This window comes from Bufo gargarizans, chromosome 4 (genome assembly GCF_014858855.1).
Source record: "Bufo gargarizans isolate SCDJY-AF-19 chromosome 4, ASM1485885v1, whole genome shotgun sequence".
NCBI classification, from domain to species: Eukaryota; Metazoa; Chordata; class Amphibia; order Anura; family Bufonidae; genus Bufo; species Bufo gargarizans.
In genome coordinates, this window is record NC_058083.1 from 284,250,123 (window position 1) to 284,394,301 (window position 144,179).

Below are 144,179 nucleotides of genomic sequence, written 5' to 3' on the forward strand. Positions count from 1 at the left end.
ACTTGGTACAGGTTGCCATGTACAACTCTTTTGTACTATCCCGAAGCGCTGGCAGCACAGGGACATTCTTCCAGTTCTATGAGGCAGTCCTCAAGGCCCTGATCTTTTCGGACCGGGAAAGAGCAGGCCGGAGTACCTCGGGAACTGTAGGCGCCCGGATCGTCCCTGGCCAACACTTTCCAGGTGTGGTCCCCCATACTGGAAAGAAGGGACGAACCCGAAAAAAGTGCAGAGTGTGTCGCAGGAGGGGGATACGGAAGGACACAACTACTCAGTGCGACACATGCCCCGATCATCCGGGCCTCTGCATTGACGGTTGCTTCAGGGAGTATCACACTTCCATGGAGTACTAAATTTATATCCCAATTTAGCACTGACATCGGATTAAAAAAAACTGGTTCTCAGACTTGAGACACCCAAAAAAACTAAAATAATTTATTAAAAGTAGACATATTAGGTATTGCCGCGTCGGTAATAATCTCCTATATAAAAATGCCCCATGACCTAACCCCCCAGATTAACACGGTCCAGAAAAAAAAAGGTGCAAAAAAAGTTTTTTTTTGTCACCTTACATAATAAAAAGTTTAATAGCAAGCGATCAAAAACTCTTATAGCCCCCAAAATAGTGCCAATAAAACCGTCCACTCATCCTGCAAAAAATTAGCCCCCACATAAGATAATTGGATAAAAGAAAATAAAAAAAATGACACTTAGACTTTAAAGATACCCCAAAAAAAATTTGTATCAAAAAAGATAATATAGTCAAAAACCTAAATAATTGTAAAAAAAAGTAGACTTATTAGATATTGCCGCGTCCGTAAGAATCTCCTCTATAACAATATCCCATGACCTAACTACCCAGATTAACACGGTTAAAAAAAAAAAAAAACGGTGCCAAAACCGCTATTTTTGGCACTTTTCCATTTCAGTCCGTTTTTCCGGTAACAAAACAAGGGTTAACAACCAAACAAAAGTTTAAATTTATTACCCTGATACTGCAGTTTACAGAAACGACACATTTGTGGTCGTAAACTGCTGTATCAGTAAAAGGGAGGCCGCAAAAGGAAAGGACCGACATGGTTTCTGGAAGGCCGATTTTGATGGCCTTTTTTATTGACACCATATCCCTTTTGAAGCCCCCCTGATGCCCCCCTAGAGTAAAAACTCCCTAAAAGTGACCCCATCTAAGAAACTACACCCCTCAAGGTATTCAAAACTGATTATACAAACTTTATTAACCCTTTAGGTGTTCCTCAACAGTTAGTGGCAAATGGAGATGAAATATCAGAATTTCAATTTTTGGTAACCTTGCCTCACAAAAATGTAATATAGAGCAACCAAAAATTATATTTACCCTAAAAATACTCCCCAAAAAAATGCCACCTTATCCCGTAGTTTCCAAAATGGGGTCACTTTTAGGGAGTTTCGACTCCAGGGGTGCATCAGGGGGGTTGAAACAGGACACGGTGTAAATAAACCGGTCCATAAAAATCAGCCCTCCAAAAACCAAACGGCACACCTTTCACTGTGTGGCCGTACAGTAGTATACGGCCACATATTGGGTGTTTCTGTAAACGGCAGAGTCAGGGTAATAAAGATACAGTCTTGTTTGGTTGTTAACCCTTGCTTTGTTAGTGGAAAACATGGGTTAAAATGGAAAATAAGAGAAAAAAAAGAAATTTTCAAATTTCATCCCCATTTGCCAAAAACTCTTGTGCAACACCTAAAGGGTTAACAACGTATGTAAAACCAGTTTTGAATACCTTGAGGGGTGTAGTTTCTTAGATGGGGTCACTTTTAGGGAGTTTCTACTCCAGGGGTGCATCAGGGGGCTTCAAACGGGACATGGTGTAAATAAACCAGTCCATAAAAATCAGCCTTCCAAAAACCAAACGGCGCACCTTTCACTCTACGCCCGGCTGTGTGGCCGTACAGTAGTTTACGGCCACATATTGGGTGTTTCTGTAAACGGCAGAGTCAGGGCAATAAAGATACAGTCTTGTTTGGCTGTTAACCCTTGATGATTTGTTAGTGGAAAACATGGGTTAAAATGGAAAATAAGGCAAAAAAAGAAATTTTCAAATTTCATCCCCATTTGCCAATAACTCTTGTGCAACACCAAAAGGGTTAACGACGTATGTAAAACCAGTTTTGAATACCTTGAGGGGTGTAGTTTCTTAGATGGGGTCACTTTTAGGGAGTTTCTACTCCAGGGGCGCATCAGGGGGGTTGAAACAGGACGCCGTGTAAATAAACCGGTCCATAAAAATCAGCCCTCCAAAAACCAAACGGCACACCTTTCACTCTACGCCCCGCTGTGTGGCCGTACAGTAGTTTACGGCCACATATTGGGTGTTTCTGTAAACGGCAGAGTCAGGGCAATAAAGATACAGTCTTGTTTGGCTGTTAACCCTTGATTTGTTAGTGGAAAACATGGGTTAAAATGGAAAATAAGGGAAAAAAAAGAAATTTTCAAATTTCATCCCCATTTGCCAATAACTCTTGTGCAACACCTAAAGGGTTAACGACATATGTAAAACTAGTTTTGAATACCTTGAGGGGTGTAGTTTCTTAGATGGGGTCACTTTTAGGGAGTTTCTACTCCAGGGGTGCATCAGGGGGCTTCAAATGGGACATGGTGTAAATAAACCAGTCCATAAAAATCAGCCTTCCAAAAACCATACAGCACACCTTTCACTCTACGCCCCGCTGTGTGGCCGTACAGTAGTTTACGGCCACATATTGGGTGTTTCTGTAAACGGCAGAGTCAGGGCAATAAAGATACAGTCTTGTTTGGCTGTTAACCCTTGCTTTGTTAGTGGAAAAAATGGGTAAAAATGAAATATTAGACAGAAAAATTAAATTCTCAAATTTCATCCCCATTTGCCAATAACTCTTGTGCAACACCTAAAGGGTTAACAACGTATGTAAAATCAGTTTTGAATACCTTGAGGGGTGTAGTTTCTTAGATGGGGGTCATTTTTGGGTGGTTTCTATTATGTAAGCCTTGCAAAGCGACTTCAGACCTGAACTGGTCCCTACAAATTGAGTTTTTGTAAATTTCTGAAAAATTTCAAGATTTGCTTCTAAACTTCTAAGCCTTATAACATCCCCAAAAAATAAAATATCATTCCCAAAATAATTCAAACATGAAGTAGACATATGGGGAATGTAAAGTCATCACAATTTTTGGGGGTATTACTATGTATTACAGAAGTAGAGAAACTGAAACTTTGAAATTTGCTAATTTTTCAAAATTTTTGTTAAATTAGGTATTTTTTGGTGCAAAAAAATTATTTTCTTGACTTAATTTTACTAGTGTCATGAAGTACAATATGTGATGAAAAAACAATGTCAGAACAGCCTGGATAAGTCAAAGCGTTTTAAAGTTATCAGCACTTAAAGTGACACTGGTCAGATTTGCAAAAAATGGCCTGGTCCTAAGGTGTAAAAAGGCTGTGTCCTTAAGGGGTTAAAGTGGCCCTGGAAAAAAAACTAAAAGTGGCCTTTGTTGCAGGTGAGTCCAAATTGACAAAGGCGGGACAACAGAAGCAATACCATAGTGCAGGACAAAATACCACCCCAGCAGAACCAAATACCACAGTACAACACAAAATACTGCCTCTGGGAAACCAAATATCACAGTGCAGCACAAAATACTACCTCCCACCCCACAGTACGAAGCTGTGTCATTGTCCTGAGGATGGCAATATAACTGAATTTAGGAGGGCACCTGCGGCCACTGGTCAGGGGTCAGTGCTAATGGCCAAGAGGAGGGATTAAGTGGCCCACCAGGAAATTTTCCTGTAAGGTCTATGGCCAATCCGCCCATGGGTACCAGTGATCAGGGTAGTCAGAGGTCCCTCTATTATTTCTGTTGCGTAAAGCTAAATGTGAAGTTCACCATACTTAACCCCTTTGCTACCGCAATCCGTACATATACGTGATAGCTGCACATACCCGAGCAGCTACCACGTGTATAGATGTCATGGCAGCTCTTTAAAGCTTCTGCCCAAGCTCTGTGCAGACTAACCAAACAGATCGCGTCAGTGTTAAAATGCCGGTTTCAGGCTCTGATCTGCGCTCTGCAGATCAGAGCCTGAAATCAGGTAGTGTCCTCGTGCCCCCGATCTGTGCCCCCCCCCCCCCCGATCATGGCTTCTCTGATTGAGTGGGTTATCTTCTTTTTGAACAACTCCATCTTTTCTCTTAAATTGATTTGTTTCCTCTCCGGTAGAAAGGAGTGTTGTATCCTCGTATCCAGGAGAGTGCCCAGTAATTCTTTCCTCCTGTCTGGTACCAGGTCCGATTTTGGATAGTTCACGATCCACCCCAAATCTTTGAATAGGGCTAAAGTCTGATGGATGTCCCCCTCCAGCTTTTGTACTGAATCTGCTATCAGTAAAAAATCGTCCAGGTAGGGCACGATTGTAATCGAACTCTGGTAGGTAGGCCATCATTTCTGATACTATCTTTGTGAAGAGACGGGGGGCAGGTGAAATCCCGAACGGCAGGCATTGAAATTGGTAGTGAAGGATCTCCTCCTTGTACTTGACCGCAAACCTTAGATACTGTTGATGTTGGGGGATGTAGTAGTACGCGTCCTTGAGGTCCAGTGTGCAAAGGTGAGCACCTGGTGGGATCAAAGGAGTAGAGGATCTTATTGATTCCATCTTGAACCTGTAGTAGGTCACCCACCTGTTTAGGAATTTTAAATTGATTATCGTCCTCACCGACCCGTCTGGCTTCTTCACAAAGAATAGTCTTGAATAGTGACCTGTGAACTGCTGGGGAGGAGGGACCTGGGTGATAGCTCCCAGAACCAGAAGCTTTTGTATATGTGACAGCAGTTGTTGCTGAAGGAGAGGATATTCAAAGTAATTCACCTGGAAGGTTTGTGGAGGAGGAGTTCTGAAATCTATCCTGAAGCGGTCCCTGATGGAGTCCAGGATCCATTGATTGTGAGTAACTCTATTCCATCTTTCCCAAAAGTGACGAAGTCTCCCTCCTACCGGTCTGGCGTCATGGTTTCCCTGTGTTGGTATTGGGTTTGAATAGGAAACCCCTTCCCCTACCCCCTTTGGGGTAGCTCCAACGGCCCGATTTACCTTTCCCTCTATAGGCCTTGGCCTGACTTTGGCCTGAGGGTCTACGAAAGGGCTGGGGATTTTTAGGTTTCTCCTCAGGGAACCCTTTCTTGTTATCCGCCGCATTCTGGAGGATAGAGTCCAAGATTGGGCCGAACATGAAAGAGCCAGAGAATGGAATGGAGCAGAGTCTGTTCTTAGACGCTACATCCCCTGACCAGGACTTGAGCCAGAGGGCACGTCTAGCAGCGTTAGTCTGAGACTGGGACTTGGCTGCGAATCTAATAGTTTCCGCTGAGGCGTCCACCAGGAAACTTGAGGCCATTTTTAGCAGAGGGAGAGACGCTAGGATTTCTTCCCTGGATGTCTTAGCCCTGAGGTGACTCTCCAGTTGATTAATCCACAAGACTAAGGCTCTGGAAACTGAAGTGGCTGCAATGTTAGTATTAATTGTAGCCGCCCCGGACTCCCAGGATTTTTTCAACAGACCACCCAACTTCCTATCCATGGGGTCCCTCAGCTGCGATGAATCCTCAAATGGTATTGAGGTCTTTTTCACGACCTTGGTCACCTGGACATCTACTTTAGGGACTTCGTCCCAGAGATTAGTGTCCTTCGGATCAAATCGCAGTCGATTTTTAAAATCCCTGGGAATGAAGAGCTTCTTTTCTCCATCAGCCCATTCTTCTGTGATGAGATCTTTTAGATTTTTATTTACTGGGAAGACCTTCCTTTTCCTGACTTTAAGACCGCCGAACATCTCGTCTTCGACTGAACGAGTTTGTTCCTCCTCCTCAATAGCCATGGTCTGCCTAATGGCGGTGAGTAGGGGATCTAAATCCTCGGATGAAAATAAATATCTATTTTGTTCATCTTGAGAAAAGGACACCGAGTCATCGTTGTCTGAAGCACATAACCCCTCCTCCTCTGAATCAGAGCCTGACTGGATCCTGGCTCTTTTGGAGGGGGGGATGGTACTGGGTCTGGGTTCTGGCTTGAGGTTGCCGCCTGCACCTCCTGTCTTACGATATCCCTCAAATCTGACAGTAGGGATGACCGTTCATCTTTCGGAATTTTGGAAATGCGTTCTGGGCATAATTGTTTTTTATACGACTCCAGAGGTTTTGTTTGTCAGGTCGCACATTTCTTTCCCTTCTTTTTAGGGTCTCCATGAGGTCTGTGCCCTGATTCCTTAGTAGTCTAAGGGAAAAGGGAATAAGACTAATTAGGGGACTGCTAAAGAATGCCCCTGTTAAAGCACAAAACGCAGCTACTTACAGGGGCCTGGACGGGGGAGTCTGAACAAGTTTCTTGCTTGTTGGACGCCTGGACCTCCATGATGCAACCTCACCAGGCTGCCATCAGACATTTAAATAGGTTTCATTTGCTTACCAGTCCGCCCGTCGCCGCCTGGCTCCGCCTCCTCCTGCTCTTCCCGGAGGGACTCATTCCAGGGAAGAGTCAACCCCCTAGACATGCGAGACCTCCCGATTCGGAATGTCTCCAGCATGCCGATGCGCGCCGCCATGACATTTCCAGCGATGCGTGTTGGCTTCCGGTCACGTGGGCGCACTCGTGATCCTAGACTTAGCGTGCGCAGGGGAGCGCAGGAGCCGCAGCCAAGCCCAGAGCTCCGGAAGGGAGAAGCGACTACGGCGTCCCCGATTCCTGCGGCCAGCCAGAAAAGGGAATCGGGGACCTAACCAGGGGACCACTTCCCAGAGGGGTGCTGGTTCATGGGCTGCAGTAGTCTGAAGAGGAGAGGTAAGCACCCCCCGACCAGACTCGCCCCATTCCCTACCTAACCTGCTAGGAGGGAGCTGTCTCACTCCTCCTTTCCCAGTAGAACACTGGAGAAAGGGGGTGGGGAGGGGCCTTTTAAACTGTCTCTCTTCCTGTCCCTTCAGAAGCCAATAAGGACATCCTCCATTGGTGCTGTCATGGAGGACATCCTGGAAAAATAAAATGACATTTCCCAAATTATGCCAACATAAAGTAGACATATGGGAAATGTTGAGTAATACATATTTTATTAGGTATGACTTTTTGTTTTAGAAGCAGAGAAATGGAAATTTTTAAAATTGTGAATTTTTCTATTTTTTTTATAAATTTGGGATTTTTTCATAAATAAAGGTGAAATATATTGACTAAAATTTATGACTATCATGAAGTACAATATGTCACGAGAAAACAATCTCAGAACGGCTTGGATAAATTAAAGTGTTCTAAAGCTATTACCACATAAAGTGACGCATGTCCGATTTGTACATTTTGACCTGGACAATGGGGCATCAATGACCCGTGGTCGTGAAAGGGTTAAAAACAAAAAATAAACCTTGCAGATTGTCTTGGTTAACTCTACGACCCATGTGTGCTGCTTTTTCATAAATTTCTTTAGACGTCTTTGATCCAAGCAGCGTGCACCGGGGACCACACAAAATCCTAAGATGGAGGTACCCCTGGGTCCGGGTAAGACAAAAGAGACTGTGAATATGAATGTGTATATGAATAGTGAAGAAGACATTCACAGATTGATTAATGAGGATAAGAGTGATATCTCTTTCCTCAGTACACCATCGATCGATCTGTTCAAACGCAAGTTTGAACAGGAGTCTAAAAGACTTACCACCATTGAGTTACACCTCAGTACATTGAGAGAATACTATAAAATGCTGAGAATTCCAAGAGGATTGAGATCTCATTTAAAGCGTTTCTATCATCATAATTTCTACGTCACAGTGAGGAAGCCGGCACGCAGGCACAGGATTTCCTCAACGATGCATGGAACTTGGACATCAATTAAGATGAGCGGGCGGGCAGAACGGAGGACCTGGGCGGGATACATGGTTAGTTTTTCGAGCCTCTAGGTGCTGAATCTATGCCCACATAGCACCTAGAGGCTCATTAGCATATTATTAAGTGTGTATTTTAGCAGAACGGCTGCAGGGACAAATGTTAGAAACACACTTATGTAGTGCTGACATTAGCACATCGCTAATGTCAGTCAGCTACATAACACAAATTCTGATGGTAGAAACCCTTTAAGTCACAATCTCTTTCCTAATAATGAGGAGTTCTGTAAGAAGTTTGAGTTGGTGAATAACAAATACTCATTTGAATTGATGTTATTAAATATCGAGTATCTACATAAAGAGGTGGACTTGATTAAAAAAATAATAATAATAACTTTGGATACTCAGATACAAAGACTTATAAGTACTGATGAGTTTGCCTCACATAAAGAAAAGATGACACAACATATACAACGCCACAGAGTGGAGGTGGAAAGAACAAAACGTGATAAATGGCATAGAGATTTGGAGAATTACCAATTGGGACGTGAATACAATTGGCAGAACCAACAAATGCAGAATAGACCCAGGAGAAGAAAAGGGAGGAGATTTGAACAGGGACAATTTGGATTCACCACCTGCGATTCTGAGGCCACAAATGAATCATGGAAGTCTGTTTTTTTAGGACTATCAAAGCACACAAAAGAAGGAAATGTCGACGTGGAAGCACCACAGGTCCCAGAAGGAACCTGCCTCCGCCTATGTATCCAGGACACAGCAAGGAGACCAAAAAGGAGCAATCAGAAGAAATAAATCAACTAGTGGTGAATATTTCCTCCAAGGAACTAAACTCTGATCAGGTTAGGGTATTGGGTCATGGACTGACCTTTTGCCCTTCAGCTGGGAAAAATTGGTTTGGTTTAGAACTTGATTTGCAACTTTTTTTTGAAGGTTGAGATTGAAAGTTTTTTTTCCCACAGATGGTGACAGGAGTATTATATCTAATAAAAATATGGTTGAATTAGCAATGCATTGAGGGCTTTAGAACAAAACAAATATATCACAATAAAGCCCGCTGATAAGGGGTGGAGCAATTGTCGTTATGGACACTATCAAATACATTCGTGAAATACAGAGACAACTAAATGATGTGGAAGTATATGAAGCACTGGGAGGGGATCCTAAATGGAACATAATGAGGGATTTGAATGAGATTATCAATGACGCCCTTGATAAGGGACTCATCGATGATGATCTAAGGGAGTACCTTAAGGTACAGTGCCCCATTATCCCATTGCTATATATACTTCCGAAAATACACAAGAGTTTGGAGGACCTGCCTGGCAGACCGATTGTGTCTGGCAGGGGGTCTATATTCAGTATTATTGCAGTGTTGGGCAAATTGCTCCGGGTCCATGCAGCTCCCTCCTATAGCAGAGATACTGGTCATTTCCTTTTTAAATTACGTGAGGTTAATCTACCTACCCACTTTTTCCTTGTTAGTTTCGATGTAGTGTCGCTGTATACATCTATTGAACATAAATATGGCACTCACCGACACAGGACTCTCTCCTGATGCTCACCAATTTGTTCTCCAACTGCTGGGGGTGGTCCTGAGGAGGAATTATTTTCTCTTTGGGGGACACCTTTTACCAGCAGAAGCGGGGTGTAGCAATGGGGTATAATGTGGCCCCTACTTATGCTAACATCTTCATGGCTGAGGTGGAGGACAGGTTGCTATACCATTCAGCATTCATGGGGGGTTCCTGTGCTGGTGGTGCTACATCAATGACATTTTCATGATTTGGGTTGGAACTGCAGAGGAACTGAATACATTCCATCAGCATTTGAATATGGGGGTTCCAGGGTTTCAATTCACCATAACTGTTTCTGAACGTGAATTACAATTCCTTGATGTAAGGGTGCATATTGAAGATGGGATTGTTAAGTCATATTTATATAAAAAACCCACAGACAGAAACATTGTTACGAGAGACCAGTAAAAGAATCATGGCGGTTGATAGGGAGACCACACTGCACAATTCTCCAGTGGATAAAGGGATTAAGAGAATCCCTTTTGTGTCTACGTTTGACAGTCACAGCGGTGACATTGCCGACATTTTGAGAAAATAATGGCACATTCTACATAAGGGTTTACCAACTGGTGTGACAGTACCCTCCCTTCTACGGGGGACCTCCGGGCACCCAGGACCGACCTTATCAGGATGAGCTTTGTGGAATGCTCTCACCAGACAGCTAGCATTAACATCAGTCACTGGAACCCACATCCTCTCCTCTGGTCCGTACCCTCTCCAATTAACGAGATACTGGAGGGATCTCCGGAGAACTCGGGAGTCCACAATCCTGCTTATCTCTAATTCTAAATTGCCGTCCACCATGACAGGAGCGGGAGGCAAGAAGGATGGTTCAACAGGTTCAACACATTTCTTTAACAACGATTTATGAAATACGCTATGGATTTTCAATGCCTGAGGAAGTTCAAGACGGAAGGCTACAGGGTTAACAATGGCAGTGATCTTAATGGACCGATAAATCTTGGGCCCAACTTCCAAGAAGGTACCCTAAGTTTAATGTTTCTTGTAGACAGCCACACAGAATCACCCACTCTCAGGTCCGGACCACTCATACGTCTACTGTCAGCCGCACGCTTATACCTGTTGCCCATCTTTTCCAGGTTATTTTGGATTTTCCGCCAAATAGAAGACAAAGAAGAGGAAAATCGTTCCTCCTCAGGAATGCCGGAATTATGAGCACCAGAAAATGTACCAAACTGTGGATGGAACCCATATGCCCCAAAAAACTGTGACTTATCAGTGGATTCCTGTCTACGGTTATTTATAGCAAACTCAGCTAACAACAAAAATGAAGACCATTGTTCCTGATTCTCTTAAACAAAAAATCACAAGTAAGTCACCAGATTCTGATTAGTGCGCTCCGTCTGTCCATTCGACTGAGGATGAAAAGCCGAAGAGAAGGACAATTGTACACCCAGACGAGTACAAAACGCTCTCCAGAATCTGGAAACAAACTGAGTCCCTCTATTGGACACCACAGGGAATGCCGTGTAGTTTCACAATGTTGTCGACAAACACCTGCGCAAGAGTTTTAGCATTGGGTAGACTAGGTAATGCAATAAAGTGTGCCATTTTACTAAAACGATCGACAACCACCAAAATCACAGTCTTTCCCGAAGAATTCGGTAAATCCGTGGTAAAATCCATGGAATGGGTCCACGGTCTGGACGGGATGGGCAATGGAAGCAGAGATCCGGAAGGCCAAGTATGTGTCACCTTAGCATGTGCACAGGTACCACAGTCTGACACATAGTCCTCAATACACTTACGCAACCCCGGCCACCAGAACCTGCGAGAGATGAGATCGACAGTCGATCTGCTCCCAGGGTGCCCAGCAAGCACCATACAGTGATGTTCCTTGAACACTTTGTGACGTAATTCGAAGGGAACAAACAATTTCCCCTGAGGACAAGAGTCCGGAGCATCCTCCTGTGCCTCCAACACCCTGGCCTCGAGATCAGGATAAATAGCGGATATAACCACCCCTTCAGATAAAATGGGACTAGGGTCATTAGACTCATGCCCCCCCAGGAAAGCTACATGACAAAGCATCCGCCTCGACGTTCTTAACCCCAGGGCGATAAGTGACGATGAAGTTAAATCTGGTGAAAAACAATGACCATCTGGGCTGCCTTGGGTTCAGTCGCTTAGCTGACTCCAAGTAGGCCAGATTCTTGTGATCCGTAATTACCGTAATAGGATGAATTGCTCCTTCAACCAATGCTGACACTCCTCGAACGCCAACTTAATGGCCAGCAATTCCCTATTCCCCACATCATAATTCCTTTCAGCAGTCGAGAGTTTTTTAGAAAAAAAAAATGCACATGGGAGCCATTTACTGGGTGAAGGACCCTGCGCCAATATTGCTCCTACCCCAACCTCAGACGCGTCAACCTCAACAATAAATGGCTGAGATACGTCTGGTTGCACCAGAATAGGGGCCGAAGCAAAACATTCTTTCACAGCAGAAAAGGCCTGTAATGCCGCATCAGACCAGAGAGAAATATCAGCACCCTTCCTAGTCATGTCTGTTAAAGGTTTAACCACCGATGAATAGTTCAAGATAAATTTACGGTAGTAGTTGGTAAACCCCAAAAAACGCATAAGCGCTTTCAGATTTTCGGGTCAATCCCAGTCCAACACGGCACGGACCTTCTCGGGATCCATACGAAAATGATGAGAGCAGATAACCCAGAAATTGCACTTCCTGTACAGCAAATACACACTTTTCCATCTTAGCATACAGCTTATTCTCTCTTAGGATCTGTAACACCTGTCTCACATGATCCCGATGAGTCTCCATATTAGGTGAATAAATTAGTATGTCACTGTATATTAGTCGATCAGTGCATAGCAATTTTACTGCAGGCCAGTGGATTACAGGCCCCAAACATTAGGCATTATCCAGACAGAAAAGAACAAGTGATTATGTGGCTGGAGGTATATTAGACGGTCAGTGCAAAACAATTTTACTGTAGGCCAGTGGAGTACAGGCCCTAAAAATTATGCATTCACCTGACAGAAAGGAACAAGTGATTATGTGGCTGGAGGTATAATAGGCGGTCAGTGGATAACAATTTTACTGTAGGCCAGTGGAGTGCAGGCCCCAAAAATTATGCATTCACCTGACAGAAAAGAACAAGTGATTATGTGGCTGGAGGTATATTAGATGTTCAGTGGATAACAATTTTACTGCAGGCCAGTGGAATACAGGCCCCAATACATCTCGCAGCAAGGCCTGTAAATCCTGCATTCTGACAGCCCTCTTTGATGCTGGTAACAGTCTGCCATTTTGTGTTTGTACCGCGGGCGAGTTTTCTGTGCGGATGCGATGCGTGAGGTGACCGTATTGCACCTGCACTGAATCCTGACCCATTCATTTCTATGGGGCTGTGCACATGAGCTGTGATTTTCACGCATCACTTGTGCGTTGAGTGAAAATCGCAGTGTGCTCTATATTGTGCGATTTTCACGCGACGCAGGCCCCATAGAAGTGAATGGGGTGCGTGAAAATCGCATAGCATCCGCAAGCAAGTGCGGATGCTGTGCGATTTTCACGCATGGTTTCTAGGTGACAGTCTATTCACTGTATTATTTTCCCTTATAACATGGTTATAAGGGAAAATAATAGCATTCTGAATACAGAATGCATAGTATAATAGTGCTGGAGGGGTTAATAAAAAAAAAAAAAAGTTAACTCACCTTCTCCTCTTGATCGCGTAGTTCCCGGTCTCTTTACTTCTTGAATGATGAGCTGTGGGCTAAAGGACCTGTGGTGACATCAGATCACATGCTCCATCACCACGGTGATGGACCATGTGATTGGAGCATGTGATCTGACGTCACCACAGGTCATTTAGCCCACAGCTCATCATTCAAGAAGTAAAGAGACCGGGAACTACGCGATCAAGAGGAGAAGGTGAGTTAACTTTTTTTTATTTATTTTTTAACCCCTCCAGCGTATTATACTATGCATTCTGTATTCAGAATGCTATTATTTTCCCTTATAACCATGTTATAAGGCAGGCATCCTCAAACTGCGGCCCTCCAGCTGTTGCAAAACTACAACTCCCAGCATGCCTGAACAGCCTACAGGTATCAGCCTACAGCAGGGCATTGTGGGAGTTGTAGTTTTACAACAGCTGAAGGGACGCAGTTTGAGGATGCCTGTTATAAGGGAAAATAATGCAATCTTCAGAACATCAATCCCAAGCCCGAACTTCTGTGAAGAAGTTCAGGTTTGGGTACCAAACATGTGGGATTTTTCTCACGCGAGTGCAAAACGCATTACAATGTTTTGCACTCGCGCAGAAAAATTGTGCATTTTCCCGCAACGCACCCGCCTCTTATCCGGGCCAAAAATATGACGCCCGTGTGAAAGAGGCCTAAGTACGTTGCCACCCCATACTGGTCCTTGCCCTTTATGCTTTTTATATGGGGGTCCCTCTTCAAACACTGGATCATGAAGGCCCCCATTTGCACTATATTGGAAGCGGTGGAGCACCCTGGCTCCTGCTCATCACCCAAGAGAAGGTCATCCTCGGTCTCCTTTCCTGAGCCACTGACACCAGAGATCCCCAAAAAGTTTAAAGTGTCCCTCAAAGCCTGCTCTTCTTGCTGCTCCTCCTCCTCCCCCAGCCACTATCCTCCTCTGACTCCTCTTCAAACTTCTGCTGACTTGTCTCAGATGGAGTAGCCCCCCTGGGAATTCACTCAGCATTGCGACTTCGTCTCCAGCTCCTGCTCCTCAACGGCTTGATTAATGACAAGACGCAATGCACGCTCCAGAAAGAATGCGTAAGGTATGATTTCACTGATGACGCCCTGCCTGAAACGGACTAGTTTGGTGATCTTATTAAATGGCCGCAGAAGTCTGCATGCATCGCGCATGAGCAGCCACTGGCGCGGTAAAAAGAAACCAAGCTCCCCAGAACCTGTCCTGCTGCAGAGTTCATACAGGTAGTCGTTAACGGCACATTGCTGCTGGAGCAGCCTATCAAGCATATACAAGGTAGAGTTCCAGCGCGTAAGGGCTGTCACAAATCAGACGTCTGACGGGCAGGTGGTGTTGCCACTGAACATCAGCAAGGTGAGCCATGGCCTTCTAAAATGGCTAGAGATTTTCCTGGCCTGCCGCAAGACGTCCTGGACCCTAGGGTATTTGGGTATTTGCACTGCGAGTTCTGCCTGCTTCTCCTCCTTCTCCTTTCTATCTGCTGGTCCGTCTCTCCCTCTGAAGTCCCCTCCTCTTCCTCTCTTGTGGGCACCCACTTGATGTCCATCAACACGTCATCATCATCACCTTCACCACCACTGACATTAGAAATTTCGGAGTAGGCAGCAACAGCGGGGACCACCCTCCTTGGGCTGATCTGGGTACTGTCGTCAGACCACTGGATGGCAGCCGTTTCCACCTCCCTTTCCTCATCCGATGCCAAGAATGGCTGCGCATCAGTAAGGTCTGGGAATGGGTGGGAAAATAATTCCTTTGACTCAAGTGGAAGGGCTATGGTGGTGGTGGTGGTGTCTTTGGGGGTCCACACAGAAGAGAGTGAAGAGGGTGCAGATACAGAGGATGAGGAGGGTGCAGAAGCGGAAGGCTGAGTGAGCCACTCAACCAACTCTGGTGTGTCCTTTGATGTAATCGCACGCACCTTCTTCAATTCCTACTTAGGCTCCGGCCTGGTGCACCTGCCCGACCCCTACCCCGACCCCTACCCCTGCGGAACGGCCTGCCTCTTCCTCTGCCTGTCATTTTCAAAATGACCCGGTGCCAACGTCCCTAAAGAAGAGCAGTATTTGTGTAAGCAGGTATATCGCAGGCCTCAATCAGTATTTGGTGGAAGACTGTATATTGCACCGCTCAATCAGTATTTTGTGAAAGCAGGTATATCAAACCCCTTATTCAGGATTTTGTGGAAGCAGGTATATCGAACCGCTCAATCTGTATTTTGTGGAAGCAGGTTTATCAAACCCCTTAATCAGTATTTTGTGGAAGCAGGTATATAGAAGCATCTCTAATTTATAAGCAGAGCATTAGCATTACAATACGTTTTTGTACTTTATTTGGTTTTGCAGAGTGCTGTTGCATTGCATGTTTTTTTTTGTGTTTTCAGCCATAACAACATGCACCTGCACATTGGGATGTGCTGACTAACCCCTTTTTCTTTGCAGTTTGTTCTGGAGGTGTGGCTGACTATATTTGGTCGTGCACTCCTGACCAGCCTGTTTGCCTCATAGGCTGATTTTAATTAGCATGAGTATAAAGCTTAGCCTACTCTCCCCCAGCATGCATGTGGAACCTACACCCCTGAACTTCATATTCGCTGTCATGGCACATAACAGGTTGAACTTAGTGTTAGGTTCCCATCTTACAGAGATCACCTTGACGTGTGGCAGACGGGCTAAAATAATTTTGGACAAAATGTATTTGCCAAGCATGTCTAATTTATAAGCATACTGTACTTGTACTTTATTTGGTTTGCAGAGTGCTGTTGCATTGTATGTTTTGTTTTGTGTTTTCAGCCATAGCAACGTGCACCTGCGCATTGGGATGTGCTGACTAACCCCTTTTTTTTTCCAATAAATATTTGGTGGAAGCAGGTATATCGCACCCCTCAATCATTATTTTGTGGAAGCAGGTATATAAAACCCCTTTATCAATATTTTGTAGAAGCAGGTATATCGCTACCCTCAATCAGTATTTAGTGGTGTAACGGACCGTTTCAGCAGACAAGGGGTTAAAATCAGTTTAGGCGATATGCCCCTTTGCGAGATGCAGGCACAGCTACTGCAGAACACCAACCTCCCGAACTGGATACAAAATAGCACTCTAAACTGGAACCTCGCAAATAGCTGTCAGCAGACGAACAGGAAAAGCATCCAATCGGCTTACACTCCTGGCAATCAGTCTCTAACAGCATACAGGGAATCCCCCCAATAACGAGACAAGGCTCCGTGTTGAGGGTCAAGCAGTGCTCTGACTGTACTTTAAGTACAGCCTCTTTTATTGATAAAAAAACAAACATAGTACTGCCCACAGGGTTTTGAAATCCAACCAATCAGTAATTCACAACACACACAATGTAAATACAGCAACCAATCGTTCCCGCCCCCTAGAGGACCAGAAGGGAGACTGCGACACAGGACAGATACAGCATATCCCCACAATGCATCATGGTTTCCTCCTCTCTGCCTGGGAGACAACCGGGGGCAATCCAATTATCTCTCAGGACAAAGGGGAGATCACCAATACACATGTGGAGACAACAGGACAGACATCACCATTTAAACACACAATGGGACAATAGAACCACACCCAGCATATTCCTCCCAAGCTGACAAGTTACACTTATTATAAGTTGTTACAACTTTGTGAGGTTACATTGTCCATACATATAACTTACATCAATTTAAACAGTATAACTTGGGGGACAAACCTATCCAAAATTCACTGGAATAGGTTCAGGGGTTCAAAAGTTAGCATGGGCCATAATCCTGAGGCAAGAGGCCTTCAAACAGCCCCCTCCAAAACCCAGTGGCGAGGTTGGTTTCGCCACAAGTGGAAACAGGTATATAGAACCCCTCAATCAATACTTGGTGGAAGCAGGTATATCACACCTCTCAATCAGTATTTTGTGGAAGCCGGTGTATCGCAGGCCTCAATTAATATTTGGTGGAAGCTGGTATATTGCACCCCTCAATCAGTATTTTGTGGAAGCAAGTATATAGAACCCCGTAATCAGTATTTTGTAGAAGTAGGCCTATCGCCCCCTCAATCAGTATTTTGTGGAAATAGGTATATAGAACACCTGAATCAATATTTGGTGGAATCAAGTATATCGCACCCCTCACTATTTTGTGGAAGCGGGTATATCGCACTCCTCAATCAGTATTTTGTAGAAGCCGGTGTATCACAATCAATATTTGGTGAAAGCAGGTATATCGCACCCCTCAATCAATATTTGGTGGAAGCAGGTATATCACACCCCTTAATCAGTATTTTGTGGAATCAGGTATGTTGAACCCCTGAATCAATATTTGGTGGAAGCAGGTATATTGTACCCCTCAATCAGTATTTTGTGGAAGCTGGTGTATCGCAGACCTCAATCAATATTTGGTGGAAGCAGGTATATCGCACCCCTCAATCAGTATTTTTTGGAATCAGGTATATAGAACCCCATAATCAATATTTGGTGGAAGCAGGTATATTGCACCCCTCAATCAGTATTTTGTGGAAGCTGGTGTATCGCAGGCCTCAATCAATATTTGGTGAAAGCAGGTATATCGCACCCCTCAATCAGTATTTTTTGAAAGCAGGTATATAGTACCCCTTAATCAGTAATTTGTAGAAGCAGGTATATCGCACCCTTCAATCAGTATTTAGTGGCAACAGGTATATAGAACCCCTGAATCAATATTTGGTGGAAGCAGGTATATCACACCCTTCAATCAGTATTTTGTGGAAGCAGGTATATAGAACCCATAATCAGTATTTTGTAGAAGCAGGTATATCGCACCCCTCAATCAGTATTTTGTGGAAGCAGGTATATAAAACCCCTTTATCAATATTTTGTAGAAGCAGGTATATCGCTACCCTCAATCAGTATTTAGTGGTGTAACGGACCGTTTCAGCAGACAAGGGGTTAAAATCAGTTTAGGCGATATGCCCCTTTGCGAGATGCAGGCACAGCTACTGCAGAACACCAACCTCCCGAACTGGATACAAAATAGCACTCTAAACTGGAACCTCGCAAATAGCTGTCAGCAGACGAACAGGAAAAGCATCCAATCGGCTTACACTCCTGGCAATCAGTCTCTAACAGCATACAGGGAATCCCCCCAATAACGAGACAAGGCTCCGTGTTGAGGGTCAAGCAGTGCTCTGACTGTACTTTAAGTACAGCCTCTTTTATTGATAAAAAAACAAACATAGTACTGCCCACAGGGTTTTGAAATCCAACCAATCAGTAATTCACAACACACACAATGTAAATACAGCAACCAATCGTTCCCGCCCCCTAGAGGACCAGAAGGGAGACTGCGACACAGGACAGATACAGCATATCCCCACAATGCATCATGGTTTCCTCCTCTCTGCCTGGGAGACAACCGGGGGCAATCCAATTATCTCTCAGGACAAAGGGGAGATCACCAATACACATGTGGAGACAACAGGACAGACATCACCATTTAAACACACAATAGGACAATAGAACCACACCCAGCATATTCCTCCCAAGCTGACAAGTTACACTTATTATAAGTTGTTACAACTTTGTGAGGTTACATTGTCCATACATATAACTTACATCAATTTAAACAGTATAACTTGGGGGACAAACCTATCCAAAATTCACTGGAATAGGTTCAGGGGTTCAAAAGTTAGCATGGGCCATAATCCTGAGGCAAGAGGCCTTCAAACAGCCCCCTCCAAAACCCAGTGGCGAGGTTGGTTTCGCCACAAGTGGAAACAGGTATATAGAACCCCTCAATCAATACTTGGTGGAAGCAGGTATATCACACCTCTCAATCAGTATTTTGTGGAAGCCGGTGTATCGCAGGCCTCAATTAATATTTGGTGGAAGCTGGTATATTGCACCCCTCAATCAGTATTTTGTGGAAGCAAGTATATAGAACCCCGTAATCAGTATTTTGTAGAAGTAGGCCTATCGCCCCCTCAATCAGTATTTTGTGGAAATAGGTATATAGAACACCTGAATCAATATTTGGTGGAATCAAGTATATCGCACCCCTCACTATTTTGTGGAAGCGGGTATATCGCACTCCTCAATCAGTATTTTGTAGAAGCCGGTGTATCACAATCAATATTTGGTGAAAGCAGGTATATCGCACCCCTCAATCAATATTTGGTGGAAGCAGGTATATCACACCCCTTAATCAGTATTTTGTGGAATCAGGTATGTTGAACCCCTGAATCAATATTTGGTGGAAGCAGGTATATTGTACCCCTCAATCAGTATTTTGTGGAAGCTGGTGTATCGCAGACCTCAATCAATATTTGGTGGAAGCAGGTATATCGCACCCCTCAATCAGTATTTTTTGGAATCAGGTATATAGAACCCCATAATCAATATTTGGTGGAAGCAGGTATATTGCACCCCTCAATCAGTATTTTGTGGAAGCTGGTGTATCGCAGGCCTCAATCAATATTTGGTGAAAGCAGGTATATCGCACCCCTCAATCAGTATTTTTTGAAAGCAGGTATATAGTACCCCTTAATCAGTAATTTGTAGAAGCAGGTATATCGCACCCTTCAATCAGTATTTAGTGGCAACAGGTATATAGAACCCCTGAATCAATATTTGGTGGAAGCAGGTATATCACACCCTTCAATCAGTATTTTGTGGAAGCAGGTATATAGAACCCATAATCAGTATTTTGTAGAAGCAGGTATATCGCACCCCTCAATCAGTATTTTGTGGAGGCTGGTGTATCGCAGGCCTCAATTAATACTTGGTGGAAGCAGGTATATCACACCCCTCAATCAGTATTTTGTGGAAGCAGAAGCAGGTATATAGAACCCCTTAATCAGTATTTTGTAGAAGCAGATATTATGCACCCCTCAGTCAGTATTTTGTGGTAACAGGTATATCAAACCCCTTAATCAGTATTTTGTGGAAGCAGGTATATCGCACCTCTCAATCAGTATTTTGTGGAAGCAGAAGCAGGTATATAGAACCCCTTAATCAGTATTTTGTAGAAGAAGGTATATCGCACCCCTCAATCAGTATTTTGTGGAAGCTGGTGTATCGCAGGTCTCAATCAATATTTGGTGGAAGCAGGTATATCGCACCCCTCAATCTGTATTTTGTGGAAGCAGAAGCAAATATATAGAACCCCTTAATCAATCAGTATTTTGTGGAAGCTGGTATATCGCACCCCTCAATCAGTTTTTTGAGGGGCAACAGGTATATCACACCAGTTGCAATTAGTTATTCCAATAGCGTTTGTCCCTCTATATACCTTCGGTATCGCAGCAGAACCTCACACAACTGCTGCACAATACAAATACACTATAATATACCTCTCAGTATAGGACAGCTATCGATAGCACACCTTTACCAGTACTTAAAAGGACTTTCCCTAACAGTCTGTCCCTGCTCAACTAAGCAACCTCTCACTACACTGGCAAAACACAGAATGTAAAATGGCTGCCAGATCGCGTTCTGTGATAGAGTGGGGGTGTGTCCATGTGCTGAAACCTCTCAATTGGCTGTCCTTTCCCACCTGATAGATTTGTCATGGGTCAAAGTTCGGCGCAATGCAAAAGAATATGGCGCCAGCGGACATCGCCATATGTTCGCATGTTTTGCGAATCGCGAACAAGCAAAGCCATCTCTAATGATCGTTATACATGGACTTCCCTGATACATCAGGGTTGCCAGACATACGAATCCAGAAGGACAATCCTAGCACAGGAGAAGCGTACACTTCAAAAACACAGAGCTGCAAATTCAAATAAATGCTGAAACAAAAACACCTATATTTGTCTGTTCAGTATGTATTTAATGCTAACATAGGCCTTATTAGCCACCTAAGGAAACATTGTTAATGGCTGAAGATCTATCTATCAGATGTCATGGTCCTCATCGAAAACTATGGACGAACAACAACAACCATTCAAGTAATAGGGGATGGAGCATCGGCAATTACACCTGAGCAAGTAAACAATGAAAACAAGGCAAAGCTCATATGAGTACAAAACACTGAGTATAGATAGTCATAAAGATATTTCCAGTGTCCTTCTGAAGAAAGTACAAAAACATCAAACAAAATTATTTTTGGACCCTTATGACTTAACTTTTAATAGAGATAAGATAAAAAACACCCTATATACCAAGGCGGATGAAATTAAATAAACAAAGGCAAACATTTGGCCTAACTACCACTGAGCATGTGACATCCACTGGATAGTTCCAGTAATGGAATGTGTGAGTAGCTTAGATAAGGGCAATACCTAGGGCGATACCAGTGACAGAAATGAGAAGCCTGGGGCAATAATATTAGTACAGGGGAGAAAAAGAGGAAAAACTCTCAAGGCCTATGCCTCTGCCCAGGGACAATCCCTGATGGTGGGATTTTCCTTGTCCTCGTACCTGCCCTAACAGACCCTAAGAGGCCCTAAACAAAGAGAGTTTCCCTCAAAACAGGGTAGATAGAAAAGATAGTGACAAAATATCCCTTGATAATAATTAGTTGATAATCTCACCCCGATGCATTTGCCCCTTAGTCGGTTCCTCAGAAGGGTTGATCGTAGCTTAGTACATATAAAGATAGTAGCTAAGTACACATAAATCATATCGATAACATACTTCATCCAGGGATAATGGCTGATTACATTCCATAAAAGATAATACAAAAAAGACAGACCTTATGATAGAGGCTGAGTACACCAAACGGAGCCGATTACATCACAGATTCCCCACCATTATAGGAAAGAAATGCCACAAGTGATGTGCCCCCTTCAAGTGCCGACTGCCTCCTGCCAAGTCACTCTCCTTGTTTATGGCCTCCTAGGGTCAGTTAGGGCAGGTACGAGGACAGGGAAATCCCACCATCAGGGATTGTCCCTGGGCAGAGGCATAGTTAGGGATTGTACAGGGAAAGTTTTTCCTCTTTTTCTCCTCTGCACTAATATTATTGCCCCAGGCCTCTTATTTCTGTCACTGGTATCGCTCTAGGTATTGCCCTTATCTAAGCTACATATTGTCTTTAAACAGCTGATCGTCGGGGGGGCTGTTAGTCACACTCTTGCCAATCTGATATTGATGCCTTATTATTGAGCCAAGCAGAAAATCCCTTATATCACACCCATATTCAAATGTGCAGAGATATGGGGCCAGATTTATCAATGACTCTGAAAGCTGACTCCACTTTAACATATGGCTAAAGTCAGTTTTAGCCAAGTCAGATTTATGATCAGCCCTTTAAGACTGTAATAAATGTGGTTTGACGGTAGCAGTTTATCCGTCAGTAAGAAGCTTTACAAAAGTCGCAAGTTTTTATGAAAAAGTCGCACGTTTTTATGAAAAAGTCATATGTTCTATCAAAAAGTCTCATAAGATAAGCATGGTCCTCACTGGAGTGAAATTGCGACTTTTTTGCGACTTTTTTGCGACTTTTTAAATAGTCCCAATAGTAAATCTGTCTAGAGATTCATTTACATAAGAAAACACGCCCACTTTCAGAAAACTGGCGAGCATAGTGCAGAGCAGAAAAAAGTCGCAAATTTGTGCGCCGTTTTAGCGTTTGGGACTTTTTTGGGACTTTTTCACTCCATTATTCTGACCTGACCTAATGATAAATCTGGCCCTTGGTCTTTGCAAGGCTTCATACACACTGCAAGGGATGTTCATGAAATCTGTACAGTGCCACACAAGGTATTTACAGTTCTGTAGGCAATCCATGTGCTATGCCTATGATATGGTGCCTATCACACCATCATATTCTACCTAGAAACATTGCTTAATGGGGTTATTTATATTCGGGGGACCTTTCTGCCAGAACCCTCCATGTGACCAGACCTATAGAAGGTAGCTTTCAGGTGCTGGGTTCAGGTTCCTTTGGTCCTTTGCCACAGCTGGAAAGCACTGGTCCCCTCTTGTCAACATCTACATTATTTAAAGTGGGTCACATGGCCGTAGTCACGATTAACTAGTTGCAACAGTGACATCTCTCCCATGTGTCACGTCACTGGATCACATGATGTATGGGGTCACCCCTGAGGCCAGCCAGGATGTTGACAGGCATGGACCAGAGCAAGGAAGCTACAACAGGAGACTGAAGGAGTCGGAACCCAGTGGCAGTGAACAAATAAGTATGCTTCCCTCAGAAGATCCGGCTACATGGGGAAGTCTGGCAGAAAGGCCCCTTGAAGATGAACAACTACTTTAAAGGACAGAATGGCTCTGTAATACAATATGCTTCTTATGCACTTGGCATTATTATGCGGCAAAAATGCCTGGGTTTGAAATCAAAGGCATAAAATGGTACAGTAGGGGGCCATTCTAGGGTTTTAGAGTTCTAGGGCTAATATATTCATTATCCCAATATAGCCCTTGTAAGACCTATATTTATTTTACTTGGAACATTGTGGGGAAAAAAGGAAAATAAGATACTTATAAAAAAAAAACAAGCAAATATATGTCTTCAGGTTGATTCTGTCAAGGTCAAAATTCTACTTTCTACAGTCCTGGACAACAAACCTACTCAAATACACAATACAGCAAAACTAAAAAAAATGACAGAATACAACAGCTTCGCAGACATCTCAAGAACATCTACAGTTTTTTTTTTTTTTTTGTGCTCTTTGAGACTGGTTCAGGTTCTTATTTGAGGTCATCTCAGCTCCAGGTGTGAAGATCATTGCTGACCATGAAGGTAACAATGCAAAAGTGCGTATTTATGTGTAAAAAGGCATATGGGCTAATTAAAAGTTCCTTTTTATTTTGACACTTAAATTCAGCTTCAGTTTATTTCTATGATGAAACAAGTTAATTTGTTCTGTTGTGACAATGGGAACTGTTTTAAATCTTTTTTTTTGTCAGCTTTGATGTTTTAAAGAAAAAAGTTCTAAGAAACAGTCAAGACGATTGCATTTGTAAGAAGGTAAACAACAGGTGTGTTTCAGTGTGTACTGCTATCAGAGGTAGCATGAAACTTTATGTTGCTTTAATAGATGAAAGAAGATATTACAGCAGATTTCAATCACCTAAGTTCTTAGATGATAGACATAACAAAATTCATTGAAAGGGCTTTCAGAATATGCAAATCAGTCTAACTATGGGCACTTGATCTGATCTGGATATTGCTTATCATTATAGTGTGTACAATTGCTTGTTGTGGGGAAGGACGAGAATAAGGCTTAAATTGGAATATTTGTATAAACCATTAGAGCAGAGGGGACTGAATCTCCCCTACTTCAAGAGTTATTTTATTGCTGTCCAGTTATGGTTGTATCGTGAATGGCAGAAAAGTGCATTGTTTACGACTTTGGTGAGCAGATCCTTGTATAATAATATATTTACTCTATTAGAATCTGGCCAATTGATTAATCGGGAGCAGGACTATAGAGAGGCCACAAGATTATTATCTAAGTCTTGGGGCACTATTAGATCATGGTTGGGGGTAAAATGATCACTTAAATGCACTCTTCTTTGGTATAATTCTTATTTACATGTTTTAGGTGGAATAGCTGGGGATCAGTTTTGCCAAAAGAATGGTGTTTTATATGTTACACAGGTAGTGAAGAATAGAGAGGTATTGTCGTTCTTGGATCTTGCACAAAGGGTGGATCAGTTTTTGTGGTTTAGATATTTCCAGTTGCGATCAGCACTTCTAGTTTAAAGGATAAATCACTGTTAGAGATAGATACTTCTACCTCTTTAAATTATTTACTAAAATACAATCACCAGGACAAAGGTCCTGGGGGGTTAATTGTCCAAGTGTTCAACTAGAGGGGTGGGGAAATATATTTTGATTTTAAGTCTATTATCTAATAATTTTAATCACATTTTGGTACAATTTAATATTTTGCATTTATATGTCATGCCAAGTTAAGTAGTCATAAGTATAAAAAGATTTTTCTAGCTAGAATATTATTTTTGGCCAGACTCTTGGCTATCTGGGTCTGGTTTTTACGACATATTCCAGACATGAATACATGGATGAACTTGGTCAATAAGGTTAAAAACTATGAGAATATTGAAATGTTCAAGAGAAGTGGATCAAGATATGGGAGCCTTGGAGGTTTTAAACCTCGATGGTATATTTGTCCCAACGTTCTTTTGCTCTACCTTCCTTTTTTGCTTCTTCCTCTTTTCTGTTCTCCTTTGAGTGATAGTGAGATTTGAGAGATCATAGAGGTGGGGGTTGTAAATTGGTGGTTTATGGAGAAAGAAAAGTATAATAACACTAAAATTTGATTTTGTACTAAAAACTGAACTGTATTTGGTATATTCTAATAAAGATAACAAAAAAAATTGTACAAAACGTATTAATAATGTACATTTTTTTCCATTTGGAAAACCAAAGATAAAAAATAGTCCAAAGCAAAAGTTGTGGTGAGGTAGTTAACACTCTGGTCGTTCATCACCCCCTGCCTGACAACAAAATCAGAAGAATCACTTACCACTATAAATATTCAACTGTTGAGCATCCAAATGCTGAGTAGTATAGTCCTTAAAGTGTATGGGGTCTATTTACTTTGATGTTACTTCTTCAGTCATTAATGTCCATGAGGTAAATATGAGGTCCTGCACTATGTCCATGAGGTAAATATGAGGTCCTGCACTCCTGTCCGAGATCTATAAAAAATATTTATTGAGATGTTCCTGGTAAACCTTACATAGTAGTTGAGATTATTCGCTCAGCTCTAATCATAAGGCATGAGTTGCAATGCAACATTGATATAACACCTGAATGGAATTGAACACATGATGCAGGAATTTTTGGGATTGTGCGTAGTGGATATTGCTGTATAGCTCCCACCATTTTTTTTTTTCAAAACACAATGTGACAAAGCAAGAAAATGAAGGGTATATACTAAAGACCTACCTGTCACAGTGTTAGTAAAAAACCTGCAGGAGGACACTCCGAACAATTTATTAAGATGTGCACAACTCTTCCTAAGCTTGTCACCTTCTCAGCTGTCTGTGCTCCAGAAGTGAAATCTACACCAGCCTGGAGCTTTCTGGTGTTAAGTGCACCAGTTTTCTGATGCATATGATGTTAAAGGGGTTGTCTAACATCAGTAAGTGACATTTATCATGTAGAGATAGTTAATACAAGGCACTTACTAATATATTGTTATTATCAATATCGCTTTCCTTGCTGGCTGGATTCATTTTTCCATCACATTATACACTGCTCGTTTCCATGGTTACAGACCACCCTGCAATCCATCAGTGGTGGTCGTGTTTGCACACAGTAGGAAAAAACACTAACCTATGTGTGCTCCCATGGTCCCGGCCACCAGAGAGGCTGACGCTTTTTCCTATAGTGTACAAGCACGACTACCACTGATGGATTGCAGGGTGGTCTGTAACCATGGAAACGAGCAGTGTATAATGTGATGGAAAAATGAGTTCAGCCAGCAAAGGAAGCAATATGGACAATCACAATACATTAGTAAGTGCCTTGTATTAACTTTTTCTACATGATAAATGCCACTTATTGAAGTGAGACAACCCCTTTAAATGATTTGGGCAGTGGAAAACCATATGACTTATCTATGCCAGAAAGCTGACGTAGAGCTATAATAAATGACCCTCATTGTGTGGCTGCACAGATCTACCAAAACCTCTGATTTCTGCCATATAACTATTTGAATCTAGTAATATACACTTATCACAACAAACAAAGGAAAAGTTAACAGATGATTGGCTCCACTTTGTTCATATTACAGGAAATCACTGTGATACTGTGAGGGATCATACCATGTATTTGTAGACAGCCCAGGGTCCATATTCCCTGTTATTAGGGCACACATAGATGTTCCCTAACAAATGCATGCATAATATTGCTACATGAGCTATTGTACTGGCCACGCCATGATAAGTGAAGTAAAGAATAAAAATCAACAAAAAATATCATTAAAACACAGCACACATATATTTTACAATGACTAAAGACAAGTTTAATAGAGATGTCTCTAGAGATAAAATAATATATACCTACAATAAATTTATAACATTGTTTATAATGATTGGCGGAATTGTCTTTTTTAATTTTTGCAAAAAGACTTGCAAAAACATGGCATCTTCAAAAAGTATAAATCGTCCTGCAACCCCCTCCCCCCCCCCCCCTTCCTCCAAAGATTTATGCAATGTGACTGGTTAAATGGCAAAATAAAAAATTCTTCATGTCCACTCTTGAAGGTCAAAATTGTCCTGGTCTTCAAGAAACACAACAGTTAATATACTGCAGCTTCTGAAGAGCGTAGGGGTTATAACTACACTAGCAACACAAGACTTGGAAATTTCAAGAAAACAAAACTAGAAATATTTATGAAAATTAGATTAATTTAGAATTCTGTTCTCTCTCAGAATAAATGTGTCTTTTATTTTTCTGCTGTTATGTATTGTTTACCGTCTAGAAAATAAAGAGCAGAATGCCAGCACTTGTCCAGCAAGAAACTTTTTTTATTTTCTTTCCCTACCACATACACTACTGACACTATCCCTCACACCTTCTTCAGTCTCTCTCCCAAGCTGTCACTATTCACCTAACTAAAATGTTCAACTTATCTCTATTACCACTCTCCTTGATTCATTACAATCTGGTTTCCACACTCTACAGAAACTGCCCTCACCCAAGTGACAAATGACCTCCTGACAGCCAAATGCAATGGTGACTAATCTCTGTCCAGTCTTCTGGATCTCTCTACAGCATTTGACACTGTAGACCACCATCTCCTACTCAGCATGCTGCAATATATTGGTCCTAAGGACACTGCTCTCTTTTGTTTTTCTTCCTATCTCTCTGCCGACTCCTTCAGTGTATCATTCGCTGGTTCTTCTTCCTCTCCCGTCTATCTTGGTGTTGGGATTGCTCAGGGTTCAGTTCCAGGTCGTCTCCTCTTTTCTCTTTACACAGCCCTGTCATGGTCTTACCTTCGTTTGACATGTGCTGGCGGCCATCTTGGTTTCTGGGTTTCTTGTAGCCTCCCACCCTGCGGCTTCTCCTTCCCACTGGGAGGAGCTGGATGCCTAGCTCATATATATAGAAGGTCTGTGGCTTCAGTTCCTTGCTTGGTCCTCCTGTGTTCACATGCTTCTAAGACTGCTGCTGCTTCTGGTTCCTGGTCCTGGCCTCGTCTGACTACCCCGTTGGTTCCTGATCCTGGCTTCGTCTGACTACCCCGTTGGTTCCTGATCCTGGCTTCGTCTGACTACCCCGTTGGTTCCTGATCCTGGCTTTGTCTGACCACCCTCCTGGTTCCTGACCTCTGTCTACGCAAGACCCTGCTTCGGTTTAGCTATCCGTTTGGACTTTTGCTACGGCTTGATTTCCAATAAAGCCTTCTTATTTCCACTCATCTCTGTTGTACGTCTGGTTCATGGTTCCATGACAAGCCCCTAATGTACAGGCCATCAGTAGATTTTTTACCCAGTACAATCTCTATGCTGATGATACCCGACTATATATCTCATCCTGTGACATCACCCCTGATGTATAACAGAAAAACACTGACTGTCTGTTTGCTGTCTCCCACATCATGTCTTCTGCACCTGAAACAAAATCTTTAAAAAATAGAATTACTTGTGTGTTCTCCATCTACTAGCCTACCTAATCCTGATATGTTCATCTAAGTGTGTGGAGCTACCATAACACCTAGTCAGCCCCCCTACATTTGACTCTGATTTATCCTTCACCCGCTATATTTAATCTCTTGCCCGCTCATGCCACCTACACCTCAAAAACATCTCTAGAATTCACCCTTTTCTTTCTCTGGAAACAACAAAAACTCTCATTGTTGTCCTGATCCATTCTCTTCTTGATTACTGTAATGCATTTATTAATTGGTCTACCCCTCACTAAACTCTCCCCTCTCCAATCGATCCTGAATGCAGCAGCAGGCTAATTTATCTGTTTAACCACTACTCTGATGCTTCCTTCCTATGCCAGTCATTGCACTGCTTGCCCATACAGTATAGGATTCAATCTAAAGTGGTAATTCACACCCACAAAGCTCTCCACAGTGCTGAACCTCTCCCAAATCTCCTCCCTTATTTCTGTCCGCCACCCTACCCAGGGCCAGTGCAAGGATTTTTGTCAACACAAGCAAATCTACATTTTGCCCCCCCCCCCCTCATCATTTCACATTTCTGCCCCTCATGATTCATGTCCATTTCTTGCCCCCCCATCATTTCACATTTCTGCCCCTCATGATTCATATCCATTTCTTGCCCCCCCATTATTTCACATTTCTGCCCCTCATGATTCATGTCCATTTCTTGCCCCCCCATCATTTCACATTTCTGCCCCTCATGATTCATGTCCAATTCTTGCCCCTCTCCACCATCATTTCACATTTCTGCCCCTCATGATTCATGTCCATTTCTTGCCCCCCATGTGCCAATATCATAGTGCCATCCTCTCCCCCTGCCCCCTAATGTGCCAGTATCAAGTGCCTCTCTCCTCCCCCCACCATGTGCCAGTATCATGGTGCCAATACCCCCCCCCCCCCCGTGGCAGTAAAGTAACAGTCCGGTATTAAAAAAAAATTATACTTAGCTCCATGTCAGCGATGCAGGCCTCTTCCTCTTCCTGTGTTCCCATCACCCTCTAGTGTTGAAGATTTGGTGCTCGTGTTCTTATTTAGCCTGTCTTTCAGAAAAGTTTATGATGAGATTCAAACCCATGACCTTCTGTATCAAAGGCAAGTCACTTACCCACACAGCTATGAGAGCTATATAGCCAGTTACTTAAAAATATGTATATAAGACTTCTAATCTAGATAACTTTGATACCTAGTGTACAACCATACACATGACAGTTACCCCAACACACCCAGCTCTGCTACATCTTTACACAGTGTGCTGGGGCAGCTGTCATGTGTATGTACACTAGGTATCAAAGTTATCTGGCTATATAGCTCTCATAGCTGTGTGAGTAAATGCATTGCCTCTGATGTGAAAGGTCGCAAGTTCGAATCACAGGAGAAACTTTTCTGAAAGACATGCTAAATGAGATTTAAATACACCAGGGTCTTGTAGCTCAGAGTGTGTGTTGCTGCAGCTGCTGCCTCAGCCTGTCAGCTGCATGCCGCTCTGTGAGTGAGGGCGGGGGTGGCTGGGCTTATCGGCACACAGGCTCAGCGGGGTAAATGTAAGTTAGCAAGTTAATTTGTGCCGCCCCCTCTTCTCTGCGCCATCAAGCAGCCGCTTGGGCTGCCTTATGATAGAGCTGACCCTACCCACACATAATTTGCGACTAACATCTACCATAATCTGAACCTCTCACTCCTGGCTCCAAGACTTTTCCTAAGCTACAACGGTTCTCTGAAACACACCAACTCGAACAATTAGGTTAGATGCCTTCTAAAAACACACATCCCCTAACCTAACTTCTCCATTCACCCTCTATCCCCCTTCAACATCATTCTTCTGAACAGGATGTGGCAGTGGGGCGGCCAAAATGGACTACTGGGGTCACTAAAATAGTGTATCTCACCCAGAATGAGCAATAGTCTTGGAAATTAGGGTTTTCTGTCTCTGTGCGTCAGCTAGGCTGTTAATGAAGGGCAATAAGCAGCCAACTGAGCTCTGTCAATGGTGCTGCTGGCTATGCCAAGGCCTGTGGGAACCACAACTCTAAGATCACATGAGTGGTATGATTATAATTAGTGTTTTGGCGAACTCAATGACATACCCAGGTGCTGCTAGTGAGGGAAACTACTGCACAGTTAGTGGCCAAATGGCCGAGGACTTTGTTTGTTAGGCCAGGTTCACATCTGTGTTGTGACCTCCGGCTCTTAAATCCAATCACTGCTTAGGGAATACATGTTGGTTTTCAGCCAGACAAAAAATGCTACACGCAACATTTTTTGTACAGCTGAAAGTCAGCATATATGCCAGAAAGCGGATGGATTACCGCTGGATCCCATTACACTGAATGGGGATCCGGCAGTGCACGGTGGTATCCAGCTACGCCAGATACAGTGAACCCTGGCAGTCTGTTCCCCCACCGGAACAGACTGCTGGAGTTCACAGCGCATGTACTGTATGAACCCAGTTTTATCCTGTGTTTGAAAGTACACTGACTGCTGTGGAAGAAACAATAAAGCTGCTTGCGGCACCAAAATCTGTGGTGTTGGAGTGGCTTCTTGAGGTGTACAAACCATCTTAAGTGAGAAGACGGCGATCCCAGAGAGCTAAGTGACCCTGAGTTATTACACTGATACATCATCAAACATTATCCACCACACTCCTACACACAGAAGCACTATAGATATTTGCTGGTGACTGGCTCATACAGGTTTATATCTACTACCCTATTGTGTTCAGATGGCTGGACCATTGTACAAAACAAGTCCTTGTTACCTTTTGTGTCACCCCTATCTCCTCATAGATTGTAAGCTCTTATAAGCAGGGCCCTCATTCCTCTTGTTTCAATTGTTAACTTGTCTGTTGCTATGTAAGGCCTCTTTCACACTTGCGTTGTCCGAATTACACGCCGGATCCGGAAAAACGCAAGTGTACTGAAAGCATTTGAAGACGGATCCGTCTTCAAAATGCATTCAGTGTTATTATGGCACCCAGGACGCTATTAAAGTCCTGGTTGCCATAGAAGTAGTGGGGAGCGAGGGAGCGGTATACTTACAGTCCGTGCGGCTCCCGGGGCGCTCCAGAGTGACGTCAGAGTGCCCCATGCGCATGGATGACGTGCCATGCGATCACGGACGGTAAGTATGCTGCTCCCCCGCTCCCCACTACACTTTACCATGGCTGACAGGACTTAAGCATCCCGGCAGCCATGGTAACCATTCAGAAAAAGCTAAACGTCGGATCTGGTAATGCGCCGAAACGACGTTTAGCTTAAGGCCGGATCCGGATCAATGCCTTTCAATGGGCATTAATTCCGGATCCAGCCTTGCGGCAAGTCTTCAAGATTTTTGGCCGGAGAAAAAAGCGCAGCATGCTGCGGTATTTTCTCCGGCCAAAAAACGTTCCGGTCCGGAACTGAAGACATCCTGATGCATCCTGAACGGATTTCACTCAATTCAGAATGCATTAGGATAAAACTGATCAGGATTCTTCCGGCATAGAGCCCCGACGACGGAACTCTATGCCGGAAGAAAAGAACGCAGGTGTGAAAGAGCCCTAATGTATGATTTTTTTGTATACGACTTCTGTGATTTTAAAGAGCTGCAGAATATGTTATATAAATAAAGATTATTATTATAAAGTATCAATACAAAATGTGTAATTTCCATAGCAGTCATGAAGTATACTTAGCTGTCTCCACCATAACGCTCAGTCTGGAAGAACCAGTTTGTTAATTGTTTGGCAGTGACTCTGCTCTCTCTCACCTATTTCTGAATGTACAGGATCCAGAGAGGAGATGAGGAAGATGAGAAGCGTGTCATGCAGCTGGACTAGATTGGGCACATTATAATACTCTGAATTGGTATGTCACTAAATGAACTTCCCACTCACATTATGAAAACTGGACAGTCAACCTTGCCAATCTTAGTACAGTATGTTCCTGAGATATGTCAGTCACTAGGTACTGTTGCCACCGGCTTACAAAATTAGTTTAACATTCTCCTTAAACCCGCCCCCCCTTTGACACATACACACACCAGCCCAACAGTCCTGAAATTAGTTGAACTAGTTTGGATAATCAGCACATTTCTGCTTTGTTTTCACCAGTAATCAGAACATACTAATCTGATCCAGTCAAGTTTTTACTTTCCCATTTCCTATCCTTTGTATTAACTTACATTATGACTCATTGTTAACATCTGCTCCTGATCTAAACATTTAAACTGCTATTAAAATTGCAACTGGTACCACTTTCCAGAAAAACTTTGAGATTTTTGACAGCCAATCACATAGATTAATGTCAGCCAATCCTATCAGCTTCGGTAGGATAAGTCCATACTGCAACATGAATGGCAGCAGCCTAGCTATCTCCCATCAGCAGACATGATAAAAACAGGTTATGTTAGATTTAAACATGCTGTTTGCTCTTCCACCAGCATATGGATGATAATAATATTCACTATTTCTATAGTGCCAACATATAATGCAGCTCTTTACAATCAGGGGGTTCATGTACATGGTGTCATAAGCCCCAAAGTAGGATTGAATCACCCTGACATATACCATTCTATACGTAAATATAAAGAAAATTAATAAATACCAAGACCAATTTAATTTAACAGATATAAATAGATAAAATATCCCAGGGCGCAAGAATCCAGTCCAGATAGTAATAGTAAATAGAAATGTATTTATTGCAGAAGTACAACGCGTTTCGGGGAGTAGTTCCCCTTCATCAGGTACATAACACTGCAGTGTTATGTACCTGATGAAGGGGAACTACTCCCCGAAATATATTTTAGATTCATTACACACAACTGAAGTAGTTCAAGCCTTTTATTGTTTTAATATTGATGATTTTGGCATACAGCTCATGAAAACCCAAAATTCCTATCTAAAAAAATTAGCATATCATAAAAAGGTTCTCTAAACGAGCTATTAACCTAATCATCTGAATCAACTAATTAACTCTAAACACCTCCAAAAACTCTTTTAAAAACTCCCAGCCTGGTTCATTACTCAAAACCGCAATCATGGGTAAGACTGCCGACCTGACTGCTGTCCAGAAGGCCATCATTGACACCCTCAAGCAAGAGGGTAAGACACAGAAAGAAATTTCTGAACGAATAGGCTGTTCCCAGAGTGCTGTATCAAGGCACCTCAGTGGGAAGTCTGTGGGAAGGAAAAAGTGTGGCAGAAAACGCTGCACAACGAGAAGAGTTCACCGGACCCTGAGGAAGATTGTGGAGAAGGACCGATTCCAGACCTTGGGGGACCTGCGGAAGCAGTGGACTGAGTCTGGAGTAGAAACACCCAGAGCCACCGTGTACAGGCGTGTGCAGGAAATGGGCTACAGGTGCCGCATTCCCCAGGTCAAGCCACTTTTGAACCAGAAACAGCGGCAGAAGCGCCTGACCTGGGCTACAGAGAAGCAGCACTGGACTGTTGCTCCGTGGTCCAAAGTACTTTTTTCGGATGAAAGCAAATTTTGCATGTCATTCGGAAATCAAGGTGCCAGAGTCTGGAGGAAGACTGGGGAGAGGGAAATGCCAAAATGTCTGAAGTCCAGTGTCAAGTACCCACAGTCAGTGATGGTCTGGGGTGCCATGTCAGCTGCTGGTGTTGGTCCACTGTGCTTTATCAAGGGCAGGGTCAATGCAGCTAGCTATCAGGAGATTTTGGAGCACTTCATGCTTCCATCTGCTGAAAAGCTTTATGGAGATGAAGATTTCATTTTTCAGCACGACCTGGCACCTGCTCACAGTGCCAAAACCACTGGTAAATGGTTTACTGACCATGGTATTACTGTGCTCAATTGGCCTGCCAACTCTCCTGACCTGAACCCCATAGAGAATCTGTGGGATATTGGGAAGAGAAAGTTGAGAGACGCAAGACCCAACACTCTGGATGAGCTTAAGGCCGCTATCGAAGCATCCTGGGCCTCCATAACACCTCAGCAGTGCCACAGGCTGATTGCCTCCATGCCACGCCGCATTGAAGCAGTCATTTCTGCAAAAGGATTCCCGACCAAGTATTGAGTGCATAACTGAACATAATTATTTGAAGGTTGACTTTTTTTGTATTAAAAACACTTTTCTTTTATTGGTCGGATGAAATATGCTAATTTTTTTACATAGGAATTTTGGGTTTTCATGAGCTGTATGCCAAAATCATCAATATTAAAACAATAAAAGGCTTGAACTACTTCAGTTGGTGTGTAATGAATCTAAAATATATGAAAGTCTAATGTTTATCAGTACATTACAGAAAATAATGAACTTTATCACAATATGCAATTTTTTTTAGAAGGACCTGTATACATATATATATATATATATTTGTATATTGGCACACAGGTACATCAGGTGTCCCGTGTAGCCGGGTCTCAGCTCTCTAGCACGTACCTTCCTGATATATTCCCATAAAATGAAAATATGGCACATCACATAACCTACATTAGCCAATAGAGGCCTGCAGGTCTTTCTCTTCATATCCCAACTGCCATACACATGGTCACATGTCTCTTATCAGCCAATAGAAGCCCGCAGGTCCTTAGTCTCCACATACACACAGTTTTACACCAGGTTTCCATAACAACCCAGCCATTTTCTACACTGCTGCAGGTCAGCTTTAAAGGGGCAGGGTGCTGTGGATGACACTGTTAAGGGAGCGGAGTGCTGTGGAAGTCACAGTTCAGGGGACAGGCAGGGTGGCCATTCAGGCCACACTCAAAAGACAGACCTTAAAACCTGCCCCCTGGTCCCACCAAGCCACGCCTCAATCTGATTATGCCACGCCCCTTACACTCCGCAGCCGACAGGGTTTGAAAAAATGAAGGTAAAAATCAACTTCTGTCAACTGCAGAGGTGGGAGGGAGGGTGACTTTCTCCCTGCAGCTCACGCTCAGACAGCACTGTGCTGCTGTCTGAGAGTGAGCTGTTCAAAAGGACATCCCTGCATGAGATAGTCCCCAAAAAAGCATTAGCCAATAGAAGCCTGGTCACATGACCCTTATCAGCTAATAGAAGCTCTCAGGCCCTTAGTATCCACATACACACAGTTTTACACCAGGTTTCCATAACAACCAATCAGGGGCGGATTAAGTGCATGATAGACCCGGGCTGTCTAACCAACTTAGACCCCTCCCTCCATTTTAGTTTTTTTTTTTATATACAGTATATGAAGAGGCTGTGGTGCTTTGTGAGCGCCACAGTCTCTTCCTAGGCCATTTGACATCTCCAGACTAAAAAAAATACCCCAAATTACCCCAAATTGGCTCCTAAATTGAAAAATGTGGTAGCCAAATTTAAAATACATATAATTATAATAAAAAAGACTTGGAGGAGAATACAGCACCACATAACTCTTACATCCAGGGACGTCTCCCGCCATGCATACCTTTTCTTTCCTCTTCTCCTCCGTTAGATCGTCGTGACTAATTCTTTCAGCCGCATCTCGTCTCTATAGAGTTTGTAACACAGACAATTCTTCCATCAACCTCCCCATCCTAGTGTCCCAACAATGTCATCCTGCTGCCACTCCCAATACTGTGCCCCTGGTGCTCCCCAATGTCCCAGGTACTATACTGTTGAAAAAATAGTGACCCCAGTAGCCATAATTGGGGTCATTTATTAAACTGGTGTATAGAATAACTGGATTTCCAAAAGAGTTGTCAAAAATGAAAGGTGGAATCTGATTGGTTGTTATGGGTAACTAAGCCAGTTCTACTTTATACCAGTTTGATAAATTACCCCAAATGTCCCTATAGTCTCTACAGCAGCTATAATATCCCCTAGAGTGCCCCCAGTAATAATAACACCCTATATTGGGCTCCAGGTAATAATCCATTTATAGTGTCCCCAGAAATAATAGAATTGCCCCTACAGTGCCTCCCCAATAGCAAGGCCCCCCACGCTGCCCCCATATAATAATTTCCCCCACACTGCCCCCATAGTAATTTGCCCCCACACACAGTCATTTCCCCCCACACTCCCCCCATATAGTAGTTTGCCCCCACACAGTAATTTCACCAACATAGTAATTTGCCCCACTCAGTAATTTCCACCACACTGCCCCATATAGTAGTTTGCCCCATACAGTAATTTCTTCCACACTGCCCCCACACAGTATTTTCCCCCATACAGTAATTTTCCCCACACTGCCCCGCACAGTAGTTTCCCCCACACTGCCCTATACAGTGGTTTCCCACACACTGCCCCATACAGTAATTTCCCCCACACTGTCCTCACACAGTAGTTTGCCCCCATACAGTAATTTCCCCCACACCGCCCCCCACACAGTAGTTTTCCCCACACTACCCAACACAATAGTTTTCCTCAAACTGCCCCCATATAGTAATCTCCCCCACACAGTAGTTTCCCCCATACTGCCCCCACACAGTAGTTTACCCCACACTCCCCCCACACAGTAGTTTCCCTCACACTGCTCCACCACAGTAGTTTCACCCACACTGCCCCACACAATAGTTTTCCCCACACTGCCCCCATACAGTAATTTCCTACACACAGTAGTTTCCCCCACACAGTAAATTCCCCCACACTGACCCCACACAGTAGTTTTCCCCACACTGCCCCACACAATAGTTTCCCCCACACTGCCCACACTGCCCCCATACAGTAATTTCCCACACACAGTAGTTTCCGCCACACTGCCCCCACACAGTAGTTTCCCTCACACTGCTCCACACAATAGTTTTCCCCACACTGCCCCCATACAGTAATTTCCTACACACAGTAGTTTCCGCCACACTGCCCCCACACAGTAGTTTCCCCCACACTGCCCCACACAATAGTTTTCCCCACACTGCCCCCATACAGTAATTTCCTACACACAGTAGTTTCCCCCACACAGTAAATTCCCCCACACTGACCCCACACAATAGTTTCCCCCACACTGCCCACACTGCCCCATACAGTAATTTCCCACACACAGTAGTTTCCGCCACACTGCCCCCACACAGTAGTTTCCCCCACACTGCCCCCACACAGTAGTTTCCCCCACACTGCCCCCACACAGTAGTTTTGCCCACACTGCCCCACACAGTAGTTGCCCCCACACAGTAGTTTACCCCACATTGCCCCACATAGTAATTCCTCCCGTAATCATTTTCCCCCACACAGTAATCCCACCATATTTTTCCTCCACATAGTAATTTGCCCCCATACTGCAATTTCCCCCGATGTACTGTCTATTCACATGTACTCCTATGTGTCCCCCAAAGTTGGTACTTAAAGGAAACCTGTCACCGGGATTTTGTGTATAGAGCTGAGGACATGGGTTGCTAGATGGCCGCTAGCACATCCGCAATACCCAGTCCCCATAGCTCTGTGTGCTTTTATTGTGTAAAAAAAAACGATTTTATACATATGCAAATTAACCTGAGATGAGTCCTGTCCCTGACTTATCTCAGGGACAGGACTCATCTAAGGTTAATTTGGATATGTATCAAATTGTTGTTGTTTTTTAAACAATAAAAGCACACAGAGCTATAGGGACTGGGTATTGCAGATGTGCTAGCGTCTGTGCTGCATCCCAGCACAGGTGCACGCGATAATATCATCACGCATGCCTGCGCCGGGATTTCACTACCGCATAGGCCTCAGGCCTACTAGGCCTGAAATCTATGGTGGTGATCGGCAGCATAGCAGGGAACTATGCGCTCCCGTATGTGGGCGTTCGGGTCGGCGTTGGGCCCCCCAGCGGTGCAGGGCTCGGGGCTGCCGACCCGAACATTCCTATTGTAATCCGCCACTGCAACCCAGCCATTTTTCTTTACTGCAGTAGGTTAGCTTTAAAGGGGCAGGGCACTGTGGGTGACACTGTTAAGGGAGCAGAGTGCTGTGGGGGACGGAGTGTTGTGGAAATCACTGTTAAGGAGATAGGGTACTGTGGAGGTCACTAATAAAGGGGCAGCCGCTGTGGAGATCACTGTTAAAGGGGCGGGCAATGTGGAGGTCACTGTTAAAGAAAAGGGCACTGTGGGTGTTACTGTTAAGGGAGCAATAAAGGTTTATATGGTCGGCACTCCTAGTTGTCGTGGGTGGTGCTCAGTGGTAAGTATAATGTAGAATCAAGACCAGGAAACCACAGCACTCAAATGTAGTAGTGAATATTACTTATTACCGTATATTTCCGGCGTATAAGACGACCCCCAACTTTTTCCAGTTGAAATATAGGGTTTGGGCTATACTCGCCGTATAAGACTACCCCTCCAACAACATTTACTTTGGCATCAAGATCTGCAGGTAATTGTTGTGCAATTTTCGTCTTTTGCCTCAGTACCATACTATGCCTTTCCAAGAATCTAGTACAACAGGATGCAGTGGCCTTAAATCTGTTGCTGTGATCTGGGTTAGATTTGGCTCACTGAAGTGCAAACAAACGTATTTTATTTTGTGTCACTACATAACCGTTTTGGTGATGCTCATTCACCATGTCTGCTACATGTTTTTCGAGTTCTGGCCAATGTGGGGTGCCTCTCCTTAATGCACACTTACCCCTTGGCATACTCTTTAATGCTTTTAATTTGCTTTCCAGTCGCAAACCATCTTTTCTGTTACTCCATATTGTCTTGCAGCAGCGCAGTTATTATGTTCCATGGCAAAGTTTACAACTTTAAATTTGAAACTGGCTTCATATTTCTTTCTTCTTGCTGGTAGAGCCATGATGGGGTCTTGACTGTTAGCCATTTGTATACTGTACTGTATGTACTGGTGCTATACTGTATGAACCGATGCAGATACTGGTGCTGTACTGTATGTACAGGTACAGATACTGGTGTTGTACTGTATTCACCACCACATGTATCTGCTCCCCAGATAGACTCTGTTTTTTCACCACAGATAAGATGCACACCAAACTTCATTAGAGATCTGCCAACATTAGAATTGGCTGAAGTGCAGATGCTCCTGCCCCCCCCCCCCCCTGCCTTCCCTCAGAATCGCCAATCCAACCCAGTATGCAACAACCAGCCAATCACAGCAAGCGATGTACCGGTATTTTCTGTGCACACTGCATACAAAGCCTGCTTGGATTGGGTGGGTCAGCTCTCACTGCCTGCCCAGCCCTCCCTGTCTTCAAGACGATCTGAGCGGTAGTACGCAATGTGATACTGCCGGCATGAGAAAACCACTGAGAGCAGGAAGAGGGGGCTGCTTCAGGAGCGGCTGGCCGGGAGCTGGAGAAGGACAGCTTCTCCAGTCTTGCTAGGAAGTAAGTTTCAGCACGCTGTATACCGGCATATGAGACGACACCCGGCGTATAAGACGACCCCTGACTTTTGAGAAGATTTTCATGTGTTAAAAAGTAGTCTTATACGCAGGAATATACACTACATGCAAAATGTATTAACAAAGAGGCATTGGCCGTTATTATAAGGTAATTACAGATCTTTTGACAATCATTGACAGACTAACTCAAGTATATAAGCCTAGCTGTAATAAACTGGCAAATGAAAAAAAATATGACAGTTACACTTTAAGGGAGTGATTAAACTAGAGAATTATGGCAAAATATACTATAAGCCATTTTTATAAATTTCTGACGTCATAAAATATTAATCAGCTCTATTGCTACACTATACCTGCTACCTGATTGAAATCTTGTCTAACATGGTAGGCAACCACTGCAGCCAGCTAGGCCTCCACCTAGACAGTAGAGAGTGCCACAGAGCCATCTTCCATGACTGCCTAAAGTAGACTAATGTGAACTTACTGTACTGGCTGATATTCCACCAAAGACGGGTATCCCTGCTGTACCAGTCTATGATCTACTAGGTAAAGTCCATATTGTAAAGTGTCCTGTTTCAAGACTAGTGTTGAGCGAATCAAAGCATCTGAAGAGGAATTCGAACAAAAGTTTAAGAAAAATTTGATCCGCAAAAAATCAGAATTTCGAATTTCCCTCTTCTGTCATGATTAAGCATCAATATTATAGGATCCGAAACGCGTAGACATGGATTGTCTTTGGTTTTTACTGCACTGAATTATTAAAGTTACCACGTTATTTGGAACCTGGACTCTCTCTCTTTTTAATTTGGATAAGCACCTTCACACCCAGGTTCCCGGCGTTGTCCGTGCCTCCTTCTATTGGCTTCAGAGGAGCGCACCACCCTCGCTTTCTTTGCTAAGAAGGAGGGGTGGTGGCATGAACAGGCCAGAGCTGCCACTGTCATCCAGCGGTCGTGTTTTGACGACCAATCCCACTTTCCTGGAATGGTTAACTCGGTCTTCAACATCATCTCAACTGACATCCCCCCACAGCCAGGAGTCGGTGTGTTTCTCTGACACCAAACTTAGTTGTCATGGCTCAGGTACAAGCTCTGTGCCCCTACGTTCCCTGAAACTGCCTCTTTCCTTTGCTGCTCCTTCATTCAGGCAAGTGATGTATGCCCTAGCGCTGCTCTGCTTTACAACAAGGAAGCTATTATTGAGGACCAAGGCCGACATCAGCACCCAGCATACCTAGGCAAGTGCTGGGGCCCGCAGCTCCTGCGGGGGCCCACAGCACAGCTGCCAGAGGCCAGCAGCAATGAGCGCTTCCATCAATACAGATGGAAGCGCTCATTGCTGGAGCACTGGCAGCTGGGTCCTGTCACTCACTGCTCAGCTCCCCGCGCTCCTTCTCTTCTTCAGGCCGGCGGCACACTGAATGGTGAAGCAGGAAGACTTCTCCCCACTTCACCATTCAGCCTGCAGGCACAAATTGCTCTGCCGGCCTGTGTGGGTGGAGCCTGCAGCCCGGTAATCTGCATAGGCTCCGTCCACACAGTGCTGCAGAGCGATCTGTGCCTGCAGGAAAGAGAGGACTGTGAGCTTCAGAAACGAGACAAGGTAAGTAGTTACTGTATTTTTTTGTTTTTAATACAGAGGGATAACAGAGGACTTTATTACTATGGAGGGGGTATAGAGGTCTTTATTACTATGAAGGGGGTACAGAGGACTTTATTACTATGGAGGGGGCACAGAGGACTTTATTACTATGGAGGGGGCACAGAAGTCTTTATTACTATGGAGGGGCACAGAGGTCTTTATTACTATGGAGGGGGCACAGAAGACTTTATTACTATGGAGGGAGCATAGAGGTCTTTATTACTATGGAGGAGGCACAGAGGGCATTACTACTGTAGGGGGCACAGAGGGCATTACTACTCTGGAGGGGGAACAGAGGGCATTACTAATGTTAAGGGGGTACAATGTGCATTTATACTATGGAGGGGGCACAGAGCCAGAAGGCATTACTACAATGAAGGGGGTAGAGTGGACAGTATTACTGTGAAGGGGGCACAGTGGGCATCTTGGCATATCTACTGTGAGGGGGCACATATCAGTGAGTAGACCTGAGGGACTGAAACACTGGGTAGAAAATAAAAGTAGGCACATAAGGACTGATTCACATATACAGTCATGTGAAAAAATTAGGACACCCTTTGAAAGCATGTGTTTTTTTGTAACATTTTTAATAAAAGGTTATTTCATCTCCGTTTCAACAATACAGAGAGATTAAAGTAATCCAACTAAACAAAGAAAACTGAAGAAAAGTCTTTTCAAGATCTTCTGTAAATGTCATTCTACAAAAATGCCTATTCTAACTGAGGAAAAAGATAGGACACCCTCACATGTATTCCCTCTTAAATTGGCTCAGATCTCACACAGGTATATCACACCAGGTGCACATAATTAGTAGATCGTTACTCTGCATGTTGAATGAGGCTTGCCCTATTTAAACCTCAGACATTTAGTTTGGTGTGCTCCTGACTGTTGAAGTGAGAGTGAGCACCATGGTGAGAGCAAAAGAGCTGTCAGAGGACTTCAGAAAAAAGATTGTAGCAGCCTATGAGTCTGGGAAGGGATTTAAAAAGATCTCAAAAGATTTTGAAATCAGCCATTCCACTGTCCGGAAGATAGTCTACAAGTGGAGGGCTTTCAAAACAACTGCCAACATGCCCAGGACTGGTCGCACCAGCAAGTTCACCCCAAGAGCAGACCGCAAGATGCTAAAAGAGGTCTCCAAAAACCCTAAAGTGTAATCTCGAGAACTACAGCAGGCTCTGGCTACTGTTGATGTAGAAGTACATGCCTCTACAATCAGAAAGAGACTGTACAAGTTTAACTTGCATGGGAGGTGTGCAAGGAGGAAACCTTTGCTTTCCAAGAGAAACATCGAGGCCAGACTGACATTTGCCAGAGATAAAGTTGACAAAGACCAGGACTTCTGGAATAATGTTCTTTGGACAGATGAGTCCAAAATTGAATTATTTGGACACAACAGCAGAGGACATGTTTGGCGTAAACCAAACACAGCATTCCAAGAAAAGAACCTCATACCAACTGTGAAGCATGGAGGTGGAAGTGTCATGGTTTGGGGCTGCTTTGCTGCAGCAGGACCTGGTCAGCTCACCATCATAGAATCCACAATGAATTCTACTGTGTATCAGAAGGTGCTTGAAGAACATGTGAGACCATCAGTTAGAAAATTAAAGCTGAAGCGGAACTGGACCATGCAACATGACAATGACCCAAAACATACTAGTAAATCAACCAAAGATTGGCTGAAAAAGAAGAAATGGAGAGTCCTGGAATGGCCAAGTCAAAGTCCAGATTTGAATCCCATTGAGATGCTGTGGGGTGACTTGAAAAGGGCTGTACGTGCAAGAAACCCCTCAAACATCTCACAGCTGAAAAAGTTCTGCATTGAGGAGTGGGGTAAAATTTCCTCAGACCGATGTCGAAGACTGGTAGATGGCTACAAGAACCGTCTCACTGCAGTTATTTCAGCCAAAGGAGGTAACACTCGCTATTAGGGGCAAGGGTGTCCTATCTTTTTCCTCAGTTAGAATAGGCATTTTTGTAGAATGACATTTACAGAAGATCTTGAAAAGACTTTTCTTCAGTTTTCTTTGTTTAGTTGGATTACTTTAATCTCTCTGTATTGTTGAAACGGAGATGAAATAACCTTTTATTAAAAATGTTACAAAAAACCACATGCTTTCAAAGGGTGTCCTAATTTTTTCACATGACTGTATCCGCTCTGTAGAATGCTCTGTGTAAGGTATTTAATCTATAATGCAGTTTAATTTCTGTAAGCGCCATGCAAAATGCCACAAGGGGGCACACTGAGACTTTATCGCCCAAGGGCCAACATGAACCTGCAGCTGGCCCTGTTGAGGACAATCAGCAGCTACTGCACAGCCCAGATTTGAAGGACAGTTCAACTGATTCCTCCTGTTTGCATGCAAATAGCGATGATGACAGTCGTGTGGCAGCAAGTTTTGCAAGCAGTCAGGGACGCGGCCATGAGACTGGTGGCAAACAATAGTGAATGATGATGTACTCGATTGCACATGGGATCCGGATGAAGAGGGGGCATCATGATCATCATCAGGGAGTGAGGGTGGCAGCTTGCCTGTGAGACAGAGGCGAGGTGACAACAATGTGAGATCTGGAGCCTAAAGTGCCCAGGATAGAGCATCTGCTACTCAGGAGCCTACCTATCCGGAAGAAACTAGCGGTGCTCTTCACAGAGGCAGTGGCAGGCAGCCATCATGCAGTGGTTGGGGTAAAATGGCATACTCACTGATGTGGGAATTTTCATCAAGTTTCTGGAGGACATCAGCAAGGCTGTATGTAGGATCTGTGGGCAGTAGATGAAGCACCAGAGCCCTGCATCAACACATGGGCCTCACTATAAAGTGGCCTGGGAAAATCGCGGCACTAATGTAGTCGTACATCCTGACAAATCTCCCAGCGGCCCGCACCCCTATTCCAGCAGTCAGGCAGAAGGGAACTGTGTTTCCTTCCAATTTTCTACTGTTCCTGATGCTTCTCCTCCTCCTTGTCACGAGTTTCGCCAGCAATCGATCACCATGGCAATTGCAAAAAGACAACAGTATGCGTACACTCATCCTACAGCGCAGAAGCTGAATGTGCTTCTTGCCAAGTTGCTGGTACCACAGTCCATGTGGTTGACTCTGCACATTTCAGAGAACTGATGACTTGTGCCGAGCCAAGGTGGAGAGTAGTAAGCCGTCGCTACTTCTGTAGAAAAGCTGTACCAGCCCTGCATATGTATGTACAGCAGAAGGTGGCCCAGTCCTTGAGCCTATCAGTGTCTGGAACAGTTCATGGCAGCACCGATGTGTGGAGCTGTAACTAAGGTCAAGAACAATACATTTCTTTACGGCCCACTGGGCCAGCAATTTGGACAGGTGATGGCAATGCTGCCTTCACGTTCTCATACTGTGATTCTGGCACCAATGTCCTCCTCTGCATCCTCATCCTCCACCTTGTCCTCAGCCTCCACTGTAGGCACAGTTCGGAGTGGTCCTCCAGCACACCACCTATGCAAAGCACAGCGGTGTCACGCTGCTCTGCACCTGGGCAACCTGGGAGAACAGAGTCACACTGGGGAGGAACTGCTAAGCGTCATCAACCACTAAATCAAATCCTGGCTTTCTCCTTTCCAAACTGAAGATCAGAACCATGGTCACCGATAATGGAAAGAACATTCTGTCAGTGCTGAGTCAAGGAGGGCTGACCCATGTGACCTGCATGCCGCATGTCTTCAATCTCTTTGTAACCATGTTTGGAAAGTCTTCCACCCAACTGCAAGACATTTGCTGAGGCCATTTGGGGAGGGCACTTTATTTGTCAGTCGCCAGGACTATGGGATGAATGATGTCATTCCGCTCCTTCATGTCCTGGAGAAGATACTGATAATTCTGGCTGGCCAGGGGACAGGAGACGTGGTGCCTACATTTCACGGCCACCTGATCCCTGTGGGGCTGATCTGGCAGAAGAGGAGGATGAAGACAAGGAGGAGGACATTAAAGCTTAGGAATTGTATACAGAAATAGATGGTTTATCTCCCCAAGGCACAGGAGAGGAACAAGAGAAGCATGAGGAGCTGGAGGGAGATGAGAAAGACTAGGCAGATGACCCTGACAGGTGATGGCAGTATGCAGTGGAGATTTAGGCAGGGAGTCCCTCTAATTCCCTTGTGCAAATGTCCAGATGCATGCTGAGCTGTTTGAGTAGCAACAGCCACATTATCACCATTCGGCAGAGGGATGATTACTGGTTCTCCACGATGTTAGATCCTTGCTACTGGGCCAAAATGGGTGCCTTTTTTCCACCTGCTGAGAGGGTTGAAAACCTCATCTACCATAGAGACATCTTTTTTAATTGATCAGTCGCAGCCTATGTGCGCCATTACCCATCCTCATGAACGTCTGACTAGGGGGACCCTCTATGTTCGCTCTCCACTGCCATGACTGCTGGAGGGGGGTAGGGAGCAGGACCAGCACCAGCTCCATCAGCAGTAACTTGAGTCTCTATTGAGCACTTTTCTCCACCCCCCTACTGAAGAAACCACCTAGCAGCAGCAAGACATGGAGCAGAACCTGAACCAGCAGGTGGTGGCATACTTGGACTTCCTCGTCACCCCAGATCCAAAATTCCCTAAACTACTGGGCAGTCAAACTTAAATTGTGGCTGCAACTGGTCGAGTTTGCCCTGGACAAGCTTTCCTGCCCGGCCAGTAGTGTGGCATTAGAGCAGGTGTTTAGTGTGGCGGGGAGCATACTAACCCCAAAGAGAACTCGCCTTTCAACACAAAATGTAGAGAGATTAACCTTTATAAAGATGAATCAGGCATGAATCAGCCAGGATTTCCTCACACCAGTGCCTAATGCATCAGACTACATGATTCTGGCAGTAATGTTCTGACTGCAGTGTGCTGCCACACCAGAACATTGTTAAAAATGGCCTATTACTTCTGGCCACTATTCTGATGCTGCCACCCACCTGAGGCTATACACCTGCTGCCTCTGCTACCATCTCCTACTGCCACCATCTTGTGCTGTTACTGCCACTGCTATTTCCCCCCACTCTGTGACTGGACCACTATGTTGACTAGTGTTGAGCGCAAATATTCTTATAGCAAATTTTTATGGCGAATATCGCCACTTTGAGAATTCACGAATATTTAGAATATAGTGCTATGTATTCATTATATCGAATATTTCGCATTTCTTTCCATCTGAACACATGATTCCTCTCTGCTTCTTGCTTGTGGGCCAATGAGAAGGAAGCAATGACAAGGTAACAACAATACTTAGTGCACCAATCTGTAATCTGTAGTCAGACCTGCTAAAATGTGAAGTTGCACATAGTGCGAAAAAATATATTGGAGCACTTCTGCATATAAAGCTATTGTAATGTTCTGCTGTGCTAACCACTTTCTCCAGTCTCAGGAGAAACTCATTAAACTTCTAGCAGCTTGAAAAATGTAGCCAAAGTGACCCACGCCTGTATTTTGCGTTACGAATTTGCATTACGAGATTTTGACATTGCCGATTTTTTGCATTCAATAAAATTATCTTGAATTCGCGAATATATGATGAATATTCTACAAAATATTCATGAAATATTGTGAATTCGAATATAGCCCTTGCCGCTCATCACTACTGTTGACTCCTCATGCAGCTGCCACCCTCCTCACTCTGTGACTGGGCCACTATGTTGACTCCTCATGCTGTCACCCTCGCCCCTTTGTGACTGGGCCACTATTTTGACTCCTCTTGAAGTTGCCACCCTCACCAATCTGTGACGTGGCCACTAGTGTCCTTGTTTGGGCTAGTTGAGAACACCATTTATTTTACCCTTGTTCTGATCTGTCAGAAGAACCAAAAAATGAAAAACACAATTGATCCTGTTTTTGGAGCACCCATAAGTCCTCTATCAAATGGTCAGTATTTTGCATCAGGATTTGATCATGATTTGGAAGCCAAAAGCAGGAGTGGGTCCAAAACCCAAAAGACATGAAAATTTTTCCATTACATGTCATCTCTGTGTTGAACCCACTCCTGTTTTTTCCTTACCAGTTCTGATCAAATACTGATGTCAACACAAACTTACTGCTGATACCCTCCCCACTCTGTCATGGGGCCACTACTTGTATCAGTGGCTAACAAAATAGGTTATCTATCAATCTACATCATGTGGAAGCAGTAGATGGTGTAGAATGAGACAGCTCTTTCACTCTATAGTAGAATCTTGGGCCACTGCACGGTTAAGTACATTATACCTGACGCTAACATTGACCTGTAAGGCTAAGTTCGCACTTCAGTTATTTGGTCAGTTAATTCCAGCAGTTACTGTATGGTGAGCTAAAATCAGGAGTCAATCCTACTCTCAGATAAGGTAATATGATTTTGGATGATGCCAGCACTAACGCGAAGGAGACTAGCCGAAATCCATCCAGCGGGACATTGACAACGGGACCCGACTGGTCAGACGTGATATGCAGTTTCATCTTACACGTATGGGTCGGTAAGAGCAGTCATCTGCATCTCTGGATTTAAACCGCTATTACTGCCATTTGCCAAGCTTAATCAATAACTGTCCATATACAGAGTACCCCAGAGGGGAATAGATCTGTGATCATTCACAATATTCATACGGAGAAATTTATATTTAAAGATATACGGGACACATTTTTTCCTCACTATTAGTGCGTGAGCTCCGCACTAGTGAAGTATAGAGGGACTGTGTTATACATTTGCAATATTAATTAGTGGATTTTATGTTTTTAGAATTGTATATGGTATAATAAATAGGTATTTTATTTAGCAGCTGGCCACTGTGTTTTATAAGTAATTATATTCTTAATCATTTTCTGTAAAAAAAGAACCCCATATGTGACAATCAGAGAGAAAATATGTTCTGACTGATGGGGGGACTGATAACATGCACATAAGTCCATGTTAGGTTTCACCCACATCTGTATAGAAAGATCTGTCAGGAGCTTATAAAATATAGGACAAAATTTATGTCAAGTAAAATGCCATGTTTTCAAATAGAAACCAGTCCTTTTACAGTATGAAGTCCATCAGTTAATGTGGTCTATCAGGTGGGGTTCATTTTATAGTCAGTGCAGTCCATCAGGTGATGTTCATTTTATAGTCAGTGGGGCAGGGGCGTTGCTAGGGTCTCAAAAGCCCCAATGAATATGGCCCAGTTCTCTAAGTCACCCCCCTCCCCCACACACACTGTATTTTGCTGTACTTGCTATACAGCAGAACATAGTTGTCACATCCAGTGTCTCCAGGTGACATCTCCTCCAATGTAGATTCTCTCTGTTATCATCTTCTCCATTTGGTCCGTACAACTTCTTTCAGCCGCGCCTCGTCTCTCTGTGAAACACAGACATCTTAGCTTCCTCATATTTCTATCATCATCCCCCAACCTTGAGTCCCCACTGTGTTATCCTGCTGTTCGCTGTGCTTCCCAATACCCCCATATACTATCCAAATGGAAAATGAGTGCCCCCCATAGTAATAGTGCTCCTCATAGTCCCACCAATAGTAATTTCCTTCTAGAATGCCCTCATTAGTATTACTACCCCCTACAGTGCCTCCAACAGTGATAATGCTCCCCAAGAATGCCCCCATTAGTAATATTGCCCCTTACAGTGCCCCCCAACTGTGATAAAGCTCCCCAAGCATGCCCCGATTAGCAGAAGAGACCTCCAGTATTAATAATACCCTCACAGAGCCCCCAGTAGAAATAAGGCCCCCTATTGTTCTCCCAGTGGTAATAAAGCCAGGGGCGTCGTTAGGTCAAAACTTTCGGGGCTGGAGCCCCGAATGTTTTTTCCAGTGCCCCGAATGTTTATGCTGGCCGGGAAGAGCTATACTCACATTTTACTTCCTGGTCCTCGGCGCTCCACTGTGAAGGCTGCACAGCAGACTATACAAGAGGATTACCGAGTGGTGAAGAGCAGCAGCAACCGGAGCAGGAACTGTAAGTGTTTTTTTTATTTTATTTTATTTAGGGGCTAATGGAGGCACTGGGGGCTGAAAAGAGGCTGCTGGGGGGCTGATATGGGGCATTGGGGGGCTGATATGGGGCACTGTGCGGCTGATGTGAGGCACTGTGCGGCTGATGTGAGGCACTGGGGGACTGATATGAGACTCTGGGGGGCTGATATGAGGCACTAGGGGGCTGATATGAGGCACTAGGGGGCTGAAGAGGGGCATTGGAGGCTGATGTGAGGCACTGGGGGTCCGAAGAGAGGCCGCTGGTGGTCTGAAATGAGGCACTGGGGGTCTGAAGAGGGACACTGGGGGGCTGATATGAGGCTGCTGGGGGGCTGGAGAGAGGCTGAAGAGGGGCACTGGGGGGCTGAAGAGGGGCACTGGGGGCTGATATGAGGCACTGGGGGGCTGATATGAGGCACTGGGGGGCTGATATGAGGCACTGGGGGGCTGATATGAGGCACTGGGGGGCTGATATGAGGCACTGGGGGGATGATATGAGGCACTGGGGGGCTGATATGAGGCACTGGGGGGCTGATATGAGGATGAGGCACTGGGGGGCTGATATGTGGCTTCTGGGGGGCTGAAGAGGGGCACTGGGGGCTGATATGAGGCATTGGGACTTTATATGAGGCACTGGGGGGCTGAAGATGGACACTGGGGGGCTGAAGAGGGACACTGGGGGGCTGAAATGAGGCACTGGGGCTCTTATCTGAGGTCTGATTGGGGGTCATTCACATTGGGGTCTGATCTGAGGTCTTATTGGGGTCTTATTAACATCGGGGGTCTTATTGGGGCTGTCAGCTGAGGTCTGATTAACAGTGGGGGTCTGATTGGTGGTCTGACCTCGGGTGTAATGAAAATATTTTTTTCTTATTGTCCCCCTCTAAAACCTAGGTGCGTCTTATGGGCCGGAGCGTCTTATAGGGAGAAAAATACGGGTAAGTTTGAAAATGATTTCTTCTCACTTCATTATATTGATGCGGGTCTGTATGTATGTATGGAGAGTGTATTTGTGTATATTATATATATATATATATATATATATATATATGTATATAATAAATAAAACATACATACACGCGCGGCGTGTGTGTGTTTGTGCTTTAGGGTGCACACCCTAATGCAATAGGCTGCGCACGCCTATACTGGTGGGATTTTATTTATTAGGCTATTCCTAGCCGTCTGGGCAATCCCACAGATCATCCCCTAACCCCGCTTGTACTTGTTCCGCTACTTGCAGGTTGCACGGGCATGAATTCAAAACTTCAGCCACTTCAGTCCGAAGTTCTGAACTCATGCCTGCGCAGCCTGCAAGTAGCGGAACAAGTACAAGGGGGGTTGATGGGTTACAACTTCTGTGATTAGTTTATAGTTGGGGGGGTTTGCTTCATTTTAAATTAGGCTGACCATAGGTTAGGATGATCTGTGGGGTTGCCCAGACGGCTAGGCCCTTCACTGTAGTTATTAACCCCTTTCAGCAGTCCCCCATTCACTGAAGGGGTGACTGCTGAAAGGGGTTAAAACTACTGTGAAGGCCCCCGATGCCGATGAGGGCGTGGCTTCATGGGGTGAGGGTGTGGCTTCATGGGGTGTGGGCGTGGCTTCACGTGGGCTCGTGGCCCGGATGTCTTCAGACCCTAGCAACGCCCCTGAATAAAGCTATCTACAGACCCCTCAGTAGTAATAAGGCGGATCTATAAGTCACTCCTATAGAGCCCCCAGTAGTAATAAGAATGCCTATAATGTCCCCTGGATTTATAATATCCCTATAGTACCCCCAGTATTTATACTGCCTCCTACTGTTATAATGGTCACCCTGAAGTGTCCCCAGTATTTATAATGCCCCCTGCAGTTTCCCCTGTAGTTATATTCCTCCCTCCATCATACAGTCCCATGTAAATAACTTCACACCATCTCTCCTGCCCCCTCCAAAATACAGTCCCATGTAAATACCATCACTCCCCTCCCTTCAGCCCCTCCAATATATAGCCCCATGTAAATAACACTATTTCCCTCCCTCCGCCATAGAGTCCCATGTAACTAACATCACACCATTTATCCAACCCTCTCCAATATACAGTCCCATGTAAATAACATCCCTCTCTATCTACAGCCCCCTCCAAAGTACAGTCCCATGTAAATAACATCATCTTCTCCCCAGCCGCCTTCAACATACAGTCCCAAGTAAATAATATCACCCCCTCCCCAGCCGCCTCGAACATGCAATCCCATGTAAACAGCACCCACTCAACATACAGTCCCATGTAAATCACATCATTTCCCCCCACCAGCAACCTTCAACATAGAGTCCCATGTAAATAACATTGCCCCCTCAACATTCAGTCCCATGTAAATAACATCACTCCCTCCCACAGCCGCCATCAACATACAGTCCCTTGTAAATAACATCACTGCCTCCCCCAGCCCCCTCCTGCATACAGTCCCATGTAAATAACATCACTGCCTCCCACAGCTGCCTCCAACACACAGTTCCATGTAGATAACACCTCTCCCCGCAGCCCTAACCTACAGTTCCAGTTAAATAACCACAACTCCCACCATTGCTCTGCCTCTCCCTTCACTTAACTCTCCTCATGTACAGACCTCACCACAGCTTCTTCCCCCAGGACTTCTCCTCTTCACTGCCATCCTTTCCTGAACTGGTCACATGATGGTGACATCATCACAGGTCCTTCTCAACCACTGCCTGTTTTACTGGTCACATGACCTGTGATGTCATCACAGGTTCTTCAGTTCTTCCAGTGTATCTGATTCAATTGTATTGCCGTCCAGAGCTCAGCAGTACAGTTGTATCCAGCAGGCAGGCAGGACATTCGGGGCCTGCGACAAAACATCAGGGGCCCAGGCCCCGAATGTTTTAACCTAGCAACGCCCATGCAGAGGGGTCTGTCAGGTGGCATTTATATAATAGTCAGAGTGGTCCATCTGGTGGATTTCATTTTATAGTCAGTGCAGTCTGTCAGGTAGTGTTAATTTTATAAAAAAAAATGTGCAGTCCATTGAGAGGCGTTCATTTTATAGCCAGTGCAGTCCGTCAGGTGGCGTTTATTTTATAGTCAGTGCAGTCTGTAAGGTGGTGTTCAATCATTTTATAGTCAGTGTGGTTCATCAGGTGGTGATCATTTCCATCATCATTAGCCCCTATTAATATCAATTACTGGCATATTCAGAATCTATGACCCTTAATATGAGGAATAACACTGAACATTGAGAGAGAAATGTTGTCCCATTCTTGCCTGATGTAGGATTCTAGCTCTTCAACAGTTCTTTGTCAGATTTTTCATTTCATGATGTGCCAAATATTTTCTGTTGGTGAAAGGTTTGGACTACAAGCATGGGCATATCGTGGGTTGCCAGCACCCGGGGCAAGCCAAGTATTGCGCCCCCCCCCCCCCCCCACCTGTGGCCACGCCCATTTTTTTTACACATAGCGTAGTAGATATTACCTGCAGTCCTATGTAACACCACAGAAAACACGGTGATAACTCTCTGTGTACAGATAATGTAGTAGAGGAACGGGGAAGGGAGACGCCTCTCCCCTGCCCCGCAGCACATCCATCTGTATCGCTGTCCTGAGGACGGTGATACAGATGACTATGGGGATGAGCGCTTGGAAGCGCTCATCTCCCTGTGCCCTGCCACCGCCCCCCACTTGTGAGAAGGGCCGCGCCGCCTGGGGTGATCGCCTCACTTTGCCTAATTGGCGTTGCGGCCATGCTGGCAAAGGCCCCCCCACGCTACGCCACTGACTACAAGCAGGCCAATTTATAACCAAGACTATTCTTTTGCGAAACCATGCTGCTGTGATAGATGCAGTATGTGGTTAAGCATTGTCTTGCTGAAATATGATAGAGATGTTGTCTGGATGGGAGCATAAGTTGTTTCAAATCTCTCTATACTGTTCAGCATTGATAGTGCCTTTCCTGGCTTGTTAACTGCCCATGCCATAGGCACTAATGCATCCCCATACTATCAGAGATGCAGGTTTTTTGAACTGTGTGCGGATAACAAGCTGGATGTTTCCTCTCCTTGTGAGTCTTCAGATCATGGCATTCCTGGTTTCCAAAAAGAGCTTCAAATTTTGATTTATCTGACCACAGAACAATTTTCCATTTTGCTTCAGTCTATTTTAAATGAGCCTTGGCCCGGAGAAGGCGGCAGTGTTTCCCAATTATGCTGACATATGGGTTCTTCTTTGCATGATGCAGTTTTATTTAGCATTTGTGGATTAAATGGTGAACTGTGTTCACTGACAATGATTTATGAAGTATTTTGCAGTGATTTCCACTGCAGCATTAGGCATGTTGTTAGAGATGATCGAAGTTCCTGAAAATTTAATTCGGCTGCTTTGCTGAATAAAAAAAAATTATTTGCTTTGTGACAAATAAATTTGTCACAAAGTGCATTTCTTTGTAAGTAGCGGGTGCAATGGCAGTGAATGGCAATAGTGCTGACCCCATAACTGAACCCCTCAGATGCCACGTTCATCGCTGATCGCATCATCTCAGATGAATATTTCAGGGGTTCATCAGTTAAATTTCTTTTTATTGTGCTTACCTTAGCCATTTGAGCGCAAAGAGGCCTCCACACTCATCTTGCTTGAAGATCCTGTGCGACATCGCATGCGGTGTGTGATAATGTCATCACACTGGCCGGCATGGTAATGTCATTCGTCACTGCGCATGAGATTTTGCGTGGGATCCTAAAACAAGATGGCCACAATGGCCTCTTTGCGCTCAAATGGGTGAGACAATATGATATTTTATTTTTACCACCATTTCAGAGAAAATGTATTTGTTACCACAAAGCACGGGGAAATTATGAGTCACTGTGAATCGAATTTTCCCTGAAATTCTGATCAAAGCCAACTTCAGATACTTTGATTCGTCCAACACTAATTACAAGCATCTAATACTGACTTGTCCCTTGGATTTCTCCAGATTCTCTAAATCTTTTTTATTATATTATGTGTAGTACCCTGGAGCAAGGGGCACTTTGATATTTGGACATTTGTGGACATTTACCTGTTTCCCCTATGCAAAGTTAAAACTTCTTACTTCTCTTGAAAGGGTTATTTTATTACTGTGTTACTGCATTTTGTATGTATGTTGTGATATATGTCCTGTTCATTTGCACTGTATTTGCGGGGCTCTGTAGAAAGGATCAATGAACATTGAGAGACTGTTAGGACTTTGAATGAGAAGCTGGTAAGAAGAGCATGTTTTGGAGGGAAAAAGCCGGGCTTGTTTACCACTGAATTCAGGTTTTAGCTATGTTGTCATGTCTGAAAACTTGTCTTTGTCTGGAAAAACTGCTGTGTCATTGCCATTATCATTAAAGCTCTAATGTAAGTCTATGAGAGACAGAAAGTGTTACAATGTATCTGTTTGTGCTCATCTTCTCCAATCCACCACTCCCACTAGAAGGATCCAGTCTAGCTAAAACTGTATATATAATAAGCACCATTTATTTGTACACTCACCCAGATGATACCACACATGAGGTGCTGTTTTTTGTTTTTTTTCTGTTTTTCTATATATATAAAACCGTATATAAGGAGAGCAGTCAGAGCCCCTAGTGTTCTGCAGTTAGAGACCAGTGCTTGGAGGGGGAGACTCATGCCAGCCTGCAAGAGTGACAAGAAGAAGATGCTGAGATAGGGATGCTGAGTCACAGACCATGGGTCACCAGCCCTATAACTACTGAGCTACAGACAATGGGCCTTTGACCAGTGTACCAACCTTCTGAGAGAGAGAGAGCTTAGGCCTTTCCTCAGCATCAAAACATTCTTTTGCAAGGCAGGAGACTGCAGAAGCCAGCCAAATGCCTTACCTGTATTGTTTTGTACCTGAATACCTCCAGTAAAGAAGCACCCTGGTTAACTGCAGACCCTGACTGTATGGACTTATTTCCCATGGACTTATTTCCCATTGGGGTGCGCCACGCCTTACCATCCCTTCTGGAGAGCAGCAACGCTTGGTGACACTTCAAGAGTTTCTGGGGGACCAAGCATAACGTTGGGGCCACCCCAAACCCAGCGACTGCATATTTACTATAGATGAGAGGATGTTCCACAATTTTTAGAAGCAATTTTTCACAGATTGGTGAACCTCTGGCAATTTTTGTTTCTGAGAGACTCTGCCTCTTCTAACATGCTCTTTTTATACCTAGTCTTGTGACTTGCTAATTGCTGCTCCAGCTGTTCTTTGTTAGTACCACTTACTTTTCGAGCCTTTTGTTATCCCTGTCCTAACTTCTTTGAGATGTGTTGCTGCACTGATGTCACACGTTGCCTGTAGATTCGCGCAAGTCAATTCTGGTTTGCAGGTGCGACGGCCTGGTGCGAAGTGGAAGGAGGAACAAACAGCAGACTCTCAGGAGCGCAGCTGTGCTGAGGTAGTCAAGGCTGCTGCTCCAGTGCTCCTACTGGTCTGAGTCTCTGAGACTGAAAAACTTTGCTGTGGCCGCCTTATAAAAATGTCATCATGTTACAGTATTGTCCCACTGGGAGGGTAACTTTGGTTTACATCTGGTCTGGATTAATCCCATGTTCCATCCTCCAGATCAACAGTAAAGACGATAATGGTGTGTTGGTGGGGAATTGCCATGGGATTGCTGAAACTGAAAGGGGGAAAGTTTGTGAATGGGGGGGACTGTCACTGTAGTAACGAGGGGGGAAATTAGGTACTAACTGGTCTGTGCTGTGGGGTGCTGGTAATTGCTGAAAGGGGTTAATAAATTATGGTGGACTGCTGAGGGTTAATAACTATTGTGAAAGGCTCTTCACAGTAGTTATTAACCCCTTTCAGCAGTTCCCCCATTCACAGTATATATTAACCCCTTGGGGGACTGCTTAAAGAGGTTAATAAATACTGTGAAGGGGGGGACTGGCTGACTCCAGTACACCCCATGGCCCCTCCACAAGTTCTTCTCTTTCCTCCCCACATAACCCCCCATAACAGTGTCATCCACAGATGCCCATACCAGTGTCATCCACAGATCCCCCATAACAGTGTCATCCACAGATGCCCATAACAGTGTCATCCACAGATGCCCATAACAGTGTCATCCACAGATCCCCCATAACAGTGTCATCCACAGGTCCCCCATAACAGTGTGTCATCCACAGATGCCCCATAACAGTGTGTCATCCACAGATGCCCATAACTGTTATCCACAGATGCTCCCATAACTGTTATCCACAGATGCTCCCATAACAGTGTGTCACCCACAGATCCCCTATAACAGTGCCATCCATAGGTCCCCTATAACAGTGTGTCATCCACAGATACCCCATAACAGTGTCTTCCACAGATGCCCATAACTGTTATCCACAGATGCTCCCATAACAGTGTGTCATCCACAGATCCCCTATAACAGTGCGCCTGCGCACTGAGGAGAGACAGAAAGGAGGGGAAAAAACCCACAGAGAATGGCACAGCAGATGACTGAATAGCTTCTTTTGTAAGTAAATTGTTTTATTATAAATGTAGTTTAATGTCTGTTTTTGTCTTTTATTATATTCTGGCTTTTGCTTAAAGGGACAGTAAAACATTTTTTTTGTTATGTACAGTATTATGCTTTTTCATAATAAATAAATGTAAATGTTGTGGTGCTATAATGTGGACCCCAGGTCTCTGTGATGTCCTGCAGGCTGGGCTGGCGCTGTGGCAGCAAACGGTTATTAGTGCCCCCCCTCCCCATTTGGGACTGTGGTAGCTTATGTGCCCCCCTATATATGGTTCCTAGAGTCGCCACTGCTCACTTTCAATATCTGATATGTGTGCTATAATCTATTGGGAATAAAATATGGGTCTATGAGATTTGAAAATCAGTGCATTCTGTTCTTTTTTACATTTTACACAGTGCCCCAACCTTTTTTGGGTATTAGGGTTGTATTAATAAGTTCAAAAACGGTGTCAAAGGGTGTGTAATCTAGATCCCTCAAACCTGTAGACAGATCGTACTTTGAGTGGACAAAGTATAAAGCAAAAAAGAACTTGCGTCTTATCATGAGCACATACCCTGTCATTTTAATAATCGACCATTTCGTAAAAGGTAAATTATCTGCAAATCATGCGCACGCAAATCTTTTTCTCTGACTAAGTAAACAATTAGTTCTATTAGTAAGTCTGGCTCATGTTTTTCCTCCAGGCAAGAAGTAAGAGACAATGCATAACAGTGTGCTGGCAGTCACATAGTTAGTTTTTTCCCTTCCGATGTTCTTGTGAAATCAGTCACAACTCCTACAGCGTAACTTACTGTACACATTCACATGTTGGAGCGGTTGAAGGGACTTTCAGAAAACTAAAGGGCAAACATTTTCATTTTCACCGTTTTTAACTCCTTGTTGGATCTCTAGTTGTGTTTTTGTTATTTTGTTGCTCTGTGTTTTCAGCTCCATTGGAGTTGTCAGCGCCATTATCACATGCGTTACTGAGCAACACGTACTGTAATGTTCATGGGAAATGGTGATTATCTTTAAAAGGTCATCAGTCATCTGTACCTATGAAACTGGCTGACCTGTTACATGTGCACTTGGCAGCTGAAGGCATCTGGTTTGGTCCCATGTTCATATGTGCCCGCATTGCTGAGAAAAATGAAGTAATATATGTAAATGAGCCTCTAGGAGCTATAGGGACATTGCAATTGCAGAGAGAGCTGAGCCCATTGCTCAAAGAGGCTCGTTTGCATACATTTAAAACTTAATTTTTCTCAGCAATGCGGGCACATATGAACATTGGACCAACACAGATGCCTTCAGCTGCCAAGTGCACATGCAACAGGTCAGCCAGTTTCATAGGTAGAAATCTGCTGACTGATGCCCTTTAAATCTGTTATGAAATCAAGGTTAAAAAATATATATGCATGTATATAAATTAGGGCTGTTGCGATACCAAAATTTTGATTCGATATCGATACCATAATACTCAATACCATTCGATACCACTCAAAAAAAGTATAACACCAAAAAAGCCATGTACATTCTGCATTTAAAAAAACTGCAAATCGCGTATTTAAAAAAAAAAAAATTGGTTCTGCCGTTCACCACATAGGAATTTTTTTTAATATTTTAATAATTTGGACTTTTTGGACGTGGCAATATGTGATATGTTTATTTATTTATTGTTTATATATTTTCTATGTAAAATTGGAAAAGGGGGTGATTTATACTTAATATTTTGGTGTTTTTTTAACTTTTTTAAAAAAAAACTATTAGCCCCCTTAGGGGCTAGAACCTGGGATCCTTTCATCCCTTGTCCTATTCACCCTAATAGAGCCCTATTAGGGTCAATAGGACCACACTCTCCCTGCTTCCCTGTGCCCCCTGGATCTCACAGGCCGGAAGCTGTATGAGTAATATACACTGTATTACTCATACAGCCAATGCATTCCAATATGGAAGTATTGGAATGCATTGTAAAGGGGATCAGACCCCAAAAGTTGAAGTCACAAAGTGGGACAAAAAAATAAAGTGAAAAAGTTGAAAAAATGAAGTTTTCCTCCCAAAAAATTAAAAGTTTCAAGTAAAAAAAAATAAAAAATAAAAGTAATTTCCCCCAAATAAAGTTAAAAAAAATTGGTAAAAAGGGGGAAACACAAAGTAGACACATTAGGTATCGCCGTGTCCGTATCGACCGGCTCTATAAACATATCACAAATAAAAAAACTATGGCTCAGAATATGGAGACACTAAAACATCTTTTTTTTTTGTTTTAAAAAAGCTTTTATTGTATAGAACTTAAGTAAATTTAAAAAAGTATACAAAAGTATACGCACCTCAAAATAGTGCCAATCAAACGGTCATCTCATCCTGCAAAAATCATACCCTACCTAAGATAATCGTCCCAAAACTGGAAAAACTATGGCTCTCAGACTATGGAAACACTAAAACATGATTTTTTTTTGTTTAAAAAATAAAATCATTGTGTAAAACTTACATAAATAAAAAAAAATTGTATACATATTAGGTATCGCTGCGTCCGTAATAACCTGCTCTATAAAAATATCACATGATCTAACCTCTCAGGTGAACACCGCAAAAAAAAAAAAACGGTGTAAAAAGAGCCATTTTTTGTCACCTTACATAAAAAAATTGTAATAGCAAGCGATCAAAAAGTCATATGCACCCCAAAATAGTTCCAATCAAACCATCATCTCATCACGCAAAAAATGAGACCCTACCTAAGATAATCGCCTAAAAACTGAAAAAACTATGGCTCTCAGACTATGGAGACACTAAAACATGATATATTTTTTGTTTAAAAAATTAAATCATTGTGTAAAACTTACATAAATAAAAAAATAGTATACATATTAGGTATCGCCGCGTCCGAGACACCCTGCTCTATAAAAATACCACATGATCTTACCTGTCAGATGAATCTTGTAAATAACAAAAAAAGTGCCAAAACAGCTATTTCTTGTTACCTTGCTTCACAAAAAGTGTAATATAGAGCAACCAAAAATTATATGTCCCCTAAACTAGTACCAACAAAACTGCCACCCTATCCCATAGTTTCGAAAATGGGGTCACTTTTTTGGAGTTTCTACTCTAGGGGTGCATTAGGGGGGGATTCAAATGGCACATGGTGTCAAAAAAACTGTCCAGCAAAATCGGTCTTCCAAAAACCGTAAGGCATTCCTTTCCTTCTGTGCCTTTTCGTGTGCCCGTACAGCAGTTTACGACCACATATGGGGTGTTTCTGTAAACTACAGAATCAAGGCAATAAATATTGAGTTTTGTTTGGCTGTTAACCCTTCCTTTGCAACTGGATAAAAAATATTAAAATGGAAAAGCTGCTAAAAAAGTGAAATTTTGAAATTGTATCTCTATTTTCCATTAATTCTTGTGGAACACCTAAAGGGTTAACAAAGTTTGTAAAAATCAGTTTTGAATACCTTGAGGGGTGTAGTTTCAAAAATAGGGTCACTTTTTTGGAGTTTCTAATGGGACATGGTGTCAAAAAACCAGTTCAGCAAAATCTGCCTTCCAAAAAACGTATGGCATTCCTTTCCTTCTGCGCCCTGCCATGTGCCTGTACAGCAGTTTACGACCACATATGGGGTGTTTCTGTAAACTACACAATCAGGGCCATAAATGTTGAGGTTTTTGTTCGCTGTTAACCCTTGCTTTGTAACTGGAAAAAAATCTTAAAATGGAAAATCTGCCAAAAAAGTGAAATTTTTAAATTGTATCTCTATTTTCCATTAATTCTTGTGAAACACCTAAAGGGTTAACGTTTGTAAAATCAGGTTTGAATACCTTGAGGGGTGTAGTTTCTAGAATGGGGTCATTTTTGGGTGGTTTCTATTATTTAAGCCTCACAAAGTGACTTCAGACCTGAACTGGTCCTTAAAAAGTGGGTTTTTGAAAATTTCGGAAAAATTTCAAGATTTGCTTCTAAACTTCTAAGCCTTGTAACATCCCCAAAAAATAAAATATCATTACCAAAATGAAACAAACATGAAGTATACATATGGGGAATGTAAAGTAATAACTATTTTTGAAGGTATTACTATGTATTATAGAAATAGAGAAATTTAAACTTAAAAAATGTGCTAATTTTTCACAATTTCTGGTAAATTTGGTATTTTTTTTATAAATAAAAATGATTTTTCCCCCTCCATTTTACCAGTGTCATGAAGTACAATATGTGACAAAAAAAAAAACTATCTCAGAATGGCCTAGATAAGTCAAAGCGTTTTAAAGTTATCACCACTTAAAATGACACTGGTCAGATTTGCAAAAAATGGCCTGTGTCATGGCTGAGAATGGGGGAAACCCTCAGCCGTGCGATGACAGAAGATAATGGTCGCTGTTAGGCCAGGACAGAAATCAGGGAGCAGGTCACTTCCTAATACGTCCCTAATTCTGACCCTGACTCCTAGCTGTATGAGCCAACCCTGATGGTAGGAGAGCTCATACTCCGGAACCTAGGGTCCCTACTAGCCCTCAGGGTAGCCCTGGATTAGGAGCAGGGTAAGACAACCTGTTCCTCCTAGACACGGACGAACAGGAGTCTCACTGGCCAAGCTGCAAGGAAAGGGGAACATATACAGCATATGGCAATGGCAGGTAAGTGAAACAAGTACCACACCTACCTGCCACAGACACACAGCCTGGAACCCATGTACAAGTGCTGCTGTCCACAACAACACAAATGGACACAGCACACACCATACATCACAGGAACCCAGGAAACCATAGCTGCAATAAACACAAAGAGACCATAGAAACATCTTCATAGCATCATACATAAACTTATTACCACAAGGGTGGCCCTCACTGGATAGATGGTATATGACCAGGAGGATGACTTCAGCATAACACATGGCTGGAGTACCCCTCAGAAACAGGCATCCAGTGGAAGCTAAATAGCCCAAGTAGCCACACCAACACACAGACACACCCAGTGTTCACACACTAGGAAGGAAGTTAACCCTTCCAACACCAGGCAAGGGAAGAAACATCACACTGCACCTGTTACCGCCGGCAACGACATGCGTGGCAACCATGTCCTGGGAGCCAGCCAGAAGGCCGAGACACTGCCACCACATGTACACAACACCACAGGTTGCCACGGGCAAGCGCAAGTGAAGAAAAGTGTCACAATGCACACCATAGGCCGTGACAGTCTGGTCCTTAAGGTGAAAATAAGCACGGTCCCTAAGGGGTTAAAGGTTAACTATCATTGGTGGCGAAGTGTGCCCACCCCTCCTCCGCCCCTCTCTCTTCTTATTGGCAGCAGCAACACAGGGGGGAGGGAGAGAGTGACTCCTTCTCCCCAGTGCTGCTGAGGGAACATGAGCGCACTGAATGCAGCACGCTCCATGTTCTCTGATGCTAGGCTGCCCAGTATATATGATACCGGGACAAAAGTATCGATTGGGTATCAATATTTCGATACCCGCAACAAGCCTAATATAAATATTAAAATGGGTTTTACAGGACTGCCTATCTTAAGGATAAGACATCAATATCTCATTAGTGGGGGGCCGACTATTGGCTCCAGTGCAGATAAGCTGTTTAAAGAGGCCGGTGGGTGTTGGTGTCCCCTCTGAACATATCAAGCACAGCACAAAACATTGTATAGTAGCTCTGCTTGGTATTGCAACCTAGGCCTTTTCAATTGAATCATATTGAGATGCAAATAGGTCATGCGACTGATATATGTGACGCCATTGGCATATGAGGAGACAAACTGTAACAGTGTTGGTTTTTAACTATACTGCATATTAGTACCTACACAGTGAAGCCAACTTTCGGAATTCTACACTGTACAAAACAGCAAGTTCAGCCAAACAATTAATTAAGTCAATAAGGGAGAGTTATGAAACTGTCTAAAATAGTAACTGCCTTTGCTGCCCATAGCAACCAATCACAGTACAGTGTTCATAAATCTGCCCCCACAGGGTTCCTATAATACAAAACATTTAATTACAATTGATCTCTTCTAACATAGCAGATATGTAGTTTCCAATCTGAACTGTATCACTGAACTATGGACACGTGTTTGTCTTAAGGTGTCCATGCACCACCTATCTCTCCCAACTTTCTATACACAGACACACTCATTCGGTGTCAATAGGGAGAATAAAAGGATCGTACATTGAAAATCAAACCTCTGATTTCTTTTCACCCCTGAGAGTTGGGTAGGCGGTAGCTCCATATACACATTATTGGGGTCATTTATTAAACTGATGTAAAGTAGAACTGGCTTAGTTGCCCATAGCAACCAATCAGATTCCACCTTTCATTTTCCAAAGGAGCTGTCAAAAATTAAAGGTGAATTCTAAGCCAGTTCTACTTTACACCAGTTTGATAAATGACCCCCTACATGTTCAGCGGTTCCTGCTAAAAACTGCCGGTTTAGACAAGAATACTCAAATGTGTGTGGGGGCCTTTGGGGAACTGAATTAAAGAGGCCTGTGTGCTCGAGCCACACTATGTATACCCAATGTACACAATGCAAGAGCATTTTTTAGCAACTTTTTTAGTTTTATAAGATTGACTTAAATGTTATATTAAATAGCCATGTGACAGAATTTTGCATTTGTTTCATACATTTGCAGAATGAAAAGAAATATGGTCATGAAAACACAAAACCAACAACATTCGTATGGGGCAACTTCCCCATAGTCCAATTAAATTTACTATGAACACAGAAAGCAATAAAATGAAACATTGAGGATGGCACTTTATTAGCCTAGTGGAGAAAGCTTTGTTAATTACTAAACTCTGATGGAGTGAAAGTGTGCATTTTTGGGAACTTCCTGGTAAGAAAGAAAGTAAAACCAGTTAGATTTGATTTACGGAAAAAAAAATAACAACAATAGAAATTTCACTTCATTAACGACTTACAGTAACAGTACACTGTTTCTCCATTGAGAACTAGCCTCAGTACGTAAACATGCATAGTTCTTCACTTACTCATTCCTGTTGCCAGTTAACGTCATGAAAAAATTACCAGTGATTGTAGAAATGCTATCATAAATCTACTTATCACTTCCAGAAACACTTAAATCTACTCTGATGACTAGCTGTTAGGCATCCCCATGAATGAAGAATGAGCCATATTTATACTTAATTTTTTTATGGTCTCATGCTCGCTGTGGCCTCAGTAGAAGGGATAGAAATATCTATGTTGCAACTATCTCACAGATTTCTCGTAAATTTTCTTTATTTTAAGAAAAATCCAATAACATATCAAAAACACATACAATGATATGAATCAATGAGTTTGCAACATTTTCATCAGATTATCATAATAGGAGTGTGATTGTTCCAAACACTTCATTAGTACAGATTGTTTAGTCAAAGATAAACTCGCTTTAAATCATTGACCATATCTTATAAGAAATCTTATAATGATTTGAATATTGGAAAGAAAAGTCAATAATATACAAACTAAAGACAGGTTGTGGTTTAAGGAAGAGGGGAAGGGAATAGAAGGAGAAAAAGAAAGAACAGAAAGAAAGAAAACAAGGGAGAACATATAAAACAGTACCAGTCGTCTATGTTAATAGTGTGATTATATGTTGAAGAGGATTGATGCTTAATTTCACCTTAGTACACACAGATAGATTATTGCCACACCTTGGGTATTGCTGAAGTGATCACATACATTTGAAACTTAATTAAATTGAACTCCCACCCTAACCGTGTGGAAACTGAATATACGTAAAAACTTAATTTCACCTTAATATACACAGGTAGATAGCTGCCAGACATTGAATATTGCTGCAGTAATCACATATATGCAGCTTAATTAAATTGAACCCCTCAAAAAAAAATATGTTTAAATTGCAACTGTGTGGAAACTGAATATGACTACGTGGACGATTGAGGCTTGATGCTCAATTTCATCTTAATACACACACTGGTAGATTGCTGCCACACCTTGGGTATTGCTGCAGTAATCACGTTTATATGCTGCTTAATTAAATTGAACCCTACAAAAAAGGATTTCTGTGAAAATGAGGAAAAAATGAAGGTATTTGTTTGCAGGTAGCTGCTTTCGAGGTCTGCAGTGCAGCACCTGCACTTCTGATAGCAGCAACAAGAAGACACACATCCTGTCTTTTCTTTCCCTGTTTGTCAGCTTTCCTGCTTGCTCCTCTTCTACACAACACACAACTTCTTTGGAATCCTAGCCTTTCCCTTCACTCTCCCTGGCGATAAGCTTGATTGATTTCTGACTGTCCATGATTTTATTTTCACTCTCCCTCACTCCCTAAGATTGTTTTCCTGTAAAATCCAACCGCCTTCATTCACAGCCCAGCACAGAATGGCATTCTGCTCGGTCTGATATGGCACCTCCCTGCCTGCTGCAGCACTGATTGGCTCATCCGGGATGTCTATCAGCCTGGGAGCGAAGCAAGGCAAGCCCTCCCCCACTTCTTCTCAGGGTCATGTGAGAACCAGTCTTATTCCTCTCTAGTGCTTTTCCCCCTTAAATATGGGTACTAAAATGGTGCTACATGTCGTTTTAGTGGCTTCATCGGAAATCAACCTGAAAATATTTGGGTTTGTCTGCCATCCGAAAAATAGCAAAGTTCAGACCGAAACCCAGTGATTTGCTCATCCTTATTATGCTTCTTACTCTTTTTTTTTTTTTTTTTTTTTTTTTTACTGTACAACACAAAGTGGTATTTGATGGAAATAGACCTTCCTCTGGGTAACACATTGAACAAGAGGTTAAAACTACTGTAGTTATTCTAGCCTGTAAAGATGAAGACAATACATGTAAGAAAAGAGAATGTGGGCAGCATCTGCAAATCTTATCTGTAATGTTACAAGAGAAGTGGTATTACTACCAGTATATGGAAGGATAGAAGCTACATGTACAACATAGGTAATATGTAAAGCACCTGGCCATATGTGTCACTAGCAGTCACTTTGATGTCACCTATGATTGAAATTCCCCTACATTCCAGTAAACGTTGTCTTTGGCATCCAATATTTTGGAGTTTCAATAAATGTGAGGATGTTCAAAATGTCAATGGCATGCCAAGGGAGTAGTCTACCGACTGCTCCCACAGTGTGTGTAGGTCATGTTGTTATATCCTATGCGTTAGCAAAGGTCTCTTTGTTAACCTGATATAATATTTATGATCAGGGAGTTGTCACTTTCTATTGGGGAAAAACATGGTACATCCAAGACAAACATTACAGCATGGGGGAAGAAAACATTAAGACACATCAAAAGTGTATGATATCTCTCACCTATTGGTGATGTGTTTCCACCTAGATAGCATCTTACTTTGAAGTGTATAATACTAGTAGAGTACTCACTTTGATCTTCAGTGTTTCACTGTTAAAGAAAAAAAAAACTGAATCAGAAAACCACATAATACAGGAAGGCATAAAAACAATTTTCCCACGCAAAATCTATTTGCCAATCACACTATTTTGCCATAATTCTAAGCCTGATGTGTCATAAATGTGGAAAAATTTGAACAGTCTATAGTTATTAGAGATGAGCGAATTTTTCAAAAATTCAATTCGGCCTCTTCGCGAATTGCGTTAAAAACAGCTATTTCCTGGCTGCAGAGAGCCTGTATAGTGGAGTAGAACACTGTGCCTTGCAGTGACATGCATAGGGAGTCTGCTGTGGCATTGAAACAATAATGTGAGTCAGTATGACATGCAGATGACAGGCGTCGCTCTTAGAATCACTGCACACTTCACTTATTTGGGCAGTTACGGGGCCAAAACTGACCAAATAACTCAACTATGAACTCAGCCTTACAGGTCGATGTAAGCGTTAAGAAGAAGCACACTCCTTTTACACTGTTGTCAGCTGGTTCCACATAGATGTTTATAGAACCTGTTCAATTAAACGCTTATACAAGTAGAGCCCCCCGACAGAGTGGAGAGGGTGTCAGCAGTAAGTTTGTGTTGACTTCACTGATTATTTTGCCCTTCCTCTGATCTGTCAATACAATAACCCCAAAGACGGATCCTGTCTGTTGAGCATCCGCCTTCACTCGGTCAGCATTCGGTCAGTAATCCATCAGTATTGCTAATGCCCAAAAAAAAGGAGTGGATCCAAAACAGAGATGACACGTGAATGGAATATTTGCATGTCTTCTGTGTTTTGTATCCACTCCTGCTTTTGGCTACCAAATCATAAGCCAATTCAGATGGAACCATACAGACCTTACAGCTGCTACACAGACAGGATCCGTGGTGCGTCTCATTTTTCCTTCCTTTTGACAGATCAGAAGAAGGGTCAAATAAATGGCAATGTCATCCAGGCCAAAAATGCTAAATAGTGGACCAGTCATTGGGAGAACAACTTGAGAAGTCAATAGAGTGGCCCAATATCATAGTGGTGCGGTGGAAGCAGCATAAGGAGACCACAGAGTGGCCCAGTGACATAGTGTGGAGGTGGCAGCAGCCGCATGAGGAGGCCACAGAGTGGCACAATGACGGAGTGTTGAGGTGGCAGCAGCATGAGGAAGCCACAGAGTAGCAAGGTGACATAGTTTTGAGGGTAGCAGCATGAGGAGGCCACAGAGTGTCCCAGTGACATAGTGTTGAGGTAGCAGCAGCATTAGGAGGCCACAGAGTGGCACAATGACAGAGTGTGGAGGTGGCAGCAGCAGCATGAGGAGACCACAGATTGACAAGCTGATATAGTGTGGAGGTGGCAGCAGCAGCAGCATGAGGAGACCACAGAGTGACCCGGTGAGAGAGTGGGGAGGTGGGTGGCAATAACAGTACCCGCTGATGATGGTGGGTGTAAGAAGGAGCACTTGGCATCAGATGTGTGGGATCAGGCGGGTGGCAGCATCAGAATAGTAGCTCATGCAGGTAGCCAAAAGAAACCGGTCTCTTTTGTCAAGGCTTGGGTGAGGCAGCATGGATGATCTAACCTGATGCATCAGGCATTGGTGGGTGGAAATCCTGGCTAGTTCATTTTGTCCTCCCTCTCAGTGGGTATAAAAAAGGCCCCAATTTTGCATAGGTAGCGAGGGTCTAACATGATGGAGAGCCAGTAGTCAGTTGTGGCTACACAAGCAAGTGAGCATGCATCGGGCCATTTGCACAAGTGACTTGGAGGGACTCCCTGCCTCCATCTCCACTGCTTACTGCCACGGTGTGCCTGGGTCATCTGCTTTTTTTCTTCCTCATCTCTCTCTTGCTCCTCCAGCTGCTCCTGCTCCTCCTCTCCTGTCACCTGTGTAGAAAAACCACCCATTTCGCTACACATTACTTGTGCTCCAATGTCCTCCTCCTCCTCTAATTCAGCCCCCACAGGGCTCATGTGGCCTTGAAATGTAGGTGACACATCTCCAGTCCACTGACCAGCCAGATTTACCAGCATATTTTCCAGGATATGAATCAGTGCAATGACAATGTTCATCCCATACTCCTGGTGACTGACAAATAAAGTGGAATCCTCAAAGGGCATGAGCAAACAGCAGGTGTCACGCTTGAGCTGCCACTGGCTAACATCAAAGTTACACAGGGGAGTACCTCTGTCCGCTTGGATCATCAAGAAATCGTTTATGGCCTTTCTCTGTTCATATAGTCGGTCCAACATATGGAGGGTGGAATTCCAACGGGTGGAAACGTCGCATATCAGCCTTTGATAGGGGATGCTGTTCTGCCTCTGCAGCTTAAGGGGGGTGTGCTTGGTGGTGTACGAGTGGCTGAAGTGCATGCAAAGCTTCCTGGCCATTATTAGGTCTTACAGATGGCAATTATGTCTTACAGATGGGTGGAAGACTTCAGAAACCTCTTTGCAACCAGATTGAACACGTGCGCCATGCAGGATGCATGACTCAGCCCGCCATGACGCAGCGCCGAAAACCATGTTCTTCCCGTTGTCGGTCACCATGGTTCCAATTTTCAGTTATCACGGAGAAAGCCAGGATTTGATTTCTTGATGAAGGACACGGAGCAGTTCATCCCCTGTATGACTCAGTTCGCCTGGCAAACAAGGTGTAGAACAGCCTGACACTGCTGTGCCCTGCACATGTGGTATGCTGGAGGAGCACTGTGAATTGTCCCTGCAGTGGAGGCTGAGGACATGGTGGAGGATGAGGAGGCAGAGGCGTTCATTGTCGCAGGACCAACAGTGTGAGAACTTGGAGGCGGAAGCAGCATCACCTGGCCAAGTTGTTGGTGTGGCTGGGCAGGAACCACATTTACCCAGTGGGCCGTAAAGGACATATATATTTTCCTTGACTGTAGTTACAGCTACCGACCAATTTTCTCAAAAAAAGGCTGTATCACAAACAAATTTCACCACTGAATGGCTAATCAACTAATTGTTAGTCCCATCAATTTTCCCAAAAAAGGCTGTTTCAGAATATATTTTTTTTACCACTGAATGTCTAAAGAGAAAGAATTACTCAGTCTGTACAGATTAAAGTCTACATTTACCGATCAATTTTTTCATAAAAGGCTGTATCACAAAAAAAGTTTACCACTGACTAACAATGTAAATTTACCGCTGAACGGCTAATAACACATACTTATTTTTGCTTGTAATACAGCACAACAATGTCTGTATGACAATGTAAATTCACTGCAGAATGGCTAATAACACGTACAAATTTTTGCTATTAATACAGCGCAACAATGTCTGTATGACAATGTAAATTCATCGCAAAACGGCTAATAACACGTACTTATTTTTACCATTAATACACCCCAACAATGGCTGTATAACAATGTTGGTTCACTGCAGACCGGCTAATAAGACTAAGTATTCTATTTTCCTATTAATACACCCATACAATCACAATTCACCACAGAACGTCTGATAGGATGTACGTATCTATCCTATTAATACACCCTGTAAATGGCTGTAGTACAATGGAACTTCACCCCTGAATGGCAATTATTTTATTTTTTTACACTAATACACATCAAAAAGGGCTATCATTTTCTCACTTTAACACACAACGGCTAATAAGCCCTTTTTCTGTTCCCCCACTAATACACGCCAAAAAGGGCTTTGGAACATATAACTGCGGCCGTGAATGGCAAATGCATTTTTTTCCCACTAATGCACCCTAAAAGGGCTTTAATTTTCTCACTTCACTGCACAACTGCTAATTAGCCCCTTTTTTCCCCACTAATACACGCCAAAAAGGGCTTAAGAACATATAACTGCACCGCTAAACGGCAAATAATACATTTTTATTGCCACTAATAGACTCCAAAAAGGGCTGTAATTTTGCCACTTTACCATACAACAGCTAATAAGCCCTTTTTCTTTCCCCCCACTAAAACACGCCAAAAAAAGGCTTTAGAACAAATAACTGTGGGCGTGAATGGCAAATAAAGTTTTTGTTTGCCACAAATACACTCCAAAAAGGGCTTGAATTTTCTCACTTCACCACACAACGGCTAATAAGCCCTTTTTCTTTTTCCCCATTATTACATGCCAAAAAAAGGCTTTAGAACAAATAATTGTGGCCGTGAATGGCAAATAAAGTTTTTTTTCCCCCACAAATACACTCCAAAAAGGGTTTAAATTTTCTCACTTCACCACACAACGACTAATAAGCCCTTTTTCTGTTCCCCCACTAATACACGCCAAAAAGGGCTTTGGAACATATAACTGCGGCCGTGAATGGCAAATGCATTTTTTTCCCACTAATGCACCCTAAAAGGGCTTTAATTTTCTCACTTCACTGCACAACTGCTAATTAGCCCCTTTTTTCCCCACTAATACACGCCAAAAAGGGCTTAAGAACATATAACTGCACCGCTAAACGGCAAATAATACATTTTTATTGCCACTAATAGACTCCAAAAAGGGCTGTAATTTTGCCACTTTACCATACAACAGCTAATAAGCCCTTTTTCTTTCCCCCCACTAAAACACGCCAAAAAAAGGCTTTAGAACAAATAACTGTGGGCGTGAATGGCAAATAAAGTTTTTGTTTGCCACAAATACACTCCAAAAAGGGCTTGAATTTTCTCACTTCACCACACAACGGCTAATAAGCCCTTTTTCTTTTTCCCCATTATTACATGCCAAAAAAAGGCTTTAGAACAAATAATTGTGGCCGTGAATGGCAAATAAAGTTTTTTTTCCCCCACAAATACACTCCAAAAAGGGTTTAAATTTTCTCACTTCACCACACAACGACTAATAAGCCCTTTTTCTTTTCCCCCATTATTACATGCCAAAAAAAGGCTTTAGAACAAATAACTGTGGCCGTGAATGGCAAATAACGTTTTTTTCCCACTAATACACGCCAAAAAGAACTTTCATTTTCCAACTTCACCACACAACAGCTAATAAGCCCTTTTTCTTTTACCCCATTTATACACACACAAAAAAAAAGGCTTTAGAACATATAACTGCAGCCGTTAAGGGCAAATAATATATTTTTTTGCCACTAACACACACCAAAAAGGGTTGTAATTTTCTCACTTTACCACACAACGGCTAATAAGCCTCTCCCCCCCCCCCCCCCCCCCCACCAATACACGCCAAAAAGGGCTGTAATTTTCTCACTTTACCACACAACGGCTAATAAGCCCTTTTTCTTTTTCCCCACTACTGCACGCCAAAAAAGGCTTTAGAACATATAACTGCGGCCGTGAAGTTGTTTTTTTGCCACTAATACACACCAGAAAGGGCTGTAATTTTCTCTATTCAACACACAATGGCTAATAAGCCCCTTTTTCCCCCCCACTAATACACAACAAAAAAAGGCTTTACAACATATATTTATAACTGCACCGCAAAATGGCTAATAAAACCACAATAACAAGAACGGTTTGCTGGAATTACAGAGGTATTGCAAACCTAAAATGAGCAGCAGTATAATGGCAATTTCGATCCCCAGTCACTGCAGCAAAGTGTAATAGGATTTTTCCTATTACCCGGGCTGTAAACACCCCTATTGAATCCTGTTCTGCTTCAATACTGTGGGATAATTCCTCCTTATCCTTACCCTACACTTCTAATGCTCTTTCCCTTAACTTCTATTGAGCAAAATATACGTTTTCAAGTCTTTCCTAGCACTGTCCCTAGCGTCTCTCCCTACACTACGTACACTGAAAAATGGCTGAATCCAAGATGGCTGAGGCTATTTAATGGGCTGTGACATCACAGGGCTGGATGGCTGCTGATTGGCTGCATGCATGGGATTGTGGGTGATACCTCATTCCCAGAGTTCCTTGCTCCATATCCTAAAATGTGCAGCAGCCATTTTAGGAAAAAATGCAATTCGTTACCACCAAGTGTGAGGAAATTTGGACTCCTGCAAATCGAATAATTTCTGAAATTCGGATCGAAATCCACTTCGTCAGCTTCAATTCGCTCATCTCATATTATATATCATATAAAATTACACCAAAAACTTTATGATAGATTCCTATAATGCTTTGAGTCATTCGTTGTCAGGATTTGCAACCATAATCTAGGTGAAAGTATCCTTCCATATTATACCTGTATGGAACACAGGCTTTACTATGCTGTACAGTATATTTTGTGTAGTGACCTCCTAACACAAGCCTGTGCCTGACAGGGCCTGAGTACAGAACTGTCAATCCCACTACAGCCCCACCAACTTAGTAAGTACATATTTGATCAACTATACATTAGGGGGCATAATTAGAAAATGCTGGGCTCCACAGCAAATTTTGCAGCACATAACATGGTAGACTTACTACACCACATACATATATTCAATGTACAGCACCTCAACATCCTATGTACATGTACAAAAAACTTGATAGATTATTAAAGAAACTCCCCAGTTTATTATTATAGACACAATCAAGTAGCTGAGATGACTTCTAGAGGAACGCTAGCCAGTGTCCTCTATTCCCCAGGACCTACCTTCTCAAAGTTGCTGCAGGGACCCCATATTCAATCATCTGGTAGCATCTTGCTTCTGTGTGAGCAGGTAATGTTTGAATGCATCCGTACAGCGGGCCCCCAAAATAAATTATACTGGTGGGCCCTAGGCACCCCAGTCCGACACTATCAGAGGACATTACAGGGAGGAGGAAAGCATTTTGCTGGCTCTCACATTGAATCCATGTGTTTTCACTTTCTTCCCCTCCACACAAAGTTCAGTCCCTCTCACGGCATCATAGATCCTTCACCACCTCTTCACCTTTCCACTGCTGAGATGCACCTCCTGCACTGATTACAACATCATCACCAGTATTTCAGCTCTTGATAATTTGATAATTGTTGTTAATAGCCATTAGCAGGACATTCTTACTACCTATATATGTGTGGATAGATAGATATCAGAGGAGACCTGGGACTGAAGGCCCAGACCCCACATCAGTTGCCTGTCTCTAGCTACCCCTGCTACCATGGTATTTCTACTAAACAGGGCCAATTCTAGCCTTTCCTCTCCAAGTAAATTCTCAATCCAACCTCTCTCTGCCCAACTGTTAAAGATATATGTAGATGAACATTATATACAGTGCTATCACAAATACAGGAGATTACAGCACCACTTACTACATTCAGTGATGCCTCCTCTGATGTAGATGCTCTCTTTGCTCATCTTCTCCATTGTAATCAAACAGCCATGATGTCATCTTACAGCCGTGTCTTGTCTCTGCAATGCAAACTAAGCAGACATCTTAATTTCCTCACTTTTGCTTCATCTCCCCCTCCTGGTACCCCAACATTATCATCCTGCTGCTACCACCAATACTGATCCCGCTGCACTCCCCAATGCCAACAAACACTATACTGCAGAAATAATAGTGCTATACAGACAGCACCCCCATGGTAATAGTGCTCCCAGACTGCCCTCAATAATATTAGTGCCCCTATAGTACCTCCAGTAGCAACCCCATTAGTAGTTATACCCTCCATATTGTGCCCAATAAAAAAAAATGCAACTATAGTGCCCCCAGGAATAACAAGGCCCCTCTGTAAGACACAACTTTATAGAATCCAGTAGTAATAAAACCCCAATTGTATCCCCAGTAGTTATAATGCCCCTTATAGTGTACCCCAGTATTTATAATGCTCCCTGTAGTAGCCCAAGTATTTATAAAGCCCCAATGCAGTGCCCTCTATAGTTATAATGAACCCTGTAATGTACCCTGTATTATAATGCCCATTGTGGTGCCAGTATGTATAATGCACCCACTGTAGTGCCTATATATATAATGCCCCCTATATTAAAATGCCCCCTATAGTGCTCGGGCCTGTCACCTGAGTTACTGTGTCCCAACATGACAATGCGATGTCCTGTGTCAGGTCATGGTGGTGTGATAATGTGGTCACAGCGTGACCATGTCATTGCTCCTCTCGTGACCTAGGGTTGTGATGTCATTGCAACCGCCTGAGTTCACAGTGATGTCATGGCAACCTCGTGGACAGCTCTACTGCCTCTTGGGTTTCAAGCCTAGCAGCCTGAAGCCTATGAGGCTGACCCAAGAGGGCGGGAGCCAGAGGTTCCTGTGCCCCACCGTAAACTGCCACCCCCCTCAAAGGAAGGTTGGCTGTCGCCTGAGGTCAGATTCTCATCCCACCTCATGACAGAAGCAGATCTGGTGCTAAAGCATGTCAGAATACATGTCATACTTGCTTTTGGTTTATTTTCCCATTGTAAATACGATAAACAAACCCCACTTAGTTTGAAATAAGCCTTAGTTATATTTTCCCTACAGACTGGGTGACAAGTTATCATTACCAGCTCCCACAGAGGTATTTGTCCAGCTCTCCCAATCTCCGAAATGGTTTTACTATGTGACAAGACAGAAGTAAACTGTAAAATGTGCCTAGAAACTATTTCAAATTACCTCCAGCATAGCAAATCCAGCCCCTGTATGAAAGAAAGGACATTCTATTGTCAGATTTGGCTTCCATTTGAAATCCAGGAAGTTATGAAATTTGAGTTTGTGATTATCTTTGACACGTGCTGGGCCAGTCTATCAGGTGTCGCATGAAAGAAGGTTCAGGGCACATCTGAAATATTACAATATTATTGAGGCGTTATCAAGCTTGAAATAGGGCCAAAATCAAGGGAGTGTTTGGAAAACAATAATACCACAATGTGTCATTGATATTAAACATGATTGATCTTCACAGAAGATCAACAGTGGAGAAGAAGTCGTTTCCTATGTGCCCACACTGCCTTTTTGCCATTGCTGCATTTGCTTTGATTTTAGGTGGTAACTGTTTGTTAATCAATTGGAATGTCTGTAAATATTTTTGAAGCCACGCAAATAATTGCCAGTAATACGTCTTTCCCGATTATAACATGCACTTAAACTTCCAAGCCGTTTAGTCATCTATAATTACAATGTCTCTGTGCTGATTTTTCTTCTGAGACAAGCTAAATTTTACTTACAAGTTTTATGATCCAGTAAATATTACACTGGAATGTTTCATATCCAATATAACTGGCGACCAAATGTAACAGGGATCACCTTCACCTTTTTGCCATGTTACCTATATATTTTCAGCTTGCTTTTACTATGTTCAGTGTCTGGAAAAAAAAAAATCTATCTGTATAGCGCCACTTACTGATTGTTTTTTTTTTTCCTATTTTCCTATTTCTTTGTCCTAGGTACTGAGATGGCCGCACATGCTCAGTTTCATCCTTCAACTGCCTCCTGAGCTGTGATAGGGAGAGAGCTGCAAAAAAGAGACAGGCCCCCTTAGCTGCAATAGAAAAGACACTCCCGTTGAGCTGTCAGCATGATATAAATCTAGCTATAAATCTAGCTGAGCAATTGGAGCAATGAACGGGGAGATCTCCGGATTCATGTGAGGTACAGGGCTGGTTTTAGCTTTGTTCGAAAAAGATGCTGATGTCCGATTTTCATTTTTTATTAATCATAGGATAAAACCTTTAACTAAAAAGCCAAATACCCTGACTGTAACTCAATGTGCAACTCAATGAGGGCATAAGCTATCATAAGAATTGTCAACAGCTACTTGCCTGTTTGTTGATTGCTTCAAGATAGCAAAATTATATTTCTTATACAAGTAAATCTGATAAACAGCTAAAAACAAAAACAAAACACCATAAAGATATATGATAAAGATGCTAGATTTTATATTTAGTGATGATGCACTAAAGTTCATACTGGTTTACCAGCTGAAGCCAATGCTTCCTTAAATGATATCTACCGATATGATTCAGCAGGGTGACAATTGTGGTAGTGATGGGTTACTCTAAAAACACTGTCCATTCATATTTTTACCTCAATATATCAGCTGATCATGGGATCCCATTAGGAAGACCCACAACAATCAAATTACATTAAGGACCCCTTTATATTAGATTTATTAGACTACCAGGTTATCACTGCTTGTGTACAGAGACAAGAACATACCGCGGCGAGTCAATGGATAACACGGAAAGTCAATGGATCTCATATATCTTGACTTCTCCAAAGCATTTGATACTGTGCACACAAGCAAAGGTCAGTATATATACATATAGAAATATATATATATATATATATATATATATATATATATATATATATATATATATATATATATATACACAGTGCTGCCCATAATTCTTCATATCCCTGGCAAATTTTGACTTAAAGTTACTTTTATTCAACCAGTAAGTAATTTTTTGGCGGGAAATTACATAGGTGTCTCCCAAAAGATAATAAGATGATGTACAAGAGGCATTATTGTGGGGGAAAAAACACATTTCTCAGCTTTTATTTACATTTGAGCAAAAAGTGTCCAGTCCAAAATTATTCATACCCTTCTCAATAATCAATTGCTATTACAGCAATCAAACGCTTCCTATAATTGCAGACTAGCTTTTTGCATGTCTCCACAGGTATTTTTGCCCATTCATCTTTAGAAATGAGCTCCAAATCTTTCAGGTTAGAGGGTCTTCTTGTCATCACCCTGATTTTTAGCTCCCTTTACAGATTCCCAATTGGATTCAAGTCTGGACTCTGGCTGGGCCACTCCAAAATGTTAATGTTGTTGTCTGCTAACCATGTCTTCACCACTTTTGCTGTGTGTTTTGTGTCATTGTCATGCGGAAATGTCCACTGGTGCCCAAGGCCAAGTTTCTCTGCAGACTGCCTGATGTTGTCGTTGAGGATCCTCTTTTTTCATGGTGCCATTTACTATGATTAGGTTCCCTGGTCCATTGGCTTAAAAACACCCCCAAAGCATTAGGTTCCCACCACCATGTTTGACAGTGGGGATGGTGTTCTTTGGGTTGAAGGCTTCTCCTTTTTTACGCCAAATGAAGGAAACATCATTGTGACCAAACAATTAAATTTTTGTTTCATCTGACCATAACACAGAAGACCAGAAGTCTTCTTCTTTGTCCAGATGAGCTTTTGCAAAGGCCAAGCGAGCTTTTGTCTGCCTTATCTGGAGAAGTGGAGTCCTCCTTAGTCCGCAGTGTGCAGTGTCCGTTCGATTGTCTGCCTTGAGACATTGCCACCAGGAGAGCCCAGATTCACCAGGATGGCCTTAATGGTGATCCTTAGATTCTTTCTCACCTCTCTAACTATCCTCCTGGCCAGCACAGGTGTCACTTTTGGCTTCCGACCACGTCCTCTGAGATTTTCCACAGTGTGGAACATCTTGTATTTTTTGCTCAAATGTAAATAAAAGCTGAGAAATGTTTTTTCCACAATATTGCCTCTTGTACATCGTCTTATTATCTTTTGGGAGACACCTATGTAATTTCCCATCAAAATATTACTTGCTGGTTGAATAAAAGTAACTTTAAGTCAATTTGCCAGGGGTATTAATAATTATGGGCAGCACTGTATATACAATATATATATTTGTGATCGGGGCTATATTTGACAGAACCTAGCACCTCCTAACTCATAACAGATGTCAACGGTCTGAGTTGTGCCATAACCGCTACCGTCGAGAGTACACCTGAAAGAGGGCATACCCTGTGGGAGAGTAAAGAGAAAGGGGCGGGCTGGGAGGGGAATGCTGCTGCCGTCCGTACCCCCACGATAGAGGTGAGCAGCTGATATAGGCCAGGATGCCCCTCCCACAAATGCAGGCCAATAACTCTGCCTTGCTACTTGTGATCGGGGCTATATGTGACAGAACCTAGCGCCTCCTAACTCATAACAGATGTCAACGGTCTGAGTTGTGTCATAACCGCTACCATCGAGAGTACACCTGAAAGAGGCAAAAAAAACGGCATGAAGTTAAAATCGTTAATTTCTAACGATAATTTGTTTTCCCTTAGTCCTAACAGCAGCACAGATGGGGTTAACTGCCCCTGTGGACTGGTAGGACCGGCGGAATTTTAATGAGCCCAAGAACCAATAAGCGATCTTCAGCTCCCTGAAAGGGAGGAGATCACCCCCCCAGCCCACCGTGTTTTTAACAAGTATGATGTATTTAGGGAGGGATATTTGTGTGCTGCTGTTAGGACTAAGGGAAAACAAATTATCGTTAGAAATTAACGATTCCCTTACGTCCTACCAGCAGCACAGATGGGGAGATAGCAAGATAAAACCCCTAGGGAGGGTCCTCATGCCTGGCAGACGTAAGAACTGTCTGCCCAAAAGCCGAAAACTCTGCCATCCTAGCATCTATCCTATAATGGGAGATGAAGGTTGACTCAGAGCTCCAGGAGGCCGCCTTGCAGATCAACTCTAAGGGGAGAAGGCTTCTTTCCGCAACCGAGGTGGAGACCGCCCTAGTAGAATGGGCTCTCACAAACTCGGGAGGATCTAAGGTTTGGGAGACAAAAGCTTCCTTAATGGCCTCCTTGATCCAGCGACTAATGGTGGCTTTAGACGCTTTACGGCCTTTAGACTTACCGGCAAACAGGATAAGGAGATTCTCATCTATCCTGAACTCTCTGGATCTATCCACATAGATCTGGAGGCATCTAGAAATATCCAGCGGATCTCTAGCTGGAGTATCAGAGGAGGAGGCTGTAAACAAAACTGGTAAGGAGATTACCTGGTTGATGTTTTGAAAAGTAGGCAACTTAGGTCTGAAGTATGGTAAAAACTTCAGGAGTACTCTGTCCTGTAAGAAAATAATATATGGATGAATTGCAGAGAAAGCCTGCAATTCAGAGACTCTTTTGGCTGAGGCTATAGCCAGAAGAAAGACCATCTTTAGAGTTAAATATTTGAAATCAACCTCCTCCAAAGGCTCGAAGGGGGGAGATGCTAGACCCCTGAGCACTACTGAAAGATCCCATTGGGGAATGGGATTCAGTATAGTAGGCTTTAGTCTTTCCGCTCCCTTCAAGAAGCGTTTGATGAGTGGGTCCCGAGAGTATGGCCTGTTGAGACAGGCCGAGATGGCACAAATTTGTACCTTCAAGGTAGCTGGAGATAGGCCTCTATCTAATCCGTCCTGAAGGAAATGTAGTATCGCAGGAAGGGGCGGATCTGCAGACGCCACCTGTTTGGAATCACACCATGACATGAAGATTCTCATGATCCTGGAGTAGGCCTTGTTTGTAGACTCTGCTCGGGAATGCGACAAAGTTCTCAGGACCGACTCGGAAAGCCCTTCTATGTTGGGAAGGGACTGATCAACCTCCAGGCTGTCAGGTTGAACCTGTGCAGATCTGGGCAGAGGTGAGTGTCCCACGACACCAGGGTCTGCTCCGGGGGGAGTCTCCAGTATTGTCCCCGACTCATCTGAATGAGCTGGGTAAACCAGGATCTTTTGGGCCAAAACGGTATGATGGCTATTACCGAGGCCTGATCCTGACGGATTTTCATCAATACCCTCGGTATCATGGAAAAAGGAGGGAAGATGTAAGCCAGCCTGAACCTCCACGGTATCGACAGAGCATCTATCGCCAGGGGGTTGTCTTCCCGGTACAGGGAACAGAACCTCAGCACCTTGGCGTTGAACCTGGTTGCCATGAGGTCCACCTCTGGCATACCCCAACTGTGAACTAGCTGCCTGAAGACCTCCGGATGCAGAGACCACTCCATGGTCGGTAATCCTCGACTTAAGCGGTCTGCTATCATATTGAGGGAACCTCGGATATGAACGGCAGATAGATGGGAAAGGTTCAGCTCTGCCCACCGAAGGATCACCCCGATCTCTGATAGAAGGGGTAATGACCTTGTGCCTCCCTGCTTGTTTATATAAAGAACCGCAGTCATATTGTCTGACTGGACTTTCACCGCTTTGCCCCGAATCTGAGGGGCGAAGTGAAGGAGGGCTAGCCGGATAGCTCGCATCTCGCGAAGATTGGAGGAAAGATGCCGCTCCAGGGGGGACCAAGATCCCTGCACTTGGGATCCGTCCAGGTGAGCGCCCCAGCCTACAAGGGACGCGTCTGTAGTCAATATGACCCAAACTGGTTGGGTCATAGACTTCCCTGCTGGCAGTCGAAACCACCATCTGAGGGAATTCCGGGTTTGACCGGACAGGGAGCACAGGGAATCTAGCCCCGCAGGGCTGCTGTTCCATAAGTGTAAGACCTCCGACTGAAGAGGACGGAGGTGCCATAGCGCCCAAGGGACTGCGTCCGCAGCCGCTGACATGAGCCCCACCATCTTCATGAGAGTCCGAATAGAGACTCGACGAGGGACATGAAGGACCTTTGCCAGGTCCTGAATCCGCGCTTTCCTTTCTTGAGTCAACCGGAGGGACATCTCCACAGAGTCGACCACGAATCCTAAATAATGGATTGAAGATGATGGGCTCACATTCGACTTCTGCCAGTTGATAATCCAGCCTAGGCGGAGAAGAAAGGAGATTGCGACCTGAAGATGGTGGGTAAGGATCGGAACTGAAGAGGCTATGAAAAGCCAATCGTCCAGATAAGGAATAATAGTCAGCCCTTGAAGTCTCAATGCTGCCACCACCGATACCACCACCTTGGTGAAGATAAGGGGGGCAGAAGAGATTCCGAAGGGGAGCGCGGTGAACTGAAAGTGCCTGCGAACCCCTGAAATCTGGACCGCGATCCTGAGAAATTTCCGGAAGGCGGAATGGATCGGAATGTGAAGATAAGCATCTTTGAGGTCCAGAGTAGCCATGACATCCCCGAGGTTGAGGATATGGGCGACTGACCTTATGGTTTCCATGCGAAACCTTGTTTTCCTTATAAATCGATTGAGAAATCTCAAATCGATGATAATCCGGAGGTCTCCCGTCTTTTTGGGAACCAGGAACACTGGTGAGTAAATGCCTAGGCCTCTCTCCCCTGCCGGCACCTCCTCTAGGGCTCCCTTGGAGATATAGTCCTGGATGTAAGATTCCAGGACCACTTGTTTGGCCGGCCCGAAGTTTCGTGTAGCGACGAATCTCTGTGGGGGGAGAGAGAGAAAGTCTACCCGGTACCCGACGGAGACTAAGTTCAGAACCCAAGGGTCTGCGATCAACTGACTCCAAGAGTCTTTGAAATGGGAGAGACGGCCCCCCACGGGCGTTTGGGGGAGTGGTACGGGAAAGTCTAGAGGAGACACTGCAGGGACAGCAGGGCTTATCCAAGAGCCTCGAAGAGGCCCATAGTCAGGAGGGTTTTGCCTCCTTAGCGGGTTTACGGGAGCGCCTCGAATATTTACGAGACGGTCCCCCCCAATCTCTGCGCCTAGATTGCTGCCCCGGACGTCCTTCGCGCTTCTTTTCCTGCCTGGGGCGTCCCCGAAAGGGCTGCTGGGGGAGGGTCTTCCCCTTTTTGTCGGAGAGCCCCTCCATTATTTTATCCAATTCGGACCCAAACAGCCTGTCTGGTTCGAAGGGGAGCCCACAAAGATTAAACTTGGACGCGTTGTCCGCGACCCAAGGTTTCAGCCAGAGTGGTCGGCGGGCAGCCGAAACTAAGGCCATAGTTTTGGCGGCCAGCTTCAACTGCATCTGGGTGGAGTCGACTAAGAAATCCATAGCCAGGTTGGCTGACTTGAAAGCTGCCAAGATATCATCCCTGGATACGCTCTGGTCCACATCTGTCTGGATCTGATTGAGCCTAGAGCGTAAATAGGTGGCTACTTCAGTGGCCGCAATCGAAGTTGATGCGGAGGCAGCGGCCGCCGCATAACTCCTTCTGAGGGTGCACTCTGCCCTCCGATCTAGAGGGTCCTGCAGACTAGACCCATCATCTGCAGGGACTAGAGTGCGCCGGGACAACTTGGCTATCGCCATGTCCACCTTGGGAATGGAACCCCACGATTCCACCAAGGGTTTAGCCATCGGGTACATCAGTTTAAACTTTCTAGTGAGAACTGGGCCTTTCTCAGGCTTCCGCCATTCTGTGCGCATCACAGAGAGAAGGGTCTCATCCGCTCTGAAGACACGCTGTGTCCGTACGGCGGGATCGGAGGACTCCCCAATGTCAACATCATGGTCCCCCGACCTGATGGACTTAAGTAGCTTCTGCGTCTTTTCTGGAGGGAAAAAGCAAGAAGTGATCTCTTCTTCCTCAGAAGAAGACCCCACCGAACAGGGGGTGGGTCTTTTGGCTGGTGCGACTGGAGCGGTCACATCCATGGGAGTCTGAGAGGGTCCTGGTAACCTCTCATTCAATAAGCGCACCACTCCCTTAATGGAATCATCCACGTATGTCTTCGTCCACTGAAACATCTCCTGCATCGTGGGTTCCGTGGACGCCGTGCGACAACTCTCACACCTAGAGTAGGGACAGCCGTCGTCTAAGGGCGTGTTACAATCAAAGCACGCCAAATGCTTCCTCTTGGCCCCCGTTTTTCGCTGATCCAGATCCTTGGGGGAAGCCATAGTCTGTAATTGGAAACAAAAAAGACAGGTCATAACACCTACAAAAAAATTGGAGGTGGAGAAACGAGACCTTAAGGGGGCCCACCAGCACTAGAGAAATATAGAGCTGCAGAAGAGGAACACACAAACCCACGTCAAGCAATAATATAAGGATATCACAAGGCACAGGGAACTCTGGAGCTAGCTTGTCAAAGCAATGCAACCAGAGCACTGAATGACAGGCTCTGGGCGCTTAAAAGGAAGAAGCCCCGCCCCCTGGGCGGGTCCCAAATCGTAAGTATCCTAAGATATAAGAGAGCTAAACAAACTAGCTAAACATGCTTTGGATAGCTGCCCTCGGGTCATCCTGGATCACAGGATGTCTATAGGGAAGTAACTCTTATCAAGGGGGTGAGGATAGAACCTCAGCCGCGCTGCGAAAAAACCGGAAGTGACGTAGCGCAGCTAGTGAGCGTCACTTCCGGAAGATGGCGGCGCCCATAGCGCCACACGCATGTGGCGATGGGAGGAACGGGAGACCAGGAAAAACTGAAAGGAGAGGGGAGGGGGACACCCCGCTCCCCGCGGTCCCCAGGTATAAAAAAATCGCCGCAAACAGCCTGAAATAAAGGCAAAAAGAGAGCCATGTAAAAAAACGGGGCGATCCTTTACAAGAAAGAAAAGGAGCCCCTAACTCTCAGCTCCCAGAAGGAGCGATACGCCAGTCCAACCTGTCCAAAGGACAGAAAAAAACACGGTGGGCTGGGGGGTGATCTCCTCCCTTTCAGGGAGCTGAAGATCGTTTATTGGTTCTTGGGCTCATTAAAATTCCGCCGGTCCTACCAGTCCACAGGGGCAGTTAACCCCATCTGTGCTGCTGGTAGGACGTAAGGGAAACATATTTATTAACACATTATAACACCAATGTTTGAAAGGCACATGAAATCTCCCCTGTAGGGTTGGGAACATACCGATTAAAACAAGACGAGCGCCACCGGCCCAATTTACGAATAATGTGAGCCGGGACTTGATTCTTGGAAGCAGCAGATGCCGCACCAATCTTAAAGGAATGTCCTGACACGGTGAGTGGGTCTAAGCCTAAATTTACCGCCAGGATACGCACATGTGAGATGAACTGAGAGGTGGACAACGCTGCTGCCCCGAAGGGTAACAGAGGAGTGTTGGAGCGGAGGTCGCCCAAAGCCCCTGACAATTCCTGTAGTACGTGGACTGGACACCATTTGTGCATTGTACGGAAGAATTTAATCCGGGTAGGGGGGCCTGACTGGGAAGTCTTAGTCATGGGTAATGACAGGACGAAGCCCTCTGAGCTAGGGACCAACTGCCGACGGGCTAGGAATGGCCTACTGGGCAACGAGGAGGAGAATTCTCCTGGCCTCATGAAGCCGTAAAAGGCCAAATAGATGGCAGCTTTGACTACCAAGCTTTGCAGAGCCCCGAAGGGCCTTAAATCTAATAGATCGGTCATGTCTCTGAATACCGGGCCGGAAATGGGCTGTCTACGGGAGCTTACCCCGGGGGTACTATTCTGTAAGCCTTTCAATGTGGCCTTGACAACATGACTGGAAAACAACGATATTAACTTTGGATGAGATAGGGATAAATGGTGTTGAACCCCTGACAAGTAAGTCCTCACTGTGCCATGCGAAAAGTGCCTGTAAACATGACAGTACCCGATAAAAGACAGTATGCGGTCAATATGACCAAGAGCGCGTTCTTGTAGGAATTTACAGTACAACCGCCAGCCGGTGTTGTACACTTTGGTGGTATTGGCCGAGAGAGACCTGGAAAACAGCCCATGGGCAGCGGCTAGGTACACGTTTAGTGGAGAATTAGCGAGGCGGGATGAGGAGACGGGGTCCTTGACGTATCGGCTTCGGGGCAGACCTGAGAAAACAGAGAGTAATCGTGGTTAGCTAGGGCGTCAACTGCTACCATCTGCGCATCATGTATGAGGGAGCCATAGAACAGGAAATTGTGGTCGAGTGACAACTGCACCAGTCGCCTAAGAAAGGACATGGCCAGTTGAGACCTAGTTTTGCCACTATCAAGGATAGTGATGATGGAGGAACTATCAGAGGTAAAGACCACGGTACGGCCTGTCCAAAGGCTACCCCAAACACAAGCTGCTGCCACCATGGGATACAAGTCCCTCGGCTCCGCTGATTGACAAACTCCCGTGGCCTTGAACATCTCCCTTGGCCAGGTCTCATTTAGCCAATGGGGGCCAAAAATTGCAGCGAAACCAGTGTTCACTGCTCTGCTGGAGAATATAATAGGGGAGTTATCTGAGACTGCTGGAAAAAAAAAATGGACACGCCATTCCAATGACTTAAAAAGTGGTCCCACATCCCTAAATCTGCAAGCGCCTGACTATCCAGGAACACTAGACTATCCTGACAGGGGGCCTCTGAAAGGAGTGGTAACAACCTAGCTACAAAAGACCTACCTTGAGGGATAACGCGCATCGCAAAATTGAGCATGCCCAACAATGATTGCAGCTCTACCTTCGTGGTGACCCTGCCCACTGTGAATCTGTGAATGACTTCCTGGACCCTGACCAACTTGTCTACTGGTAACCTAGCGGACATGCTCCCCGTATCCAACACAATGCCCAGGAAAGTAATGATGGTAGCAGGACCATCCACTTTTTGGGGGGAAACGGGAATCCCTAACTGCGCGAAACATGCTAAGAGACTTTGGAGATCACTTCGCGGGCCCTGTGGAGATTCAATCAGCAGGAAGTCGTCTAGGTAATGTATAACATGTTTGCAATCAAACTTATTCTCGAGGATCCAATGTAGGGCTTTCGCCAGTTGATCGAAAATCCAAGGGCTGCTACGGGACCCAAATGTCAATTTTGTGGCAAAATAATAACTAGTATTCCACTTGATCCCATGCCATTGCCAAAGCTCTGGCCTGATCGGGATTAACTTAAAAGCATCCGATATGTCTGCTTTGGATAAAATGGCCCCGGGACCTGTCGCTAAGATCAGCGCGATTGCCTGATCGATGGAGGCGTATACCATACTGACCTCTTCAGCCGGTATGAGAAAATTGAGACTAGGTGCATGTGTACCGTGAGGTGCCGATAAATCGAATATTAGTCTCTCTTTGTTGTTGAATTTACCCGAGATGACCCCTATGGGGCTGACCCTCCACCGTTCGAACGGGGATGTTGTAAAGGGTCCGATGATGTAACCCTTGTCTAATTCCAACTGTAAGAGTTTATCTATGGACCGGACCCGGGGTTAAGTAACGCGGACTGCAAGTTTCTACACTCATAAGTGTCATCTGGTAATGCTACTAGGCCTGTGTGGAAACCCACCGAAAAACCAGATACCAGAAAATCACAAAAACAAGTATCCTCGTGCCCCTGCAGGTAAAACTTCAGGAGAACCACATTCACAACGCTCAAGCAATGTTTATCTGACTTTAATGAGCAGGTAACCTTTGGGTGAGCCCGGAAACAGTTTACACAAATGTGCAACAGGCGGCATTGACTATAATTGCATGCTGAAAAATTATAGTTGTTGCAGATTTGTGACCTGCCCAGGTACTTCATAGGATGGCCGAGTTTGTCTACAGTTGCCTGCTGCTGGGCAACAACCGATGGACCTGGGATAGGAGCAGAAGGATTGGACCTCGGTGTACTTGCTGCATTATGACACCATTCGCCTGTGTGGTAGAGGGACTGGCATGATGAACATGCTGGAGCTTTTAGCCTAGCGAAGTGCCTGCAAAAGATCTCTGTATCGATGTTTGCCCAGTTGGTGGTGAACTGAAACTGGCTGAGGGCCGCTGCAGCCTTCGCGGAAAACGAGCAATGATAATCGTAGAAACCAAAGCCGCCATATTTGTAGCCTAGCTCCATGACCCTAAACAAGTAAAGGTCCAATTCTTCCCTCCTATCCGGTCGTACAGAACAAATGATGTCTCGGTACAAACTAAAAGCAAGTACAAATTCTGGTATAGTTAGTTTCCTACTCAGCCTAAGGTCGCGACCCTTCAGGACGACAGAGACATCGCAGCAAGCAATGACCCTATTGTCCGACAGGACACGAGTGGCGATCAGCAGGGAAGCTAGGTTCACGTCCTTCCCATCGAGCAGGGCCGGACTGGGACAAAAAATAGGCCCGGGCATTTTTGACTGAGCAGCCCAATCACATGACACCCAACAGGCCCCACCCCCATGCAGTCTAGGGGTGGAGCCAAAACCGGAAGCACAATTGACTTTGTTTTCCGACTTGCATAACAGGAACCAGATGGATCTGTTTTGATTCCCATAGACTTTTATGAGGACGGAGAGCAAACTGAAAGCCTCTTGCAGAGTCTGCACTGTACAAGAGAGAGATAGCAGTGGCTGTGAAGGGAAAAGTTCCAGAGCGCAATGACTGCCCCAGAGCCTTTCTGCTGCCTGACCAACCGTATGCTGCCACAGCACCAGCCTGCAGGACATCAGAGAGGCCTGGGGTCCACATTATAGCACCACTACATTTACTTACTACATTTATAATAAAACAATTTACTTACAAAAGAAGCTATTAAGTTGTCTGCTTTGCCGTCCTCTGCTTGCTTCCACTGATTATTTGCCCTCCTTTCTGTCTCTCCTCGCAGGCGCACTGTTATGGGGGACCTGTGGATGACACACTGTTATGGGCATCAGTGGATGACACAATGTTATGGGCATCAGTGGATGACACACTGTTATGGGCATCAGTGGATGACACACGGTTATGGGGGCATCTGTGGATGACACTGTTATGGGCATCAGTGGATGACGCACTGTTATGGGCATCAGTGGATGACGCACTGTTATGGGCATCAGTGGATGAAGCACTGTTATGGGCATCAGTGGATGACGCACTGTTATGGGCATCAGTGGATGACGCACTGTTATGGGCATCAGTGGATGATGCACTGTTATGGGCATCAGTGGATGAAGCACTGTTATGGGCATCAGTGGATGACGCACTGTTATGGGCATCAGTGGATGACGTACTGTTATGGGCATCAGTGGATGACGCACTGTTATGGGCATCAGTGGATGACGCACTGTTATGGGCATCTGTGGATGACGCACTGTTATGGGCATCTGTGGATGACGCACTGTTATGAGCATCTGTGGATGATGCACTGTTATGGGGGCATCTATGGATGACACTGTTATGGGCATCAGTGGATGACGCACGGTTATGGGGGCATCAGTGGATGACGCACGGTTATGGGGGCATCTGTGGATGACACTGTTATGGGCATCAGTGGATGACGCACTGTTATGGGCATCAGTGGATGACACACGGTTATGGGGGCATCTGTGGATGACACTGTTATGGGCATCAGTGGATGACGCACTGTTATGGGCATCAGTGGATGACGCACTGTTATGGGCATCAGTGGATGACGCACTGTTATGGGCATCAGTGGATGACGCACTGTTATGGGCATCAGTGGATGACGCACTGTTATGGGCATCAGTGGATGACGCACTGTTATGGGCATCAGTGGATGACGCACTGTTATGGGGCATCTGTGGATGACACTGTTTCTGTGAATGACACTGTTATGGGGACATCTGTGGATGACGCACTGTTATGGGGGATCTGTGGATGACACACTGGTATGGGCATCTGTGGATGACACTGGCATGGTGGCATCTGTGTGGATTGTGGAATGATGGACTCTGACACAGATACCGGGGGGGGGGGGCATCTGTGGATGACACTGTTATGGGTGGCCGGGGGGATCTGTGGATGACACACATATATGGCAGCGCAAGCATCTTGTGCTATATAAATGTGTCATCATCCACATATCACATCTCTCCCCCCCCCCCCCATAACAGTGTCCCTCCCTATTGTAAGACGTCTGTTCCTTATGTAAGTGAGCTATTGAGCTTGTAAATAAACTTGTGCAAAGTATATGAGTAGTTAGTAACTAAACTACTCATATACTTTGCAGTTTGCACAAGTTTATTTACAAGCTCAATAGCTCTCTCACTTACATAAAGTTACTATCTAATATAATCTATCACTATCATCACTAACTTACCAAAGCCAGTTGGGCACTAGTACTGGGGCAGGCGGGCAGGCAGAAGCTGGTGGGCTGGTGCGGTGGTGGCTCCAGTCCAGTCCCGCTCTTCAACATTCAAACTAGGCCGGCCGCGTAGCGTAACGTGCCGTCACTCACTACGTCACGTCGCACGCTCCTCCCTCTTTATTAATGAAGGCGGAGCAGGCGCGTGACGTCTGAGTGACGTTACGCTGCCGGCCGCCGGAAGATGGAGTCACAGAGGCCGGGCACAGGAGGCGGAGCAGTGGGGGTGGACTCACACAGTGAGTAAGTATGAGTGTGCGGCCGGGGCTGGCAGGAGGCGGAGCACAGGGAGGGGTGTGATTAGGCCATACCGGCACACCCACTCGAGCCCTGAGGCGGCCCGGCCCTGATCAGACAGATTATTAAGATGTGCGGCCGGGGCTGGCAGGAGGCGGAGCACAGACAGACAGGGGTGTGATTAGGCACACCCACTCGAGCCCTGAGGCGGCCCGGCCCACCGGGCAAATGCCCGGTCTGCCCTATGGCCAGTCCGGCCCTGCCATCGAGAATGTCCTTTTTGATATTGGCCGGGATAAAATGGGCTGGCGTGACATTGGGCACTGGAACAAAGTTACCTAAAGTACTAGCCACCGGGGTAGTTACGACCGGTAACAGTGCAGCAGGTGTAGCTAAGCCAGAGACCCTTGACTCCACCGACTCCACTCTAGATTGTACACTAGACATGGAGGACATGAGACTATTGAGCATGACGTGGAGTTGCGTCAAGGAGGTTTGAACCGTAGCCATGGAAAATTCTTGGTGACTCGGCTCTACGGGGGTGGACACCAGTAGCCGATACAACTCCGCCTTCCGGGCCGCAGCTGGGAAGGGAATGCCTCTCTTTGTTAACTCAGACATGAGTTTAGGCACAGTCCAATTGCGCAGAGAAGGAATACTCCCGGATTCGGATAACCTTGAACCAAAATCTTCACCAGAAGCATCCACGACATCCGATATGTGCGACATGATCAGACTGTTAAAACAAGCAAAATTTACTGGACGTCACCATCACAATCTAGCGAGCTGCTGACAACACCCGTGAAACACAGATACCACCACCGTTACTGCAGAAACCATCATGCAAGAAAAGAAAACCGACTCTGGTGAATCCAGACAGCTGAGGCATAGTGGGAAGCAGAAAACGTGTAAAGTCTGTAGAGAGGACCTTACCAAAAGGAACGGGACACGATGTAAGTATGAAGGAAAACGGTAATGACCGAAGCGGAACCTGACCACCTGAAGGAATCAGAATAATTTTTATAAATTTTTTATTTTATTTTTTCTCATCAGTTTATATCAATCCTACCTAGAGTGTCGCCACCTTTAAGCACGGACGCCTCAGCCATCCACGTGATTGTAAGCATTACGGACACACTGAGCATCAAACGGCGGTGCAACTGATGTCAGCTGAATGGCAAAGGGGCCTATGCAAAACGGTGGGTACATGTGTGCTCCAACTCTGCTAAATTGATATGAGAGTGTAATGCTACATCAATAAGAACACCCCCCCCCCCAAATCATGCAAAGGACAAAGCTATCCCCAATGACATCTGGAAAGTGCAAAATGACATAACATGGTGCATGGTACTGAGTGCTATCCTTTAATACCTCCAGCAAGACCACTATAAGGCATCATCCCCCTACCTAACTAACAGCACGGCGGCCCGTGCTAGACTTCTCCCCCCCCCCCCCATAACAAAAACCCTGCTCTGCCACGTGGGTCATGCTTTAAGTGTTGACACAACAATATTGGGCAGCTCACCATACCAATCCACTAAAAACCAGCCCCGCCCCTCTCCCCCCCCCTGTCTCACCCCTAAAAACCTCCCCAACAGCCAAAGAAATTCTGCGCATTGCCAAAAATATATTTGAACGGAGTCCCGCTGACTCCTGCTACCTGCGTGCAAGTCACGTGGGAGCGGGGCGTGCTGCCGGACTGCTGCTCCGGTGTGGGGATGTCCCTTCCATACCTTGAAGGGACCGACTCCACCGACCGGACTGAAGATGCGTCGCTAGGATGAGGCAGCTTACCCTTACCTGGCACCCGAGCCGCACGGCCGTCCGCTGCTGCTGTGATGGAGGAATCAGCTGACCGGAAGGCCGAAGGAGAACTTCCGCTGACGTCGACCTGCCAGCTGGAAACTGGAGCGCTGAATGTGAATGCTGCTGCCGTCTGTACCCCCACGATAGAGGTGAGCAGCTGATATAGGCCAGGACGCCCCTCCCACAAATGCAGGCCAATAACTCGGCCTTGCTACATATTATTTTTTACCCCGATTAACCCTGAAAGACTTCATTGTTACCGTTAGATTCCGCGATCAGCCGCGATTCGTGATTTGTAACGAATAAAATTTTTGGGTGAAATTCAGCAAAGCAGCCAAATTGAATTTTTTATAACTTCGCTCATCTCTAGGTACTTTCACACCTGCGTTTTTCTTTTCCGGCATAGCGTTCCGTCAAAAGGGCTCTATACCGGAAAAGAACTGATCAGGCATATCCCCATGCATTCTGAATGGAGAGTAATCCGTTCAGTTTGCATTAGGATGTCTTCAGTTCAGTCGTTTTGACTGATCAGGCAAAAGAGAAAACCGTAGCATGCTACAGTTTTATCTCCGGCGAAAAAAACTGAATACATGCCTGAATGCCGGATTTTTCCCATAGGAATGATTTAGTGCCGGATCCGGCATTCAAAATACCGGAATGCCAGATCCGTCCTTCCGGCCTGCGCATGCACAGATCGGTCAAAATATGAAAAAAGATACATCCAAGCGGAGAGACGAATCCGTCCTCGCAATGCATTTGTGAGACGGATCCGCTTCCGGATCCGTCTCACAAATGCTTTCAGTCAGCGGCATATCGGCGGATCCGGCGGGCAGTTCCGACGACAGAACTGCCCGCCGGATCACACTGCCGCAAGTGTGAAAGTAGCATTATATAGATTAACAAATCGGGTTTGTCCAAAGCTTATTCTACATGATAAATGCCATTTGCTGAAGTGAGACAACCCCTAAAATTATCAAATTTGTAGTGACTAAGCAGAACGTTACTTCTGTATTTAAAATGTAGTGCTGGTTTCTGCTAGTCTGTGACTGAGGTCAATTATATGAACTCAGAAATACTAAATGCAGTAGTGGGAAGCTTGTTCCTCATCTTTGATGAAGCAAATGCAAGACACAGTTACATACTGCTCTCCCATACAGTAAGAACTGTTTACCCAAAACAAAAATTAAAGACATAAAGTTGTTTTTTTTTAAATCCTCTATTACTGCAGGCCTTCTGACACAACAGTGAAAAATTCATAGATTACTGTTTATGACCCATGAATCAGGAATAGCTACAACTTGGGTCCATGCACACATCAGCATAGCTTTAACGTGCAGTATTCATAGAAATGGGAAACATTCGATTTATAGTTATCTGTTCATACACGGTTACTGTTTACTGGAAGAGCGACAGATGTCTTAGTCATTCAGCTGTCAAATGAGTGCGCAGGGTCTTGAGGTGAAGGCATTCAGGACTAATGACCAGCATTAAATGATGCAGTCTCTCTAGTCATCATTGCTAATGCACATAATAATATTACAACCATTACGCCTGAAAATAACTACAAATACAAGACACGTTAAGCTCTTTATGGAATTCAGAGAATATTTCATATATGTTCCAATGCTGCTTGGTATTTAACCAGAGGGTCAGATTTTAATTTTTTGAATGGCAGATGAGACCATGTCATAGACTATTAGAAATTAGCTTCTACTTTACCTAGAGGCCTGATGATCCTACAAATATATCTATTATAGCTTTAATAGTTTCTAGTCATTTTCCATAATAAAGCATGTTATGGACTGTAAAATAAGCAGGAACATAATAAATACTCATCAAACAAACACAAGAAGGACTATAAAAGCAGACTGCACATCAAGTATGTAAAAATACATGACAATTTTTATTAAAGACCACAAAGTTAAAATACTGCATACAATAAATATCCTATGAGGGATCAAAATACAATCCTACACAGCATTGTGCATCCTATTTCCAAATAAAGAAACTGACATGTGCCCAGACATGGTTAAATCACAACTTGGCAGCAGCATTAAAGCACTATAAAACATACAATGTACCATATATAAAGACAATACCAATAGTGCAGCACATAGTGTCCAGGTTTAGGATGCACACAGAAACCGACCCAATGCGAATTGCTGGTGAATCAGCTTCTTCAGGGGGTAACTGTAATAAATTGACATTTCAACTCGATTAGCACCTTCGACTTCATAAAATACATGAATCCTTTTTGCCTGCTTTGGATAATCTCTGAATATTAAAAATGTCCCAGAGTGTCCCAATGTTGGGATACTGGGCAGCAAAGTGTTAAGTTCCTCTGAAGCACCCTTAGGCCCCGTACACACAGGCGAGTTTTCTGTGCGGGTGCAATGCGTGAGGTGAACGCATTGCACCCGCACTGAATCCGGACCCATTCATTTCTATGAGGCTGTGCACATGAGCAGTGATTTTCACGCATCACTTGTGCGTTGCGTGAAAATCGCAGCATGCTCTATAGAAGTAACACAGGCCCCATAGAAGTAAATGGGGCTGCGTGAAAATCGCAAGCATCCACAAGCAAGTGTGGATGCGGTGCGATTTTCATGCACGGTTGCTAGGAGACGATCGGGATGGAGACCCGATCATTATTATTTTCTCTTATAACATGGTTATAAGGGAAAATAATAGCATCTGAATACAGAATGCATAGTACAATAGCGCTGGAGGGGTTAAAAAAATAAATAAAAATTTAACTCGCCTTAATCCACTTGTTCGCGCAGTCAGGCTTCTCTTCTGTCTTCTTCTTTGAGGAATAGGACCTTTGATGACGTCACTACACTTATCACATGGTCCGTCACATGATCTTTTACCATGATGATGGATCATGTGACGGACCATGTGATGAGCGTAGTGACGTCATCAAAGGTCCTATTCCTCAAAGAAGAAGACAAAAGAGATGCCGACTGCGCAAACAAGTGGATTAAGGTGAGTTAAATAATGTTTTATTTTTTTTAACCCCTCAGCCTTATTGTACTATGCATTCTGTATTCAGAATGCTATTATTTTCCCTTATAACCATGAACCCAAAACTCAACTTCTGTGAAGAAATTCGGGTCTGGGTACCACATTCAGTTTTTTATCACGCGCGTGCAAAACACATTGCACCAGCGCGATAAAAACTGAACAACGAAACGCAATCGAAATCAAAACTGACTGCAATTGGGTATTTACTCGCGCGGGTTTGCCGCAACGCATCCGGACCTTATCCGGACACACTCGTGTGAAAGAGGCCTTTAAAGTGTGTAATAGGAAAATGAGCACTGCATTGTTATGTAAGGCTTTGTGTGGCAAAGTGAGATGTCTTTTGATTATGTACTTGAGTCCTCAGGCAAATTTCTAGATGTGTACAGAGGAGTAGAAACATATGGGCAGGCTGTGTTTACATTGTTGTGTTAGCAAGTTGAAATGTTTAATCTTCACAGGTTCTGGGCAGTAAGATTCATGAAAAATGTATTCCTGACCTATTCATATATGTAGATCTGAAGTGTATAAGTCAGTGGATAGAAGCATTTATTACTCATGAGGATTTCTAGATTCCGGAGAAATTTGTCAATGTTCAAATTTTCCAAAAATCTGGTTTAAGGATAAATTATGTAATGGACCTAAATATGTTCTTACCCAGTCTGTCTGTCATTCGGTTGAGTAATGTTTCAGGTAGATAATACTAACAGTGCATTGTAAATAACTGCATCATAACATGCTCCAAATGTTATGGCCTTATTTTGAGAGCAAAACTGTGTCATGCATATAATATATATGGTGAATCATATATAACGACTGAATACCCTTAATAACAAGTACTTAATTTCCAACCGTTCCTGTGGTCCTTTTCATTTGCTTTGCACTTTGAGCACAAAGCAAGACCCAGTTTTGGGGGCTCCTGGGCTTATTAACTGTACAGAAAAACCTGTGCAACTGTTTCTCACTCATTAATGCCCAAGAAATGTATATTTAAGAAGTTGCCCAACCCTTCCCATGTGATGGCCTTTTCTCAGGATAGGCCATCATTAGTTATGAGTGACAGGGGCTATATTCAAATTCGCAATATTTTATGAAGATTTTGTAGAATATTCGTCATATATTATTATTGAATGCGAAAAATCGGCAATGTAGAAATCGCGTAATACGAATTCGCATAGAAGGGGTTTGTGGCGAGTGAGGGAGCCCATCGGGTCCCCGCACTGCTGTTGCAGGGACCCGATGGGAGCCAAGGCAGCCTGATGCCATGCACAGGCTGCCCAATGCATTGCACGGCATCAGGACCTGCCTTCTACAGGGGCCGAGGAGATCCAGCCTTAGGCTGGGTCAACTAGGCAACCTGTTAGTGTATTACTCAGTGTAATACACTAACAGGCAATGCATTACAATACAGATGAAATAAAAACGGTGTCAAAAGAAGATATTTTTGTCACCTTACATCACAAAAACTGCACCACCAAGCGACCAAAAAGGTTTATGTCCCATAAAATGGTACCAATAATATCGAAACCGCAACCCTGCAAAAAATGAGCCCCAACATAAGAAAATCGCTAAAAAAATATAAAATAAAATATAGTTCTCAGAACATGGAGACACTAAAACATCATTTTTTGATTCAAATATGTTATTATTGTGTTAAAGTGAAATAAATAAAAAACAAGTATATATATTAGGTATCGACACATCCGTAACAACCTTCTCTATAAAAATATCACATGACCTAACCCCTCAGGTAAGCACCGTAAAAAAATTAAAAATAAAACTAGTGTCAAAAGCCATTTTTTTGTCACCTTACATCACAAAAATTGCAACACAAAGCGATCAAAAAGGTGTATGCCCCCAAAAATAGTACCAATAAAACCAGCACCTCATCCTGCAAAAAATGAGACCCTAACTAAAACAATCAGGAAAAAAATATAAAAGCTATGGCTCTCAGACTATGGAGACACTAAAACATAATTTTTTCGGTTTCAAAAATGCTATTATTGTGTAAAATTTAAATAAATAAGAAAAAGTATACATATTAGGTATTGCCACGTCCGTAATGATCTGCTCTATAAAAATATCACATGACCTAACCCCTCAGGTGAACGCTGTAAAAAATAAAAAAATAAAAACTGTTCCAAAACAACCAATTTTTTGGTCACCTTGCCCCATAAAGTGTAATAATGAATGATAAAAAAGTCATATGTACCCAAAATTTGTACCAATAAAAACGTCAACTCTTCCTCCAAAAAACAAGTCCCTGCGCAAGACGATCGGCAGAGAAATATAAAAATGAGGCATTCAGAAAATAGAGACACAAAAACATAATTTTTTTTCAAAAATGCCTTATTATGTAAAACTGAAACAAACAAACAAAGAAAGTAGACATATTTAATATATTTGCGTCCATAACAACCTGCTCTATAAAAATAGCACATGATCTTACCTGTCAGATGATTGTTAATGAGCAATTAAAAATCATATGTACCCCCAAAATAGTACTAATAAAACTGGCACCTTATCCCCTAGTTTCCAAAATGGAGTCACTTTTTGGGAGTTTCTACTGTAAGGGTGCATCGGGGAGGCTTCAAATGGGACATGGCATCTAAAAACCAGTCCAGCAAAATCTGCCTTCCAAAAACTATATTGTGCTCATTTTCTTCTGCGCCCTACCGTGTGCCCTTGCATCAGTTTACGACCACATATGGGGTGTTTCTGAAAACCGCAGAAGTGATAAATATTGAGTTTTGTTTGGCTGTTAACCCTCGATGTGTTAAAGAAAAAAAATTGATTAAAATGGAAAATCTTCCCAAAAAGTCAAATTTAGAAATGTTATCTCCTTTTTTCTTTAATTCCTGTGGAACACTTAAAGGGTTAAAGTTTGTAAAATCAGTTTTGAGTAACTTGAGTGGTGTATTTTCTACAATGGGGTCATTTATTGGGTGTTTCCACTATGTAGGCCCCACAAAGTGACTTCAGACCTGAACTGGTCTTTAAAAAGTGGGTTTTGGAAATTCTTAAAAATATTAAGAATTGCTTCTAAAATTCTAAGCCTTCTAACGTCCTAAAAAATAAAATGACATTTTCAAAATGATGCCAACATAAAGTAGACATATGGGGAAAGTTAAGTAATAAATATTTTATGAGGTATCACTTTCTGTTTTAAAAGCAGAGAATTGAAATTTCGATAATTGCTAATTTGTCTAAATTTTGGGTAAATGTGGGATTTTTTCATAAATGAAGGTGAAATATATTGACTCAAATTTATGACTATCATGAAGTAAAATATGTCACGAGAAAACAATCTCAGAATGGCTTGGATAAATAAAAGTGTTCCAAAGTTATTACCACATAAAGTGACACATGTCAGATTTGCAAAAAAAGGTCTGGGCAGAAGGGCAAAAACAGGCCTAGGGTAGAAGGGGTTATACAGCAGGTCATTTGATGATGACACATTTCCTTTAAGCTTTTAGAATTGTTTATGTGCATACTAGTCCTCATGTGCATTTTGATATGTCCACTCAATCCTGGCAATCTTGTACAACGACCTTCAGTCTCTGGTTGTTCCTTGTTCAGCATCATGACATTGTTCACAAAGTAACTTCCTCTGGAACATTTATATTTTCATTTGGAGTGGAATGAACAAGATAGATTTAAAAAAATGAAGTATACATGGAAAACATTGAGCATGATTTTTGAGTGCCAAATATAGGAACATAGAGAAAAGTACCCAAAAACTAAATGGCTATTATTACATTAATCCACGCTGACTAAAAGGAAAAAAAAAGAGGAGCAATTGCCTCACTGATTCATCATTTGTTGTCTAGCTACTGTGTGCATTTTTAGTTATCGTGAAAAATGCTAATTCTACCATATATCTTGTGATATAAACTTCTGTCTATTGTATACCATGTTCCAGACCTCAAATTGCAACTGACAATGTAAAAAAGATATGCAGTTTCTTAGGTTGGCTGCCATTGCTCTATTCAGGTAAAGAAACACAGTGTGCTTTACAATGTAACACAGTAACATAGTATATAGAGCCGAAAAAAAGACATTTGTCCATCCAGTTCGGCCTGTTATCCTGCAAGTTTATCCAGAGGAAGGCAAAAAAAAAAACTGTGGGGTAGAAGCCAAATTTCCCCACTTAAGGAGGAAAAAATTCCTTCCCGACTCCAATAAGGCAATCAGACTAACTCCCTGGATCAACGACCCCTCTCTAGTAGCTATAGCCTGTAATATTATTACACTCTAGAAATACATCCAGGCCCCTCTTAAACTCTTTTAGTGAACTCACCATCACCACCTCCTCAGGCAGAGAGTTCCATAGTCTCACTTCTTTCCTCCAGACGCAGAGGATGTCCCCTCGTCACAGTCACAGTCCTGGGGATAAATAGATGATGGGATAGATCTCTGTACTGACCCCTGATATATTTATACATATTAATTAGATCTCCCCTCAGTCATCTTTTTTCTGAAGTGAATAACCCTAAGGCTTAGTGATCTGTGGCCGTATTGCGGCCCGCCAATCGCAGGCCACAATACACGGCCACAGTTCTGTGTGCATTCCAAATCACGGATGCGGACCCATTCACTTCAATGGGTCCACAAATCCGGAATCGCGGAACGGCCGCACGGGACGGGACCCCTCGGAAGCACTACGGAGTGCTTCCGTGGGGTTACGTCCTGTACCTCCGTCCTGCAAAAAGATAGAACAGGTCCTATCTTTTAACCGAACGGGCAGATCGCGGACCCATTAAAGTGAATGGGTCCGCGATCCGATGCAGCTGACCTACGGCCGGCGATCGTGCATTGCGGCCCACTATTTGCGGGCCGCAGCACGAGCACGGGTCACACACGTTTGTGTGAACTCGGCCTAATGTTGATAATCTTTCAGGGTGCTGTAGTCCATCCATCATTACTTTAGTTGCCCTCCTCTGAACCCTCTCCAGCTCTGCTATGTCTGCCTTGTTCACAGGAGCCAAGAACTGTACACAGTACTCCATGTGTGGTCTGACTAGTGATTTGTAAAGTGGTAGGACTATGTTCGCATCACGGGCATCTATGCCCCTTTTGATGCAACCCATTATCTTATTGACCTTGGCAGACGCTGCCTGACACTGGCTCAGAAGACCCCTTTTACATGTCCAGAAGAATTCTTATACGTGTCCAGAAGAACTCTTATACATGTGTCTCAGTTGTTGAATTATACATTTAATCACCTTTATGCCAAATCAAACTTTCTGATGTGAATGATCATAGAACTAAATGCATGTGAATTACTTTATTTCAGACAATAATGTTAGTGGAGTTGTCTCCATTATGTTTTTAACTTTGTGGTACTGTCAGAGTTGTATTTTGCCTTGTGGAGTGGAGGTGTTTAATAGGCTTAGGATACCTGTAGATATTTTTTGTAGATATTTTTAACATGAGTGATTTTTTCTATTATCCACAGACAGCTGCAGTCCACAGGAGTGTGCTGACTTTCCTGCAACTTCAAGTATTATTCTGGCCCTCAGCTGTAGCTCGAGTGTCCTGCTACAAAGGGTCTCCATGTAGGGCCAATCCACCAGATCTTTGCCAGGATATACGTAAGGTAGAGTGGGCCTCAAAGGAAAGATCAAAAACCCTTTTTCTTACTCTCAATTTGCTCTCAATTTATCCACATCTTAAGGCCCTGACATTCATTTCCCTCTTTTCCCATCCCTTGGAGGAGAAAAAGGTGTTGATTCACCTTAAAGCCTAAGTTCAGTGAGAAAACAACATCTGACATATGTAACAGATATAACAAGACTTAACATGATTGGAGTAAATTTTCTGACATCAATTTTCAAATTGGTGAGACAATCTCAAAGTTTGAGAATATTCCCCACCACCCTCAGTCCCTGAAGTGCAACATAATAGCTGTTGAATGGATAACTGTTGATTTAATTGCAGTAAAAGAAAGCTCAGACCCCATACTCCACCTATTCCACCTACAACCTATGGTGCTCTTGACTCCTGCTCTGCGGGACCACAGAGATTGACCACATAACTGCTGCTGCGTTTAAAACAGGAGTTTCATAGAAAACAGGATACAGAGGGTTCACCGATTAAGAAACAAGTAATGGACTAAGTTGGGGGGGGGGGGGCACATGCTACATCTAGGGGATAAAATACATAGGAACTCTGCAATGTTTCATGCCACCCATGAGGAATATCGATGAAGTCAGATTGAGGTTTGACCCCCTTACACGAGCCCTATAATTATTGCAGGTGCTCTACGATATGTAGCTGTTAATTTTTTTTGTCTAAATAGCAGGGGTGCATCAACCATAACGCAAGTTTAGAACTTAGCTAAAGGCATAACCCTTCTCTAACAGCATGGAGGCAATATTTTAGCTGATGTATAGTCAGTCCTTGTATTTTTTCCCACCAATATGAACGGGGGTCACACTAGTTTATTAGCAACAATTGTGTAATGGAACAATGTAGAGTTAAAGGGGTTGTGCAGGCAGTATATATTGATGACCTGTCTGACACCCCACACCCACACCAATCAGCTGTTTGAAGAGGAGGTGGCGTTCCACGCAAGCACTACTTCCTCTTCATTACACTACACATCATCTCCCATGCAGTGATTCCAAATGATCGGAGTGAGAGAGTAATTACACTACACTTCGGAGGCGATGACCAGAGTAATGAAGAGGAAGTAGCGCTCACATGGAGTGCTGCCTTCTCTTCAAACAGCTGATCGTGAGGGTGCTGAGTGTCGGACTCCCGCCTATCAGATATTGATGACCTATCCTGAGGATAGGTCATCAATATATACCTCCTGCAAAACTCCTTAAAAAAAAAAAAAAAAAAAAGAAGATGCTCCAGAAATGTTACTGCTCTATAAGTATTAGGGTCATTCAGACGACCATGTGAATGGGTCCGCATCCGTTCCGCAATTTTGCAGAACGGGTGTAGACCGATACATTTCAATGAGGATGCAAAAGATGCGGACACCACACCATGTGCTGTCCGCATCCGTAGTTCCGTTCTGCGGCCCCGCAAATCCTATTCTTGTCCGCAATCGCAAAATGTGGAACGCACACTGTCGGACAGTATTAGTGTTTTGCGGATCCACAATGTGCAGACCTCAAAACACTATGGCTGTCTGAATGAGCCCTTACTGTTAGTAAAACAGACAGAAGTCAAGAGTGGTAAAAGGTCTTCTTTGGGAACCTGCACACGGGCGTGGGTGAACGCACACAGGATCTGCACAAATTTCCTTGCTCATTTCTGTGCATTTCTGCATCCAAACTGCACCAAAATTTATAATTCTTTGGTGCAGATATGATGTGGTTTTGCCACAGATCTCACCCTTAGATATGTAGCTAAAGCCGCAAACATAATAGACATGCTGTGGATTTAAAAAATCCACACAGGAGGAAAATTTCAGTACATCAATTTCTGTGAATTGTCTCATCTCATACACTGGTACTGTAATATACTGCGTTTTTTCCACATGGGTATCCAAGAGGAAATAATGCATGTTAGGGTGGGTTCACATCTGCATTCTGGATTCTGTTATGGCTTTCCGTTATAACATGGTTATAAGTATTTATCTAAATCTATTACATTATACATTACACTGGGAGAGCTTATTTTTCATATAGTCCTATCATTAGCACAAGATTTCAGGATTTGTTAAAATACAGATTGGTTAATGGTTTGGGCTTTATGATCTTGCTAATCTGGTTGGGACTCTACCTGCTGTATAAGTTCAATCTCTGCTTCGAGGATTTCAACAGGTCCACATCAAGTAAAAGGAAACAAGACACCACAGTACATTTACCACTGTGAATAAACTTTTAAGCAAATTGCAAAATACAGATCCAAGCCACATGAGAAATCCACTAGCCCTATCACATGGCGTTATCCCATTACTAATGTAAAAAATGAAAATCAGACATTGTATAGTATATGCCAATCTCTTCTAACAAAGCTTGAACCAACCCTGTACCTCACATGGATCTAGAGATCTCACCATTCATTGCTCTGCTAGATTTATATCAAGTTGACAGCTGAAGGGAAGTGTCCAGAAGGCAGACTGAGCATGTGCGACCATCACAGTGAGCCGGACAAAGAAAAAAAGGACAAACAGAAGGTGGCGAAGCGATGTACAGATACGTTTTATTGAATAACTCAGTGGCTATGCTAAATGTTTAATTACATGCAATTACAAAAGTATTCAGATCCAGGTGATGGTTTGAAACTTCTTAATTTCACTTCTAGCATTCAGCTAGTGAATCAATGGTAGGGCAACATTTGATGTATTCAATACTCATGCCCTCTTTGCTTAGAGACGATTGTTTTGTTTTGAGAAGGTGGATTATGACAGTCCAATTTTGCACAATCATGTGGTCACAAATGCTATGTTGTCAAAACATCTTAAAGGGAAGTATCAATTTTGTAACTGAAAATATGCATCTATTATAAGGTTACCCAATACTACGCTATATAATATAATTAAAGTTACATAATACAAAGGCATTTAGTACATAGTCTCTGTATTGCATTAGATAAATTGTGCTCGGATCGGCTATCAGAAAGGTGTCCCTAACCTATCTAACCCTATCTTGCAACAAGCAGTAGAATTGTGCCATAACTGCTGCGATAGGGCAGCCTAAAGGGGGCCACCCCTATGTGAAGTGACTGTAAGATGGCGTGGGTGGGTGGGTGAAATCAGCTGAATCGTCATCAGCCTAGGCCTGCAGGAGCCTATAAATAGCCTAGTACCCACCCAGCCTGGCCTCACAGGTGCAAGTAATTAGCCGTGTAATCAGCCTCTCCTCTCACAAATACAGCAAAATACTTTTGCTTAACACTTGTGCTCGGATCGGCTATCAGAAAGGTGTCCCTAACCTATCTAACCCTATCTTGCAACAAGCAGTAGAATTGTGCCATAACTGCTGCGATAGGGCAGCCTAAAGGGGCCAAAAAGCATAGACCTTATTTAGAGTAAACATATACATACCATTAAGACACCCGCTTTGAACGCAGAAGACTCTACCCGATGAAGGTGCGGAATATACCGTACATATCAGCGACTTCTATATACCTTACCTCTTTGTCACGTGCCGTTGTTTTTGGAGGTAGCTAAAGTTGATGTTTTGAAAGAGCAGTCGGTAGTCAAAACGATTTACCCCTATGTTGACGATCATATGAACATATTACGAGAAGGTCTGAACCCGGGAGCTGCAGACTGAAATAACAATGGTGAATGTGATGGAAGACTTAATGAAGTCCAACCATTTGCTAAGGGCCCTGCTCGGACACCAACTATTTCTGGTAGCAAATACTTCACCTATACTTCTTCCCCAGGCCACTGCTTAAATTATTTCTTATTATTTATAAAGGACCCAAAAGTTAGAAGATGGCATATGCCGCTTAACTCTGATAATGGATCGGGACTTCGTAACCGCCTGTAGTCGTGACCGGACTTCGTAACCGCCTGTAGTCGTGACCGGACTTCGTAACCGCCTGTAGTCGTGACCGGACTTCGTAACCGCCTGTAGTCGTGACCGGACTTCGTAACCGCCTGTAGTCGTGACCGGACTTCGTAACCGCCTGTAGTCGTGACCGGACTTCGTAACCGCCTGTAGTCGTGACCGGACTTCGTAACCGCCTGTAGTCGTGACAGGACTTCGTAACCGCCTGTAGTCGTGACAGGACTTCGTAACCGCCTGTAGTCGTGACAGGACTTCGTAACCGCCTGTAGTCGTGACAGGACTTCGTAACCGCCTGTAGTCGTGACAGGACTTCGTAACCGCCTGTAGTCGTGACAGGACTTCGTAACCGCCTGTAGTCGTGACAGGACTTCGTAACCGCCTGTAGTCGTGACAGGACTTCGTAACCGCCTGTAGTCATGACAGGACTTCGTAACCGCCTGTAGTCGTGACAGGACTTCGTAACCGCCTGTAGTCGTGACAGGACTTCGTAACCGCCTGGCGCGAGAGACCCTAATGGCGGGGCCAGGCGCCAGTGAGGGAAGAAACGTAAACCTGAAAGAAAGCTGCTATGTTCATCAGGGGAACGGTATCAGAGCGGTGCACTGACTCCCCCAGAAAAATACTGAGTAAACGTGATGTAGCAATGAAAAGGAAAATGCAGCCTTAAGTGGAAGCCGAAGTGATGTATGAACAGGTGGGTGAACGCAGCTGTGGATGTGAGTAGTGCCTAAAACATGGTATGGGCCCAGCTGTGAGCATGAAGAGCACGGTATAACGCAGCTGTGAATGCAATCTGAGATGACAGGGTATCAATGTGATGCAACAGCAACGCATGAACGCAGCTCTAGTGGTGAACAGAGTATAAATTGGGAATGCAGTTGTGACACACCATGTATGCTGCTCCTGTAGTTGTGATAGGATCTGTCGTGTCTGTAGACGTGACAGACTTTGTCAATTGCGCCTTATTACTGTACCTCCTACTGGAAGACAGACCGATACCCAGGCCGGACACCAAACCCTCAGCCCGAGTTTGTAGATGAAGTAAGCCTGCCTTGGGAGAAGGTGATGTCCACAAAGGCAGGCTTGAGATGACTGCTTAAAAAACCCAACAACCTAGAAAATAAAAGTCAGAGAAAACGACAATGTGAGAGAGGCTCTAATGGCGCGAGACACCACAAGAAAATTGTATTGCGAGCCAAATATGACCGAGCCATGCGAGCGGGACTGAGGGCAGAAAAGACATGGAACCTACTTGTGGTGGGACCACGCAGCCGGCCTCGAATGGCAGAGTTTATGTCTGTAAAACTTAACTGAGAAGCCATGCGTGGGAGACTAAAGGTGGAGCGATGCGTGAGGGACTCTAATGGCTGAGTCATACGTGTAAACTGAAATGGAAAAGCCATGCGCGAGACTCTAATGGTGGAGTCATATGTGTAAACTAAACGGAGAAGCAATGCGTGAGAGACTCTAATGGCTGAGCTATGCGTGAGAGACGGATGGCAGAGTCGTGTGTAACTAAAACGGAGAAGCCATGCGTGAGACTAATAGCGGAGCCATGCGTGAGACTAATAGCGGAGCCATGCGTGAGACTAATAGCGGAGCCATGCGTGAGACTAATAGCGGAGTCATATGTGTAAAACTAAACAGAGAAGCCATGCGCGAGAGACTAATGGCGGAGTCGTATGTGTAACACTAAAACGGAGAAGCCATGCGTAAAAGACTAACAGCGGAGCCACGCGTGAGCGACTAATGGCGGAGTCATATATGTAAAACTAAACAGAGAAGCTATACGTGAGAGACTAATGGCGGAGTCGTGTGTGTAACACTAAAACAGAGAAGCCATGCGTGAGAGAGTCTAATGGCAGAGTCCTATGTGTAAAACTAAACGGAGAAGCCATGCATGAGAGACTAATGGCGGAGCTGTATGTGTGACACTAAAACGGAGAAGCCATGCATGAGAGACTCTAATGGCGGGGTCATACGTGAGAGACTCTAATGGCGGAATCGTATGTGTAACACTAAAACAGAGAAGCCATGTGTGAGAGACTAATTGTGGAGCCATACGTGAGAGACTCTAATGGCGGAGTCGTATGTGTAACACTAAACCAGAGAAGCCATGCGTGACAGACTAATGGCGGAGCTGTACGTGTAACTAAACCGGAGAAGCCATGTGTGCGACTCTAATTGCAGAGTCATGCGTGTGAGACTAATGGCAGAGCCCTGTGTGTAAAGTTGAACGGAGAAGCCATGTGTGAGCGACTAATGGCGAATTATTTTTTTATTTTATTTTTTTACCACTTATGCAGCACCAGTATGACTTGTGGACTCTCATAACCATGACCCTCTCCGACAATAAACCTCAGACGCTAACCAGCCTACAACCGTATTGTACCCCTAACGAACAACATGAAGCACGGTCATCGGGCCCCCGAAGCCATGTAGCCCCCCGAAGCCAAGAGACTGACCTGGATGACCTTACAGTGATGATAAGTAATTAAAACGTGAGCCAGACCTAATAAAAAATGCATATACATTAATGATCTGACCCACGTGCCTAGATGAAACATTAAACCAACCGCAAAATTGAACCAGATGGGAGAAAAATGAAGAGCCAGAGGCATTACGGTTCGCTAAGAGAAGACCCTTTGTCGTGACAAACGAATGAACAACTGTGAAAACATAGTAGGAACTTACTCCTATTGGCCCACAGTCCGCTAGGGAGCTATTTGGTTACCTGGGGCAGGGGACCAATCTGAGTAACTGCAAACCAGAAGTAAAGGAGACCAGTCTGAGTGAATGCAATCCAGGACTAAAGAACACAATTTTTTTTTTTTTTAAAGAAATGCAGCTTTAAGTGGAAGCAGAGTATAACACATAATGTAAGAACAAGTGAGTGAACGCAGCTCTGAATGTGAGTGGTGCCTAAAACATGGTATGGGCACGGCTCTGAGTATGAGCATGAAGAACATGGTATGAAGCAGCCGTATGAATGCAATCTGAAAGTGCACAGAGTATTAATGCAATGCAACAGCGGACGCATGAACGCAGCTCTAGTAGTGAATGGTGTATAGGACAAAACGTAAATGCAGACACCTCGACGAAGCTGTGCGTGAGAGACTCTAATGGCAGAGCCATGCGTGAGAGACCTATTCTAGGCACATGCTACACCAATAACAATATGCAATAGCCTCCAACCAGCCCCTAAACAGCCAGACAAACTATACTAACAACAGTCATTTTGACCATTAGCGCCCAACTCTGCTTCGTCCAAGCATATGCGCATACCGCAATGTGTGTCTCGTCCAAACAAGTCTGATTTGCCCGTGAACACCAGCACTCGCCTGGCACTTTCTGCCGCTGCCAAAGTGTGAACGAGCCTCCGCACAATGTAGCTGCTTTTTTTTTTTTTTTTTTTTTCGCCATTGATCCTCATTTACCATCACTTAAACACAGCACGCGTGCTTGAGCCAACTGCAGACACGCTCCCCGCATGTAAACCAGGTACCAGAAAACATACAACCATGCCCACTCTAAGCACATGCTACCCCAATACTGTATGCAATGGCCCCACCAGGCCTCTGAAATAGCCGGACAAACAATACAACCATCGTTCAACCCTTGGCGCCCAACTCTGCTTCATCCCAGAGCACTACATGTGGTGGACCGCAGCGTGGGTCCCGTGCAACAACTCCAATCCTACCATGAATACCAGCGCCCTCCTGAGACATTCTGCCGTCGCCCAGCCGTAAGGAGCCTCCACACCATGCTGCTGTATCCTAGAGCTGACTCAGAGGTAGTGAAATCAGCTGAATCGTCATCAGCCTAGGCCTGCAGGAGCCTATAAATAGCCTAGTACCCACCCAGCCTGGCCTCACAGGTGCAAGTAATTAGCCGTGTAATCAGCCTCTCCTCTCACAAATACAGCAAAATACTTTTGCTTAACACTTATACATGCTGTGAGGGTGTACAGGAGGAACAATTCTAAAACTTCCACCTGTGGAAATGTCATTGTACGGGTTGTCTCACCTCAGACATTGGAGGAATATTGTTAGGCTATGCCAATCATGTCAGATAGGTGCGGGTCCCGCTTCTGGAACCACACCTATTTCTAGAACGGGAACCACCAAAGAGAACAAGAATGCACCATGTATGCACGCCATGCTTTCCTTCCACTTCTATGAGAGTTCTGAAAATAGCTAAGCGAGCACGCTCGGCTATTTTCAGAAGTCTAATAGAAATGAATGGAGGGTGGCAGTGCATGTGCAAGGCACTTTTATTCACTTTGGGGGTTCCATTCTAGAGATAGGTGTGGTTCTCAGAGGTGGGACCTGCACCTATCTGACATTGGTGGCATATCCTAGCTATATGCCACCAATGTGTGAGGTGACACAACTGCTTGAATATAAATTCTATTATAAAACAAATGTCCAAAGTCTTTCAACAGCAGAATTTGGCACAGATTCTAAACCAGAAAAACACAGGCCATGCGGAATCCCTCTCCAGTTGTGTTCACTAGCAGTCCACACGACACTTCATGCAGCCACAATTTATAGCCACAACTGTATCACAAATTGACATGTCCTTCCTTGGCACAATGTCCAGATAGACGCCACAGAAAACCATGGCGGGTGTCTGCTCGTGGTTTAGCTCTGTTCAATGGAGATAAACTGCAACATACACATTGAAAAACCACTGTAGTACCTGGAGGGGCTTCTGCCATGGAATGTGTGCTGGATTTTGCCTTTGCAAAATCCACTGTGTGAGCGAGACTTAGAGTGATTTCACACATTTATGGGGGAATTTAACAAACCCTGCACTCCAGAATGCTGGCTACAAAATGTCTCAAAATTGGGCATACAAATTGCATAAATCAATAGTACAAGCAACCAGAAGAACAATAGTAGAAGCAACCAGCTTCGGCATCCCACCACCACCACCTACCCGCTAATTAATTATCACTTTGAAAAATGTCTTATTTCCATCCAAGACTGATCATCTCTGCAGGAGCATCATATTAGACATGTTAAACAAGTTAATAATAGATGATCATGAACAATAATATAAACGTAAGAAGACCCTATTCTATGATCCAAGGCGTGTATCAAACCTGAAAGGAGGTGAGGTGATGAATGACATGAAATGTATCTGTACATGTACAACAAACTGTCCCCAATGTAGGCATGATAATCAGACATATTATATCTATAACATTGCCCTTTTGTTCAGCATGCCCTCCTGTATCCCCTCCGGTACACTGGGCTGTTTCTGGCCCTCCCACTTGTGTGGTGAGCGCACCGTGCGCTCCACTATCCCCTGTGGAGCGCACTATGCGTTCCACCATGCGTTCCACTGCGGCATTCTACTTCCAGTCATGTGTTCTCACACATCCGGTCTACTATCCCTGCCTATACATGCTAACCAGCTTCGCTGGTACATGTGTTTTCTTATTGTTGAACACAATTTTCAAACTTCCATATGTTTATCTTATTGTATTTGACTGGATCTCATGGCATGCTCCTCCCCACTTGCATTTGTGATGCGTGGCCGTGATCTGACAGGTGGAACGCATATGCGTTCCACCTGCCGATATGTGACCTCCACACTTCCGGTTTCCGGATATGGATTGGCTGACATGCCTCCACACTGTTTACATCACCCTGCTGCACAGGTGAATGTCATTTTCTCTCATTTATCACCCTATATAATGTGATACCCTAACATACAGCTCTTCACCCCTGAGGAAGCCGGATTGGTCCGGCGATACGCATTGGGCATTTTTTCACTCTTCCAGGTCCACTGTACCAGCGGCTTATGTAGGCTTGGCTCTTTAAATTAGACCTCATCATGGTCTGTTTGCATTTCTAGTGGTCTTACCTCACTCTATATTTGCTTCATGTTTTATATTGGATTTTTATATGCTGGTTTATAGTGTATGTGCCTACTTTGTGGCAACCCAGTGGACCTGTGTGTGTCGGTTATATATATTACATTGCATACCGCACCTTGTTCTAATTGTATACAATTTTTAATGTGTGTCTTTTGGTGTGTTTATTAAACTTTATATATATTTTTTATATTGACTTATTGTCGGATGTGCATTTATGGGGTGGTTCTTGTGATTCTCTCTTGGGTCAGGTTACATTGTTACATACTCTGTGTGAACAAACACCAACCTTGCAAAGAGTGTTTTTGTTTGACCTCATGTGTGAATAAACACGGACATTTGAATTACAAACTTGTATTTTGCCTCTGTACTGCAACCGCTTATACCAACTACCAAAGGGAATCCACACGATACATATATCCACTTAAAATATAGATGTTCTGACATTATTATAGGTCCCTACTGTAAGCGGAAATTAAAGATACATTAGAAGACCACCTTGTTACGAGCTGTTTTGGAGATGATTACTTGTAACTTAAGTCTAATTTATGATTTTATTGACAGTCTATTATACTATTGTATATTCAGTATTAAATGGGTGCTGTTACAGGGGAGGAGTGGTCTACCAAATCCCAATTATCGCATGTGTATATATTCGGGGGCATTGCCCCAACATATATTCTACTACTAAGGACTACACTTCAGTTCAGAATTAAACAATGTGCACATCTGAATTTTAATTATTGAAGAAATAAAGCTTACATACATTTGCTACTAATGGCTGCTGTATAGTTTCCGTGCAACTATTGCATTCACTGCACCAGACTTGAGATTTAGTTGCTTTTGTATAGTCTAATAAATTGACAAAAAGAAAGCATTTAAACCACTAAAACAGGAGAGGTGCCAGGAAGCACTGAAAAACTATAAGGAAAAAACATAGAATATGTAGAAAACAAATAAAAGCCGCCAAACTAGTTTTGAGAGATTAATTGCCAAAGAGAGCAAAACTAACCCTAAAATGTTCTTCAATTATATAAATGGTAAAAAGTATAAATCTGAAGGTGTCGGCCCTCTATAGAGTAATGAGGGGGGAGTTGCAGAAAGCAACGAGGAGAAAGCAAGGCTATTAAAAAAAAATTCTCCACTGTATTCACTGAGGAAAATATACTGTCAGGTGAAATGTAGAATGTAAAAGTAAATTTCTCATTAAGTGCCCTGTCTGACCCAGGAAGAAATACAACAGCGACTTAAAAAGATTAAAATAGACAAATCGCCAGGACCAGATGGCAGACACCCCCGTATCCTAAGAGAATTAAGTAATGTCATAGCCAGACCCTTATTTCTGGTATTTACAGACTCTACAGGATTGGCGCATAGCAAATGTGGTGCCAATATTCAAAAAGGGTGCCAAAACAGAGCCTGGAAACCATAGGCTGGTAAGGTTAACATCTGTTGTGGGTAAACTGTTTGAAGGTTTTCTAAGAGATGCTATCCCTCAGCATGGCTTCATGAGGGATCGCTAATGTCAAACTAATTTAATCAGTTTCTATGAGGAGGTAAATTCTAGACTTGACAGTGGTGAATCAATAGATTTCATATATCTGGACTTCTCCAAAGCATTTTACACTGTACCACGTAAAAGGTTAGTATATAAAATGAGATTGCTCAGACTGGGAGAAAATGTCTGTATGTGGGTAAGTAACTGGCACAATGATAGAAAACAGAGGGTGGTTATTAATGATACACACTCAGGTTGGGTCACTGTCACTAGTTGAGTACCTCAGGGGTCAGTATTGGGCCCTATTCTCTTCAATATATTTATTAATGATCTTGTAGAAGGCTTGCACAGTAAAATATATATTTTTGCAGATGACACTAAACTGTGTAAAGTAATTGACACGCAAGAGGACAGTATACATACTAAATGGTAAAACACTCGGAAATTGGAAAAGGAAAAGGACCTAGGAATTTTAATGAACAGCAAACTAAGCAGTAAAAACCAGTGTCAGGCAGCTGCTGCCAAGGCCAATAAGATAATGGGTTGCATCAAAAGGGGCATAGATGTCCGTGATGAGAACACAATCCTACAACTTTACAAATTACTAGTCAGACCACACATGGAGTACTGTGTACAGTTATGGGCTCCTGTGAACAAGGCAGACATAGCAGAGCTGGAGAGGGTACAGAGGAGGGCAACTAAAGTACTAACTGGAATGGGGGGACTACAGTACCCTGAAAGATTATCAACATTAGGGTTATTCACTTTAGAAAAAAGACGACTGAGGGGAGATCTAATTACTAGGTATAAATATATCAGGGGGAGGTACAGAGATCTCTCCCATCATCTATTTATCCCATGACTGTGATTGTGATGAGGGGACATCCTCTGCGTCTGGAGGAAAGAAGGTTTGTACACAAACATAGAAGAGGATTCTTTACGGTAAGAGCAGTGAGACTATGGAACTCTCTGCCTGAGGAGGTGGTGATGGTGAGTTCACTAAAAGAGTTCAAGAGGGGCCTGGATGTATTTCTGGAGTGTAATAATATTGCAGGCTATAGCTACTAGAGAGGGGTCGTTGATCCAGGGAGTTATTCTGATTGCCTGATTGGAATCAGGAAGGAATTTTGTTCCCCTTAGGCCTCATGCACACGACCGTTTTTTTTTAAGGTCCGCAAAAACGGGGTCCGTAGGTCCGTGACCGTTTTTTTTGTCCGTGGGTCTTCCTTGTTTTTTGGAGGATCCACGGACATGAAAAATGAAAAAAAAATCTAAGTCAAGTTTGCCATTGAAATGATAGGAAAAAACGGACACGCATCACGGACACGGATCACGTACGCGGATGACAATCTTGTGTGCATCCATGATTTTTCACGGACCCATTGACTTAAATGGGTCCGTGAACCGTTGGCCGTGAAAAAAATAGGACAGGTCCTATTTTTTTCACGGCCAGGAAACACGGATGCGGCTGCCAAACTGTGCATTTTCTGATTTTTCCACTGACCCATTGAAAGTCAATGGGTCCGCGAAAAAAAAACTGAAAATGGCCCAACGGCCACGGATGCACACAACAGTCGTGTGCATGAGGCCTTAAGTGGGGAAAATTGGCTTCTACCTCACAGTTTTTTTTTTGCCTTCCTCTGGATCAACTTGCAGGATAGCAGGCCGAACTGGATGGACAAATGTCTTTTTTTGGCCTTATATACTATTTCACTATGTATAAGAGTTCTTCTGGACATGTATAATGGCTCTTCTGGACATGTATAAGAGCTCTTCTGGACATGTATTAGAACTCTTCTGGACATGTATAAGAGCTCTTCTGGACATGTATAAGAGCTCTTCTGGACATGTATTAGAACTCTTCTGGACATGTATAAGAGCTCTTCTGGACATGTATAAGAATTCTAGACATGTATAAGAATTCTTCTGGACATGTATAAGAGCTCTTCTGGACATGTATAACAGTTCCTCTGGACATGTATAAGAGTTCTGGACATGTATAAGAATTCTTCTGGACATGTATAAGAGCTCTTCTGGACATGTATTAGAACTCTTCTGGACATGTATAAGAGCTCTTCTGGACATGTATTAGAACTCTTCTGAACATGTATAAGAGCTCTTCTGGGCATGTATAATAGTTCCTCTGGACATGTATAAGAATTCTGGACATGTATAAGAGTTCTTCTGGACATGTATAAGAGTTCTTCTGGACATGTATAAGAGCTCTTCTGGACATGTATTAGAACTCTTCTGGACATGTATAAGAGCTCTACTGGACATGTATAAGAATTCTGGACATAACCGCAATCATGGGTAAGACTGCCGACCTGACTGCTGTCCAGAAGGCCATCATTGACACCCTCAAGCAAGAGGGTAAGACACAGAAATTTTTTTCTGAACGAATAGACTGTTCCCAGAGTGCTGTATCAAGGCACCTCAGTGGGAAGTCTGTGGGAAGGAAAAAGTGTGGCAGAAAACGCTGCACAACAAGAAGAGGTGACCGGACCCTGAGGAAGATTGTGGAGAAGGACCGATTCCAGACCTTGGGGGACCTGCGGAAGCAGTGGACTGAGTCTGGAGTAGAAACATCCAGAGCCACCGTGTACAGGCGTGTGCAGGAAATGGGCTACAGGTGCCGCATTCCCCAGGTCAAGACACTTTTGAACCAGAAACAGCGGCAGAAGCGCCTGACCTGGGCTACAGAGAAGCAGCACTGGACTGTTGCATGTCATTCAGAAATCAAGGTGCCAGAGTCTGGAGGAAGACTGGGGAGAGGGAAATGCCAAAATGCCTGAAGTCCAGTGTCAAGTACCCACAGTCAGTGATGGTCTGGGGTGCCATGTCAGCTGCTGGTGTTGGTCCACTGTGTTTTATCAAGGGCAGGGTCAATGCAGCTAGCTATCAGGAGATTTTGGAGCACTTCATGCTTCCATCTGCTGAAAAGCTTTATGGAGATGAAGATTTCATTTTTCAGCACGACCTGGCACCTGCTCACAGTGCCAAAACCACTGGCAAATGGTTTACTGACCATGGTATTACTGTGCTCAATTGGCCTGCCAACTCTCCTGACCTGAACCCCATAGAGAATCTGTGGGATATTGGGAAGAGAAAGTTGAGAGACGCAAGACCCAACACTCTGGATGAGCTTAAGGCCGCTATCGAAGCATCCTGGGCCTCCATAACACCTCAGCAGTGCCACAGGCTGATTGCCTCCATGCCACGCCGCATTGAAGCAGTGATTTCTGCAAAAGGATTCCCGACCAAGTATTGAGTGCATAACTGAACATAAATATTTGAAGGTTGACTTTTTTTGTATTAAAAACACTTTTCTTTTATTGGTCGGATGAAATATGCTAATTTTTTGAGATAGGAAATTTGGGTTTTCATGAGCTGTATGCCAAAATCATCAATATTAAAACAATAAAAGGCTTGAACTACTTCAGTTGGTGTGTAATGAATCTAAAATATATGAAAGTCTAATGTTTATCAGTACATTACAGAAAATAATGAACTTTATCACAATATGCTAATTTTTTGAGAAGGACCTGTATAACAGTTCCTCTGGACATGTATAAGAGTTCTGGACATGTATAAGAATTCTTCTGGACATGTATAACAGTTCCTCTGGACATGTATAAGAGTTCTGGACATGTATAATAATTCTTCTGGACATGTATAAGAGCTCTTCTGGGACTTTTTTGGGATGCAAAATCTGTCAGAACAAACCATGACAATGCATGCCATGTGATTCACAGTCATAGGCTGCAGAGTGTGTTTTCTTGTAGTAGACTTCCTTATTTCAGTATGTGACTCTTCTCAGAACAAATAGACACTTACTGGCCTCTCCAACCATATTCATTAGAAATGGGAAATTTTGTATGATTCATCGAAATAGAAAACTTTATTTGTAGCTATTAATTACTATTGTGAGATTCAAATGACATATCTATATTGCATTCCATTGCTCTTTCAGTTACTGTTAGACTAGTGCTAAAAATACTACAATTAGTTGAGGTGAGTTGTTTGTATGTTGCCATGTATTTGGTAATATAAGAGTGAACATGCTAAATGTGTTTGCTTAAAGAAACATTTACTTGCACACTATGCACTGCACTTCAAAAATCTTGTTATACACCCATCTGTGTGAATGAGACCACATGTGGCATATATACTGTGGGTTTTCTGCAGTGGAATTGCATGAAGGAAACCCTTAGTGTTTACAGTATCAGCAAAGTGAATGTGATTATAAAAAAAATGTTGTGCAAATCTGTGTTAACATCCACATATAATTTATGAAGAATTTTCAGGGAATTGTCACAGATTTTCCTCCACAATATATGTCATGTGTAGCTGGAACTGAAAGGGGTTGTTCAGCCTAGGAGTGGAAAACCCCAATAATCCCAGGAATACCTGCACATGAGCGCGTGTGAAGGCACATAAGATCTGCACGAAATTCCGTGCGGATTTATGTGCATTTCTACACCACATCAGTACCAAAATCTGTAATTTCTAATTTCTAAAAAGGATGAAATCCGCATCTAAAACCTCAAAAATAATTGACATGCTGCCGATTTGGAAATCTGCATGGAAACAATCCGCAAAGTGTACATTCGATTTGTGTAACCTCATACACTTTGCTGGGACTGTACTATCCTGAAGTTTTTCCACACGGGAGTTAACAGCTGAAGCCTTTAATTAGCGGTTACAGATCCAATCCACTTCCAAGTCCGGTATGAACCAAAACTAGCTGGGAATGGGCAGCAGCATGGGCACAGCAGGACCATTGACAGGTTCTTTTTTATGGGGCACAGGATAAGACCATTGGGATTGTTGCCTAATAGGCCAGACAACTGTTGTACAGGGGTGCCATCAGAAATATCTGCGCCTGATACATCAATATGGTCATAAATAGTGATGGACAGTTTGCTGTGTGTGCCTGTGAACACATGCAAGCTGCCATCTTAACTGACAAGTCCGGCGATGCACAGGTAAGCCCTTACCTGTGCCTGTGCCGCGAGCTGGTCTGAAATGAAATGCGGTCACCCGGAGCAGGCAGTTCAGAGAACAGCCTCCGGGGGCCTTCATCGGGTTGTTTTCGGAACTGCCTTCACCCGGAGACCACATTTCATTTCAGACCCGCTCGCGCACAGGCACAGGTAAGGACAAAACCTGTGCATCGTCGGACTTGTCAGTTAAGATGGCAGCTCGCATGTGTTTGCGGGCGAACACAGCGAACTGGCCATCACTGGTCATGAACCCTGACTTATCACACCTTTACTTCAGAATACTGGCTTCAAAAAGTGGCAAAATGGGGCTTTTGCGACTTTTTGGGCTCACTTGTGGAAAATTTTGTGACTTTTTGTATTTTTATACCCCACTCTCATTCTAGTTTTAAATTATGTGTGGGAAAGTGGACGTTAAAGGGGTTGTCCAAGTTATATTTATTGATGACCTATCCCCAAGATAGGTCATCAATATCAGATCGGAGGAGGTCCGACACCCGGCACCCCCTCCGATCAGCTCTTTGAAGAGGAGACTCGCACGGTGTCAGCGCTGCCTCCTCTTCACTGTTTACCTTCTAGCTGTTGCATCTGCAGTGGTGAGCAGGTGTAATTACACCCAAGCCTTCCTATTGAAATGAATGGGATGGCTTGGGTGTAATTACACCTGCTCACCACTGCAGATGCAACGGCTAGAAGGTAAACAGTGAAGAGGAGGCAGCGCTGACACCGTGCGAGTCTCCTCTTCAAACAGCTGATCGGAGGGGGTGCCGGGTGTCGGACCCCCTCCGATCTGATATTGATGACCTATCCTGGGGATAGGTCATCAATAAATATAACTTGGACAACCCCTTTAATGAGTTTCACAGCAGATTTATCATTGAGACGTTTTAAAAAGTCGCAATTTAACTCCAGTAGGAGGGTGCAGTAGGAAAACTGGAGTAGTTTTCAGATAAAAGTGTTAGGTTTAAGGCCTCTTTCACACAATCCAATGTCTTTTTCAGTGTTTTGCGGTCCGTTTTTCACGAATCCGTTGTTCTGTTTTTATTTCCGTTTCTGTTCCGCTTTTCCGTATGGCATATAATGTATACAGTAATTACATAGTGTTCCGTTTTTTTGCAGACCCATTGACTTAAATGTAGCCACGAAATGTGATTAATACTTGGTTAAACCTGAAATTGGGGAACAGTTGGGAGGTCCTAATACATATTATTTTGCCTCAGTTTTTGACACATTTTTCAGAATTCATTACACCGCTAAAGAGCGAGAGGGAGGCGAAGAGAAGCAGGAGAGTACTCTTCTAATCAATACACCTGATTCATAACGTATGGGGCTGATGAATTCTTTTGGAGCTCCTTGTTGCCAAATGTTGCATTGTTTTTTTGAGTCATTATGTATTTAAGGTATATGGACTTGCAGCTTTAATAAAGGATACCATATGAAACTGACATATCTGTTTTAAATCAAAATTGACCATAGATAAGTGATAAATCTAATTTCATGTCCTTTGGATAAAATGTTCAGTCTAATACACCCTGGAAACAGATACTGAGTATGTCTAGTAGCCCAAGATGAGCAATCTGGTTAAAAATAAAGGGATGGTTATAGGCAGGACTATATTGTAGGATAGCCATTGAAGTTCTTGATCAGTCAAGAAACTATGGGGTGGACACATTTATATGCCGCCCTTGCCATTTTCAAAGAGGAGGCATGCCAAGGGTGGGAAGGGGGCAGGGCAGCGGGCCAAGAACATCTATCTCCTTTTATAGTTGTTCTCTTGCGTAAAGAAGGACTGAAATCTATGGCAGATTGGAGCTGCCATAGGTTTTAGTTTAGGCACATGGGGGCACATTTATTAGGACCGGCATTTCAGATGATGGTGTTAATCAGTCTCTGTGCTGGCGGTGCTGGCCTTTATATAACTTCAGCGTATCCACCGCCAATTCTAAATATAAGATAGCTTCTTAGCTGGCTTACATTTAGTCCACTTTCTACTCCTAAACCAGGCACAGAAAATTATGAATGAGATGGGTCTACCAGCCCGTACCCTTCCCCGCCCATGCTTTTTTAGACCTGGCGTGAGCGAGGAGGAAGTTGCAGATTCTGATGCAAAATGGCCTAATGAATGACTCCTATGGTTTGCTGGAGGATGCACCTAATTTACGATGAGGGCGACCAAAAATTAAGCACATCCTCCGATAGCGCAAGGGATATCAAGACCATGTAGAACACGAGTTCTTAAAGGGGGATATTTATCAAGACCAGCATCTTCTATTCTGGTCTTGATCTCCCCTGTGCTGCTAGAGGATGTGCCTTAGTTATGGTGAGGCAGAGGACTCCTCATTTATTAAACGGCCTGAACTGAAACCTACAGCATCTCATACACCTAAACTGAAATCTAGCATCTCCTTGCTACAGTAGATTTCTGTTCTAATTTACTCCAGGAAACTGGTGTAAATGAAGATAAATGTACCAGGCCTACTGGCCTTGCCCCTTTATCACCCTCGCAATGCCCCCTTTTCAGAAAGTGGCAAGGGCAGCGTAGAAACACGCATCCAAATTTTTTGTCATAATGGCATTCACAAAGTAGCAAAAACAGGGTTTGAAATTTTTTTTCACTATAAAACGGGGGTAGGGTGATGATACATGTCCCCAAATAAGCTTTGGCTGACCCCTTAATTGGCTGACCCGTAATTGAATCTAGTAACTAAGATAAGTTATTCTTTAGGAAAAAAAATCTTGTGATGTCAATTGCATTGTTACGGCTATCTAGTTTTTTTTCATGCATATTGTTAAAGATCTACGTGACTAGTAGAAGATATGAATAAAATAACATTAGACTTATATATATAAAATATGTTTTATTTTACTTTAAGGAAGTGAAGCTTGTGATTTTAGTAGTCAGTAATACAGAATATTAGGTGAGTAAAGACATTCTTGGGGAAGGTGGAAGAAAAAAATACAGATCACTTACAATGTCTCGACTCGAGACATGACTGAGTAAAGTGAAAGATTGTTTCCTAATTCTCGTAAGGTGTAGTATGTTCCTTGCAGTTCAGCATTCCATCACAAGATAATCATACCTGTAGTTGAGGGTGTTATGACACCTGATATGTAGACATTTGTGATCCTGTATAACTAGTGATTTATGAACGGCCTCACAAATCGGCTTATAATGTCATCACATCAATTATAAGACTTTGAGGTAAGAAAAAAAGATTAAAGCTCTGGAAGTTTGCCAGTAGTTACAAAGACCAGTGACTTATAATCTCCACGATGTGCAGGATGCCTCTTTGGTTTCTTCTAAGTCAATTTAGTTGATACAGTACGCAGGAAATAATTACAGCAAATCATTTTCTAGAAATACAAATACAAACCTATATGTGGGATTTTAACAGTCACAAATTAGGTTTGGGCCACCAGAAATCACAATGGCAATAAAATGGAGGCTCATCATATGACTGGAGCTTCATAGAGAGTCACAGACCTTTAGTAGCACAATAGTAGTGTCAGCAACTGTTCTGTGGAAGTTACAACCCACAGTCTATAAGATATGTGAATTTGATGCAACCGTTCTACAACTGTGGCAAACATTGCACCCTGAATCAGAGGCAAATTGCAGTACTGAATATACCATGACAGTCCCTATTAAAGGTGTCAAGATCTATAGGCACTACTTTACTGTCCTCCAATGTAAAAAAAAAAAAAAAAAGGGAGTAAACAGGATGGATCATAACACAGCCAATGCTATTGGGTACACTTTAGATAGCTAGCTGTTCGTTATACAGCGATTCCACCCAACATTCAACTTTGTCAAGTTTGGCCATGTTTGTCAAATAGAAAAGGGAAATAAGACTCCTCTTACAATGACTTAATGTTGGGAACAAAAAATCGTGCATAATAAAGTTCAGGTCAGAACTGTACCCATTAGATCAATGGGTGATGCCAAAATGAAATGTGTATGGGTACCTTTAGAAAAGCATTGCTAGATTTGTTTGGCAGCCACTTGCCTCACCTCCTTCAAATTTATAACATGCTCATTTAGCCAACTTGTTCCATTGATCATATACTTCTGTAATATCTGCAGTATTACTAATTGGAGAGAGTGGGCACTAGAAAACTTTGCCAATTATTTATTTTCTCTAGTTATAAAAAGCATTATCATCTGCATTCAGATTTATGCAACTTATTTACAGACAAAGTTCTAAAGTTAGCCGACAATCTAATGTGTAGGGAATGGTTCATCCCTACTGTCCACCAATATATGTCAAAAATAGGGGGCGGACCATGATGTTTATGTGATATTATGGGACAGCATGTTATGTTGATGTAGGTTAAGAAATAAATGCCAAAAACAGGAAACAGGTGTCTATATAGGGGATGCAGAGGTAACTGTTGCACCTGGGGCCTTATGCCGGAGAGATACCAAAAGCCACTGAGCCACATGACAAAACATCTTTACTGGTAATGACACACTGTAGGTAGGGGACTAGCACTGATCCTTTTACATAGTAACAGTTTAATATAAGGCCCAAAAAAGACATTTGTCCATCCAGTTCGGCCTGTCATCCTGCAAGTTGATCCAGAGGAAGGCAAAAAAAACAACTGTAAGGTAGGAGCCAATTTTCCCCACTTAAAGGGAAAAAAATTCCTTCCCGACTCCAATCAGGCAATCAGAATAACTCCCTGGATCAACGACCCCATCTCTAGTAGCTATAGCCTGTAATATTATTACACTCCAGAAATTTATCCAGGCCCCTCTTGAACTCTTTTAGTGAACTCACCATCACCACCTCCTCAGGCAGAGAGTTCCATAGTCTACTGCTCTTACCGTAAAGAATCCTTTTCTATGTTTGTGTACAAACCTTCTTTCTTTCCTCCAGACGCAGAGGATGTCCCCTCGTCACAGTGACAGTCCTTGGGATAAATAGATGATGGGAGAGATCCCTGTACTGACCCCTGATATATTTATACATAGTTATTAGATCTTCCCTCAGTTGTCTTTTTTCTAAAGTGAATAACCCTAATGTTGATAATCTTTCAGGGCACTGTAGTCCTCCCATTCCAGTTATTACTTCAGTTGCCCTCCCCTCTCCAGCTCTGCTATGTCTGCCTTGTTCACAGGAGCCCAGAACTGTACACAGTACTCCATGTGTGGTTTGACTAGTGATTTGGAAAGTTGTAGGACTATGTTCTCATTACGGGCATCTATGCCCCTTTTGATGCAATCCATTATCTTATTGGCCTTGGCAGCAGCTGCCTGACACTGTTTTTTTATAGTTTAGTTTGCTGTTTATTAAAATTCCTAGGTACTTTTCCATGTCAGTGTTACCCAGTGTTTTACCATTTAGTATGTATGGGTGACTTACCCACATACAGATATTTTCTCCCAGTCCAAGCATTCTCATGGTCTATACTAACCTTTTATACGGTACAGTGTCAAATGCTTTGGAGAAGTCCAAATATACGACATCCATTGATTCGCCGTTGTCAAGTCTAGAACTTACCTCCTCATAGACCTGATTAAATTTGTTTGACATGACCGATCCCTCATGAAGCCATGCTGATATGGCGTTATTTGCTTATTTTCATTGAGGTACTCCAAGATAGCATCTCTTAGAAAACCTTCAAACAATTTACCCACAATGGATGTTAAACTTACCGGGCTATAGTTTCTGGGCTCTGTTTTTGGACCCTTTTTGAATATTGACACTACATTTGCTAAGAGCCAATCCTGTGGAACACTCCCTGTCAGTATAGAGTCCTTAAATATCAGAAGTAATGGTCTGGTTATGACATAACTGAATTCTGTTATGATAAGGGGTGTATGCCATCTGGTCCTGGCGATTTGTCTAGTTTAATCTTTTTAAGACGCCGCTGTACTTCTTCCTGGGTCAGACAGGGCACTTTTAATGGGGAATTAACTTTTACATTCTGCATTCAATTTATCTTCTTAAGTGAATACAGTGGAGAAAAAAATATTTAATAGCTTTGCTTTCTCCTCATCGCTCTCTGCAACTTATTGCTTTCTCCTCATCGCTCTCTGCAACTCCCTCCCTGGCCAACAGATTATGGGCTCGTTCACACGGCCGTATGTCTTTTTCACTGTTTCGCGGGCCGTTTTTTCCAGATCAGTTTTTTTTAAATAGCGTTTCCAGTTCTGTTCTGTTTTTATGTTTCGTTTTTCCGTATAGCATATGCAGTATACATTAATTACATAGAAAAAATTCAGCTAGGCATAACATTTTCAATAGATGGTTCCCCAAAAAGTGAACGGATACGGAAGACATACGGAGTACATTCCGTATGTGTTCCGTTTTTTTGCGGACCCCTTGACTTGAATGGAGTCACGGAATGTGATTTGCAGGCAATAATAGGACATGTTCTATCTTTCAATGGAACAGAAAAATGGAAATAAGGAAACGGAATGCATACGGAGTACATTCAGTTTTTCTGCAGAACCATTGAAATGAATGGTTCCGTATACAGACCGTATATGGAACGCAAAAAAAGTTCATGTGAATAAGCCCTAAGGCAATTATCAGGGATGCTCAATGGTACAAAAACTGTTCTTAATAATTGCTCATTGTAATGGTGCACATCTTTTGTGTGGCACTTAAAATCCATGTTTGTCAATGGCACATCATCCTACAAAAAAGGAAACTGTATGTAAACAAACAATCGTAGTAATAATCATTCGACCCTTTACACCCCCGAACGTTACCTGTTCTCTCTCACCCCTGGTAAAAGTGCCTTTCAAAATTTTGCACTGGGGTCCAGGACCTACAAGTTATGCCTTGATAACAACAGTATAAAAGATGGACTTGCACGACTCTTTTTTGGATCTACTTCTTGTTTTGCCTGAAACAGATGCATTGAAAACCACATTGAGTCAAATGGCCTAATGCAGTTCTCTTTTTTGCTCTGTATTCTACTGTAGGTGATTCAATTGCAATGAAGTGTCTGTTACAAAAAAGAAACAGACATCCCAAGGGGCAAATGACCAAAGCATACTGAATGTAGACACTGATAATGTAGTGGCTGCTAATTGATGTGAGCTCAGCAGGTCATAACTTAGGACCTAGAAAGATAGACCAACATAATTATAAGCTTACACAATCTTCTATGTAGGTTGTGGAGATAAAACCTGAAGCTCTTGGGCTATAATTCAAAATATGTAACATCATTTATAGTACTGGTCGCTTCATAAGGGCACTGCACCCTCATACTTTGATAGGTTGCATCTATGTATGAACTGCAGAATGGTGTTCAGTGGTTAACGTGTGCCTAGTCTATGCATTTCCTAGAATCAGTTACATATGTAAAGCTGCTGGATGTATGGTAACTCACAGTCGCTAACCCTCAGGAATATAGTAACAGCTTTCCACCTGCCACCATATTGATAGATTTGTGTGTGACGCAAATATCTCCTCAATCTTTCCATTTGGGAATCAACTCAAGAGAAACATCAGTTTCCACTCTGTGACCATTAATATTGTTTTGTTTTTGTTTGCTGGAGTGTGGTTAGAAAGCTGGAAAGAGAAAGCTCTCATCTATCTTTCTTACGGGTGGTCTGTAATGTCTCAAATTAAACAGTTGTATCTGCTGTGAACATGCAGACCTCCCACTATGGACTACAAACAGAAATGCAGCACAGCAAACCTTTGCTGGTGTCTCTGTAGGCTGGATCACTGTGAACTTGCAAAGATCTTCTGGAGGAAAACATCAAGTTCAAAAAGATAACTAGAAAGTCCTACAAGGAAAAAAAATAATAAGGATCTGAGGAGATGTTTCATGTGTCTGTGAAAAGCACAATACAAACACATAGCATCGATTCTGAGTTCAAGCAAGCCTTTAAACAGTATTATTTTCACCTTGTTTTATCTGGGCTTTTGTGCACATCTTCAGCTTTACAAAGCACGCAACATCTAATGCCAGCAGATAGGAACAAAATTGAGGGACACCTGTGCAGATGTGATGTTTGAGAAGGACATTAAAAGGTAACATGCCACATGTTCAGGCAATTGATCAAAGGCAACATATGGGCTGTGTAAAAGAAACAAAATGTGGACTACTGACAACAAGATACGCTTCCAGATGCATTCATTTCGCTTTGGGAGTGGAAGGAGACAAAGATCCCCTAAGCACAATGTTACTATTTTCATTTCACTGGTCTCAAATGTTTGTATTTGAAGAAATTATAAAATGCCCCAAATCAAAATCCCACACAGAGAAACTACTCTGTAGAGTGTTTCATGGTTTGTTAGGCCATTCTCTGCCTCCAGATATCCACCGTTCATGATTACAACACAATGCTTTTCCGATTTCTGTGGAAACATTTTAAAATGTGGATTTTTACAGAGAATGCAAATTGAAAGCGTATATGCTTGCCCTATTCTTATTTTGGGTCTGAAATGTGCAATAAATGCAGACTAAACGCCTTTAATAAGCCAAAAAAGACATGCAATTACTTAACTGGTTTTGGTTGTTTTGATCATTTTCTCCATCCTCTTTGAAGTTTTCCTCCTCCTATGTGAGTTAATTCCACTAACACGTTTCCAATTTAAAAGACAAGCTTGTTACTTTACATGAGGATGCTGCAGCTCCACACTTTGTGAGCAACATTACATTGCAATGCTGGTCAAAAGTCTATACTGGATTCAGTTTATGACTTTTGGTGGAAACTGCACCTGTTAAAAAGTTGTGCCTAAAATTCTGCAAACATATGTCACAGCAATTTCTAAATCCTATTTCAAATGAACCTTTTAATCATATGAAAAGGGGTTTTCTGAGATTGAGATATTGATGAGCTATCTTCAGGATAGGTCACCAATGTGTGGTCATGGGGGTCTGACTCCCGGAACCCTCGACAATCAGCTGTTTGAAGAGGTTGCGGCACTCCGATTAGTCCTGTGCCCCTCTATCTAGGCAAGTGATACCCTGTTTATCAGTCAGAGGACCTAGGCAGTGCTCTGTCCCATTCAGGTAAGTGGGGCTGAGCTGCAAAACCAAGCACAGCCACTAGTAAATGAACGGCGTTGTGCTTTGTAAGCTGTAAGGAGTCTGTGGGGTGCAGGAGAGCGTTACGGCTTCCTAAAACTGCTGATCAGTAGGTGTCCCAGGTGTTGGACCCCTGTTGATCAGATATTTCTGACCTATCAAGAAGACCCCTTTAAATAAATAGCAAAAATAAAAAAAACTTTTTTTGAAACTTTTTTTAAGTGGGGTCGTCATTTAAGGTGTACGTGAATTTTGTAAAAAAAAACTCAACAAAACACAAAATAATGTAAAGATTTCAATTTTGTTTTCAGCCTGTACCCCAAATAATAAAAGGTAATCAATATTATATGTACCAAAAAGTGGTGCTAGTTTGAAATACAACCCCTCCAACCTAAAAGCAAGCTCCTGTGAAAAAAAAAAAGTTATAACTCTTGGAATTTTTATGGCATATGCACATGATATGCCATAAAAGTCTGATAGATGTAGGTCCGAGCTCGGGGACCTTGAGAATGAGACCCTGTTTGCTGGCTGCAGTGTATGGATAGGCTGCAGTGCATGCATGGCTGTCACCATTTACATCAATTGGAGTTCCAAGGACAACCAAGTCACTGCACTCTCCAATTTTATTGGCACAAACTAGGCCATTATTAATAAGAGTGGGACACAGAGTTTAACAGGTATGGCCCGTGTTTAACTTCTATATTTGAATCTTACTTACCGTATATCTTTATTTCCATATAAATATTATATATCATGAATGGATTGGGGGAGCGTTATAAAAACGAATGCAATGGAAATGTGCAGTAATTGTCCATAGTTACCTCAGGTACCATCAGGTTACTACTTGTAAAATCCTCACAAAGAATTGACTGCTGAATTTTGATTGTTTGGTATTGGCAGCTACTTCAGCGTTCCCGTGACCTAGTTGTTATATTTCCAAATGAGTTCTCATTTTGTAATTCTATGTATAGCAGTATTTCTTTATTTGCATGTTGTAAGTAATGAATCATGTGCTGAGTCTGCCATATGGTTAAATCTAGGATAATTTAAACTTTGAAAACTAGGACACTGGGAATTGCTCATGCCACACAGTTTGCTTCCTCTTTGGCGCTAGGCGTGTATAAGTTACAGGAATTTTTTAGTGGTGTTCTGACCTTTTTCATTTACCGTGGCAAATCAAGACATATAAATGATTGTAGCTTGAGTAACATAAGTAAATTATCCATCAGCACAGCTAATCAACGACTTTCTGTATAGATAGGATAGGTGCTGAACACTTTTAGATGGAGGATACATACAGTGGGGGAGATATATCAATGTCATTGTGCCTGGAAAGTGTCTTTTTAGTTTCCATCAGAATTTGTGGTGCACACTTATTGTGCCAAATATAGAAAGTGTATGCACCTCAATTTTGTTTCATTCATGACGTGCTAGACATGAGAAAACTTTTCTTTTTGTCTAGTGTTATTTTGCAACTTGTCTTGGAGCAAACAGTTTTTTTTAGCTAATGTGTTGGATAAAAACTATTCCAGCTCCAAATGGTAAAAAAGCAATGTAACATACTGATAGCATAAATCACTATGTTTTGGCACATTGTGTTGCATCTTCTCTTCACTACCTTCTAAAGCAATATCACAGATTTAGACACATTTAAAAAACTAAATAATACATTTTGTGCAAATTATAAATTCTGCAGACACAATATTCTTCCCCAGTGTGTTTGCTGTGATATTATACCTGTGGTATGGAAGGAGTATTTCCTAATGTGATTTGATAGATTACTACAAGAAAATTTTGACTAGCACATTCATATTCATAGTCACATGTGCATATCCATCAAGCAAACATGGTTGATAAAAAAAATGGCTGCACAACTTTTCACATACAAACAATAAAGCTGAGAAATGGGGATCATTCTAAATTTAAGTGGTATTGTACCTACTATAAATGGAAAAATAGAAGCCCTTTGCGCACATTTTTGATCAAACGTGGGTTGGGCCCATCTACCAGGAGTCAAGGTGGCGGTATATTATTGCTGGGTACCCATATGCGGAAGCCACCTTGAAGCCTGGTAGATGGGCCCGACACACGTTTGATCAAAAATGTCCCCAAAGAGCTTCTATTTTTCCATTTATAGTAGGCACAATATGGCCATGTACATCCGCAACATTCATTATCATACCGTGATTTGTTTAACTTGCCTTGAAGAAGTGGCACCTTCATTTGTAAATATGCTCCTATTTTGGGAATAGTATTCATGTGCACATTTGCTTCAGCCATCTAATAGGCGACCTTGATAAGGTGGTACATATAGGTGTGTGTGCTCCTCCTCCCACCGGTTGCTGCTGCACATGGAGGTAACTAGGAGCAACACACTATATGTGCGGAGTCTGCGCTCCTGAACATAAATGCATAACGGCATAGACAGGTTTAGCGGAGGACCTGCCTGAACTGAGACCACCTTGTTGCTTGGTAGGTGGGCTTACATGTGTTTTGATCAAAATGTATTGACCAAGTGTTCCAGATTTTATCAATAGAGTGAGGGCTTACTCCATATATTATGCTTGCATCTATTATTATAGTGCATTATTTTCTGTGACTGTATAAATGTAGCCATGTACATCCGCAACATTCATTATATCTTGTACAATGTTTTACATTTTTTTTTTTTCTGTGATTTGTTTAACTTGTCTTGAAGGAGTGTCACCTTCATTTTTGAATGTGCTCCTATTTTGGGAGTAGTATTCATGTGCACTTTTGCCCCACCTATCTATCAGGCGACCTTGATTAAGGTGGTACATATAGCTGTGTGTGCTCCTCCTCCCACCGGTTGCTGCTGCACATTGAGGTAACTAGGAACAACACTTATATGTGCGGGGTCTGTCCTCCTGAACATAAATGCACAACGGCATAGGCAAGTTTAGCGTAGGACCTGCCTGAACTGAGACCACCTTGTCACTTGGTAGGTGGGCTTAGATGTGTTTTAATCAAAATGTATTGACCAAGTGTCTCAGATTTTATCAATAGAGTGAGGGCTTAGTCCATATGCTATGCTTGCATCTATTATTATTGCGCATTATTTTCTGTGACTGTACCTACAACTTAGTGTTTAACTTATATTAACTCTTTCTGTGGAGAAATTGAAAAAATCATCAATTCTGCCATTGTTTTGTGCGTTATAAATTTTGCACTACTTTTGCACAATACAAACTTCAAAAAGATCATTTGTTTTTATAACTCCTCATGCAGAAAGCCATAACCTTTTTATTTTTCCATCGATGGAACTGTATGTTTGTTAAATAACATGATAAAGAGGAGAAAACAAAGGTGCTCCTCTGATCTTTATGAATGGAAAGAATACTCAGCATCCAGAGGCAGCTGCACCATATGCATTTATCATCCTTGGGCACCCACACATCAAGCAGATTAAATCCCACTGCCTTAGGACATCAGGTTTTTCAGTTTAGTGTATGGAGCTGAAAGTCAGATTCATGTGACCTGATTCAAATCGTTCTGCATTCCCAATCCATAAGTTAATGCCAAGGAGTTGGGAAGACCAGCACATTGACAATTTAAGCATTTTTTCTTTTCAGGCAGCATTATGTTCTGAATCTTAAATTAAGAAGATGGCAGATCTGTATTGGGGAAGCTTGAGATCCATTTTAATGTCATAATATTATTGTAGCCAGTAACTAATAGTTACAATGGAATATTTCTATTTCCGCTACTGGCAAATATTGGAACAAATACAAACATTTGTTTTGGTGACCTTATGTTAGTCATATGGTATAAAAAAAAAAAAAGTTTGTTTCTGTTTTCCCCGCACTTCTTGCTGACCAGTATTTCTACTTAGATCATAAAAATAATTTTACTCCTGCATTACATTTCTGCTAAATGAATACATAAAAATATTGGAAAATAATATAGCATACCTCATGATCCAAAATCAGTATAATAGTAAATGTCTAATAATCCTGTAAATGCAAAGATTCCTGATCTCTGCGTTCACAACTCACCACCTTGATGTTAACCCACAAAAAAAAAAGCCAAGAAATAAAAACATATCATTTGAGGCTATAAAAACACATAGATCATGGCAGATGAACTTAATTCAGTCATTCACCTTATTCTTCTCATCACTATTTAGCATAATATCATGCCTTCATGATTTCTGGGAATTAGGAGCCATACAAAAAAAATTCCAAATTATAAATTATCCTTTAGGGTAGGTCTACGCATTCTGGCTGTATAACCACAGCATATAAATACAGTTGGGGAGATTAACTAATCAAAATGTGTCACCTAATAAGAGTTAAACCTAGACTAGACATTGTAAAGTTGTGCCAGATTTATCAATCAACATCAGTTTTAAGTGGGCCATACACATTAGATAGCAGTTTGGCCAACAGCTATCCCAATCTAAAACTGAGCATGTACAGTTGCGGCCCAAATTTTTGAGAATGACACAAATATTAGTTTTCACAAAGTTTGCTGCTAAACTGCTTTTAGATCTTTGTTTCAGTTGTTTCTATTTGAAGCGTTGGCCCTTCTTTTTGAGGACCTCTGCAATTCGACTGGGCATGCTCTCAATCAACTTCTGGGCCAATTCCTGACTGATAGCAACCCGTTCTTTCATAATCACTTCTTGGAGTTTGTCAGAATTAGTGGGTTTTTGTTTGTCCACCCGCCTCTTGAGGATTGACCACAAGTTCTCAATGGGATTAAGATCTGGGGAGTTTCCAGGCCATGGACCCAAAATGTCAACGTTTTGGTCCCCGAGACACTTAGTTATCACTTTTGCCTGGAAAATGCATTGATCTTCACCAAACTGTTGTTGGATTGTTGGAAGAAGTTGCTGTTGGAGGGTGTTTTGGTACCATTCTTTATTCATGGCTGTGTTTTTGGGCAAAATTGTGAGTGAGCCCATTCCCTTGGATTAGAAGCAACCCCACACATGAATGGTCTCAAAATGCTTTACTGTTGGCATGACACAAAACTGATGGTAGCACTCACCTTTTCTTCTCCGGACAAGCCTTTTTCCTGATGCCCCAAACAATCGGAAAGAGGCTTCATCGGAGAATATGACTTTGCCCCAGTCCTCAGCAGTCCATTCACCATATTTTCTGCAGAAGATAAATTTGTCCCTGATGTTTTTTTGGGAGAGAAGTGGCTTCTTTGCTGCCCTTCTTGACACCAGGCCATCTTAAAAAAAGTCTTCGCCTCACTGTGCGTGCAGATGCGCTCACACCTGCCTGCTGCCATTCCTGAGCAAGCTCTGCACTGGTGGCACTCCGATCCCGCAGCTGAATCCTTTTTAGGAGACGATCCTGGCGCTTGCTGGACTTTCTTGGACGCCCTGAAGCCTTTTTTAACAAGAATTGAACCTCTTTCCTTGAAGTTCTTGATGATCCTATAAATTGTTGATTGAGGTGCAATCTTAGTAGCCACAATATCCTTGCCTGTGAAGCCATTTTTATGCAACGCAATGATGGCTGCACGCATTTCTTTGCAGGTCACCATGGTTAACAATGGAAGAACAATGATTTCAAGCATCACCCTACTTTCAACAGGTCAAGTCTGCCATTTTAACCCAATCAGCCTGACATAATGATCTCCAGCCTTGTGCTCGTCAACATTCTCACCTGAGTTAACAAGACGATTACTGAAATGATCTCAGCAGGTCCTTTAATGACAGCAGTGAAATGCAGTGGAAAGGTTTTTTTGGGATTAAGTTAATTGTCATGGCAAAGAAGGACTATGCAATTCATCTGATCACTCTTTATAACATTCTGGAGTATATGCAGCAACTTTTCCAATTTCCAATATTTATGTAATTCTCAAAACTTTTGGCCACGACTGTATATGTAGTGAATGAGGAGAGGTGAGAAAGCTCCTGTCAGACTCCTCTGGCAGCATCTTATTATCCCTCCTAAGGAAAGAATCACAGAAGCACACATATAAAAATATATTTTTATTAATACAAATTTAAGGGGGTAATACAATCATCTAAAATGCACAATGAAATACAGGTGGCCAGAGAAAGTAAGACCAACTCCAAAACATTCTTCAAATACATAAATGCCAAAAAATAAATAAAAAATAAGATCAGAACATGTAGGGCCCCAAATGATGGTAATGGGGTGTTGATCACTGGGGGGGATCAAGAGAAGACAGAACTCCTAAATGCTCTGTATATACAAAAAAAAAGAGAGGGCATCTCATGAGGGTGGTGCCACTGGTGTGAATAACTCAAATAACATACTTAACTGGCAGACTGTAGATATGATCCTTAATATGCTAAGAAAATTTTAAAAGTGAACAAGGCCCTGGGTCCTAAAAGAGCTCAGTTCAGTTATTGCTTTGACTCTGTTCATAATATTTACCGATTCTTTAATGAAAGGCATTGTACCAAAGGACTGGCGCAAGGCAAATGTGGTGCCCATTTTCAAAAAGGGTGCTAGGTCTTTACCAGGAAATTATAGACGAGCAAGCTTAACATATATAGAGGGAAAAATGTTTGAGGGCCTTCTACGGGACTACATACAGGATTATGTAACTGTCAATAATATCATAAGTGATAGCCAACATGGTTTTAGTAAGAACAGAAGTTGTCAAACTAACCTGCTTTGTTTTTATGAGGAGGTGAGTAAAAGCCTGGACAGAGGGAAGACTGTTGATATTGTGTTTTTGGACTTTGCAAAGGCATTTGATACTATCTCACATGGATGACTAATGAGTAAATTGAAGTCTATTGGTTTAGAAAATATAATTTGTAATTGGATTGAAAATTGGCTTCACGATCATATCCAAAAAGTTGTGGTCAATGATTCCTACTCTGAATGGTCCCCAGTTATAGGTGCTGTACCCCAAGGTTCAGTGCTGGGTCCACTACTATTTAACTTATTTATTAATGACATAGAGGATGCGATTAATATTGCTGTTTCTATTTTATGCAGATGTCACCAAACTTTGTAATGCGGTACAGTTTATGGAAGATGTAAAGTTATGCACCTGGGGGCAAATAATCTGCATGCAATATATGTCCTAGGGGGAGTAAAACTGGGAGTCACTTGTTGAGAAGGATCTGGGTATATTATTAGATCATAGACTAAATAACAGCATGTAATGCCAATTAGCTGCCTCTAAGGCCAACAGAAATTTGTCTTGTATTAAAAGAGGTATGGACTCGTGGGACAGGGATGTAATATTGCCACTATACAAAGCATTGGTATGGCTTCACCTGGAATATGCGGTTCAGTTCTGGGCACCAGTCCATAAAAAGGATGCTCTGGAGTTAAAAAAAAAAGTGCAAAGGAGAGCAACTAAACTCATAAAGGGCCTGGAAGATCTTGAGCTATGAGCAAATATTATAAGAACTGAATTTGTTTAGCCTTGAAAAAAGACATCTAAGGGGGGACATAATTAACCTGTACAAATAAATAAACGGACCATACATAAAATATCGAGGAAAGCTATTTTGTGTTAAACCCCCTCAAAAAACAAAGGGCCACTCCGTACGCCTGGAGAAAAAAAGATTCAGCCATAAGAGTTGACAAGCATTCTTTACAGTAAGGGCTGTGAATCTCTGGAATAGCCTGCCACAGGAGCTGGTCACAGCAAATACAGTAGATGGCTTAAAAAAAGGTTTAGATTACTTTTTTAATTCAAAATAACATTGAGGCTTATGACAATGTATAGAAATTATGTTCTACACACCCTTTCCCTTTGGCCCAACCCCTTTTTAAAAGGAAGATGGACATTGATCCAGAGATTTGCTCCGTAGATCAATATAGTAGGATTACAGATTGGACTTGATGGACTTTTTCCAACCTTAAAAACTATGTAACTATGTAATAGATATAAAAAAAAAATCATACATATGATTCAGAATTCAAAATTTACAAAAATAATTATTCCTAAATATGACATTACCCATATCTACAATAGTGGTCGCCCCCACAATCACGGGTCCATGGCATATGGACAGGAATCTGCCAATATAGCCGAAAAACAAAAATGTACAGCTAGTCCCATATGAAAAATACAGAAATACATAGAAAAAAGAAAAAACTAAAAAATAGAACCTATGAGACAAATTGGTTAGTAATCCCATGGTCTTGAATTCATAGTCTAACTCTGCAATTTTTACATGATATTTTTCCAATGGTATAGCAGCTTTTGCAACAGAGCCTTAAAGGCTATGTACACCTTTGGAGGCAAATTTTGTCTATGATTGCATTTCACTTTTTTTGGGATAAAAATCATATTATCAATTGGCCTTTATTAAAGGGTTAACTGCTTTTCTAACTGTGTGACTGGTACTTTCACTTTGTGCCGTAATCTAATAACCCCTCTTCTCTAAACTACTAAGATGTCATAAACACTTATTTAAAGGGTTTCTGTCACCAGATTAAACCCTATTAAACTGGCTGACATTAGCGATGTGCTAATGTCAGCAGACCCGAACTCTCCTAATCTTATGCTTCTGGATCCCCCTGTTACTGCACAATTTTAACTTTTATAATATGCTAAGTAGCCTCTAGGAGCAGTGGGGGCATCGCCACTGCTCCTAGAGGCTCCGTTCGCCCACCTCAAGTCACGCCCTGCCATCCTTGATTGACAGGGCCAGCGTTCGTGTTCTCCGGTTGACCCTGTATGCTGGATAAATCTCGCGCATGCACAGTCCCAGCACATAAGGCTTCCCGGAGGAGACGAGCGTTGCCTGGCCCTATCAATCAAGGACGGCAGGGCGTGACTTGAGGTGGGCAAATGAAGCCTCTAGGAGCAGGGGCAACACCCCCTGCTCCTAGAGGCTAATTAGCATATTATAAATGTTAAAATTGTGCAGTAATGGGGGCATCCAGAAGAATAAGATTAGGAGAGTTAGGGTCTGCTGACATTAGCACATTGCTAATGTCAGCCAGTTTAATAGGGTTAAATCTGGTGACAGAAACCCTTTAAGCCACATTCTTTTCAATAAGATAAGGATTGAGCTTTGATGAGTGTATCTAATGTCAGAGAGCAGAGATAAGAAGTCCGTCTGCTCCCCAGATGACGGAAAAGACAAAAAGTCCACTGCCTGCTACCACAGCATCTCAGCTCTGTACACAAAAAAGGCAAGGTAATTTTTAATAAAGACCAATTGAAAAAAATATTTTTAGCTCAAAATAAGTACAATGCAATAATTAAAAAAATGTCCCTGAAGGTGTACATAGCCTTTAAGGACTCTCTCCTGACATCCCATAATGCGTTTTATGAATTTGTTAGAAATAATGCAGTATCGACCTTGAGAGGTTCAGCTGTCCTATATAATAAGGAAAATAAAAACATATAATAACACCAATAACCCATAGAGAAATTACAAAGAAAATATATATCAATAAAATATAAAGTTTATTGAATCTCATAAGTAATGACACCCTTGACGCACTATGCTCAGTTTACTATCCCCATAGCAACAAAAGCCATACATGCTTCCGTGTGATCTCAGTCACGTGCACGGCTTTGGACGTAGTTTTCGCGCATCATTTTCGTGGGCGGTCACCTGACAGGCCATCCATGCCATCCATGTCACACGTGTGTTTGGGGAGGTGCCTTTGAGCGCCATGGAGTTGCTTTTCTTTACATCATCACAGGTGTGCCCTCTTTATTTCCATGTGTGAACTGTTTTCAGGGCTATTTATTATCCCACTTTTTTAGTTTTATTACCTCCTGATGGGTTTCTGCCACACGTGGCATAATTGGGACCACCGCCAATATGGGTATGTATATGATTTATTGAATTGATACTTATGGTATATTCTGTATTGTGATTTCTGTCCACGTAATTATGTTATTTCTGTGGGGGGCTCTTGTCAATGCAGCGCAATAGTAATAATGGTGATTTACCCCTTTGCATTTAAGGATCTACTTATTCAATATATGTGGATATACTATTATAGCGCTGCATTTTTCAGTGGCCCCCACAGAGTGTCCATATGATATATTTGGGATATTTCTGATTAATATAATATTGAGTGGTTATACAGATATACCTTTTGAAATCTGTTTATCTTTATTGGCTACCCTATTCACTTAGTCCCATTACCCTGTTTGGGCTTCATCTCTGTAGCATTTACCTGGGGGCTTTTGCCCTATTTGTTATAAGGTGTCATTATTTATGAGATTCAGTAAACTTTATATTTTATTGATATATATACTTTCTTTGTAATTTCTCTTGGGGTTATTGGTGGTATTATATGTTGTTTTATTTTGTATCTAACTTGGCTAGACCCCTCTTCTACTTTTGTGTTTTGGTTGTTATTGAGGTTTGATTGTTGTCTTGTTCTATATAATAAGGAAGCAGGATGGAATAATCGCAGAGTTGCAACTATCGAGAGTCAGTTCAAGTTACAGCAGGTGTTCCAGATGTGAATTTTTGTTAAAATCAAGATTTTATGTTAAATATATTTGTTTAAGAATGTTTTTTTTTTTTCAATTTTCCATGTCAATATCTATATTTAAAAAAAGATCTTGAACTCCTGCAGTCTGACCTCATACTTTGAGCCTCAAACCAGGCTGACACTTCTTGCTCTGTACAGATACATTTTTTTAGTTGTCATCTTATTGTCATCTTATTATCATGCTCATTGTATCATTGAAATTTCTTTACATTTAGAGCTAGCTTAACCCTTGATGTGTGTGTCTTCCAAATATGCATGCTCTGCTTAGCTCTTTTTAAGAACAGCTAAAAATAAAATTATTATAGTCTCGATATTTGATGCCATTCAAGTGCTTAATCTCTTGTAAACACAATTCAACCACTTCTACAGTTATCCTTAGAAGTTTCTACACTCCAGAAGAAAAAAAACTTTGTTGGATTTTCTTCCTAAGTGCTCGGTCTCTGAAGCATCTCAGACACATAAATGCAAACATTTTCTCAAAGGTCTTCATTCGGGTCAGATGATGTTTGATGTAATGTTTCTAAAGTCCTGGCTGTCAATATATATATATATATATATATATATATATATATATATAATCCAGAAAAGTAAGCGGCACTCCGAGAAAGATGACAAGTGAACTTTATTCACCCAGGTGGTGCAACGTTTCGGTTCTGCACTAGAACCTTTTTCAAGCCTTGAAAAAGGTTCTAGTGCAGAACCGAAACGTTGCACCACCTGGGTGAATAAAGTTCACTTGTCATCTTTCTCGGAGTGCCGCCTACTTTTCTGGATTATACATTGGGGTAAGAAGCCTATTCCCCTGGAGACGTGCACCCTTTTTCTCTTTGATTGTGTTCCAGTGCCGCCATTTTTCCTTTGTATATATATATATATATATACAGTACAAACCAAAAGTTTAGACACACCTTCTCATTCAAAGAGTTTTCTTTATTTCCATGACTATGACAATTGTAGATTCACACTGAAGGCATCAAAACAATGAATTAACACATGTGGAATTATATACATAACAAAAAAGTGTGAAACAACTGAAAATATGTCATGTTCTAGGTTCTTCAAAGTAGCCACATTTTGCTTTGATTACTGCTTTGCACACTCTTGATGAGCTTCAAGAGGTAGTCACCTGAAATGGTTTTCACTTCACAGGTGTGCCCTGTCAGGTTTAATAAGTGGGATTTCTTGCCTTATAAATGGGGTTGGGACCATCAGTTGCGTTGTGGAGAAGTCAGGTGGATACACAGCTGATAGTCCTACTGAATAGACTGTTAGAATTTGTATTATGGCAAGAAAAAAGCAGCTAAGTAAAGAAAAACGAGTGGCCATCAATACTTTAAGAAATTTGTCCCCAAGTGCAGTCACAAAAACCATCAAGCGCTACAAAGAAACTGGCTCACATACGGACCGCCCCAGGAAAGGAAGACCAACAGTCACCTCTTCTGCGGAGGATAAGTTCATCCGAGTCACCAGCATCAGAAATCGCAGGTTAACAGCAGCTCAGATTAGAGACCAGGTCAATGCCACACAGAGTTCTAGCAGCAGACACATCTCTAGAACAACTGTTAAGAGGAGACTGTGTGAATCAGGCCTTCATGGTAGAATATCTGCTAGGAAACCACTGCTAAGGACAGGCAACAAGTAGAAGAGACTTGTTTGGGCTAAAGAACACAAGGAATGGACATTAGACCAGTGGAAATCTGTGCTTTGTTCTGATGCGTCCAAATTTGAGATCTCTGGTTCCAACCACCATGTCTTTGTGCGACGCAGAAAAGGTGAACGGATGGACTCTACATGCCTGGTTCCCACCGTGAAGCATGGAGGAGGAGGTGTGATGGTGTGGGGGTGCTTTGCTGGTGACACTGTTGGGGATTTATTCAAAATGTAAGGCATACTGAACCAGCATGGCTACCACAGCATCTTGCAGCGGCATGCTATTCCATCCAGTTTGCGTTTAGTTGGACCATCATTTATTTTTCAACAGGACAATGACCCCAAACACACCTCCAGGCTGTGTAGGGGCTATTTGACCATCAAGGAGAGTGATGGGGTGCTGCGCCAGATGACCTGGCCTCCACAGTCACCGGACCTGATGGTTTGGGGTGAGCTGGACCGCAGAGTAAAGGCAAAAGGGCCAACAAGTGCTAAGCATCTCTGGGAACTCCTTCAAGACTGTTGGAAGACCATTTCAGGTGAATACCTCTTGAAGCTCATCAAGAGAATGCCAAGAGTGTGCAAAGTAGTAATCAAAGCAAAATGTGGCTACTTTGAGAATATGACATATTTTCAGTTGTTTCACACTTTTTTGTTATGTATATAATTCCACATATGTTAATTCATAGTTTTGATACCTTCAGTGTGAATCTACAATTTTCATAGTCATGAAAATAAAGAAAACTCTTTGAATGAGAAGGTGTGTCCAAACTTTTGGTCTGTACTGTATACTTTTTTTTATTTATTTATTCAACTTTAACACAACAATTGAATTTTTTTAAACCCAAAAAAATCATGTTTTAATGTCTCCATGTTCTGAGAGCTATAGTTTTTTTTGGGGGGGGGGCAATTTTGCGGACTCTTTTTTGCGTGATGAGGTCCCGGTATTATTGGTACCATTTTGGGGGGCATACGCCTTTTTGATTTCTTGGTGTTGCACTTTTCGTGATCTAAGGTGACAAAAATTGCTTTTTTTCAAACAGTTTTTATTTTTTTATGGTGTTTATCGGATGGGGTGGATCATGTTATATATATTTATTTATATTTATTATTTTTTCTATTTTTTTATATAAAATCAGGGGAGGGGCTTTTTTTTCTTTTTTTTTTACTTGAAACGCCATTTATTTTTAATTAAACTTTTTGGGGCTTTTACATTTTCTTATTTCTGTCCCACTCTGGGACTTTACTTTTGGGGGTTTGATCCCCTCTGCAATGCATTACAATACAACTATATTGTAATGCATTGCCTGTTAGTGTATTACACTGAGTAATACACTAACACGTTGCCTAGGAGACCCAGCCTGAGGCTGGATCTCCTGGGCACCCATAGAAGTCAGGTCCCGATGCCGTACAAGGCATTGGGCAGCCTCTGCATGGCATCGGGCTGCCTTCTCACCCATCGGGTGCCCACTGCAAATCCCTTCTATGCCGCGGTCAGCGCTGATCGCGGCATAGAAGGGGTTAATCTGCGCAGCATCAGCTTGTACAGCGATGCCGGCGGATACAGCAGGGGCTCGGCTACCAGGAACTGCTGGGCCCCTGCAGTGATCAGGCGCGCACCGCTCCGGTGCACGCCCGATCACCATGATGTAATAGTACGTCAAAATGCGTGAACGCACCTGCTGCCATGATGTACTATTACGTCATATGTCGGGAAGGGATTAAACAATTCTGGACTGCCCATATGATGATGTCATGTGTTTGGAAGCTTCTGTTAGGTTTGTTGACAACATCTGAGTTAATTAGAGACACACCTCTGAATGTATTTAAATGCACACCTGAAACACACTGCTTCTTTGTGTAGCATCATGGGAAAGTCTAAATAAATCAGCCAAGATATGAGGAAGAGAACCTTGGGTGCAATTTCAAGATACCTGAAGGTGCCTCGTTCATCTGTACAAAGGAAGGAAGGAGATGGGTTCTGTGTTCCAGAGATGAACGTGCTTTGGTCTGACATGTGCATATCAACCCAAGAACAAAAGCAAAATACCTTGTGAAGATGATGGCGAAAGCTGGTAAGATTGTGTCAATATCCACAGTGAAACGAGTACTGTATCAACATGGGCTGAAAGACCACTCTGCCAGAAAGAAGCCATTACTCCAAAAGAAACATAAAAAAAAAGCCAGATTAATGTTTGCAAATGCATACAGGAACAAAGACCTACATTTTTGGAGACATGTCCTGTGGTCTGACGAAACTAAAATTGAACTTTTTGGCCATAATGACCATCGTTACAGTTGGAGGAAAAAGGGAGAAGCTTGGAAGCCTAAAAAAACCATCCCAACACAGGGTTGGCAGCATCATGTTGTGTTGTTTTGCAGCAGGAGGGACTGGTGCACTTCTCAAAATAGGAAAGAAGATTATGTGGAAATACTGAAGCAACATTTCAAGACATCAGCCAGGAAGTTAAAACTTGGGTAGAAATTGGTCTTCCAAATGGACAATGACCAAAGGCATACTGCCAAACTGGTTACAAAGTGGCTTAAGGATAACTAGGTCAATGTTTTGGAGTGGCCATCACAAAGCCCTGATCTCAATCCTATTGAAAATGTATGGGCAAAGCTGAAAAGGCAGGTGCGAGCAAGGCGACCAACAAACATGGCTCAGTTACACCAGTTTTGTCAGGAGGAATGGGCCCAAATTCCGACCAACTATTGTGAGAAGCTTGTGGAAGGATATCCAAAATATTTGACCCAAGTCATACAGTTTAAGAACAATGGTACCAAATATTAATGAAATGTATGTAAACTTTTGACTTTGCAGAAAGTAATAAAAATGCCTTAAAACATTCTCTCTCTCTCTCTCTCTATTCTGGCATTTGGCAAATAATAATAATTATGGCAATCATAATTGACCATAAATGAATGAATACAGAGATCATTGATCAATGAATAGATCAAGTGATCTATTGTCACACCTCAAAAAAGGTTAAACTTCAGAACATTTGAAAGTTTTTTTTAGGTTTAAGGAGTTACTATAGTAACTATTAGATAAAAAAGGGGTTGAATTGGATTAGAAAACATGGCAGCTATCTTCAGAATATGGTGCCATACCTATCCAAAGATTATGTTGGTTTGCAACTCAGCCCTCATTCCTTTAATAGTGCTGAAATGCAATACCGGACGCAACCCATGGGCATGTGTGGCACTGTTTTTGGAAGAAAGTTATTCCAAACAACTGAGGTGCTTGTGGGTACTGCTGCATTATACAAGCCAGTGAGCTATTCAAAGGTATATACTGTATGCTATGCAGCATGTTGCTATTGGGAAATCAGTATTTTCCTAGACTCGTCACTTTTGTTAAACTATGACAACCATAAATTAACCATTAATACTCCAACACTAGAGTTTTCAGAGTAAGGTTGATCCAAAAGCGATTCGAGCACAGTGCAGTGTCCAGTTAGAAATGGTAATATGAGAAGGAAGATCCTGAATCGGGAACCATTTTGGATTTTTGTTTTAAATAGTAGGTGCCCAAATGCCATTTATAGGTGCCCAAATGCCATTTATACCATTTATCAACAGCATGATTTGATTCATGAATATTAAATAAGGAAATTGTCTCCAAGGAGAGATTGGTCTCAGTCATGATTTTTTTCTTGTTTTCAAGTAATTGTGGGATTATGCAAACATGTGGGTATACCCAATCAAGTGGTAATCATGTGTTTTTAAGTGGATGGTCTTTTATGTATAGATTTGGTTATGATTATGGAAACTAGTCAAAACGCCTAAATCTTTGCTGTGCATTTAGATATTTTAATAAATTTGATTCTCCATGAATCCGAATTTCCTTCCGCTTCTTGGTAACAAATTGTTTTTTTCCTAAAATGGCCGCTATATGTGTTACAAAGTGAAAGTAAAGAAGCCTGAGAACGTGATAGGAGCGATATATGCCAAGCGCTAGGGACAGTAGTTAACAAAGCTTTTAATTGTAAAATATTGGATAGGGACAGTGCAGGGAGATTGTAGGTAGAGTTTTTAAACACTGTAGGGAGAGCATAGGGAGACTGCAGAGACAGCGCAGGCTCAATGTAATTGTTCTGTGCATCTTGTTCATCTGCTGCGCTATTCATTTTTAATCTGTTCTGTTATACATAGACTGTGCATTAGACTTAGACACAACAGGTGGTCTAATATATAGGCAGGTTTACCTAGTTCATCTGCTGCGCCATTTATATTAAAAAATCAGTTATGTTATACATATACTTACTGTGCATCAGACTTATTGTCAACAGGAGGTCTAATATATATAGGCGTGTTTACCTAGTTCATCTGCTGTGCCATTTATACTTAATCTATTCTGTTCTATATAGATTTACTGTGCATCAGACTCATGGTCAACAGGTGGTCTATTATATAGGTGCATTTATCTAGTTCATCTGCTGGACCATTAATAATTAATCTGTTCTGTTATACACAGACATACTGTGCATCAGACCTAGTCTCAACAGGCGGTCTAATATATGTTTACCTAGTTCCTCTGCTGCGCCATTTTCTACCTAATCTGTTCTGTTATACATAGACTTACTGTGCATCAGACTCATTGACAACATGAGCATCACCATAAAGTGGCCTGGAAAAACCATGGCACTAATGTAGTGGTACAGCCTGACGCAGCAACCTCTGCATCTCCCAGCAGTCCGCACACATTCTCCAGCAGTCAGGGCTCCTTAACCTCAGCAGAAAGAAGCTATTATTCCTTCCCTTCGTCTATTGCTCCTGATGCTCCTACTTCTCGTCACATGTTTTGCCAGAAATCAATCACAGAAGTTATGGCAAAGAGACAACAGTATGTGTGCACTCACAAGTTGCAGAAGCTAAACGTGCACCTGGACAAGTTGCTGATAATACAGTCCTTCCCTTCCCTTGTGCCCACCCAAGGTGGAGGGTCCCAAGCCATCATCACTTCACTAAAAAAGTTTTACCAGCCTTGCACACATATAATCTGCAGAAAGTGGGACAGTCCTTGAGCCTGTCAGCGTCTGGTACAGTTAATGCCAGTGCTGACATGTGGAGCTGTAACTATGGTTAAGGACAATATATGTCTTTTACAGCCCACTGAGTAAATGGAGTTCCAGCCCACGCAGACCAGCAACCAGGTGATGGCAATGCTGCCTCTGAGTTGTAATCTTGGGATTTCTGTGCCAATGTCCCCCTCTGCGACCTCATCCTTCACCTTGTCCTCAGCCTCCACTGTATACAAAGTTCAGAGTGGTCATCCAGCATAGCACCTATGCAAAAGCACAGCATTGTCACGCGATTCTACACGTGATCAGCCTGGGCGAACAGTGTCACACTGGGAAGAAACTGCTCCGTGTTATCAACCAAGAAATCCTGGCTGTCTTCTTGCCAACTGGAGATAGGAACCATGGTCACCGATAATGGGAAGAACATTCTGTCTGCGCTGCATCAGGGAGGGCTGTCCCATGCCCCCTGCATGACACAGGTCTTCAATCTGGTTGTCAGCTGGTTCCTGAAGTCTTTCACCCAACTGCAAGATGTCTTGAAAATGTGAAGGAAACTGTGCATACACTTCAGCCACTCATATAAGATGTTTGCAAATGTTAGAACTCGACGCTCCATATGTTGGATGGACTGTATGAGTAGAGAAAACCCATGACCGATGTTTTGATGACGCAGGACTACTCCCCAGTGTAGACGTAAGACAGTAGCAGCTCGTGTGTGACACCTGCCTTTTGCTCAGGTCCTTTAAGGAGGCCACTTTATTTATCAGTCGCCCTGACTACAGGATGAATTATTATATCCCACTCCTTCACATCCTGGAGGGAATGCTGATAAATCTGACTGACTTGGGCACAGAAGACATGGCACCTACATCTCACAGTCACCTGAGTCCTGTGGGGGCTCAACTGGTACTGGAATAGGAGGAGGACAAGGAGGACATAAACGCCCAGGAATTCTATATAGAACTAGGTGGTCTATCTACCCAAGCGACAGGAGAGGAGAAGTCGGAGCATGAGGAGTTAGATGGTGACAATGAACATGACTCAGATGACGCCAACAGACCGTGGCAGTATGCAGTGAAGATGGATGCAGAAAGTACCTCTGAGTCCCTTGCGCAAATAAGTAGATGCATGCTGGGTTGCTTGCGTAGTGACAGCTGCATTATCACCATTTGGCAGAGGGCTGACTACTGGCTATCCACAATGTAAGACATCCTTTGCAATCGGTTAGTTGCTGTCTACGCACGCCATCACCCATACTCACAAAGGTCTAAACTGGGGAACTCTCTGAGCTCAAGCTCCACTGCCATGACTGCTGGAGGCGGGGAGCAGAAGCACCACCAACTGCAGAAAATTGTCTTGAGTCTCTAATGAGCATTTTTCTTCACCTGCCTATTGAAGAAACCACCCAGCAGCAGGACATGGAGCAGAACCTGAACAGGTGGTGGCATACTTGGACTGGCTGCACCCCAGTTCCAAGATCACCTGGAATATTGGGCAGCCAAACTTGAATTTTGGCTGCAACTGGCAGAGTTTATCCTAGGCAAGCTTTCCTGCCCAGCCTGTAGTGTGGCATCAGAGCGAGTGTTTTGTGTGGCTGGTGGCATAGTTACCCCAAAGAGAACTCGCCTTTCAACACAAAATGTTGAGAAGAAGATTAATCAGGCCTGGATCAACCAGGATTTCCAGACACTGGTGCCTGATACAGCAGAATAGATCATTCTGGCAGAAATGATCTGACTGTAGTGTGCGGCCACACCGGAACATTGTGACATATGGCCATTACTTATGGCCAAGTGCTGCTGCCACTATTCTGATGCTGCCACCCACCTGATGCCACACACCTGCTGCCTTTACTGCCATCTGTTCCTACTGTGATCTGCTACCACTGTTGTCCCATCACCCCGTGTTCCAGGGACACTATTGTGACCCTTCATGCCATTACCACCCTCTCAACTCTGTTCCGGGGCCATGTTGTGACTTAATGCTGTTGCCACACTCATCAGTCTGTTACAGGTCCACTAGTGTCCCTGTTTGGCCGTGTTGACATCACCGTTAATTTTTCAGTACTTCTGATTAGAGATTAGCGAATTTCAAAGAAATTTGATTCGGCCAGTTTGCCAAATTTTCTGAAATAATTTGGTTTGATCCAAATTTATGCGTGGTAAATCACATTAAAACGGCTATTTCTGGGCTGCAGAGAACTTTTATAGTGGTGTAGAACACAGTGCCTTGCAGTAACATGCATAGGGAGTATGCCGTAG